The sequence below is a fragment of the Peromyscus eremicus genome, chromosome 6 (genome assembly GCF_949786415.1).
Source record: "Peromyscus eremicus chromosome 6, PerEre_H2_v1, whole genome shotgun sequence".
Lineage (NCBI taxonomy): Eukaryota > Metazoa > Chordata > Mammalia > Rodentia > Cricetidae > Peromyscus > Peromyscus eremicus.
Window position 1 is genome coordinate 68,071,125 of NC_081421.1, and position 143,618 is coordinate 68,214,742.

A 143,618-nucleotide genomic window follows, 5' to 3' on the forward strand; every position below is an offset into this window, starting at 1 on the left:
AAGACAACAAACAGGTAGTGTGGAGTGGGAGACTATGTACCAGGTGCGGAGGGAGCACTGTAGAGGATGATAAACACTGTCCGGCATCCTGGGGGGGGGGTTCATCAACAGGCATCAGCTGCCGGGGTGTTCTTTGGTTTTGAAACAGGGTCTCACATTTACCAGGCTAGCCTCGAACTTGTCACGTAGCTTGGTTTTATGTGGTGCCAGGGGTTGAACCCAGGGCTTTGTGCATGCTAGGCAAGCACTCTATCAATTGAACTGCGTCCACAGCCCTTGTTTTGTTTTTTGAGACGGGGTTTCATGTAGCCTAAGATAGCCTCCAACTTAGTTTGTAACCAAGGCTGACCATGAAATCCCAATCCTACTGCCTTCCCGTCTCAAGTCCTGGGATTACAGACAGGCACCATTACTGCTCAGGATTGTTTGTTTTTTAGCGTTATTTATTTGGGAGGGGTGTTCCTGCCATGTGCATCTGCAGAGGTCAGAGGGCAACATTTGGGAATCGCTTCTCTCCACCATATGGGCCCCAGGAATTGAATTCTAGTTGCCTGCCTTGGCAACAAACACCTTTCCCTGCCGGCTACCTTGCTGGCCCAGGGTTTTGTTTGTTTGTTTTGGCTTACAGTGTGAATGTGAAGGTTAAAAGGACAACTTTCAGGAGTCAGTTCTCTCCATCACAAGGGTCCCCAGGATCAAACTCAGGTCACTAGCCTTGGTAACAGATTCCTCACCCCCAGCGCAAACCATCTCTCCTGGCTTCTGAGCAGGGGTTGGAAGAAGGCAAAAGCATACAGCAGAAAAAAGTGAAGAAAGGTAAACGGTTTCTCAGAAAACAAGCCGCACAGTAGCAGAAGCCCAGAAACCAGAGGGAGGAAAGCTTAATCACAGCTGTCACGTCTCCATGGCCCGGGGAGGGGAGCTCAGCCCCGTTGTTGCTGAGTGAGCAACATTATCTTTCTATTCAGCTGTCACATCCTTAAGTCTGCTCTGTGGGTCTCTACAAGATTACAAGGCAGCGTAGTTGTGGAGAACTTTGCAGAGTTGCTTCTCTCCTCTGCTTTTACGTGGGTGCCAGGCATTGAACTCAGGTGGCCATGCCTTTTGAACAGGTGTTTATTATTTCTTCCTTTATTTGGGAGGGGCAAGCACATGTGGAGGGCAGAGGATAAGTGATTTGACCCACTAGTCCAACCTGGAACTCCTTTTTAAAAAAAAAAAAAATGTATTTTTTGGTTTGGTTTTGTTTGTTTTTTGGTTTTTTGAGACAGGGTTTCTCTGTGTAGTCCTAGCTGTCTTAGAATTCAATCTGTAGACCAGGCTGGCCTCCAACTCACAGAGATCTGCCTGCTTCTGCCTGCCGGGTGCTGGGATTAAAGGCAAGAGCCGCCGCCGCCGCCGCCGCTGCCACCGCCACCACCACCACCAGGCTAAAATATGTATTTATTAGTGTGTGTGTGTGTGTATGTGTATGCATGTGTTTGCACACATGAGTGTGAATGCCCATGGAGGCCACTAGAAGGTGTTGGATCCCCTATGGCTGGAGTTACAGGCAGTTATGAGCCACCCTACATGGACGCTAAGAACTGAACTCAGGTCCTCTGTAAGAGCAGCAGATGCTCTTAACTACTGGGCCATCTCTGCAGCCCCCAACCTTAATCTTTTGATCCTCTGACCTTCACTCCCTCACGTGCTGGCATTACAATTATGTACGTGCCACCACACCCAGCTTGAGTTCTCAGGCAGCTTGTGATTATACAAAATGTGACAGTTGATGACTGGAACTCAAACAACCTGCTATTTGAGAGAAGCAGGACCTGGGATTCAGATTAGTGAAATGCCTTACCACGTCCCCGCGGGGTAAGCCACGCCAGCACCCAGCCGTCCTGACCACCCACGCTGAGCTTTCCCCTACGCGTGCTCAGGCTGTGATCGGCATCCAGTGAGCGCAAGAGAATCTCGGCTACAGCATCCTCTCTAGAAAAAAAAAAAAAAAATTGGGGTTGGGGGGAGCTTGACAGAGTTTTCTGGAAACCTCCAGAACCGATTCTTTCATGAACTTACTTAACATGAGCAAATGAACTGACATTTATCCAGGAACTCTAAGAAGAGGAGGTTCAACACCAAGCCTTATTAATGAGATTTTTTTTCTTTTCTTTTCTTTCTCTATGTAGCCCTGGCTGTCCTGGAACCCACTCTGTAGACCAGGCTGGCCTCAAAGTCACAGAGATCCACCTACCCCTGTTTCCTGAGTGCTGGGATTACAGGCATACACCACCACTACGCAGCATATATGAGATCTTTTATGTCGCTGTTTTGAGACAGGGTATTGTATAACCCAGCTGTCTTCCAATGTGCTGTGTAGTTGGGGATGTCCTTGAATTCTGAATCCCCCTGCCTCCGCCTCTACTGCCTCCCAAGCACTAGACAAGTCCCATCTTGTCTAGCTATAAATGAGATCTTAAAATAAGCTTTCATTGTATCAAAATGTTTGCAGCCTCTAGAATGTTCCCAGAGGTCTGCCTCTGATGACATACATAACCAAACAAAACCAGCACAGGGAGACGCATGCAGTTTTTAAATAAAACTTACTTCCCTAAAATCCAACTTCTTTTTAGACCTGGCCTTTCTTCTTCTGGTGCTGGACCTAATTTGTAAAAATCCCTCATTTCACCCTAATTCAGCTGTTGCCCTTTGCTAAAAAATAAAAAAATAAAAAATTAATTTGATATTTACAGCATGAGAACTACTGAGGCCTCCTGCTTGTCCCATGGGGCTCGTAGTAGCCACCTGCCCAGGTGCTCGAGGACATGCTGCCCTCTACTGGTTTCAACCTGGAGGTGCAGAGTCCCTCCACTTGGCTCACCAAACTCTTAAATGAGTTGAAAGGGACTTCAGTCTAACCCTCTCCCCCCACCACCATTTTTTTTTTAATAGTAGAGAATCTGAAGCTCAGAGAGGTTAAGACTTTCGAGTAAGGACACACTGAGGTTAGAGAAGGAGCCAGGCAAAGAGCCCACGCTCAATAGAGGACGGGGAAGGAGAAACACTCACCTCTTCAAATGTGGAAAGGCACAATGGCACTTAAGAACTTGGGGCTTGAGGGCTGGAGAGATGGTTCAATAGGTAAGGGTGGTGCTTCCTGCCTTGGCAGAGGACTGGAGCTGGGTTCTCACCACTCATGTTAGGGGCTCACCTGTAACTGCAGCTCCAAGAAGATCCAATGCCCCCTTCTGGCCTCTGCAGGCACCTGCATTCTGCATTCTTATACACACACACACACACACACACACACACACACACACACACATCTTTAAAAAGAAAAAACACGGGGCTGGAGAGATGGCTCAGCGGTTAAGAGCATGGCTGTTCTTCCGGAGGTCCTGAGTCCAATTCCCAGCAACCACATGATAGCTCACAACCATCTGTAATGAGATCTGGCGCCCACTTCTGGTCTGCAGGCATATATGCAGGCAGAATACTGCATATATAATAAATAATAAATCTTTAAAAAAAATAAATAAAATAAAATAAAAAGAAAAAACACAAGGGGGTGGAGAGATGGCTCAGCTGTTAAGAGAACTGGCTGTCCTTCCAGCGCACCCAGGTTCAATTCCCAGAATCCACATGGTGGCTGACAACCATCCTTAACTCCAATCCCAGGAGATCTGTCACCCTCTTCTGGCCTCTGAGGACACTGCACATATGTGGTGCACAGACATGCACGCAAGCAACAAACCACTGATACACATAAAATGTAAATAAGACCTCAAAGGAAAAAAATTTAATGTGGAGTCACTGGGGATACAGCTCAGTAGTAAAGCTCCGCCCAGAATGTGTGAGGTGCTGGGTTCAGTTCCCAGCACCCTCACACACACACAACTGTGAACTCAGGTGAGTCAGGTGATCCTAAAGGCTCAGGAGGAGCTTGGGGAAAGCAGAACATCTCTCCATCTCTCACTCTCCACACCCCAATCTTCTACAAGGGACAGTACTCTAAGCTATACCAGCACAGGGTCAGTGAAGATTAGATAGTTATAGTTTTCCTTGTTAAGAATTTCAGAAAAGAAACTCACTAAAGAGGTGTAAAGTGTATAAATTTAAAAGATGTTATAAGATAGTTTTCTGTTAGTAATACATGTTAGGAAAGAAAGTGATTCAGGTACATTTTGGACTTAACCAAAATAGGATAGATAATGGAATATTTTCTCTGAATTTGTCAAATGCAAATGGACTAGACATTGTTGATGTATTTATTGCTTGTATATATTATATATAGTTATTGTACTTATTGTATATAGTTTTTCTTATATTAGTTATAACTTTTTTATTCTTTTTTATTTTTATTAGAAAAAAGGGGGAAATGTGGTGATATTTTATTTGTATGTTAATAAATAAAGTTTGCCTGGAGATCAGAGGTCATAGCTAGCCATAAACAGAAGTCAGGCAGTGGTAGCACATGCCTTAATCCGATCATATACATGGCAGGCAGACTCTCTGTGTGTTCAAGGACACAGCCAAGCGTGGTGACACACGTCTTTAATCCCAGTGCCAACCATAGAGACCTGGAGGTCTGTATAGACAGGCAGTGATGAGGAAGTGAGGTGGCTGGGCTAAGAGCCAATGAGAAGGCAGAACAGGAAGGCAATAAAGGCGCAGGTTAGACAGGAAGAGGCTCTCTTGGGAAGCCTAAAGTAGCCCTCACTTGCCCATGCCCACCTGTATCCACACCCACCCTTACCTGCACCCACCTTTGTGCCCTGTTGCCTTAAATCTAGATTGTATGCTTTCTGAGCTTTCTTTTAGAAATGATGTGTGACTACTTACCTCCTGGCATACAGATGTCTTGTGGTACTACTTAGATTAATAGCATTAATTAATAATTAATTAATTAAGGACAGGTTCGCTGAATTTCCCTTGTAACCCTAGAGTGAAGCCCTATATATTAAATGCTCAGAAATATTTACTCACAATAAATCACATAATCAGTGTCCACAGTGTGCCAGACATGCTCCATGCTACACAGTGAGACTGTGTAGCATAGAGCTCAGAGAATCATCATGGGCTTTGGCTCTTACTTATTGTGTTATATCTTCTTTACTAGCTCTGCTAGTAGGAAAAGTTATTTGAACTCTCTAAGCTTTAATTTTCCCACCTGTAAAACCAAGATGATAATGTCTACTTACTAGGAATATTTACTGAGTGCTTAGAGTGAACTAGGCACCATCTAGTTCCCATTTGACAGAGGAAGAAATCGAGACATAAGAGAGCAAGTCAAAGGATGCACAGATAGACAGAATGGATGGAGCTAGGTCACGGGCAGTCTGGCCCCACAGCTCCACGTGTAATGCTGTGCTTTACTTCCTCATAGCTGAAGTAATGGTCTGAACAGAGACATATAAGGGGGCTGGAGAGATGGCTCTGTGCTTCACAGCACTTGTTCTTGCAGAGGACCAGCATACAGTTCCTAGAACCCACATGGAGCTCACAATCACCTATAACTCCAGTTCCAGATGATCTGATGCCCTCTTTTGGTCCCTGTGGGTACTGCACACATGTATATACGCATACATGTAGGCAAAAGCACTTGTACACATACAATTTTTTTTTAAATATCTAAGTCACTGCTGCTAGATGACCAAATGCAAGGACAGTGAATGACAAATGAGTGCCCCGGCCAGCGGGGTCTTCAATGGGGACCTAAAGGGAGGGCCGGCGAATGAGAGGGACAAGAGACACAAAGAATGAGAGCAAGACAGGACGTCTAATCAAGCTCCAAAATTTTATTTTTCTCTCAAGGCATATATAGGTAGGCAAAGGGGGTTGCGAGCAGGAAGGGACTTAACTATGGGGGTTGCAAGCAGGAAGGGACTTAATTATGGGCTGTTCGGCCAGCAGGAAATGTTGCTCTGAAGGTTATCTATCTACCCTTGTCTAACTGCCTAATTGCTTAACTGCAGCTCATTCACCTGATATCTGAGAAGAGGTTCTGGTATCTGTGAGAAGAGGTTCTGGTGCCATGGAGACTTAAGCAAGGCCTAGATCTAAGAAAAGAGGAGAGAAGCCTAAATATGGCAGCATGTGTGTCAAGGGTCGCTTAGGCTTATGGCTCCCGTCAAATGAGATTCTTTATTGCTGGTGCTTGCCACTTGACTCTTCCATAAGCATATTGGGACACACAATCTACCTGTTTCTCATCCCCTGGGATCAACTAAGAGAGTAGACAAAATTCTTTATCATTTTTCTATGTGTATGAGTGTTTTACCCACATGTATGTGCACTATTTGCATGTCTGGTACCCTCAGAGGCCAGAAGAAGGCATCAGATCCCCTGGGACTGGAGCTGAAGGCAGTTGTGAGCCACCATGTGGGTGCTGGGAATCAAACTCAGGTTCTCTTGAAGAACAACCAGTGCTCTTAACCACTGAGCCATCTCTCCAGCCCAAGAACACTCTTTTTTTTTTTTTTAAATAATCTATTTTTATTTTATGTGCATTGGTGTTTTGTCTGCATGTATGTCTGTGTGAGAGTGTCAGAAGCCCTGGAACTGGAGTTAAAGGCCGGTGTGAGCTGCCATGTGGGTGCTGGAATTGAACCTGGGTCCTCTGGAAGAGCAGCTAGTGCTCTTAATTGCTGAGCCATCTCTCCAGCCCCCAACAAAGTATTTTTTTTAAACAGGGTCTCCCTATTGGGCCCAGGCTGTTCTCCTGCCTCAGCCTCCTAAATGCTGGAATTTCAGGGATGTATCACCATGCCCAGCTGGAAAGAATTATTTAAAAAGCAAACTGAAGCTGGGCATGGTGACACACGGATCCCAGCAGTTCAGAGATGGAAGTGGGTGGATTAGACGTTATGGTCAAAGCTATACTCTACATAGTCAGTTCAAGAACTGGCCAGCCAGAACTATACGAGACCCTGTCTTTAAAAAAAAAAAAAAAAAAAAGGTGTGTGGTGTGGTGTATACTCACAATCCTAGTACTCGGGAGGCTGGGGCACGTGAGGTCTTTCTGGCTATCCAGAGAGACCCTGTTAGAACCAAAGCAGAAGAGGGAGCTGGAGGAAGGGGAGGAAGACAGGGCTGGTGCAGGTTCCTCCTTGCAGAGGACCCAGGTTTGGTTCCCAACACCCACATGGCGGTTGACAATCACCTGTAACTCCAGTCCCAGGGGATCTGATGCCCTCTTCACCTGTAACTCCAGTCCCAGGAGATCTGATGCCCTCTTCTGACCTCCTCAGTCACCAGGTATGCACCCGGTGCGTATATGGACATGCAGGCCAAACACTCATACATATCAAAAAATTCAATAAATCTGAAAAAAACAAAAACAAGTGGTGCCTTCAGCACAGAAAAATCCTGGTTTCTTCTAAGTCATTGTGTGGCTAGGCACTGTGTGGACTAATGACAGCCTTAGTGTTTAATCACTTGCAGTCTAATTAGGGAAAGAAACAAGCAAGGTCTGGATTATAACGCAAAACAGTGTTACTATGTTCTACAACAGGATGGTCCAGATGGTTTGCATGAACTGAGTGGGTTCCAGAGGGACACAGCACAGGTTTGAGGATTCTGGGAGGACCTCAAAGAAGAAAACTCAGGCCAGGCATAGTGGCCCACGCCTTTAATCCCAGCACCCGGGAGACAGAGGCCGGTGGATCTCTGGGAGTTTGAGGCCAGCCTGGTCTACAGAATGAGTTTCAGGACAGCTAGGGCTACACAGAGAAACTCTGTTTCAAAAAAACAAAACCGAAAGAAGAAGAAGGAGAAGAAGAAGAAGGAGAAGGAGAAGAAGAAGAAAAGGAGAAAGAGGAGGAAGAAGAAAGAAAAAGAAAAATCAGAATCTGGCATGGTGCCACACACCTTTAATTCCAGCATTCAGGAGACAGGGGTGGGAATGTGTAAGTCTGAGGCAGTCATGATCTACATAGGGAGTTCCAGATTAGTCAGGGCTACACAGTGAGACTCTGTCTCCACAACAAACGATTCTTTTTAAATGCCTAAGAATCAATGGGCAAGGAGTGAATCTGAGCTAAGACTGATGGGTTTTGACGTGCAGTGAGACAAGGGAACTCAGGAATGTTCGTTTACGCTTATGTTTGCCCCGCTGTTTCTCACTGCTGTACAGCCGCTGACTTAGCATACTTATAACTGTGCACATATAATTTCATTTCAAAATTATATTTTAATACTTTGTATAAAGGAAAATTTGGCTCATTATGGGACTTTTAATTTATACTTGTATTCTTACATACAATGATAATTTAAATTGCTTCCTCAAACTACACACACACAAATTTTAAAACAAAAACAAAAAAAGTTTCCTTGAATGGAAAAAGTTAAATTATAAAGCTGTTGAACTTTTTAAATTTATGATTTTTTTGGTTTGTGTAATTACAGTGAACTATATTTTAATTCAGTATAATATTTTTAGAGTTAATTAGGATATAATTATTTAAAATTCATCTGGAAAAATAAACAGAAAAAAGAGCAAAGCTTAAAGACAGCAGGACACACCTCATCTTGCAGAGCCTTTGCCTCAAGGGTCTGAAACCCTGGCTTTGCCCACCACACCGAAGGCAATGTAAAGCAAAGCAAACCCTTCGACAAGAGCTTAAGTGGCAGAGAGTTAGGCTTCACAAATAGACATTATGCAGCCTGCACATCAATTTAGCACTCTAGCTAGACAGAATAGACCCAATTTCATATAAATACTGCAGCTCAATGGGAGGAAAGGCATTTGAACAGTGGCTTACAATTTTGGGAAAAAAGATATGCCAATTACCTTGATTAGTACACCTTGTAGGCGAGTGTTGAAATACTGCATTAAGCACCGTGAATGTATACTATTCTTACGTACACAGAATTACTATTTTAGAGTTCTATGTGTATTATGTACACACACAGGACTTAGCCTTAACCACATACCTAAATAAACTCTAGATAATTAAATACTTAAATTAACTGCAGAAAAATTAGAAGGAAATACAATTACATATATAAGGGTGATATATATTTAGAATGTTTATATTAAAGATCACAAAGGGGAGCTGGAGAGATGGCTCAGTGGTTAAGGGCACTGGCTGCTCTTCTGGAGGACCTGGGTTCAATTCCCAGCACCCACATGGCAGCTCACAAGTGTCTGTGACTCCAGCTCCAGGGGATCTGACACCCTCTTCTGGTCTCTATGGACACCAGGCACATACATGGTACACAGACACACATGCAGGCAAAACAACTCTACACATCAACTAAAATAAACAATTGTTTTATCAAGATCACAAAGGAAAACATTTTAGCCCCAAAATATAAAAATTGAGTTTTTAAATTATTTTTAAGTAATGAAGTTAAAAAGACAGTTGCAGGGGTTGGAGAGATGGCTCAGTGGTTAAGAGCACTGACTGTTCTTCAAGAGGACCGGAGTTCAACTCCCAGCACCCACATGACAGCCAGCTCACAACTGTCTGTAACTCTAGTTCCAAGGGATCTGACACCCTCACACAGACATACATGCAGGCAAAACACCAATGCACTAATAAAAAAAAAAAAAAAAAAAAAAAGGCAGCAGCAACATTTAGTCAATAAACACAAACAAGTTAATAGGAATACTAAGGACCCACTAAGAGAGGTCACAGTCTTTCTCTGCACGTATTTATTAAGCTCCTCCCATCTCTGTGGGGCACCATGCCTTGAAGATCTAGGAAGGGCCCTAGCTGTAAAACAAGTGTGCCCCTGCCCTTGGGGATCTGTGTTAGGTGGGATAAGGTAGGAGGCAATGCAGAGAAAATGTCACTACAATTGGTCTGGGAAATAAAAGCTGTCTTACTGGCTAAGACAGAGATACTGAAGGGCTCATCAAAGACTCAGTTTCTTTCCATTTCTCTCAGCACAACAGGTTTGTTGTGTGTTTATCACAATATCATAAGTAAATAGATAAATAAATAAATAAATTAGTTAGTTAAAATGTGGTATGTTTGCTGGGCAGTGGTGGTGCACACCTTTAATCCCAGCACTCGGGAGGCTGTGGCAGGTGAGTTCAAGGCCAGCCTGCCTGGTCTGCAGGGCAACAGGGCAAGTTCCAAGACAGCCAGGGATACACAGAGGAAACTATGTCTAAAAAAAAAAAAAAAGAAAGAAAAGAAACATACAAGAAAATTAACATGTTCGACAATAGGGAAATGGGTAAGTGAGGATGAACTGCGCTTGAGTATTTTGTATCCAGTACAAATGCCTGTTCTGAAGACTACACTGCATCCGGGGATGGTAAAAGTCGGGCACAAAATCTTATGGACACTTGCAACAGTTTTGCCAAAGGAAAAAGATTGTTTCTAACCAGGCTGAAATAAACACTCCGGGATGTGACCCATGCTGCTGAAGTGGGCGTGTTTTGGTGCCTTGCTACTCTAAGTCTTCATCATCTGGTTTTCCTCTCTCGGCCAGGCTGTATCCCCCACGCCTCCTGCAGAGTCCCATCCACACATCTGCTGGTACTGTCCCTTTCACCTGACATGCCCTCCCCTTTGACCTATCAATCCATCAAATACTTGTTTGTAGCTGTGCATGGTAGTACATGATTTTAATCCCAGCACTAGTTCGAGGTCAGCCTGGTTTACACAGTGAATTCCAGGACAGCCAGAGTATGCAGTAAGACTATCGCCAAAAACACAAAACAAAACGAAAACAAAAACTTGCCTGTAGTTGATTAAAAGTATGCTGTAAGCCACAGCACTTTGGAGACAGAAGCAGCTAGATCTCTGAATTCAAGGCCAGCCAGGTCTATGTAGTGAGACCCTGTCTCAAAAAAAAAATAAAATAAAATAAAATAAAAATAAAAATAAAAATAAAGATCCAAGAGTCCTAAAGAAGGCTTATGGTCACTCCCACCACTTCCCCCAAAGACCTTCAGCTGGGCTCCCTGTCCCCCAGGGATGCCAGCTGATTTCCACTGCGGGCTTTCCTCTCATGCTTCCTCCCAGGCTCAGCTCCTCCAGGCTCAGCTCCTCCTCCAGGCTCAGCTCCTCCTCCAGGCTCAGCTCCTCCTCCAGGCTCAGCTCCTCCTCCAGGCTCAGCTCCTCCAGGCTCAGTTCTAGGAATCCTCCAGGCTCAGCTCCTCCAGGCTCAGCTCTAGGGTCAAATCCTTTCTTGTCTCTTGTCTTTCCTCATGTTTCACTATCACTCACCGTTCACGGGTCAGCCCCAGCCACTCATCTGGAGCCTACCCACCCAACACAGCCCTGTCCTGTAGCACTTGACTCAATGCTGCACAGATAATAGCGGTGGGTTTTTATTTATTTTTAAAATTCTTCCTTTGCCTCTTTTTCCCCCCATATCCTAGCAGTAACAATCTCCGTATTTTCTTTTCTTAAAAGACTTATTTTTATTGTTTGTAATTATGTGTGTGGGTCTGTGCACACAGAGGCCAGAGGCATTGGATCCGCTGAAGCTGGAATTACAGACAGTTGTGAGCGCGCTGCTTTAGGCAAGTACTTGGTATTTTTAGACAAGATTCAAATAAATCTTCGGTGGTAACTAGAGGTGCAGGGCAGCAAGGCATGGCTTCAGTAGTAATCCAGGCTTAAGGCAACAGGCTAAGGGTGGGCTGTGACCATGGGACAGGCCACATGTGAGATTCTTCAAGAGAGGGAACTTTGGCATGTTGACAAACCAGATATAATTAGATTATGAAATGGAAAGAGGAGTCAAAGATGATTGAAAATGTCTAGTCTGATGGGTTATGACTCTAGTAAGCAGAGAAACTGAAGGTTGATGGGATAGCTCACACCTGTTGTCTCGGCACATGACAGACCGGCACAGGAGAATCAGGGTTCAAGATCAGCCTGGGTTACATCCCGAGACCCTATCCAGGAAGGGAGGGAGAGAGAGAGGGAGGGAAGGATTGTAAAGGAGGACAGAGTAGATGAAAGCCAATTACAAACCTCCTGACCCAGGGATTATACAGTCAAGGAGAGAAGTCCATTTTTTTTTTAACTGACCAATGTTTTGCAAAACTTCCCCCCCCCCCCAGTAATGTATTTTACATAGCACGTCAATTAAAACACAAAACCACACTGAAAGTTACCAGACAGACAGAAGAGTTCGGCTGGGCCCAGAACTCCAGGGACAGGGAGGGAAGGGCTGGCCCTGTGACAGCTCAACTCATAAGGGCTAATGATTTCCCTTCCTTTAGAGCTTTGAGGTCCTGCGGTTTAAGACTTGGTGACCAACACCCTGTCAGGAAATTAATTATCCTGCCACCATCTACCCTCAATCTCTTCTTCCACAGGGCTCCAGGGAAAGAGATTCTAGCATAAAGGCCACACACATTTTAAAGTCCAAAGTTGGCCTCCGTGAGCCACAGAGTACTTACCTTTAAGAACCGCCTCTTTCATCCTCAGCCTGGAGAAGCATCTTCCTTGGGAAAGGGAGGGATATCTGGGTCTCCAACTTTTGAGTGTCAAGGCCATGTGCTTATAATTGGGACAGAATAGAGGAGACAATTGCTCCTTGCGAAGCCAGAGCTCTAAATCAAAGCATGGAAAAGAGGCCAAGGGCCCTAGGCTAACATCTGTTGTTGAGTCATAGCCTGAATAGACTGAGGCCCTAGCTCAGCAGCTTGGCTCTGAGGAACGAGAGAACTCAGGGGATTACACAGGCCCCACACAAAAACAGCTGCTCAGAACCAGGAGCTGGCTAGAGAGGGAACACTGCTTTTCCATTCCAGAGGGCATTAGCCTCCTCTGCGAAAGTAAGCTACCCTGTCAAGCAGAGCATCCTCCCAGTGTGGAAACATTTCATGGTGGAACAGAGAACGCTTTAAAACAGGGACAAAGCCAGGCGTGGTGGTACACATCTGAAATCCCAGCACGTGGAGGGGGCTGTGTGTAAAGCAGGAGGATGGTGACTTTGAGGCTAGCCTGGGCTACATAATGAGATCCAAAGAGAGATACAGATACACCCAGAAAATGAACAAATCATCTTTGAACCTTAGCAACCTGTCTGGCCTTAAACCACAGAAATCAACCTGCCCTCTGCCTTCCAGGTGCTCGTGTTAAGGGTGCGTACCACTAAGCTCAGGGGTTTCTTTGTTCTTTATTTTGGTAAGCTTTTATTTTGAGACAAGGTCTTACTAAGTTGACTAGGCTGCCCTTTTCAGTCCTCTTGCCGCATCACCAAAGTTGCTGAGGTTAACCTGCTCCACCTGGCTGGAACCCCATGCGCTGCCAGGCTCTTTCCTGCTCGGCCCAAGGAAAAATGCAGACCCGGAACACGGGCAGCTGTGAGGGGAGGAAGCAAGCGCTCTTGTGAGCTCCTTTTCCCACACCAGGTCTGTAGCCCACGTTTTATAGGAGGCTGGCAATGATGGGCTGCATGTCTGGACAGCTCTTAACGCCCTCATGGCTAAGATCCCAGAGAGGCAGAACTCAAGCCTCCCTCCGGCAGCACACAGGAGTTGGCTTAGAACACCACAGAACACGGGCAATAAAAACGGCCGAAGCCAGGAGCTTGCCATCTCCTCAGCCCCACTGACATCTCTAGGTGGAAACTGTCAAGATGAGGAGTGGTGCCCAGCACTCTCCTGCCTCCTCCTTGGCCTTGCTCCTTCCAGCAGCAGCACACAGTGGCATACAAAGCAGACGCCAAAGATGCCCCCCCCCCACACACACACTTTTTTTTTTTTTTTTGTCCAAAGAATCTCTTAGTTTTGCTTTTGGTCTCCAGAATGTCTCCTGCCCACCTCCTATCTGCACCCCACATCTCTGCTCCTCCCGTGTCGCCCAGCAGGCCCTGCAGGAGAGCCTCCCTTTTCCTGCAGGGCAGCACATTCATTCCTGCATCCTCCAGCCAGGCCAGTCTTCTCGGCACCCTTGCCAACCCCACCCTGCTTCCACCCTGTTAATATTTCTGAGACAAGCAGTCTGGCTATACCTGTGCCAAGCAAGACTGCCAGGGCAAGAGAAACCCAGCGAGTCGGGAGGCAAACCCAGATCTGGGGTGGAATGTTTCCAGTGCATTTTGATGCCCATGTTGTGAGTCAGCCGAGGAAGAAAAGTTACATTCTCAACTGAAAGAGAAAGGGGAACCAGAGGGGCCAAGCAACAGGAGGTTGTTGTTTCCCGTTTCCTTGGCCCAGAAGAGTGTGCAAATTCAGATATGTCTTGTTTGACCCTGCAGCCAATTAGCTTCCTGGAAGAAAGGGGGGGGGGGGGGATCGCTGTACTAACCCAGTGATACCCAGAGATCGCCAGAAACTACTAAAGCCTTCAAGAGTTGCGGTCGGCATTTCCAGGAAGCTGTTCACTTCTGCGAGGGCTGTGAGCCGCCCAAGTACCTCGGCTGTGACTGCCGTCCCTCTGTGCAGTCTCGGGACCTGTAACTCTGGGTAGTGCTGTCCCAAATCAGGCCACAGAATGACTAAGTTCAGCGATCCCACAAGGTCACTGCCCCAAACAGGGTCAAAGCTAGGGTTGGAGATCATGGGGCCCGGTGGCCCGTAACTTTTCTAAATACCACGACATCCATACATCATAGTCCGAGGGTTGTAACACACCTTTCAGATGCTGACAGCAGGGTGCCACCTTCGAGAGACAGTGTATTATGTTTTCTCATCCTCTCCAAGAAGTAAAAGGAGACCAGGCCCATGGGGCCAAGAGACATAATAGCATAATTTATTAAAGTTACTATACAACTGTGTCACAGACAGGAATAAAATGTGAAGGGGCACAGGGATCATGTTCAACGCCCTCATTCTGTAGAGACTGAAGTCTCAGGATACTGTACGGACAAAGCCAGGCCCTGGGCCTAGTCCTGACACACAGAAACACAAAGACTTGAGGCTTCTGGTTGTGAGCTAAGTAGATTTAAGACTAAAGCTGTTCCTGGGGTCCCACATTCAGGTGCTTGAATACTCCTGAGGCTGCTAGAGCACACTGTAGGAGACACTTGGAGCTGCAGGGTCATTCGGGGCTGGTAGAGATTGTTATGGGGTGGAAGGGTGGGTTCGCAGAGGTTAGTAAAACCCACCCCTGCCCCAAAACAGTCCTGACTGCCCTTTTCTCCAGACAGCACACACTTGGGGACAGACGCTAGCCTCCTGAGTTATGGACTGACTCGGGAGGAAGAGATAAAAAGCAGTAGCTAGAGGGAAGGCCTGGGGAGCCAACCAGAATACTCCCCCACATCCAGGTAAGCCCGAACACCTCAGCAGAAGACTGCAGGACACTGGTACTAAATCACCTATGAGATATAAACAAAACCAGCAATAACTTAGCAAAATAAATACAGTGATGGTTTTGCTGGGACTGATGAGGAAACAGTTCTTAGCTGTGGGTCAGGAAGACTGAGGTGTGCCTTCCAGGACACCACAGGGGAAAACCCGAAGATGGGGAGCTTCCACAGCGCCAGAGAAGTCCCATGAACTATTCGAGGCCCTAGAGAATCTTCCTGCTAAAAACTGCTTCCTGCTAAAACCTGCTCCCTGAATGTACATTCCTTTGTCTCCAGAAAGGCAAGGCTATCTAGTTTAGGTTCCCTGGTGAAGACCAGGCCTGGCCAGCAAGCCCCCACTGGCTGTCTGTGGGAGGCCCTGGACAGCATGGCAGAAGGGTGGAGCCAAGCGGAAAAACAAACAGTTTGTTGCTAAGAACTGAGCTGTGTTTGCAGAAGGAACTCCATTCCCTCAGGACGCACTCCAATCACCGTCCTTCCAGCTTTTGGGGGCCGAGACAAATTTTGTCACTTCTCTGGACTTGATGAGGGCCTGGCTTTGAGGCAGCTAGACTCCAGTGGACACAGCAGGGAAGCTCTTGTTACACAGAAAAACAGTAACTGGGAATAAGGATATCGTCCTGTTCCTGCTGGCAGGAGAATGTCTTCCCTAGGCCTGCAGTGTCCCGAGGAGACAGACGCTTCTGCTCCATCTGCCAGCAAGCAGAGGATAAGAGCCTGGGGCATGAGCCCAAGACCTGGGGCCACCAGGGTGCGGCGGGAAGTCAGAGTCAGTATCAAGAGCCTGCAGGGGTGGTGGGCTTCTCTGCAGGTCTGAGCGACAGCAACGGCACCATCCATCTCCCGCAGCTCAGGTTTCCACCACTCGGATGAGAGGCATGGGCTTCGGGCTGGGGGGCTTGGATATCCTGACACTGGAGAAAGAGGAGTAAACACTGAGGGCTGCGCTACTGCATCCACTCCACAGAGCATCCACTCCACAGAGCATCCACTCCACAGAGCCTCCACTCCACAGAGCATCCCCTCCACAGAGCCTCCCCGCCACGGTGCCTCCGGAACACTACACTTCAGGGCTGACTCATCTCCTGAGTTCTATTGAAACAGTGGTTTTCAGGCCCATGGAGGGGAAGCTGCGGCGTGACATAGTTATCTGGTGGCAAGGGTGATAGAGATAGGGGTATCTTCTGAGAAGAAGGATATCCACTGAGAAGTGGGTACAGCTGAGATGCCCGATTTTCCTCCAGGATTTGAGGCCTTTTTGTGAATCTCTTAGAAAGGAAAAAGCCTCCTCTAGAAATATGCAAATATATGCACAAATTTGCAATATGCAAATACTATAAATACATTTTACATGCAATTTCAGGGGTTCATATACTTCCAGAAGCCATGCATGGTCCTCCTAGGCTAGCAAGTAGCCTATTGAAGGAACTCAGATTGGAGACTGAGGCAGAAAGCTGGGTTTCAGTCTTCCTGGCCTCAGCCCTGAAGGCTTTACAAAGTTCCTGCGCTCTCTCCTGTCCTGCCTGGGCCCCCTCTCTGCACGTACTCACCTGCCCAGGTTCTCTGTCTTGGCTCGGGTCTGCGTGCTGAAGTTTCCATGACTGACCTGCTTCTCTATCAGATGCTCCATGCGGTCATGCATCTCCAGGTTCTGAAAGGCCAGCACAGGGTTACAGTGGGTCTCTCTGGCTTGCCACGTGTCCCATTCGACTCGCATTGATGCTCCTGTTCACTCCCTCTACACCAGCACACCACCAGCCAGGGGGGTCCTCTCCCTTCGTCTTCATCGCAACATACCACTCCCTGCCTCTGGTACTTGCTTCTCAGTAACTCGGCAACACTAGTCACTTCTAGCTCCTCCTCTGTTTCCTGTATAGCTTCGGTCTTCAGTTGAAAGAGTCATATGCCTTTATCAACAGGCTGGTTTTTAAAGCATCTGTAGTTTCTCTGTTGTTTCCACTTCTGCTTTTTATTTCTATGTATGTCTGTGTGAGTGTATGCCACATGCACACAGGTAGGTGCCTTCCAAGTCTAGAAGAAAGTGTCAGATGCCCAGGAGCTGGACATACAGGTGGTTGTGGGCTGCCAGATGTGGGTGCTGGGAACTGAACTCAAGTCCTCTGGAAGAGCAGCAAGCTCTTAACCGCTGAGCCATCTCTCCAGTCCATACAATTTTGTTTTTGTTTTGTTTTTCCCCCAACATATTTTATCTTAACTCTAGACCCTACTTTCTCTAAATATCCTGTCTCCCATCTGTCTCCCCTATTACAGGGATCTTAACACAGTGGATTGCAAAGTGATCTGAAGGTGGTCAACAGACAGGAAGGGCTCTGCAGCAAAGTAGAAATTAGACTAGGAAGTCACCTTGATAGCTGATTGAACCCATCAGCAGAGCTGTGAGGAATGCCAACTATAGAATGTGCCCTCTTCCTTCAAAGCCTGGCTCCACTGTCAGCAAAACCCACATGCCCAAGATATGCCATGGTAGGTGGCTTGCATCATGATGCTCTGCCCTCTCTGGCAGGGACAGGTCTTACCATTGTCAGCTGCTCCCTGGAAACTCTCAATTCAACTGACCATGGAGCAACACCCCCAGACACCCAGTTCTAAGCAGCTGCTGGATGGGACCAAGCCCCCTCCCTGTGCCCAGGCTTCTCAAGAACCCAGTTCCCTGTTGGGGGCTGTCCCATACACAAACCTCAGCCTCCAGATAGGCAATTTTCTCCTTGAGCTCTTGAATGGTGGCATCCTTGGACTGGATCACAGATTTTGAATTCTGGAGCTGCGAAGACGTAAGAAACATGGAGTTCATCTTGCAAAGACTCAGTCCACACTCACCAAACCCCTCCCTGACTACAGGAAAGCCAGCAGAGTCAAAAGGAGAACTTGCTCTTCTCACATTTTCATTGATGTTTTTATAAAACCTTTCTTTTCGGCCTAGAGAGATGGCTCAGCGGTTAAGAGCACTGGCTGTTCTTCCAGAGGTCCTGAGTTCAATTCCCAGCAACCACATGGTGGTTCACAACCATCTATAATGAGATCTGGTGCCCTCTTCTGGCCTGTAGGCATACATACACTGTATCCATAATAAATAAATAAATCTTTAAAAAAAAAAAACAAAAACCTTTCTTTTTATCACTAATGAAGCCAGAAGCAGGGATGGCAGAGTAAGAGGAAGTGCCATCCTTAACTCCAAAGTACACAGGAGACCATGCAAAACCTAGTCCTTTGGGTTCTGCAAAGTGTAAATTATTTATTCATTCGTCTAGGAAACACTGAGTGCTTACCATACCATAGCTACTGTTCTAGACAATGAGAAATGGCAGTTAACAAAACAAATGCAAAGGGAGCTGGCCCGAAGACAGAAAATGATCCCTCTGGGTTCAGGGAGGACCTTAGGGTCTCAAAACAGTTTTGCAGCTGGGCCTATCCCAAACACACTACTCTGAAGCTCAGGCGGAAGAATTAGGCAGGAGATCTGCGGGAGATAACTGGGTTTATTGTGACTCCATTACTCATTTACCAAAAAGACTTAAGAGTGAAGTGAGACCGGCCTCTTCCCTTTTCCAATGGGAAAACAATGTCAGGGAAGGACAGAGGAAGAGCGACACCTGAACTCCATGTGTGGAATAAGTAAGGAAAGCAGAGGCTTGGGGTGAACACAGGGCAGGTAAAACAGGACCCCCTCTACCTGCTCTATCATCTGCCGGACTTTCCGCTGCTGGCTCTTCAGCATGTCATCCAAGTGGTGGATCTTCTCCCGAAACCCAGCCACTTCCTTTTCCAGAGCAGCAGCCCTGGGAACAGAGACCAGGAGGCTGAGGTGAAGTCACACTTGCCACCAAGTGTGAGTCCCTCCCCTAGGGAACAAGTTTAGAGCTGTAGAGCTGTCTAGTCCAAAGGACAAGAGGCAGCGAAAGTCATTCGCATGCCACTAGGGGGCAGAGTGTTTTGTTCCGGCTTCTGTGGGGTCCTAGGACCACAGTCACACTAAGCAGCCTAAAACCTACCAGGCTAGCTCTGAACTCACAGGTATTGTCTTGCCTCAGCCTCCCAAGTTGCTAGGATTACAGGCATGCACCATCATGCCTTGCCAGGGGCAGATTGTTTGTTTGTTTGTTTTTTATTAACTTTATTATTAAACTTTTTCGCCAGGCGGTGGTGGTGCACGCCTTTAAACCCAGCACTCGGGAGGCAGAGCCAGGCGGATCTCTGTGAGTTCAAGGCCAGCCTGGACTACCAAGTGAGTTCCAGGAAAGGCGCAAAGCTACACAGAGAAACCCTGTCTCAAAAGAAAAACAAAAAACTTTTTCAATATTAAAGCCAGGAGAAAGTTGGCTGCCTTGCATGTTATAAGTTTCTGATTATGCCAAAGATTTAAGTAGGAACTTGGATTATTCTAAGCAAACAAAGCCAAGATCCTCAATAAGAAATATTTTTTCTGTTTTTAATTCTTTTAATTTTTTTAATGATTTATTTTTTTATTCTATGTGCATTAGTGTTTTACCTGCATGTATGTCTGTTGGACCCCCTGGAACTGGAGTTACAGACAGGTGTGAGTCACTGGGAATGGAACCCAGGACCTCTGGAAGAGCAGCCAGTGCTCTTAACCCCTGAGCCACCTCTCCAGCTCCTCTGTCATTAATTCTTTTTTTGGTTTTTCAAGACAGGGTTTCTCTGTGTAGCCCTGGCTGTCCTGGAACTTGCTCTGTAGACCAGGCTGGCCTTGAACTCACAGAGATCTACCTGCCTCTGCCTCCTGAGTGCTGGGATTAAAGATGTGCACCACCTCCGCCAGTTCCTCAAACCCTTATAAATGTCCAATCACAGGAGTGATGGGGACATGTTTTCTTATATAGTATTTGGTCTTGTGTTTCCAGCTCCTGACAAGATGTTTAGATTCTCTAAAAATGCTAAAAGTGTCTTAAGTACACTTAGAAAGTGAATATTGGCTGGGTTTGTAGATAGTTGCAGGATGGAGCTAGTTAAAACTTCAGCCCCTCTCCAACCTCTGCGGGGAGAGACCGACCATGCCTGCACACTGGACAAGTGTTTAAAGACCTCTGGGTCCAGAAATGCACAGGCATGTCAAGAGGACAGCATACACCAACGCCCTGGGGACAGCAGCGCTGCACTCTGGACCTCTCCCCATATGCCACTTCATCTGCTGTTCACCTGAATCCTTTAAGAACCTAATAACACTGTTTCATCAGTCCCCTGAGCCACTACAACAAATTCCTGACCTGAGGAAGCAAGAATCCCACCCCCATGCACGAATTTTGTAGGTAAATGGAAAGGTATATGGGTAGCCTTGAGCATACTAATTTTGACTGTCAGCTAAATGGGGGTGGAACTGAACCCTTGACACATGGGGCCTGCATTAACTCTGGGTAGTCTCAGACTTGAATTAATTGCGGGACCCAGAATCAATGTCAAGAGAGAAGTAGAAAGTTGCTTGATGTCACAACGCTGTGGGCAGAGTTTTTCTTGGTCAGTCACTTCTGAGAATGCCCAGAGGATCCTGAAGAGCCAGCATACTGGCTACCCCCAGTTCTGCCTGAAGACAAGTGCATGATGCTAGAAAGTGGGTAGTACCCAGGGTGAGGTGGCCACAGTGCGCCTGCGCCCCACACCCTTCCTGAACTTCAAACATTCTAAATTCCACTCTCAGTTCTCCACACGAGGGTATGCAGCTGTCAAACGCCATTCCAGAGCACTAATTTGGGTTTTTCTCACCCTTTGTTCTTCTTGTTCTTCTCTTAGTCTGCCCGCGTATGTCCCACACAGAGGAAGAAGAGGTTCTGAACACAGCTATCTCTCAACACCCAAGGGGGAATGATTACAGAAACCCCACCCCATGTGCTTCCGGCCCTCCTCAGTATTTGCGTGTGTCCTCGGCATGTGCATCTTCCCTTACACTTCACCTCTAAGTTACTTAGGATACCTAATACACAAATGCCACAAAATAACTGTTCATTGTTTGGGGGGCCAACGCAACCATGTAGGGTATGCCATGTTTGGTTGATGTCCTAGGAGGCTTGCTCCTTTCTGAGGGGAGATGGAGCAGGAGTTGGATGTGGAGGAAAGGAGAAGTGGGGAGAGAGACAGGGGGTGGGTGGTTGGCAGTCAGGATGTAATATATGTGAGAATAATTTAAAAAAAAAAACAAAAAAAGATTTCTGATAGGAGAAAAAAGACTGACGTAGAATATAACAAAGAAAGAGAGAGAGGGGAGAGAGAGAGAGAGAGAGAGAGAGAGAGAGAGAGAGAGAGAGAGAGACTGTAGAGATTCAGTAAAGAGACAATTTCCCATTTTTTTTTTCTTTGAGACAGGGTCACACTATGTAGCCCTTGGTGGCCTAGATCTTGCTATGTAGACCAGGTTGGCCTCAAACTCATAGCAATCCACCTGCATCTACCTCCTGGGTGCCAGGATGAAAGGCGTGCGCCACCACTGCCAGCTTCAACTGTTCCTGTAAAGTTACTCTGCGTAAAGTCAAACCAGGAAGAGGCTTCGACAAAAAGATGCCCGCACTTCCGGTGCCAGGAAGGGGCTTCAATAAAGATGCCCGCACTTCCCGTGCCGGGAAGGGACTCCAACAAAAAGATGCCCGCACTTTCCACACTTCCGGTGCCAGGAAGGGCTTCAATAAAGATGCCCACACTTCCGTGCCGGGAAGGTCAAGCCTGGGTTGTTCTGAAGTAGAGAAAACACCCGTTTTCAGCCAGAGGGGCTGTGACTGCTGATCTTGCCCTTCAGGTACTGTCTACTGAATATGACTTACACAATGGTGATCAGACTGACTATGGCCTGCGGAGATTTAACTGCTTATTTGTTTGTTATTCATTTATTTTTTGAGCCAAATCTTGTGACATTGCCCAGGCTGGCCTGGGTCTCATGGTCCTTCTGTCTCTGGCTCCTGCGTACCTGGGACAATAGGCACAGACTATCACTACTGCACCCAGAAAGCGCTTCGTTAGTTAGAGACAGAATTTCACCCTGAAGCACAAGCTGGCCTTGAACCCAAAGCAATCCTCCTGCCTCAGCCTTCCAAGTGCTTAGGATTATAGGCATGTGCCACCATGCCCTGCCAACATCTTATTCGGTCCTGAAGACTCAGGAGGCAGTCTTTGCTCTGTGGGTCCCACGGATCTGGGACCTCTGATCCCCTCTCCTCAGAGAAAATTTTTCACATTTTCTTGGAGGCAGAAAACTCAGTAATCCCCCCCACAGGCCTCCGAGGGCAGCAGCAGGTAGTTCTTGGTTTCTATCTGAACTGCTTAGAGCAACAGGAAGTCTTCAAGAAGCTATCGTCCTGTCTCGTCACATGACCTTCGGGAACTTCCAGTGTTTCTGGAGTGGCATGCCCACCAAAAGCTCCTGTGGGGAGAGCCGAAACAGCCAGTGCTTCTTCGGCTCTGCCTGACCTTAGCTCCCAAACCGTAAAACCCTTTCCTTTAGGTTGCTGCCCCCACGTTAAAATGAGCTCCTGAAGAAGACGGCCTTCCGAAGAGCACCTGCCTGGGTGGGGCTCCACCCTGTGTGAGCACACTGAGTTGGAACTGGAAGATCTGACCTCAGCGCCAGCTTCCTTCCAGTCCTGGCAGCAGGCCTCACCTCCCGCCCTCTTTCTTACACCCAACTTTACAGGGAACAAGGGCCCTTACTTTTCTCTTTCTGCTTGGCAGTCAGCGTTCTTGATCCGAAGCTCCTCTAGGGCCATCTCCCCTTCCCTGACTTTCAACAGTAAGTCTTGATGCTCCTGGGTGAGACAAAAAAAAAAAAAAAAGGCATGTAGCAGGAACAGACGTCAACAGAGTCTGTGCTTGGGGTGAAATGGGTACCTGAACTGGGTCTGGGACTATTGCCAAAGAGCAGCAGGCCAGGCTGGTTTGATGGGCGCCGTCCCCTGTCAGGGACAGCCTTTCCCACTTTCAGCACACAGAAACTTCCCAGCCTCACCCAGCTGCTGGCGGGAGAACCAGGCCCTATGTTGTGCAAACCCACCTGCCAGCCCTGGTCAACCAGGTAGATGACTGGCTGCTAAGAGAGTCTTCCGAAACCCAAAAGGGGCATCTGCATAAAAACAGGTCTAAGGTGGGAATAGTTCCGCCTGTAGTGGAAGGAGGTGGAGGCTAGATGTCCGACCTCCATTCCTAAAGTGCTGGAAGGTATCAGAAGGGATGTGCATGGCTCCTGGGAGGGAAAGAAGCCTCGGTCCCTTCCTGCCCCAGGGCTGGACACTGAAGCCAGAACAGCACCATTACCGTCTCCATCCCCAGCAAGCGCCTCTGTAGCTCCCCGACTTCTGCCGACTTCTGCTCCACTCTGTCCTCCTCTCTCTGAAGGGCCACATTACTCTGTTCTGCTTCTCGTTGATACTGGTTGAGTGTAACCTATGACGTGTGTTCAACGGTGGAAGGAAAAAAGAAAAACATAGATAAGCCTTAGAAAGAGAACCTGGGATGGCTTCAGAGCCATGATGGGACAAAGGTGGAGACTAACTGGCCCCTCACAAACTAAAACCATCTCCAAGGTTAACTGGCACAACCGTTCATCAAGATCCCCTGGCCAACACCTTCAGCACCTCCATGACCCTCCAGTGCTGACCAAGCCCAGTGTTGTGGCTTTCCTGCTAATCAGAAGTAAATGGCCCAGGAGACGCACTCCCAGCCTGCCATTTCCCCACTCCTCCACTTCCCCACCAAGGCCTGCACCAGGTGCTGCAGCACACAGGTTCTGTCCTTCAACAGATGAGAAAGCACTTCGGAAGGAACAACAGAATTCTCGATTGTTAGAATGAGAAAATAAAGAACTGGCCTTGTTTCCTCTTCCTACATCTCACCAACTCAGATATCCCTCTGAACGTCCTTCTAGCCTGAGCAGGTTCTTTTCAGGTTCTGTGTGCCCCTGAGCACAGTACAAGTTCCTGCCACAAGGCCTGGGGTCCTTCCACACTTCCAAAGAGCCGCAGGCTTCCTTGCATGCAGTAACTGCTCGTCAGGTTGGGGAGGAGCTGCTGTTCATTTAGTCCAATACTCTCCCTGTCACAAATCAAGCTAATGGCAGGGCCCATGCTACCACCAAGAACTTCACCATCCATTTCTCTGCTTCCCACTCACCCCAGACACCTCATCATTTGGTAAAAGAGAATCCAGATAAGCTCTAGAAGGCCTGGGTGAATCAGGGAAGAGAAAGCCCAATGCAGAGAGTATGTGATGGGACCTGTCTACATAACACACCTGCCCTAGCCAAGCAAATTCACTGCAAATCCCTCCTGACAGCAGGCAGCCATTAGAACAGGAATCCATGCTTTTTTTTTTTTCTTTTTAAAGATTTATTTATTTACTACGTATATAGTGTTCTGCCTGCACACCAGGAGAAGGCACCAGATCTCATTATAGGTGGTTGTGAGCCACCATGTGGGTGGTAGGAATTGAACTCAGGACCTCTATTAAGAACAGCCAGTGCTCTTAACCTCTGAGCCATCTCTCCAGCCCCAGGAGTCAATGCTTAATGACAGGTAATACTTATGATAATTATCAATCTTGCCCTCTATACCTCCAGGTTCAGAAAAGCAGACTGGACAAATCTTAAGGTTAAGAAACACTCTCAATCATGTGTATTAGTGTAAAACAGGCCAGCTTCTTGGGCAGGAGCTTAGAAAAAGGGTTCTTATCTCAGTACATAAACACCATGCTCAGGCTGACGTGTGCCCGAGCACAGAGTTAACAGAGCCATGATCCTAATCTCCAATGTCTATCACAGAATCACAAAGATGCACAAAAACAAACCTACAAAAATCAACAGGCCTAAATAAAAAAACCAAACAAACAAAAAAACCCCAGACTCGTTTTCTGAATCTGTCCCAGCAGCTCAGCCCGCCCTGTCACATAGGAAGGAACCAGACCTAAGAGGCACCTGCTGCAGATGGGTAAATAACAGCCCCACTATCCCAACTGCCTTGTGCCTGCAGCTTAAGTTCAGGTTCCTTAGGAGCAGCAGGCTCCACCACAGGCAGTCAGAAATGACAAGCATGTTTGGAATGCCACAACTTCTCAAGGCCTTCCAAGACCTAAAACTGCTCAGGGCTACGGCTTCAGCCCCCTTTCCTTGTATTTCTTCCAGAGAATAGAGGAAATAGATGGTCATCAAACATATATACATAACCAGACTGTCTAAACTATGTCACAGGAAAGAGACTGGGAACTCCATTAACCAAATGGCTGCTTTGCTCACAAACTAACTGGTCTAAAAATTGTCCCAAGTCAAACTATGCATAACAGGGAAGTCTGCTAAGAAACCCGGCACTGCAAAAAACCAAGTCTGTCTCCTCTTCTAAACCCACCCGAAGCAAGTGCTCACACACAGCCTCACACGGTCCTTCGTGAATCCATCCAACAGAACCTGAAATCAGCTCTAAGAAAGGCTTCACCGTGACTCAGTTTCCTTAACCGGAAGCATTCTGTCATTCTTGGTCTTCTTCTTCATTCTCATCCTCCTCTCAAAAATCTCCTTGTTTGGGGCTGGAGAGATGGCTCAGAGGTTAAGAGCACTGCTTGTTCTTCCAAAGGTCCTGAGTTCAATTCCCAGCAACCACATGGTGGCTCACAACCATCTGTAATGAGATCTGGTGCCCTCTTCTGGCTTGCAGGGATATGTGCAAACAGAACACCGTATACATAATAAATAAATAAATCTTTAAAAAAAAAAAAAAAAAAAAAATCTCCTTGTTTAGGGTCAGGGGATGGCTCACAGGTAAAGGTGCCTGCCAGCAGGCCTGGAGACCGGAGTTTGATGCAGGGAGCCATATAGTGGGAGGAAAGGACCAACTCCAGCAAAGAGAAACCCAACCTCCACACATGCACTGTGACAACCTCCCACCCATAACGGAAAACAAAACAAAACAAAACTCTTTTCTAGTTCCATGAAAAAGTTCAGGCTGGCCCTCCTCCTTGCACAAGCTCCCAGTGTGCCTGTGACGAATATAATCCTATCATATTTTATTTGTGAGTGAACAATAACAAGTAACAGAAGGCTAACTACACAGTATAGACAGGAAACTGCCCAGTGCACTTCATTTTATACCCAAAGAGTTTTTCCACAGTGAACCGAAGACCTTGAACACTCTTAATAGAAAGGGGCTTTTCCTGTTTGTAGATTTTGTTTTTTATTCATTTATTTTTAAAGATTTATTTATTTACTTTGTATACAGTGTTCTGTCTGCATGTATGCCTACACGCCAGAAGAGGAAACCAGATCTCATTACTGATGGTTGTGAGCCACCATGTGATTGCTGGGAACTGAACTTGGGACCTCTGGAAGAACAACCAGTGCTCTTAACCTCTGAGCCATCTCCCCAGCCCCTTGTTTTTTATTTTTTAACCCTCTAAAACAATCTAGATTATTGGGGGTGGGAGTGGGCTGGTGAGATGGCTCAGCAGGGTAAATGTAGTTCAATCCCCAGGACCCACAAGGTGGAAAGAGAGAACTGACTCCTGTAAGCTGTTCTCTGACCTCCATGGCAGTCAAGTGTCCTCTACCCACTGCACAAATGACTGACTGACTGAATGAATGAATGAATGAATGAATGAATGAATAAGTAAATAAATAGGCATAATTTTTTCCAAAATCAACTAAAGAGCCAGAAATGTAGTTCACTGATAGTGTGCCTGCCTAGTGTGCGTTAAATCTCCAGGACCACAGTAGATGGATGGATGGATGGATGGATGGATGGATGGATGGATGGATGGATAGAGAAAGAGAGGAGAGAGAGAGAGAGAGAGAGAGAGAGAGAGAGAGAGAGAGAGAGAGAACAATCCAGCATTTGGGAAGGTAGAGAATCAGAAATTTTTCAAAGCCAACTTTGGCTACTTGAGACCTTGCCTCAAAAACAACAGAGGTTGAAGACAGCTCAGTGGATTAGAGGGCTTGTTGCCCTTCCGGAGGACCCAGGCATTTGATTCCCATCACCCACCTGGCAGCTCACAACCATCTAGAACTGCAGTTCTGGGGATCTAATGCTCGCTTCTGACCTCCGTAAGCACCAGGCATGCATGTGATACACATACATGTAGACAAAACAGTCATACACATAAAATAAATAAAATCTAAGAAAAAAATCAACCATAACAATAATAAAGGTGACAAAGCCCTGTGTGTCCACCAGCATAGTTACTTGACAACACAGATTTATTCACTCACTCTGTCTACGTTTATGAACGACCTACCTTATGCCATGTATTATACCAGGCACTTGGGTTCTGTGAACGTGATAGCAACAGTCCCTGCCTACAAGGAGCCTCGGTCTCTGTGATTCTTAATATGGTACACACAGCAAAGACTTATGAATTATCTGTGGTCCCAGACCAGGACTACTACTCAACTTCAGTAGAGCAGAAAATCAAGATCCAACCTTCAGGGGCTAGCCATGTAGCCTAGAGGCAGAGCAATGCCTAACACGCACAAGGGAGACTCAGTCCTCAGCACTGCAGGGAAGGAAAAGACAAGACCTGACCTTGGAACTGCAGCCAGAACTGGACAGCAAACACTTTAACATCAGGGAAAGCGGAGGCAGACAGGAGGTGTGCGAGGCTTCAAAGCGTTGCATTTCTTGTTGGCTACCGTCCACCCAGACAACACCCAGAAGTCCACGCTGAGAAAGTCACTGGCACTTCACCCAGGAGCCAATCCTTAGGGCCCCTTCTCTCCAGATCCCAGATCTTACCTCAAAAGCCACACGGTCTGACTGGTGTCGCCGCTCAGCCTCCTGGAGCTTGGCAAGCAATTCCTGCACCCTCTTCTTCAAGCTCTCAACATCTTCACTCATGTAGTTGTCAGCCTAGAAGAGGAGCAGAGAACGGAAAGGAATATTGCCACATCTGTGACCTGGTAAGAGAAGGCTGCCGCCCTGCCCGACGCTGGGGTTTGCACAGCCTGTGCGGACCACCCTCACAAAAGAATTAGCATCACGGCAGGGTACACAAAAACATTCTCAAATCACTCAACGATTTAGGACACAGTAACTCTGAAACACACCAAGGGAATGGTTTCTTTTAAAAGACTTAAATTTTTTACATTTATTTTGTGTGTTGGGGTGGTGTTGTTGTGCCACTTCACACATATGGAGGTCGGAAGACCACCCATTGGAGGTGGTTCCCTCCTTCCTTTCTGTGGGTCTCAGAGACTTCAGGACAAACCCAAACTTGGCCACAGGTAGTGTTACCTGATCATCTCACTGGCTCAGTGGAAAGACTTCTTGGGGCGGGTGTGTGTGTGTGTGTGTGTGTGTGTGTGTGTGTGTGTGTGCGCGCGCGCGCTGTCTTTATGGGCATGCTCTGCCTTCCTCCAGATAAGAATGCTTTATTGTTGTTGTTCTGACATAAGGTCTCATTCTGTAGCCCAGGTTGATCTGGAACTCACTATATATAGTTCCAGTCTGACCTCAAATTTGTAGCAATCCGGCCTTGGCCTTCCTCGGCTAGGATTAAAGGTATGAACTACCAGTCCCAGGTTCAGAGGAGAGCTCCCCGAGAACAATGACCTTGCTCCCTTTTGGACTAGGCTCCCATCACATGGAGGGCGGGCAGCCCCGAAGCCCAAAGGCACATCTTTTGCTGTTTTCACAACTCACACCAAGATCAGCAACGAAAAGGGCTGTTGGCTGGATAGACAGGTTTAGAGCAAAAGCAGGAGGCACATGGATCTGATGTGAGGAAGAAAAGGGTGTCTCACTAGGTGAATGCTAGCTGTCCCTCCCAGACACACCCAACCGTGGGCTGGTGGTAAGGCTGAGCGGGCGGGCGTGCAGGGTCTCGCTCTCACTTCTGCTGCAAAGGCATGCACACTTCGTAACTCCGAGCGTCTGACACACGCTCCCAGTCTTGCACAGTGGGAAGCAGCAAACCCTTCACCCAGCACAGAACTCGACATTCCTAGCCTTTGCATTCCTCCTAGCTCCCGTGGGCTCAATTTCTAAATGTGTGAAATGGGAAAGACTACTCCTCACCACGCCTTGCCTCGCAGGCTGTCTCCAAAGTTGGGAAGGCAATTGTCTGGTGGGGCTCGGAGCTTATAAGAATATAGTCTGACACTGCCAGGTGCTACTATAATTTATTACCAATAACTTATTTGCCAAACATGGTGCTCCGTGGAAAAGGAACAATCCAAGCTGCACCACGTAGATGGACTCACACTTGAAATTTTGACATCAATGGAGTCACTCTGTCGGTTCCTCTCTAGCCTCACTCAAGCACCCAGGCCAAGTGCAAACACTACAACAGGCTCCTGGAATGTATCCCTGACACACTTATTTCAACTGTCTTCTCATAAGACCCTTCTAATGACATGGAGATTTTTTTTTAATTAATTAAAAAGTCAGAGGTTCAGCTCTGTAGTAGACTGCTTGCTTAACATGTGCTTAGAGTTTAATTCCCAGCACTAGAGAGATTTTTATCATGTAATACAATATAAAACAACAATAAAAGGCAGTTATAAAACTATTTGTGAGAGGAACAAATAACAAACGAGGCTTCAAGCTGACATTGATCCTCCTGCCTCAGTCTCCCATGTCCTGAGATTGCAGGCATGTGCCATCATTCATGGCTCAACAGACCAGACTTTCATTCAGTAACACAAATAGACTCTAAAAATGTTATTTTGAGCAAAATGACTTAAAAGATTTAAGTTCATATAAACTGAAATCACTTTACAGTGATTTTATTTAAAGTCATATATTAAGTATTTTATTAAGTTTGTGGGAAAAGAAGAAAAAACAATTCAATCAGTGACAGGCCTTGCTGGACCCATGATATGCTGTGACTCAACTCTATACATGAAGGCCAAAAAACCCAACCCAAAGAACTGTCCTTGGGGCTGGGTGTGCACTTTAGTGGTAGAGGCTGTAACTGTTGAAGAGACCCAGGTCCAGTCCTCAGCACCAAACAGACAGAAGCCCTTAAAAACAAAACAAACAAAAGGCACCCACCAAAGAAACTGGAGGCAAACAAAGAAATGCAGTGTGTGGTGCAATCTCAAAACTGTAACTAAGTATCTGCACGGATGAAAAGGCAGAGGGAACGTCACCCAAGTGTAACTCTTGTCCCTCTGGAGACGAGACTGGACAGAGAGACGGAAAAGTGAGGGATTATGGGGAGAGAAAGAAACCTGCATCCTGGAACCTGGCTGGGAGACAAAACTGAAGAGCACCCATACAGCCAAGAGTGCTCAGACACACTGCTCAGTTTCCTAAGAGAGAGTTAAACAAGGGAACTAAAAATAACAAATGAACTAAGCTTATTTTGGACCAAAATGTTGTAAACATGACCATATTATCACTCCTCTCTCATCCCAAACACCCAGACAATATACCTCATAAATCGCCTTACAGGGTGATGAGATACAGGCTCAGTGGATAAAGGGGCGGCTACCAAGTCTCACGACCGGAGCTTGACTCCTGGAACCCACGTGGTGGAAGGAGAGAACCATCTCCCTCAAGCTGTCTTCTGACCTTCACACACATTTGGGGGCATTCACATGTACATGTACACACACACTCAAGTGCACACACACAATAAATAAAGATGTAAAAAACTATGTTTTAAACCACCTGACAATTTCATTTACAAAAGAAATTCTTTAAGACTAGAAATCAGCTCATATTTTTACTCCATTTTTAAACTTAAAACTTAAGTTTTGCTTAGTCTTCAAATCGTGTTGTAAATGATGTCCTCTGAGCAACGTAATCTAGAAAGCCACAATATCACAAACCGCTACTGTAAAGACAGCCTCTCTGGCGAAGCCTCGAGCTCACCCTCTCTGGTGCCCCACACTGACATCTGGAACATGTACTGTCCCTTATCTTTACTAACAAACTGCCAGCTCTGCTTCACTCTGACTCATCCTGGAATTATCTGCAGTGTAGTCAAGAATCTGGCTCTTCCTCCTCAGTGGCAATCCCTAAGGGAAGGTGAAGTCCTCAGGATGCTTACAGGCTACTGCTGCCACTGATGCAGAGATTAAAACTGTTCAAATTTTTCTTTTACTTTTGTTTCTGAATTTCCAAGATTTTCTACAGTTAGTATATTTTATGGTGGTAGTCTGAATGTAATGGACCCCCATAAGCTCTTAGGGAGTGGTACTATTAGGAAGTGTGGCTTTGTTGGAGTGGGTGTGGCCTTGTTGGAGGAAGTATATCATTTGGGGGCGGGCTTTGAGGTCTCATATATGCCCAAGCCACGCCCAGTGCCTCAGTCCACTGTCCACTTCCTGCTGCCTTCTGATCAGGATGTAGCCAGCACCATGTCTGCCTGAACGCCATGATGAGAATGGGCTGAACCTCTGAAACTGTAAGCAAGCCACCTCAATTAACTGTTTTCCTTATAACAGTTGCTGTGGTCACGGTGTCTCTTCACAGCAAAAGAGACCCTAACTGAGACATTTATTCTTTAATCCCACAAGGTAACAAGCATCTTTTTTTTTTTTTTTTTTTTAAAGTACAGCAACTGAGGAGAATGAAGCCTTATGGACTAACATGGAAAGACTTAAATAAAGCCGGGCAGTGGTGGCCCACGCCTTTAATCCCATCACACTTAGGAGGCAGAGGCAGGAGGATCTCCGTGAGTTCAAGGCCAGCCTGGTCTCCAGAGCAAGTTTCAGGACAGCCAGGGATACACAGAGAAACTCTGTCTCAAAAAACAAAAAACAAAAACAAAAAACCAAAAACACAAACAACAACAACAACAACAACAAAACCTTAACTAAAAATCAGAGGCTGGGAAAGCACCTCAGGAGTAAGAGCACTTGCACAGCATGCCAGAAGGAAAGCGTGCAAGGAGTAACGTGCTTAACATGATCCTGGATTTGAGAAATAGACGGACATATGTTTACTTAACGTATGTACATATTGTGCATGTATTTAAATGAGTGTCTGTGCATAGAAATAATGGTACTCAACTTTAAATAAGTATTAGACTCACTTAAACAGAGCTTTAAAAAACTATGGTGCTGGCAACACAGAGATGACCCAGGGGTTAAGATATCTTCCTGCTCTTGCAGAGGATCCAAGTTCAGTTCCCAGCACTCACGTGACGGCTCAAAACTGTAACACTAGGTTCAGGGGACCCAACAGCCGCTTCTGCCCTCCGTTGGTAGGGACCAGGCACACACGTGGTACACGTACACACGTCCTGGCAAAACACTCATGAACATTTAAGAATAGTTACTCTACATGTCTAAGGATGGGACCCAGGCACCACATCCTTTAAGGCTCGTAAGGCTCATCCAAGGGCCAGCCAAGCAGAGACCTCCTCTAGGAGGACCCACCCACTTCACTCTGCCAACAGTGGCTACTCTGTGAGCTCGGGGAATTTCCACTTTTTCTGTCTCTGTTGTTAGATTTTTATACCAAGTAAGTACGAGGTGGGATGGCCAGGGAGCAGGGGATGCTGCCTGCTGGTTGAGCTCTGCCCACCGTGGTCTCCCCTGTTACCTACCTCAGGTGGGCTGCTGTAGAAAGTCATGGGACCCTGACTAAAGCCATTTGGCTTCTCTAGTACCACCTGTGTAAAGAAAGATAAAGTCAGGAGTTAAAAACAATTTAACCAGCCAAGCAAACAATTTTGATGCAGTGTCAAACCCTACAGACCAGTGAGATGGCTCAGAGGCACTTGCCACCAAACCTGACAACCTGGGTTCAATCCCCAGAACCCACTTGGCAGAGGAGAGAACTGACTCCAGCAAGTTGTCCCCTGACAGCCACATGTGTGTCATGACATGAGTGCATGAATACACACACTGAACACGTGTGCATGCTCACATGCAAAAGAAATGTAAAACCATTTTTTTAAATCTTTTATGGAAAGAGATAAGGAAAAGGGAGGAAGAAAAGAAGTAGGAAAAGGCAGAAAAGAAAGAAACAAGAGAGGGAGAGATTTCCAGAGCTCCACGAGAAAGCAGAAAGCAGAGGGTAGCAAGATGGCCTTGAAAGGGAACTACAACCCGTGGGGTGGAGGAAATAGACCTCAGGCTAACGCCTGCAGCGGACTGGAAAACCTGTGAGGCACATCCCTCCCAGGAATACAAGCCACTGCTTGCCATAAACACTGCGCTTTCCTTTTGGTGGGGATCCTGACAGGTTTTGACAAAGCGCAATGAAGAGAGGAAAAAGCTTTTGCTACGATTCTGTCTAACCCAAAGCTAGACCGTTCATCATGTGACTGCTCATTTGTGCCAACAAGGGGCCTGGGCTTTGTGGCCTGACTCTGACTATGCACTTGACAAGGTGCCTCCCACCAGCCAGGTGTGACATCAGGCCTCAATAGTGCTTTCAGCCAAAGGGAAGTAAATTTGGAAACATCCAGCACAGGAAACCCAGTCAAGACAAGGAGGAACTCTTCTGGTACCAGCTGCTAGGCCATTGTTCCCTTAAGAACAGGGAGGGGGCTGCTGGAGAAAGACCATCTGACTCAAACCAAAAGGCAAACCAAGGAGACAGAATTCAGGTCTCAGGAGCCTGAATGAGAAGTCAAGAAGAGCCTGCTCTGCTTCTGAGGGCATTCCTGCCCTGGAACTTTGAAAAAGCTGGGCAGCAGAATCCCATACTACCTCCCAAAGAAGATTTATATAGTGTTTGCTCCTACATTGCTAATACCTCTGCATCCTACATCTAGGTCAGGCTAAGGACACAGGGACAGGATGATGAACCTCTAACCTCATGGAGTTTCCCAGCCCAGGGCTGAGATAACTGCATACACAGATAATGGACTGGACTGACGGCAGCTCTTACAGAGGGCTTGGCTGTGATTTCCAGGACCCACATGGCAGCTCAGAACTACCTATAACTTCAGCTCAAAGGATCTGATACTCTTGGCCTCCTGGGACACTGGGCACATTGCATGGTACATATACGCACAGACAGGCAAACACTCATACACATAAAATAAAATAATAAATCTAAGCTGGGTGTGGCAGCACACATCTTTAATCCCAGCACTTGGGAGGCAGAGGCAGGTAGATCTCTGAGAGTTCAAGGCCATCCTGGTCTACAGAGTGAATTCTAGGATAGCTAGGGCTACATAAAGACCTTGTCTCAAAAAAAATAAAAAAATAAATAAAATAAAATAAACACACAAACAATAAATCTTTATTTTAAAAAAAAAAAGACTTCGCCGGGCGGTGGTGGCGCACGCCTTTAATCCCAGCACTCGGGAGGCAGAGCCAGGCGGATCTTTGTGAGTTCGAGGCCAGCCTGGTCTACAGAGTGAGATCCAGGAAAGGCGCAAAGCTACACAGAGAAACCCTGTCTCGAAAAACAAAAACAAAAACAAAAACAAAAACAAAAACAAAAACAAAAAGACTTCTGGGGTTGGGGATTTAGCTCGGTGGTAGAGCGCTTGCCTAGCAAGCGCAAGACCCTGGGTTCGGTCCTCAGCTCCGGAAAAAAAAAAAAAAAGACTTCCATTTCTACTTAGGCTCACCCAAGTTCGGCAAGATCAACTTACGAGAAGTTTGGATGCACAGGTGATCGTTCAAGGCTACGTGTGTTGGGAACCCTATTTCTGTGAGTTCTCAGGAAGCCAGATCCCCTCTGTGCTCTCCCGTGGCCATGGCTTGAGAGTCAGCACCATTCCAAAGTACCTGTATCTCCTGCCGCTGCAGAGGGTCTCCTGGATTCCTGTCGAGCTTGCTACTTATATCCTCCCGGAGCTTCTGCAGGCAGTTCCTGGCCTGGTAAAAAGAGGGCCAAGACACTTCAGACTCAGGACAGGGAAAGCAGACTTTTGGGTCATCCCCAACGCATACTACTTTCAGCCTGACATTGTGCTACACAGTGGCTGCAGATGGAGGAATCGTACTCAGGTGGGGTGACAGCCCCAGTCTCTCCTGGACAGGCAACAAGATAAATTAATCCCCTCCCTTGGCAGCGCTGACATGCTAGTTGAAAAAGACACGTGGCACAAAAGACAAATAAGATGTGTGGTACGGACTCGGTGGTAGGTGCTAAGGAGAAGCAGAAGCCAGGCAGGGGCTGGGAAACACTGGGGGAGGTGGTGAACCACACAGACCAAACAGCCCATAGAGCTGGCCAGGTGCAGGATACCTGATCATCTGTGAATTAGTGGATTAGATCCAAAAGGTCAAAAATGCTATTTGGAAACAGGCAGGAATTGGTCTGCGTAAAGAGTCCCAGGACAACCAGGGCTCCATAGAGAGATCCTGTCGCAAAAAAAAAAAAAAAAAAAAAGTAACAAATAAAAATAAATAAATACTATTTGATACATAGGAGGCCATGGGGCGCTTCAGTGACATAAAAGGGACAGAAGAAAAAACTACCAGAACCCGTAAAAGGAGCCCCAGAAACTTGAGGTTCGGAATCTAGGAGTTCCCTCCAAGGAAGGGTCCACACCTCCTGGATGTACTGGACCTCACTCTTCAGCTGGTTGATGTTCTTCTCATGGATCCTCTTGTCTCCAGACCTCCCTTTCAAGTACACCTGCAATAAGGACGGCACTGTTAAGAAACACACAGCCCCATACCCAGGAGGAAGGAAAATACTGTTACCACCAGTTTACTCGGGGACAGTGTGGTGATTCAGCTCAGCAGACTTAAAAATGGATTCCTACTACTTAGTGTAGGCCGTGCTGGGGACCAAATTCAGGTCTTCATGCATGCTAGACACATACCGTCAACTGAGCTACAGCCCAGCCCCCAAACGCCTATTTAGTCTACTCCTTGGGCCTATTTAATCTACTCCTAGAAATGTATGCTAACAACAAATTCAGCTGTGGTGATACCGTGTTCCCAATATATTGTGCACCCTAAACTCATCTGGGGTCAGAGGACAGAACAGCCACTAGATATAGAGGCCAGAAAATGGTGGCACATACACCTTTAATCCTAGCATCTGAAGGCAGAGATCCATCTGGATCTCTCTCTCTGTGAGTTCAAAGCTACACTGGAAACAGCCAGGCATGGTGACTCACGCCTTTAATCCCAGGAAGTGATGGCAGAAAGCAGAAAGGTATATAAGGCGTGAGGACCAGGAACTAGAGCCTGATTAAGCTTTTAGGTTTTTGAGCAGCACAGTTCAGCTGAGATTCATTCTGGATGAGGACACAGAGGCTTCCAGTTTGAGAAAACGAGATCAGCAGAGGAATTGGTGAGGTGAGGTTAGCTGTGGCTGGTTCTGTTTCTCTGATCTCAGCCTTCACCCCAATACCTGGCTCCGGGTTTGTTTTTATTAATAGGACCTTTTAAGATTTGTGCTACATTCAGCTAAACAATACACACCCATACCGGCACACTCAACCACACCATCTAAGTTGATGGAAAAGTGGCCGGAAGGATGCACTCTGAGCCAGTCATGCAGTTCCCACAGGAAGAGGTCTGGAGGAGCCTTTTCCAGCCGAGGAACCGGCTCTGACTGGTGGAATACATACACTTCAGGGACGTCTATGTTCAGTCAAGTGTTAGACATGGTTGCAAAAGAATGAAAATAGACCAAATATCCAACAATGGATAATTAATTCAATAAATTATAGTGTTTAGTGGAATATTATGCAGCTAGTAAAATGCTAGATACTTAGAGACACGGAAGATGTTACAATGTGTCATTCAGTGTTGGCGGAGAAGATGAAACAGAGCGTACTAACACAATTCCATTTGCTCTTTTTAAAAAGTACATATGTCTGTATGTCTAGGAGGATATACAGTAAGGTGCTTACAATGGTTACCCTTCTAGATTATGGGGTAGCTTTGCCTCCTTCAAGAGGCATGCAATTACTCTGAGTAAGGAAAATAAAGTAATTAAAGACATCCAGTTTGGAAAGAAGAAGTAAAACAATGCCTATTTGCAGATGACAAGATGACATATCCTTGCACAGAGAATGGCCTAAGAAACCCCACAGAACGACAGATGGAGAGTGGCCAGGCTGAAGGATGTCACTCCATGTACAAACTGGTTGTCTTCCTACAGCCTAGCAATTAGCAATCCAAAGATGAAACCTCATTGACAGGAGCTGGGGAGACAATGGCTCAATGATTAAGAGCACTTCTCTGCAATCATGAGGACCAGAGTTTAGATTCTAGCACCAAAGTAACAAGCTGGCTTCCCCACAAGTGCCTGTGACCCCAGCTTCAAGTGTGGCAGAGATGGGAAGATCTCCCAGGATTGGGGGCTTCCAGTCTAGCTGAGAAAGGACAGGTCTTAGGTTTAGGGAGAGATCTCTGCCTCAACAGAAAAGGCAGACAGTGAGAGAAGACACCCAAAGGCATCTTCTGGCCTTTACACATGTGCCCAGTACACAGGTACACGTACCTGGCCCCCCCACATGTACACACAAATAAATAAATAAAAGAATAAACAAAATTCCATTTGCAGCTAGCTGTAGTAACACACTTGTAATCCTAGCACTTGAGAAGCTGAGGCATGAGTCCCAGGCTAGTCTGAACTACAAAGTGAAATCCCATCTTAAAAATAATAACAGAGGTCCTGCAGCCACCAGGCAGCAGGAAGCCACCCAAGCAAGCCACGCTGATGTGAGTGGCATGTGTAACCACCAGAAATCATGTTGAGGCTTGTAGACCCTGCAGCCGCTGAGGGCCATGAGTGGGTCAGTGGGCCTGATAAGACCAAGGGCCGTGTTTACCACTGATACTCATGTGATGCCTGTGGTCTGGGCTGCCGCGGGAAGCCATGTTAATGTCTGTGGGTGAGGGAGGGCCGGCCCCAACCCTTGCTGGTCCACCGACTGCCATGCAGGTGGTCTTGTGGACATGGTCACCACTATGGACACTGTTCTGGGCACTGCTCAGCTCTCCTCAGCTCATGGCTTCTGGCGCAAATGTAGGCGGAGAAAGACTCATCCTCCTTTGGATGCTAGGAATTTGACTATGCTCCAGTGAATATATGGACAACAAAAATGAACTTGTTTTTGTTTTGTTTTATTTTGGGGGGGTCACGGGGGAAGGGGAGGTGGACATGGGAAGACTAGGAGGTGAGCGCAATTGGGGTGCATGATATGAGATTCCCAAATAATCAATAAAAAAATAAAATAAATGAAGTGCTGTTACTTTAAGGAAATAATAATAATAATAATAATAATAATAATAATAATAATAGATTCCAAGCCAGGCATACTAGTGCACACCTTTAATCCCAGCACTCGGGAAGCAGAGGCAATAAAATAAAGAATTGAGACCAACCTGGGTTACAACCAAGTTCCAAGCTAGCCTGCCCCATAATGTAAGACCTTACTTATCTCAAAAAGTAGCAAAATAAGGGACTGGAGAGATAGATCAATAACTGATAATAGGTTTGAGTCCCAGCATGGCAACTCAAAACCATCTGTAGCTCCAGTTCTAGGGGACCCCGATGCTCTCTTCTCATCTACGTGGGCATCAGGTACCCACATGGTATACAGACATAAATGTGAGCAAAACACTCATGCACATAGAATAAAACAAATAAATTCAAAATAAATATTTTTAAATAGCAAAATAAATTCAAGTTTTCTATTTTAAAATTTACAAACTAGTTACTGTAAAAAAAAAATTAAAGAAAACCTTAAAAAATTAACTTCATGGCTAACCCTGTCTTTCTTTACAGGTAGACTCAGACTGCAATCCTTCCCAAACTGACCAACAGATTCAGCACATTCACACTGAAACTCTAGCTGGCTTCTTTGCAGAAACTGGTAAACTGAACCTAAAATTCATAAAGAAATGTAAGGAGGGGCTGGAGAGCTGGCTCAGTGGTTAAGAGCACTGGTTGTTCTTCCAGAGGACCAGGGTTCAATTCCCAGCACCCACGTGGCAGCTCACAATGGTCTTTAACTCCATTTCCAGAGAATTTGACACCTTCATACCAATGCACAAAAAAATAAAGTTAAAAAAAAAAAGCCAATAAAGGGGGAAAAAAGAGAGAGAGAGAGAGGAAGTAGAAGGGAGTGGCTTAGAAAGATTCACGGGCCCTTTTGGATGAGGGAAGGAGAGAGAGAGGAGGTTACTAGTCGCTTCTCCGCTGCTTCTCTACCAATCAGGTTTTTATCCCGATATTTAACTCCCAAGTTTTTATTAATAATAGAATATAAGTAAACACGTCAGGAGACTGTGCACATGAGTGCAGTTGACTGGGGAGGCTAGAAGAGGGCATCAGATTCCCTGGTGCTGGAGTTACAGGCAGTTTTGTGCTACTTGACATGGGTGCTGGGAACCCAAGTCAGGTCCTCTAAAGAGCAGTAAGCACTCTTAACCACAGAGTCAACTCCCCAGCTCTTCTAAAGTTATGCTTTAAAAAGAAAGAAAACTGTTCATGCCCATGTCTGGGGCCAGGCTCTGCCAAAGCTGCTCGCTGCAGGCTAGACTCCGGGTGTTAGAACCCCTGTAGGAGATGACCAGGAACTAGCATCTTCCTAACGGCTCCAGTCGGTGTATGAGCTGTCAATCAGCAGCTCCCTTCATGCACCTGCAGGGTGGGGAAAGCAGAAAGAAAAAGGGAGAGTGGACTAAGCTCACCTTAATGATCTCTTCGTGCCCATCATGGGACTCCACCAGTTCTGAAGCCAGAGAATGACCAGAGGAGCGATCAGACACCATGGCATAAGTCTTCCTGCCAGCCTGCCAGAGAGACAGAGAGAAGTGACTCAGAAACCACACCACAACCAGGACCTCCTGCCCTCGACCCACACAGAGACTGACTCTGATTTCTTTGCCCCCCAAGAGCAGCTAGACAGCAACAAGGACACAGGGCAGGGAATGTTAGTAGAAAACTTGGGTTAGCTTTCATTTTAGTGGGAGTCTCCCACTTCCCAAAGCAGGAAGCTGAGCTAGCTGGGTGTGTCGGAAGGGAGATGCTCTCAGGCTTGCAGCAACAGACGTGGCTCCAGGCAACACTAGGGTGAAGGGTCAGTAGCAAGAAAGAACTGGCTGAGAGGAGGCCTTGCCCCAGCAGACACCGTGATACCTTCTGGGCTATGTGCTCAAGCTCATCTCCTGTCAGCTCACTCTGGAGGGTCAGCCTGAGAATGTCCACGCTGCCCTAATAATGACAACAACAGTGACAGTGACCCTTTACCTTTCAAGCCTACAAACACAACAAGCTAAGGTGTACTCTCTGGCAGGCCTTGTGCATCACCAATTCAAAGACAAGTCCAGAGAAATGCTCTCAGCTTGCCCAATATCAGGTGACCCTGGGTACTGGCATTTTTCAGGCAGCCTGTGTCCACCACACCGAAGAATGACTATACACACACAAGGCTCCACGTGGCCCCGGGACCTACCTTGATTATCAGATCACAGGAGCATAGGGTATCGGGTCTCCTTCCCCAGAGAACAGAGAAATTATCCCCAGACTGTCATCTCCAAGCCAGAATTCTTGTTTGTTTGTTTGTTTGTTTGTTTGTTTGTTTGTTTGTTTGTTTGTAGACTGGTCGCATGCAGCCCAGGATAGCCTCGAACTGCTGATTTTCCTGTCCCCACTTCCCCTGTGCTGAGATTACAGGTGTACACCAATGCACTCAGCTCTTGAAGCCAGACTCTCTACCTCTGACAACCAGCCAGGAAGGTTTTGAAGCCTAGGATATCCTTCTGGAGCCAAACAATAAGTAAGACCCTGAATCTCAAGTTGGGAATGGACACACACACACACACACACACACAGACACACACACACAGACACACACACACAGACACACACACACACCCCTTAGGCAAGGTCTCACTATGTAACCCTGGCTGTCCTGAAATTCACTATTTAGAGCAGACTGTCCTTGAACTCACAGAGGTCTACCTAACTCCACCTTATTTCATGAGACAAAGTTAACTCACTGAACCTGGAGTTCACCAATCTGGCTAGGTTGGAAAGTCAGCAAACACCCCCCAAATCCTCCTGTCTCCACCCTCTAGCACTGAGATTACAGTCTGGTTGTTTAAAAAGGATTTATTTCTTTTTATTTTATGTATAGAAGATATATGCATGTGCATCATGTGGGTGCAATGCCCTTGGAGGCCAGAAGAGGGCATCAGATCCCCTGGAACTGGAGATACAGACAGTTGTGAGTCACCATGTGGTTGCTGGGAATCAAACCCAGGTCCTATGCAAGAGCAACCAGTGCTCTTAAATTCTGAGCATCTCTCCAGCCTTCCTACCCGTTCTCACCACAAAAATGATAATTGTGTGAGGCAATGCATTTGCTGACTAGCTAGATTGCATCATTCCACCCTATACACATACTTCAAACATAAATCAATTTTATCTGTCCTTTAAAAAAAATGGTATGTCAGGTGTAGCCTAGAACTTGCTATGCAGACCAAACTGGCCTTGAACTCACAGAGATATGCCTGTCTTTGTGCTGGGCTTAGAGGCATGAACCACCAATCTTAGTCAAGAAAATTAAGGCAACTATTAGGTATACATTAATCTTAGCAGTTAGTAAGGAGGAAAGCAGATTGTAAACTGTGATGGCTGGTTGTAATTGTCAACTTGACACAATCTAGAATCACTTGGGAAAGGAGACTCAAAGAGAAATTGTCTAGATTAAGCCAGGCATGGTGGGGCACGCCTTTAGTTCCAGCACTGGGGAGGCAGAGGCAGGCGGGTCTCTGAGTTTGAGGCCAGCCTGGTCTACAAAATGAGTTCTAGGACAGCCAGTGCTATACAGAGAAACCTTGTCTCAAAAAAAGCCCAAAACAACAACAGCAACATGGTATTTATGTGCTGGAGATGTAGCTCGGTTGATAGAATGCTTGACTAGGATGGAAGACCCAGGTCAGTTTTCAACACTGCATAAAACCTGGCATTCTTTTGGTTAGACTTCTGTAATCCCAGCACCTGAGAAGCAGACACAAGAGGATCACAAGTTCAAGCCTGGGCGACACAGTAATATCTTGTTTCAAAAGACCCCCTACCAAAAGATAATGAGATAGATAATTCTAAAATCCCTGTCGCTATCAAAAGACTAAAGTAATACTATGAACAACTCTGAATATAAATTTGATCCTTTAGAGTAAATGGACCAATTCCTAACAAAGAGAAAAAGAACATCTATCACTCCAAGTCACTCAATCCAGAATGAATAATGTGAGTCTACAGCTCATAAGGAAGTCAGGTTTATAATAATAACTAAATAATAATAATAATAATGTGTATACATACATATATACACATACACACACACACACACATAAAATCAGGTTTATATAATCTGGAACTCTCAAAGCAGAACTCTCCAGGCCTCAATGGCTCCACTGACTCAGTTCATGGACTAGAGAAGCAGTTCCAGTTCTATACAACCTCACCCAGAGAACAGAAGACAGTTCACTCGATGATGCTAGTGTAAGCCAGTACCAGACAAGGTCAATAGGTATGTGTGCACGCAGTGGGAGGAGGAGACACATAACATGGGACGGACATGACGGACACAGGAATACTGACCAGTGTCTTTCACAAATAGAATCTATTCCCTAATATTTTGTTATAGCCCAGACAGAAACATGAAGAGGCATTTTACTAATGAAGGGATACAGACAGCAAATAAGCACACATAAATATATTCATCATTAATATTAAGCACATGTAAATTAAAATCACACTGAATACCACTACATATCTATCAGAATCACTGAAATAGTGCTCATTTTGACAGTACATATACTAAAACTGGAACAGGGCCAGTGAGATGGCCCAGGGGCAAAGCTGCTTGCTGAAGGCCTGAGTTCAATCCCCAGGACTCACATGGTAGAGACAAATAAACCACTCTGGCAAGCTGCTCTCTGTACGTACATGCACTGTGGCATATAAGTGCACAGAATCACACAAAATCTCAAGTTCAAAGCCAACCTGGGCTACAATGAGACTGTCTCAAAATAACAAGGAAAAAAATCCTTAAGAGTTATGGTTCAGCCGGGCGGTGGTGGCGCACGCCTTTAATCCCAGCACTCGGGAGGCAGAGCCAGGCGGATCTCTGTGAGTTCGAGGCCAGCCTGGGCTACCAAGTGAGTTCTAGGAAAGGCGCAAAGCTACACAGAGAAACCCTGTCTCGAAAAAACAAAAAAAAAAAAAAAAAAAAAAAAAAAAACAAAAAAAAAAAAAGAGTTATGGTTCAGAAGTGAAGATCTTGTCTGTCATGCACAAGGCCCTGTGCCCAATCTCCAGTATCCCCCCACTTCCCAAAAGCCTCCCTTCAATAGGCAAATCGTTTAACTTGGTAGGATTTTTTATTTATTAAAAAAAACTTATGTTATGTGTATGGGTGTTCTGCCTGCCCCTATATCTGCGTACCACATGCATGCCCGATGACCAAGGAGGCCAGAAGAGGTTGCTGGATCCCCTAGAACTGGAGTTATAGGTGATTGTGAGCCACCATGTGGGTGTTGGGAATCAAACCCAGGTCCTCTGGAAGAACAGTCTAACTGCTGAGCTGGCTCTCCAGCCCTGGGAACTGTTAAATTTGTAAATCCATTATTTTAGAACATTACTCAGCAACAAAAGGAGGCAAATACTGATACGTGTACTAGCCATCTCCAGAGAATTATGTGTAGGAACACAAACAATAAAATAGGTAGATGCCAGGGGTTGGGGATTTAGCTCAGTGGTAGTAGCGCTTGCCTAGCAAGCACAAGGCCCTGGGTTCGGTCCTCAGCTCCGACAAATAAATAAATAAATAGATAGATAGATAGATAGATAGATAGATAGATAGATAGATAGATAGATAGATAGATAAAAATTAAAAATTATTTAAACTCATTTAATTATAATTTTTAAAAAATAGGTAGATGCTATACAACCCCATTTATGTAATATTCTTGAATGAACAAGTAAAGAAACGGAGACACCCTCTTCCTGTAAGCAGCTGGGGTGACCTATGAAAACGGCTCGCTACTCTTTTGACCTAGAAAACACTACACAATTATGCAGTTCAAGAGATTTACATTTTTGTGTTCACTTCAAGAACACCCATGAAACTGCCCAGGCCATCCAGGGTTTGCCTATCCGAAAGCCATGGGAACCATGAAGCACCGAAAGGCGTCACTTTAAAGGAGCAAAGTATGCCATTCCGGCCGTATAATGGTGGAGTCAGCAGATGTGCCCAGGTCGAACAGTGGGGCTGGACAGGGTTGGCAGCTAAAAACGTGCTTAAAAGTGGAGAGAGTAATGCTCAACTTCAGGGTTTAGCTGTGGACTCTGCAGTCACGGATCACATCCACCCACTACCAGAACTCACGAGGCTAGTAATCCACGTATGAGCCCCTCCTGCCCACAGAGATGACTCTTCACTGAAAAGGAACAGCTGTTTCTAGGAAGACGAGGCTGCACAAAAGACTTCCTAGAAGAAACAACAAAAACTTACAGCCTGGGGATAAATCCAGCACAAAACAAATGCAAAAATGAAGAAGAAAGAAAGAGAACAGATTAAAGACCGCTGGAGCTCATGGGAGGGTGGGGTAAAAGGGCAGCTGTGAGACTCTGAAGTAACAGCAACGGTGGTGGTGACCAGGAAAAGTCCAGTCAGCTCGTTTCCATGTCAGTACCCTGTAATACAGCGTTCTGGAATTTGAAACTGACTAATAGGTATAGGGATTCCTGTCATCTCTCTCTTTTTTTTAATAATTATTTTTATTTCATGTGCATTGGTGTTTTGCCTGCATGTCTGTCTGTGTGAGGGTGTCAGATTCTTGGAGTTACAGACAGTTGCGAGCTGCCATGTGGTGGCTGGGAATTGAACCTGGGTCGTCTGGAAGAGCAGTCAGTGCTCTTAATAGCCGAGCCATCTCTCCAGCTCCCCATTATCTATTTTTTAAGACAGGATCTCACATGGTGACCCATCTTGTCTTTGAACTTGTGATTCTGTTGCCTCAGCAAAAACTGTTTTTAATGCTCACTAATATTCTATTTAATGGATAAATTAATTTATTCAAACCAACCCCTATGTAAGTTGTCAGTTTATATTCATTCTCTCTCTTTCTCTCTCTCTCTCTCCCTCTTTTTCCCCCCCTCTCTCCCTCTCTCTCTCACACACACACTTACTTTAGAAAACATCTTTAGGGGTCACAGGATGGCTCAGCAGGTAAAGGTGTAAGGAGAGAAACAACTCTACAAAGCTGTCATCTGTCTCACACACACACAAACAAGAAAATAGGTTTTTTAAAATATTGGGGCTGAAAAGATGGCTCAGTGGTTAAGAGCACTGGTTTGAGCTGGGCGGTGGTGGTGCACGCCTTTAATCCCAGCACTCAGGAGGCAGAGCCAGGCAGATATCTCTCTGTGAGTTCGAGGCCAGCCTGGTCTACAGAGCAAGATCCAGGGCAGGCACCAAAACTACACAGTGAAACCCTGTCTTAAAAAAAACAAAAAATAAAATGAAATACAAATTTAAAATAAAATAACCATGAAGAGGCAGCAGAATGTAAGCCCAGAGGACCATGAGCAGCGCTGTGAGATGCTGTCTTCAGGACACGACAAGGCCTTTGCGCTCATGACCTCATTGCAGCTACGAGACCAGCCAGCCATCTGACTAGGATGTACTAATTAAGGCAGTACTAATTAGGCTTGCTCAGTTGCAGGGTGGGGGCATGAAAGTGGGAGAAGGGCTGGAGAGATGGCTCAGTGGTTAAGAGCACTGCTACTCTTCCAGAGGACCCAGTTAAATCCCAGCACTCACATGGCAGCTCACAACTGTCTGTAATTCCAGTTCCAGGGGATCTGACACCTTCATACAGACATTCATGCACCAATGAACATAAAATAAAAATAATATAAAATAATATAAAAAAGTGGGGGGAGACCATGTTAGTTCATATATACATACATACATATACACATATATAATTTATATAACTTTTTATAACCTTTTATTCGCTCCTCTTCTCTCAAAGATCCTTGAACACAGGACAGTTTATTTAGCAGTGACAGGCATGGAGTAAGCTGCTCTGAAGAATGAATTCAGATGATCCAGCCAGGGATCTTCCTGATTCCTTTTCTTTTGAGAAACACACACCTCCTCCCCACCCCACCCCACCCCCAACAGAGTTTCTCTGTGCAGCCCTGCCTGTCTTGAACTCACTCTATAGACCAGACTGGCCTCAAACTCAGAGTCACCTGCCTCTGCCTCCTGAGTGCTGGGTTCAAAGGTGTGCACCACCATCACCTGGCCAGACTCTAGAGGAAACAGTCAGGAACACTAGCCAAAGCCAACAGAGAATGGCTGAGGAATATCATGAGAAAGGTGAGCAACAGGCAAGAAAGGCAACTCTAAGAAGAAATACAAATGGCCCATAGATACATGAAGGATGCTCAGCTAGGATGGGCGCACCTGCAGTCCAGAGCAGCAGAGAGGTCAGGGCCAGCCTGGCTACACAGTGAGTCTCAAAACAGGGAGGGGCCTGCTGGAGAGATGGCTCAGAGCACTGGCTGCTCTTGCAGAGGATCTGGTTCAGTTCCCAGCACCCACATGGTGGCTCACCAATGTCTCTAACTCCACTTCTAGAGCATCAAATTACCTTCTTCCGGCCTCCACGGGTACTGCAAGCACGTGCTACACAGTCTACATACACAGGCAAAACACCCATATACATAAAACAAAAATTTTAAAAAATGTTAAACCACAGAAAGGCCACAAAGCGGTTCACATCTGTGATTCTGTGGTGGTCTGAATAAGTATGACCCCATAGACTCATGTGTTTGAATGCTTGGCCCATAGGGAATGGGACTATTAGGAGGTGTGGCCTTGTTAGAGTAGGTGTGGTCTTGAAGGAAGTGTGTTTCTGTAGGGGTGGGCTTTGAAGTCTCATATGCTCAAGCTACACTCAGTGTGGTTCTCCTTCTGCTGCCTGTAGATCAAGATACAGAACTCTCAGCTACCTCTCCAGCACCATGTCTGCCTGTAGGCCACCATGACAACTATGGACTAAACCTCCAAACTGTTTTCCTTTGTAAGAGTCGCTGTGGTCATGATGTCTCTTCACAGCAATAAAACCCCAACTAAGACAGATCCCAACTCTTTAGAGACTAACAAGAATTTGAAGCCAGCCTGGGCTACGCAGTGAGTTCATGGGAGCCTCGGCTTAAAAAAAAAAAAAAATCAGAGACACTAATTCACAAAACAAGGCTTTTCATTTATGTATGTACATGAACACACAGTAATTGCCAACTCCTACACACAGCAATTACTATGTGTGGGACCCTATTGGGCTCTATTCCAAGGACTTTGCATGTGCTAACTCATTTAATCCTAACAATATCTTCCAGTAGGCACCAATGTTCCAATTTTAAAAAAACAGGTTCAGAAGTTAAGAGTCTCGTCATGCAACTAATCAGCGACAGAGCTGATTCAAACCTAAGACCCGTGGCTCCAGTCTGGGCTTCTAACCAAGCACATGGCATTTGTTCTAAGTAAACACACAGGAAAAGCACTGAACACACACACACACACACACATACACACACACATTCTGGCACATGGGGGGGGGGTGTCAGAAGTTCAAGATCATCCCGGCTACACACAAGTTTGAGGTTAGCCTGGACTATGAGACCCTGGAAAGGAAGGAAGAACAGGAAAGTGGAGCTGGGAAAGAAGGGACGTGGGGGAGGGATGGGAAGGGCCTTCTGTTCCGTCTATTTCCGTGGTTTTGGGTTACTGTGTGCTCATGCCCATCTATGTATGGTCGTGTAGGTGAGCATGCCCATGGGTGTACATACATAGGGACGCCAAAGGTCAACCTCAGGTGTCATTCCTCAGCTGCCATCTATATTGTTCTTTCTAGACGGAGTCTCTCTTTGGCCTGGAACTCACAGACTAGGCTAGGCTGCTGACCAGTGAAGTGTAAGGGACTCTCCTGTCTCCACCTCCCAGCACTGGGATTTCAAGGACCGTGCCACCATGCCTGGCTTTTATAGACATATATTGTTGGGATAGAAGCCAGCTTGCCCAGCAAGTACTTTCCTGACTAAGCCGTCTCCCTAGCCCCTTCAGTGATATTCTAAACTTTACTATGGAAATGCTGCCTAACAACACTACTGTAGTAAAAATGATAGCGAAGAGAAGGGAAGAAAGGTACTAAGGCTAGTCAGAAGTAGGCATGTGAATCCCATCTGGCATCCACTCATCCTGCAAGGGCTCGCTCTCTGGACCCTGTTTACAGTCTGGAGAAAATGCGGGTGATCACACCCACCCAGCTCAGTTTGGGGCATAGTAGGACGTGTGTAAGGCCAGTGTGTAAGGAAAGCACTCAGTGACCCATAATATCAAAACTATGGAAGCAGCACTGTACCCAAGCGGTTCAAGGGAGGAGGGCGTCTAATAGACTGTCTAAACAGCCCTGGAGAGAAATCCGGGGCTCTCTCAGGATGCTACAAAGCCACAGACCTCACCCCACAACTCCAAAACCTAGGGCTCCTCTCTGCTTGGTGAGAACAGCTGTCCTCTGGAACCACAGTCACCTCAGGGCTGTGCTCAGGCAGAAAAGACCTTTAGGAACACCCAAAAGTGTCGGGCAGGATAGGCCCGACTGGGGCCTCTGCAAGGCTACAGGGGAAGTGGAGTCTTCTCTAGGGGAAAAAGAGCAGTACTAATCACAAGGTGAGCAGGCCTCTAACCTCATAAACACTCTCTGGAGAAGCCCAGCTACCTCCAATTACAACAGCCTCTGCGCCTTGTTCAAACAAACCAGGGGCATGACTCACTCCTCAAAGCAGGGAGGGGGTAAACACATAGCTAAGGGCTTAGCAGATCAAGAGGCTTAGAAAGAAGTGATAGGAGATAAACAGGGGGCCCCAGGGGTTCTCACACCACAGGCTTACGGAGTGGGAAAAGATCCATGGGAACAGCCGGTTTCCCTAGAACCCACTCTCCAGGCTTCTACGGAGCCACTAACACAGCGGGGTAAAATGCCTGGGTCAAAAAGAGAAGGGAAATAAATAGAAAGGGTCTCTGAGCTTAACACCTCTAAGTCGCCTTCACTCTGCACCCAACTCCTGCAAGCATATGTAGTCTCACAAGCTGCCGCTGCGGCGATCATCTTGGTCCCTACCACCCGGTCTGTGGCTTGTCCGGCTTATGCCCACCTGAACACTGAGAATGCCACCTTCTCATAAAACTGGCTCCTGAGAGGCCAACATGAGGGAAGCCCCGGGAAGTCACAGAAGAGGATGGGATGGAATGGGATGGCTGGGTGCCCACTCTCTCTTAGGGAAGGCTCCCAGTTCATTGGGTGTGTAGGCTTGCTGTGCCTGGTCCTCCAGGAGACAAAGACTCCCCCCCCCCCTTTCCTCCTCGTCACAGGTAAACCAACAAAACAGGAGAGGAGTTTACCTTTCATCTGGCAGCCTGCCCATAGCATGGGCTGGACAAGCACCACAACGGGACTCAGCCTGACTGGGGAAATACAACGAGGAGACTTGGAGGAACACCCCAGATGGAGCACCCATTTCTTACAATCTGGAGCCCTACACTGGTGCCTGGCAGTGAGAGTGTGTACACTGAGGCAGGGGGGCTCCCAAACCCCAGCTCTGAAGGAGAGCTACCTGCTGCTGACCTAGTCCTCCCTCCAGGACACCTGCCTCAAGCCCAGCCGGACTCACTGTCATGAAAAGCCATAGTATGTTAAACATATTAAATGCCATATTGTGTAGTTCTTTGAAGTGTTTGAAGACCATCTATCTATCTACATACATCTGTGTCTAACCTTAAAAACATACCTAACAGCCGGGCAGTGATGGCACATGCCTTTAATCCCAGCATTCGGGAGGCAGAGCCATGGGTTGAAGCTTCTCTGGTCTTGGATACCTTGCCTTGCAATCTGGTTTTCCTGTTCTCATACTCTTCTTTCATTTATCTTCTCCACCCTACTCTACCCACCCCATATTCTCTTCTCTTCCTGCCTCTGCTGCCCAGGCTTAAATCTGGGCCAACAGTCTTGCTGGCACACATCCATTCCCCCAACTAAGCCTGCCCACCCCTAAGAAACAGGTGTTTCACAAGACTGCACCATGACCCAAAGAGGCACATGCCATAATTACCAACAGGCGGGCGGGGAAGCTCGTCCCACCCGATCTGAGCACAGTACTGGAACCGAAACCATCCGGTGCACACACCTCCCTCCACCCCGGAGAAATATGGACAATGTTAGTGCCACATGCCTAATGATTAGGTAACCTTCCTCTCTCACCTTCCTCTCTCGCATCGTCCCCTCCCAAACCAGGCAAGAAAGCCAAGCTCTCCCCGAATTCCTGACAGGCTTGTTGGAGACCTCACTGAAAAGTTAAAGCTGGCAATAAAAGGGGTAGGGGGATGGTGTGAGGAGAAACTCACACTGGATGAGTCTGGGGCCGGGGCAGGGACTGGAAGAAATAGTCCCCAAACTTGAAAGATTCCTCCACCCAAGAGTTTCTTCCCCACCCAAGTGTCACGGAGACAGGACTTTCATCATTTTAGAATTCATCCCATTGGAGTAAGCACCAATGACCACAGAGCACTCTTCTTTTGTGTGTACCTTAGGCTGGCTTCAAATTCACTATGTAGCCAAAGATGAACTTCTAGTCTGCCTGCTTCTACCTCCCAGTGCTGGGCCATCATGCCAGGTTTATGTGGTACCGGGAATCGAACCCAGGGACTTCAAGCATGCTTCTTGAGCACTCTAACAACAAAGCTAAGTCCCCTAGTCTCTCAATCCTCTTTGAAAATAAGATACTCAAACAGGTATTTTACTACCAAGTACAAAGGAAGTAAAGTCCACATAAACTTATAAAACTTCATAGCAACAATATTTACAACAGCCTAAGAGGAAAAACAACTCAAAGGTCCACCATTTATTTCTCGGTGAACACATCTATGACATCTTAAATATGGAGTGTCAGTCAGTTCTAAAAATGAATGAAGAACTGCCATGTTATATGTGTAGGAGCCTTTAAAGCAGCATGCACCCTGAAAGACAGTCAGGAGGACCACAGACTGCATGGCTTCATTAACAGGAAATGTAAAAATGAATACGTAAATTCCCATGCAAGGCAGACTAGTAGCTGTCTGAGGCTGGAGAGACTTGGGGGAATGGGGGAGTGAGTGACTGCCAGTAGATGAAGATTTCTTTATGAAGTGAGCAAAAGGCTCTAGAATTGGTTCAGTGATGACATGTAACTCTGAATACACTAAAAAACACAGAATTATATACCTTAAACTGGTGAATCACGTGGCATAATAGTTTTAATAAAGCTTATAAAAAATGGTTTAAATTCATGGTAAGCTTATGGTAAATCACATCCCAATTTTTAAAATCTTCGTTTGTTTCATGTACAAGTATTTTACCTACATGTATATCTGGGTACCACATGAGTACCCACAGAAGCCAGAAGAGGGTGCCAGATTCTCTAGAACTAGAGTTACAGATAGTCATGAGCTGCCATGTGGGTGCTGAGAATTGAACCCAGGTCCTCTGGAGGAACAGCCAGTGCTCTTAACTGCTGAGCCATCCCTTTAAATCCTTACAGCCTTTTTTCGAGATAGGGTTTCTTTGTGTAGTTTTGGTGCCTGTCCTGGATCTCACTCTGTAGACCAGGCTGGCCTCAAACGCACAGAGATCTGCCTGCCTCTGCCTCCTGAGTGATGGGATTAAAGGCATGCACCACCACCTCCCAGCTAAACCCAATTTTTAAATAAAGAAAAAGTAGGCCTCAGGCATTAAACTATTTCAGCTTCTGAAGTCTTACAGGAAGCATCTAATCCATAGTAAAGACAAAGGTTCATACTACAGCAGATAAAACAAATTCCAAATCTACTCAGTTTTGCCAAGACAAAAAAAAAAAAAAAAAAAAAGCCAGGTGTGGTAGTATATGCCTTTAACCCCAGCACTTGGGAGGTAGAGGCAGAAGATCTCCGTGAGTTCAAGCCTAACCTGGTCTACAAAGCAAATTCTAAGACAGCTAGGGCTACAAAGAAAGGGATCCTATCTCAAAACAAGAAAAAAGAATTAAAACAAGGAAAGAGGGAGGGAGAGAGGGAGAAAGGAAGGATTGGGGGAAAAGTACAATATATAAGAAAGGGTAACACAGAGATAAAAAAGAATAGCCCAGAGTACACCAGCTCCCTTGGCCAGGAGAAATGGAAAGAAGTGGAAAGGGGTCCGTTAATCCTCAATATCGCTGTGAAAGCCCAGCCCTGTTGACTAGCACAAGTCACTCAGCTCTCCATCCTGGGTTTAACCACAGCCCCGTTACTCTTGCCACTCTATGCTGGCAGAGAGACCTGGACTATCAAGGAAAGAGGAAAAGAACAAGTAAGAACAAGCAAATGTGGTGGTGCACACCTTTAATCCCAGCACTCAGGAAGCAGAGGCAGGTGGATCTCTGAGTTCAAGGCCAGCCTGGTCTACAGAGTGAGTTCCAGGACAGCCAGGGATACGCAGAGAAACCCTGTCTCAAAAAACAAAAACAGGGCTGGAGAGATGGCTCACAGGTTAAGAGTACTTGGCTGCTTTTCCAGAGGTCCTGAGTTCAATTCCCAGTAACCAAATGGTGGCTCACAACCATCCGTAATGAGATCTGGTGCTCTCTTCGGGAGTGCAGGCATACATGCAGGCAGAACACTGTATACATAATAAATAAAATCTTAAAAAAATAACAAACAAGATAAAAGGAAGAAGAAGAAGAAGAAGAAGAAGAAGAAGAAGAAGAAGAAGAAGAAGAAGAAGAAGCAGCAGCAAACACAAATATGAAAAGGAGCAAAACTTGACCAAAGTCAGGCCAGGCGTAGTGGCACATGCACTTTAGAGCCTGAGGCAGGAGGACCACAGCAAATCTGAGGCCATCCTGGGCTACCTTAGCTCTAGGCCAGTCTGTACAGTATGAGACCCTGCCTCAAAAGAGGGGTGAGCTGGAGGAAATGGAGATGGTTCAGTGCCTGCTACACAAGCATGATGATAACCAGAGTACAGCTCCCCAGAGACTGAGAAAGAAATCCTGATGTCAACATCTGCCCTCTATATACATGCACTCACATGCACAGAATCCTATTTCCTCCACCCCTAAGCTTGGGTGCCCAGATGCAGTTAAAACAATCCAGTCCACACCAGGAGCAAACAAAACATCAGCTAACATCTGAATGCTTACCACGTGCCAAGAGCTGTGTTTAACGTTTCATACGTATTATCTTAATCCTCATAATGATCTTAGGAGAAGGCATGACTGTTGTCTCTTCTTACATAGGAGAAAACTCAGGATGAAGAAATTAATTACCAAAGTACTCTGGCAAAGCACTTAGTCAGACGCACAAACTTATGCTACCTTTTTAAAAACTTCTTAATTATTAATTATTTATTTACTTTGAGACAAGTTCTCACCTATCCCAGGCTGGCCTTGAACTCCCTAGGTACCAAGGACAACCTTGTACTTCTGATCTTCCTGACTAATCTTCTGGGAGCTGGGATGACACGCGGGTGCCGCTACACCCAGTTTGAACAGTGCTGGTGATCCAATCCAGGGGCTTGGGCACCACAGGCAAACAGTCTAGCAGCCTCAGAGTCGTGCTCTTAACCACAACGCTATTAAGAGAAATCACAGGTTAACTAAAAATTGTGATTACACTGCAATCACAAGAAACAGGTGTCTAAAAAATTAGAATATTAACCTCCTTATAATTCCTACAAGTCAACAGATATTTAAAACTGATTAAAATAACAAACAAAACAGGAAGCACGGGTAGAGTACTTGCTTAGCATTCATGAGGCCTCATGTTCAATTCTCTGTATCTCCAGTGTTTTCCTGGTGGGTAATGGGGGTGAGCTGGGTTAGGGGTATAGCTGAACTAGAAGAAAGCTTGCCTGGCATGCCCAAAGTCCTGGTTTTGACCTCCAGCACCACATAAATCATGCATGTTGTCAAATGATTGTACCTTTGGCATTCAGGAGGTGAAGGCAGGAAGGGAGATCCGGAGTTTAAGGACATCATCACTGGGTTTGAGGACAGACAAGAAACTCTGAGGAAAAGGGGAGGGAGGAAGAGGAGGAAAAGGAGCTAACTAAATGGCTTAGCAAAAAGGTCTGACGCCAAACCTGACGTGTGGGTAGGAGAGAACGGACTTCCCTGACATGTCTCCTGACCTCCACACATGTACCATGGCATATCCACTCCTGCCCCCAAACAAATAAATAAATGTAATTTTTAAGAGAAAAAAATTACTAGAAGCATTTTATTTAGAAACAGAAGTTCACATCAGACAAAACAGGTAAGAACTAAAAGTGGCTACTTCCGTGTAGTAGAACTCAAAGTAGAGAACTACTATATTCTTTCAAAAACCATTGGATATTAGTTTTGTTTTTTAAGTCACGCACAAGAGCAGGATGTGGTGGCACATGCTAAAATGTTTAGCTTAGTTTAATGTGACCTTGCCTCAAAATGCCAAAAAACAAAAATAAATTATGTACAGGTATTTCATTTACTTATTTTTTTACATGTATGCATGTTTTTCCTACATGTATGTATGTACACAGCACACACCTGGTGCTCATGAAGGTTAGAAAAAGGCACCTGATCTCCTGGAACTGAAGTTGTGGACGCTTGTTAGCTACTATATGGGTGTTGAGAATCAAATCAACTAGAGGTCAGAACTACTGGGCCATCTCTATCCCTCTAACACAAATTCTTTCCATTTAAAAGGTCAAAGCAGGACTGGAGAGATGGCTCAGTTGTTAAAGGCTAGGCTCACAATTAAAAATATAAAAAGTCAAAGGGAGGGAAGGAACAGAGAGGGGGAAGGGGGAAAATCACCCATGCCAGAGTCTAAGGCACGAACATGTGTTCTTTCACACACAGCCCCCACAGTCCTCCACTGGTGACAACATCTGGGTTGTGCTCTGGAGCACCCCATCCTTTAGTGGGCAATCTTGTAAACCTGCCAGTCAAGGATCCCTGCTCTATTCTAGTTCAAGAGAATGCCAGAGGACAATGGTACCTCTCCCTAGACTCTCAGAAGAATGTCAAAGGACCTAAGACAGCTGGAACCACCCAAAAGTAGAAAGCATCCATGTTCTTTTCCAGGACTCCCTTCGTTTGGATTTTTCAAGCTTTTCTTTAATTTCTGTGCACTGTTCCTTTCCTTCTAATAAGTTCCTCTTAAGGTAGCTAGGTCCCTTTGTGCTGTTTATTACAAAGGAAGGTAATAGAAATGTCGAACGAGTTTGAGATTCATTTGTACTTTCTATGCCAATATAATTTACCAAAGTCACTTTCAAACAAACATTTTTGATATTAAAATACATTTAAACCAGACACGATGGTCTGCACCTTTGATCCCTTCAAACTCACATATAACTGGCACAATGTTTTTGTCCAAAAGACTATCCTTGGCAACACTCCAGGGATGTTAGCTCTTTTTTTTTTTTTTTTTTTTTTAAATGCTGTTTCTCCTCCACTATGTTTTTTTCGTTTTGAGACAAGGTCTTGCAAACTATGTAGTCAAGGATGGCCTGGCATTCACTATGAAGCAGGCTGGCCTCAAATTCCCAGAGCTCTGTCTGCTTCGGTCTTCTAAGTCCTAGGATTAAAGGCATTCGCCATCATGCCCATCCTTCCCACTATATTTTTGTTTATTTGTTTGCTTAGTAACAGGATAGCGTAGTGGCATTTGCTCTGCCCATGACCTTGGGCTATACGTCCTAAAGGAGGTAGTGCTTCCTGCCATTGTAAGTGACCTCATAAGGAGAGGGAGAAGGGCCACATGTTCCTTCTCCCTGCTCCTGCCTATGAGATGGATTTGTACCCCACGCTGGGCACCACTGATTACAATCAAGCCATGTGGGTCTATTAAATGGGTAACAGAATTTATTAAGATATAGATTGAGGAAATACACTCACGATTACAGAATGGAGTAGACAGCAGAAGTCATCCTCTGATCTGACTGGGAGTGAATCTACCTCCCAGGCAGGAGCAGGGAGATGGGGCATGTGACCCTTCTCCAACTCCTTTTAAGAGGTCACTGCAACTGCAGGAAGCACCTGCCTCCTTTGGGCCGTATAGCCCAAGGTCATGGGTGGAGCAAATACCATTACAGAATAGAGATGGCTTACTAAGGAAGAGAAAGGCACTCCCCAAAAACAAAGGTAGGGTACAGTGAGGGGGAACTGAAGGAAACTCAAAGGACCCACTAGTGGCTACAGTCCGCAGTTTTGGAAGACTTTGCCTTTACAGACATCCAACAATAAAAGCGCTACAGTGTATAGCTGTACTTCCATGTCACAGGGTGAAGCACTAAAAGACACGTGGTCCCAGGAGTCTGACTCCAACTGTCTACACTCTCAAACTCTGGGGGAGGCATGAAGCCCCAGGTTCAATCCTCAGTACTTTCCTGGTGTGTGTGTGGGGGGGGGGGGGGGGTTGGGTTTTGTTGGAGACATAGCTCAATTTTCTGAATGCTTGCCTGGCATGCCCAAAGTCCTGGGTTCGACCCCCCAGCACCACATAAACCAGGCATCCGTTGATTCATTTATTTACTCACACCTTTTGCATCCTCACTGAGCAACGTTCAATGGTATGAGTACATGACGGGTTCCATATGTCCAGAGCCATAAATTCTATCTGCAGATTGGCTCAGCGGAGAGGAATCCAGGACAAAGCCTGTCTCCTGACTGATTGATTGTTTACCATCTGTCCTTCCTCCTCAGGAACCCAGGAATGTCTCCAAGAGCAAACCCAGGCAAAGGTTATTTCATTCTCAGCTTTAGAGCAAAGTAAGTCTCAAGCCCGTCTCCTCTCTGATAGAAAGCTTTCTATTTAGCTCTAAACATACTTATACCCGAGAGCAAATTCCTTGTTTCCCATCTCTGCTTTCTGTCCCACTGAAAAACCAATGAAAGTATCAAGGGACAGCAGCAGGTCCTTCTCTGTGCTGCTGGTGCTGTGGTTTTAGACGTCTTTCTCCTGTATGACACCGTCTCTTTTCTACATCAAGCAAAAAGAAGGCCACGACCCCTCACTCATTCGTTCCACATTCTTTCCCAGACTCGACCATTTCAAAACAGCTAGAGCATGGAGAACTTGAAGCTGGTTGGCTATTGGTTTGGTTTTCTTTTTTCCATTTGGTCAGCATCTCTCACCTGGGGGGGGGGGGGGGAGGCTGGGGTTCGGGCGGTGTCGAGACTTGTAATGTGGCAGAAACATTCACACTTCTAGTCAGAAATGTCAAGGGGACAGTGAACAGGCTTCAATGATTAGCTGTACTCTAAACTTCAATGAGTACCTATTCTACAACTATTCTTTGAAGAAGAGCCATAATCCAGTTGTGGCTGGGTTAGCTTTGCCTCAGGGACATGCTGAGACAGGCAGAAGCAAAGGAATCAGATGTTGGGGGGGGGGGGGAGAAGGTCACAAACCCCCAACACCTCGGCTGGCTCTCATTTCACTCTCCCACAATAGCCTGGAAATAAATTAATTAGCACAGATCTAAGGTGTATTTGGATCCCCCAGCAACACCTGGAAACATTCAGCATCAAATTACCGGCCTTTCCCTCTGGAGAGAGAAAAACCATGCGGTCAGCTGAGGGTGCTGGGGGGGGTGGCGGATGGGAGAACAGGGAAAACTGGCTTGCACTGGAGAACGCTCTCTCTCCCTAACCCTCTCCAGGTTGGTTCCCGTGTCCGTCCAGGTTCCAAGACATCCCCCTTCATCCCCTCCCGGGGCTTGGCAACTGGACACGGAAGCAAAACCCAGGAAGCTACTGGTTGGCCGAAAGAGGGAGGGGATCAGAAAAGCAAGACGAAAAAAGGAGAAATCCGAGAGAGGTGACCGTCGAGTGGAAAGCTCTATCCATCCTCTTAGCGAAAGGTAGAATCTCCGACCAGTTCCGGAGTTTTCTAACATCTACCGCCCCTCCCACGCTCTCGCCTCTCGGTTCCCAGCCCTAGGATTCCACCCTCTGCCCCCTTTTCTAGTTAAAGGATCACCCGAAGCACCATAAAAGTCTTTGAAGGGCTTCTGAGGCCATCAGGACACGCGGAAAAGGCTAAAACGCGCCTGGACCGGCACAATGTCCGAAACGGCGCAGGGCTCCGGTCCCTCGAGGGTCTCCCACGACCCAATCTAGCTGCCCACGAGACGCCTGAGTGACGCGCCCTGTCCCCGGGCCGGGGCTGCAGTGTCCTCGCCAAGGACAGGTTACTACTCCCCAGCCCGGGAGCCGCCAGCTTTGGTTCCGCGCCTCCCACGCCACCGTCCGCCGCAAGGCAAAGGAAGAAAGCGCACGGGACGACTAGGGGGCTGACCGCACCAAGCCGGGCGTCAGGTGATGTCGGCTAGCTCAACGTGAGGCACCGGAGCGGCCGAACTGGAAAGCCACGGGGCCGAGGCGGGAAGGCGGGGTGAGCGCGACGACCTACCGCGGTCTGGCCCTCCGGGTGCACGTCCACCAAGGTACACCAGTTCGGCGTCCCGTTCATCTTTCCGCGGAGGTCGCACGGGTGTCCTCAACTCCGAGGTGCGGCGGCTACTGGGCGGGCGGGCGCCGGACCGCCCCCTGGTATAGGCGCGTCGGGGGCGGGGCTGAAGGTGGGCCACGCCCAACGCGGTATTTGTCAATGGGTTGAGCGGAAGAGGGAGGTGGGCGGTGCCCAGGAGGCTTCAGGACTCGCCTACCAGCGCTATCGCAGATTTACGTAAAGGTGGGGGCTTGGGAGTGAAGGTTGGGTGGCCCCTGAAGAGTTTTATTTAGGATACGACGTGGTAGTGTCTGTGGTGGTATCTCAGCATTCCTCATTAGTCTTGTCTTTCAGTTCTCCAGGATCGGTGCAGGGAAAGAATCTGTCTGGTCCTCTGTAAAAAGTCAGTTGGGGCCAGCACATGCTTCTATGGTCTCTCCTCTCCCTAAACGTAAACCAGCCTGTAGGGTTTTTAGAATTGAGTAAATCTTTCCTCTGTGGTAAAAAGGCAGGGACCAAGGGCCAGCTCACTAAGACTAGTCTAAGCCAGTCTGGCAGGTGCTTTTCCCTGGCAAACCGCCCAGACCAAGTCAAAGCTAGCTAAGCTCTGGGTGGGGCTTGTTTTGCAGAAGCTACCCTTATATGGTGGGGAGAGGCGGGACACATTGCCTTAAAAGGAATTTGCGCCGTAGGGAAAAGATGACGCTCCACTGCACGAATGGCATTTGCTTCTTAAGCCTAGGCTGGGATCTTGGGGGCTGAACTCATAGGTGGCTATCCCACTGACGGGATAGCCACTGAACCACAGGCACAACAGGCAGTGTTGTAAGGGCTGTCCAGCCTGAGTAGGCGGTACTACTACAGCGAGCAATTCGTTTTGGTGAAGGGCTAATTCCTTCAAGCCAGGGGGAGTGGAATTGGACTCCGAGTCACTTGCCAGTTTAGAAATAGATGCAAAGCTCTATACCTGGAAGAAAAAAGCTGGGGATATCAATAACCCAGGAGAGAAGAAAAGCCTAGTTCTAGCCTCTCCTAGGCCTCAAGACCGCACTTGTGGTGGTTTGGTGAGAAAGCCCCCCATCGGCTGCCGTTTGAACACTTGGCTCCCAGTTGGAAGCAGTTTGGGAGTTTGAGTCTTGCTGGAGGATTTTATCAATGGGGCAGGCTTTGACAGTTTCAAAGATTCCCACCATTCCCAGCTTGCTCTCTGCTTTCCTGCTTGTGGTGTGAGACGTGAGCTTTTAACTTTCTGCCTGCCTGCCACTGTGCCTCCCCACCGTGATGGTGATAGACTCTTATCCTTCTGGAACTGTAAGTCCAAATAAACACTTCTTCTCTAGGTTACCTTGGTCGTAGGGTTTCATCACAGCAACAGAAAAGTAACTAATGCAGCATTCCTTGCTCTTCCCAGAGGCTGTTAGGAAAGAATGGTTCCACTGTAAGTAGTCCATGTTTCCTAGATCCTGATCAATTAGGAGACCTCTAAAAATGAGCTGAAGCCTCGCTTCATTTCATAATAAGGGCTGCTTAGCAGGTAAAGGTGCCGGCTGCCACGCCTAACAACTGGAGTTCAATCCCCAGGACCCACACTGTGGAAAGCAAGGACTCTCAAATTTGTTCCCTGACCTCCCCAAGTGTAACATTCATACACACACACACACACACACACACACACACACACACACACACATAAAATGTTAAAAAAAAAAATTTAGAGTAGGCCCTCAAATTAGCCAGGAAAATAAAGACAGAAATTTCAATATAGATATGCCATTTTAATATTTAATTTAAAATAAACCAAAGCTGGATTGGATTAGGAAAAAATAACTGATTTGCAGAATATCTTTATTTTTAATTCATGAAATTACAAGTGATTGATGAGAACAGAACTTACTTTGGAAATAAGAGGTGAACCATCCCTATTACCTTCACCCACCAGAGCTTGGCACGCCCCAAAACTCAAAGGAGGATTACATTCTCCATTGCCCCTTCCCGTCTCTACTGAGAGTCAGCTTCTAAACCCAGGCAAAGCTCTGAATCAGGGCCCACTTCCTGAGAAAGCAGGGATCTGTTGGTTCCCATCGAGGCTGGGCATATCGAGAAGCCACAAGGAGGCCACAGGGACTAGATGTTTGCTCTTAGAACCTGAATAAACCGTCCTCATGGTTCCCAGGTATAACCACCTCATGGCAGCATCCAGTCAGAGAGAGCGAGAAGGAAGACGGAAACCCTGAGCAGAACCAGTCCACCACCTTACCAAGGCCTGTCGAAGCTCTTCTCCCAGGGGCTGGTTGGCAGAGTAGCCTGTAGTCTCCTGCCCAGTCACTGGGGAAGGAGGACAGGCTGAGGGCCCCCATGAGGACAGGCTGGTCTTTGGAGAGGTATGAATGTGCAGGTTTATGAAAGGCAAGAACAGCATCCTCATCTCACACTGCTAAGGCACTGAGAGTAGAGCAGCAGACAGGGATGGTCCAGATGGAAAGGCAGGAGGCCCCCTGGACCCCGTGACTGGGAGAAAACAAAAATATTGCAACTGAAGAGATGCTAGGGACTACTCATGGGCCCATGACTGTGCAAAAAGAAGAATCGGAAAAGTGGGTAGAGCCACGCCTGCATGTCCATACCCATCATGTTCCCTCCCTTGCTCCAGAGTGGGAGGAAAAAAGGGATCCAGGGAGCAGAACATTGGGTATTTCCCTGAGACATATGGTTAAATATTAAAGAAATAAAGCTTTATATACATGGCAATATCCACCCCTTCCTGTCCTTTGCAGTCCCACTCAGGTATAGGTTGACCATTCGTCCCACTGTAAGGGAGATGATGGAGGGGTCAGCACCCATAGGGAGGGCTCAGCAGGCCTACCCACTCTTGCAGTGACAAGGACAAGCCCACCCACCAGCTCATTGCTAATGTGTTTCTCACCGTCACTCTGACCCCTCCTAGTCTTAAGTCTGAATGCGGTCACCCACGGGAAAAAAAGACTGAGTCTCAGGCAGGCAGGACAGAGCAAAGCAGAGCAGGGCTGGCGGAGACAGACTTCAAGCCTGTCTGTGGTCCTCGGCAGAGCGTGCGCTAACTAACAGGAGCTGGTCTGCAGGTTGCTCTCCGTAAGCAGAGATGCAATGGATGAGGGGTCGTAGACACTGTCAAATTCCTCGTCAGAGCTCAGCCCCTCTTGCTTGAGGGCTGCCTCGGCAGCTGAGCGGGAAGCTTTGCGCCTGAGCCGGAGAGAAAAGGAACAGACTGAGACCATCACCCCTCCACACTAAGGAAGTAATTCTTCTAAGACCTAAAGCTATTCACATGGTCCCCTACTAGTCAGGGATCTGGGGAGATAAAGTGAAGGATGGAAGCTAAGGTACTAACAGCTAACCTTACTACCGTGTAGGCAGAGTGAGGGGCAGAGAGGCGGCCATACCAAGCATCCTTTTCCAAGGATTTGATCCGAGCCTGGAGCTGTTCATTGACCTCATGCTGCTCCTCCAGCTCCCGCTGTGCCTTCTTCCTCAGGCTGTCCAGCCGCTCGATTTCCTCTTCTGCTTCATCCACCTGCCGCTTCAAAGCCTTCACCCTCAGGCTTAGCTAAGCAGGATAGGGTGTCCGCACATCAGAAAAGCAGTTACTCCCAAGGGCTGGGACCTCCCCTGCAATGATTCTGACAAGGGGCAATTGCCCCCCATTTCCCCCCATGCCAAAATGTTGTGACCTTGTATAAATCCTCCAGCCTCAGAGAATTGTTGAGAGGAGGTTAGGGAGCTGAGGAGATAGCTCAGCCAGTAAAGTGCTTGCCACGAAATCTCCCTAGGGCACACTAGCAAGTGCCAGGCCTTGTCTCAAAAAAAAAAAAAAAAAAAAAAAGGCTAGATGGTGCTGGATGAGTAACACCCAAAGCTGTCCTCCGGCCTCCACACACATATGCACATTTGTGCACGTGCATACACATATACAACCTACACACAAGCACAACACAAAGGTTACTGGGGATTCAATGAATTAATGTACATATAACACTTAGAGAAATTAGCATACTCAATACAGAGGCTATAACTAGTCTAGGCCTCTCAAGCTAATCTCTGTCCACACAAGCAAATTCTAAGACATAGGGGATGGTGGCCTCCTCTGGCCTTCAAGGGAACACATAACATATACTTGTCCCACGGCTGCCTGTCCACAGGGTGCCATGTCCTCACCTGGTCTTTCTGGTCATTGACATGCTGCCGCTCATCATCAATCTGGATAGAGAGCTCTTTAACTCTCCGTTCTAGTTTTCGATTGGTGGACTGTAGAACTGTCTTCTCTCTAAGAGCGAGCAGGAAAGGGAGGTCTTTTCTGTCATGACCCTCACCAGTAGATGGGGAGGATCCAGGGAAGTTCCAAAGAACCAGGGGCCAGTCCCATCCCAGAATTTCCACCACTCTGCTCTCTATCAGAAGCCAGGGGGACTCCCTGAGGACCAGGCCAGGTTGGCCAGACATGAGGTAGAAGATGAAGGGAGACCCAGAGAAGAAAAGCCCAGAGGAAGAAAGGGAGGGAGAGGGGTGAATGACAGGTTCCTATCACCTCTCTTCAGCTTGCAGCCGCTCTTGTAACAGTTGATTCTGGGACTCAAGCTGAGAGAAGCTGGCACTGGGTTTCTGGAAGCCTTCTGAGTTGGCCAACCGGGTCTTCAAGTCCTTGTTCTGAGAGAGGGGGAAAGAATCCACGGTTAGCACTCGAGGTGGTCCTTCCCGTCTGGCCCCGAGTCTATCCCCAAAACTCCTTTTTACCTGTCTCTCCAAGGAGATTTTGTCACACTCCAAGTCCTGCCGAGCAGACCTCTCCTGCATCAGCTCTGTCCTCAGCTGATCCATCTGTTAGGGATGGGTGAGAAGAATTAGCCCTGTGGAAGACTACACTAAACCAGCAAAGTGAATCAACAGAAGCAGACCCCTGGAAGACATTTTCTGAACCACTAGTCCCCCCAAATTCTCAGGCAACTAAGTACTCTCATCGTAGAATTACCAGCATTCCACTCTCAATGGCCTAGCGAGATGTGAGAAAGCCATCACACATTCCCACTGCCATGAAGCTACCTGTCATCATCCCTTCCTCATTATGTTAGAGTGTATCCCCGAAAATCAGTTTCCTGCAAGGGGCCCCAGAAGGCTACTACATAATCTGTGAAAGTGGAGCCTAAATTTCACTGGAGAACCTAAGATGTCTACGGTATTGGGAATGTGGGACATTTGCAGTGGAAAGATGCAGGCACCAAGAGGAGCTGATGAGAGAGGAGAGAGGCTATGTGTGCACCAGGTAGCAAAGCTGAAGGGGAAGGACTGCCCAAGACCAATAGAGCCAGATGATGTCACCATGAGCCCTGGATGCTAGATGTGCCTGTGGAGCTTACAATTAAAAGACTGCTTTGAGTCTCAGAACAGATTTTGAACTTCTGAACAGTATCAGAACTAGAAGACTACAGGGACTTTTAAAATTGGACTGATAGCATTTTGCATTATGATACTGACAGGAGTTTTATGGGAAGGGAAACAGTGGAATACTATAGATTAAAGTGATGTTTGGAGGTGGGCATGCCTCCCAGCACTTGGGAGGCAGAGGCAAGCAGATCTCTGTGAGTTTGAGGCCAGCCTGGTCTACATAGCATGTTCTAAGACCAGCCAGAACTACATAGAGAGACCCTGTCTCAAAAAACAACAAACAAACAAAAAAGTGATATGATTAGTTGTCAGGTTAAAAGAAGAAATTACAGCTATTCAAATGGGAGGAGCCATTTGAAAGAACGCTCCCAAAATCTCACAACCAGCCCTTCTGAATTGAAAGAGTAAAGTCAGCACAGCCTGGGCTGCCAGGACTTTCTCCAGACTCCAATTCTTGGCCTTCCTTCCACCTAAGGAAATCTGTCTACCCTTTCCAGAGCAGGTGAGAACCTGAAGCAGACTGCCTTGCCAGAACCATCCAGGTTTTGAAAGACAGGGGCGCAAAGCTGTCTTTGAGAGAGCTGGAGTGTTACAGTGGGGTGTAGGCCCAGTGAGGGCTCAGGGGGAGTCACCTGGTCCCGGCCACGGTTCACACGATCTGTTAACAGTTCCACCGTGTTCTTTTCTTCATCTAACTCTGCTTCCAGCCGTGAGACTTTCTCCTGAGGCAGAAGGACAAAAGGTCAATTCTGTCCCAAATTCTGGGCCCTCAAATGCCAAACTCAGATCAGGACCCCATCAAAACTTCAGCTCCACAGACTTTTTTCCCTGCATATTCCAGAAACCTTCTCCTCGCTCCGGCATGCTCAAAGCCACCATGGAGCCAGCGCCCTCTGCTGACCAGGAAGGCAAACCCTAGAATCCACTCCTTCTTGAAGTACTATTTCCCTAGTGGAAAAACTAAAAGTGAAAAGTTCTCCAGCAGAGGCCAGGATAGAAAAGCTCAGAAACAGCATTTCCAGAGTGTGGGGCAAATTTAAGCCACGCAGTACCATGCAGAAGTAAAAGCATGGATTCGGGCCAACCACCTAGGCCTGCACATCAGACCTACCATGTTCTCTGTACCTCAGTTCTCCTTATCTGTAAAATGGAGATGAGACCATCTACCTCACAGGGACAATCCCAGGATAAGATGAGTCTTACATGCCACACCACAGTGTATTATAACTTGTTAGTATTATTCTTACTTTCAAGTACAGCAAATCGGAGACTACCATTCACTCTAAGGGAGGAAAGCCATGCTCAGCTCCAGCCAACTAGTGACATGCAGAACTCAGGTCTAAGATGTTCAGTGCTAACAACTGTCCAAATGCAAAAGATGACAGAAATCCAAATTTTTACATGACATTTATAAATTTCTCAACATCTGCCTTTAGTTCATAGCTTAAAAAAACACAGTAACCCAGCAAAACCACCAGTTGTGGCTTCTCAAAATTTATTTTCTAGTACAGAAAAAGGCTTGGGATACATTGGGAGATCTATTTCCCTGCTCAAATCTCCCCTGCGCCAGCCGACCCAGAACCCCGTCTCTCCCCAGCCTGCCTGTCCGTGCCTTTACCTCGAGGCTCTTCAGCAGTCGCGCCTTGTCATCCTGGGTGCGCTTCTTGTTCTCGGCCTCCTGTTCCAGCCCCTGCAGTCGCTGGGCCAGCAGCTCTTTGTCCAGCCGGGCCGTGTCCCGCTCAGCCTGGGATGTCTGCAGGGCCTGCCGCAGCCTTTGCAGCTGGACCCAAAGACAACATACAACAGCTCATCCTAGCTGAAATGCAGGGGTGGAGGGCAGGCAGTCCACCCAAGGGAAGAACTATTTCACCACTGACACTCTTCAGCACCAGGCTGGGACCACAGCTTGGTGGCCGAGCACTTGCCTACAAGTGCCAGCTCGTGGTGACAGAACAGCTTTTAGTTCATTTTCTTTATCGTCTTAAAAGTTTCTACACAAATAGGAATCACTTGAGAGTTTTACTGGGGAGCAGGCACCACTGTGCCTATTTAAAGAGGTTTTAAAACTACCAAATCTGTCAGACATGGTAGTGCATGCCTTAAATCCTTTAGCACTTAGGAGGAAGAAATAAAGAGATCTCTGAATTTAAGGCTAGCCATAGTGACACCCTATCTCAAAACAAAAAACAAAAACAAACAAGAAATATCTACCAATCCTAGGTCCCAAATTATGATCTAGGTAATATGAAATGATGTTGAAGCATTAGGATTTTTAAGAATCTTGGCCAAGTAGTGGGTGGCGCACACCTTTAATCCCAGCACTCAGAAGACAGAGGCAATCAGATCTCTGTGAGTTCGAGGCCAGCCTGGTCTACAGAGAGAGATCCAGGACAGGTACCAAAACTACACAAAGAAACCCTGTCTCAAAAAATAACTAAATAAATAAAAACCCTTTCCAGGTGACTCTAATGTGCAGCAGAGTTTGAAAGCCCCTGCTGTATAAACGATACATCCCCTCTTTACTGTCCCAGTGTGAACAGCGCCCTCTTTTATACCTAAGTCTGGGCCCTAGCACTCCAGCCCACAGGTTCAGTAAGGAGGAAATGACCTTCAAACCAGAGAACACTATCCTGTCATCTAGGCTCCTACCTCATCCTGAAGCCGGCTCAGCCCTCCTGAATTCTTTTCGGCCTCACTGGCCCAGTCCTTGGCCTGCCGCTGGGCATCCGCTACTTCCCTTCGGGCCTTTTCCTTGTAGTCTTCCATCTGGGACTGGAGCTGCTGCAGAGCTAGCTTGGAGTCATCCCCAATCTGCTCCAGCTAAAATGGAGAGAAACACATTTTTCCAGCACTGCACCTCCAAACCATGTTCTGTCCCTTCTCTAGCCCCAGCTCCCAGAAGTCTCCCAAGAGCCTCCTTTCTGGCAAGCAGCCCTCTCGGGCTTTCCTGTCTAGATCCCTAGTATGGCTAGTAGTTATATTCAAATGTCTGCATGGACCATAGCTCTATCGGTTACTTATTACCATCTCTGATCTCATTTTCCCATCTATAAGATGGGATAATAAAGCCAGGCGGTGGTGGCGCACGCCTTTAATCCCAGCACTCGGGCGGCAGAGGCAGGTGGGTCTCTGTGAGTTTAGGGCCAGCCTGGTCTACAAAGCGAGCTCCAGGACAGGCACCAAAACTACACAGAGAAACCCTGTCTTGAAAAACCAAAAAAAAAAAAAAAAGGGGGGCTGGAGAGATGGCTAAGAGGTTAAGAGCACTGACTGCTCTTCCAGAGGTCCTGAGTTCAATTCCCAGCAACCACATGGTGGCTCACAACCATCTGTAATGAGATCTGGTGCCCTCTTCTGGCCTGCAGTCATATATGCTGTATATATAATAAATAAATCTTTAAAAAAGAAAAGAAAAGAAAGACCCTGTCTCAAAAACACAAAACAAGATAATGATGATAATAATAATAATAATAAGGAGGAGGAGGAGGAAGCGGCAAAAGCAGCAGCCTTTTTTTAAAAGGGAAGCTCTGGCCCAATCCTCTCTTGAGGAAAAGGAATGTCACACATCCTGCCCCACTTCAGGGTTAGTTTCCGCAGGGATCCCGGCTCTTCCTTGGGAGGGGTCCACACGACCTAGGTCTACCTCTTTGTTGAGCCGGTCCACAGTCTTGTTCAGCAGCCGCTTCTGCTCCTCCAGCTCGGCCCTGCTCCTCCGCAGAGCTTCCCGCTGCCTGCCCTCCTCCTCCAGGGCCCGGCTCAGCGCCTGCTGCTCCTGCCCGAGGCGGGCCAGCCCCCGCTGGGCCTCATCCAGCCGGACCTCCAGAGCCCGCTTGGCAGCCGCCAGGCTGCCCTCCTCCTCCTGGGCGGCGTTCAGAGCTTCCTCTAGCTGCTGTTTCTCTACCTGGGAAGAGGCAGAGGGGGAGAAGAGGCAAAACTTGCGCTGAAGGCATTGGCGGCAGGTAGGTAGGTGCTGGAAAAGTGGGGGCGTTACTAATGGAAAAGGCAGTGCCGGGTGTGAGGGCACCCGCCTCCAACCCCAGAACTTGTGAGGAAAAAGCAGGCAGACCTCTGTGAGTTAGAGGCCAGCCTGGTCTACACAGGGAGTTCCAGGCCCGGTGGGGTTATATAGTGAGAGACCCTGCCTCAAAAAAAACAACAAAGAGTAAGTAGGCAGCGCAAACAGGCTCAGAGGAACTGTCCAAAAATCAAAGCACAGAACAAGCAACGGGTGGGAGGTAGGAGACAAAAATACCAAAGCAAACTTTGAAACAGATACGGTGAGGGCAAAGGAGCAGCGCACGCTTCAGGCAAACGGAAGGCCGATACTTGGGGGGGGGGGGGGGGGGGGACCGTGCATGCAGGCACGCTTAAACAATGGCTGAGCACTGAGAGAGGGAGTGTCGCCAGGGCTGGAGGGTAGAAGGGCAGGGAGGCCCACCAGGCGGACAGGAGCGCTCACCTCCAGCCGATGCACTTTGTCCCGAAGCCGAGCCTCCACCGCTTCCCCACCCTCCGCCAGGCCGCGGGCCTCCTTCAACTGCTGCTCCAGACCCAGGATGCGCCTTCGGAATTCGTCGTTCTCCTCCTGGGTTTCCCGAAGCGTGGTTTCCACTGTTGCCCGACGCTGCCCCAGCACCATGGCCTCTGCCTCTGATGCCAGCTTAGCCTGCGGACAGTTGGGAGAATCGGCTCAGACCGTGAGGCTCAGATGGGTAAACATGGCATATCCAGGAAAACGGGCCACCCAAGTGCCCACCTGGCTCACAGGAGCCAGGCGTGGCCCCAGCCAAGGGGCTTCCGCCATAACCCTACCCCTGCAGAGAAGCAGCCGCCCCCTCCGCCCAAACCTGCTATTCCACACACACATGAGCCTCCAGAACTGCTCAGTACATACCCATCATAGGTAACTCTGCAGGCTCTCTGGCTCCTCAGCCCTCCTGACCCCTCAGCCTCCACCTCCTGAACCCTGGGCCCACTCCCCTTGCCTTGGAAGCCTCTTCACAGTCCTGCCGCAGCTGCTGCAGAGTCTTTTGTAGCTGGAGGTTCTGCTGTTCCAGGTCTCGGCCTCGATCAGCCTCAGCCCTCAGCACCGCCAGCTGCTTCTCTAGCTCCTGGTCCCTCTGTCGCCCAGCCACCTCCCGGCTCTGCCGCTCTGCCTGAAGCTCTCTCAGCTCCCCCTGGGTGCGTCGCAGCTCCTGGGAAGGGAAAAGGAAACAGTGGGGACGGCTATAACAAGGTTCCAGCATGCGGAGGAAGTAAGACTCTCGCGCATCGTGGAAAGGAACCTAAATGATAAGGCCGCTTCAGAGAGCAATCGGGCAGATTCCCAAAAAGCTGAACGCAGACTAACCACAGGACAGAGCAATCCTATTCTTAGTGACATGCCCGTGAAAACTGACAGTTCTCACAAAAACTTGTTCATAAATGTGAATCTTGAAAACATTATACCAGATGAAAAAAGCCAGAAATCAAAAGGCACATATTATAGAATTCCAATGATATGAAATGTTCAGCTTATAAAAATCTGGAGAGAAATCGTTGTCAGGGCATGGAGAGAATGGCCACTAAGGAGCATGGGATGCTTTTTTGGGGAGATTAGAATATTCTGTAACTAGATAATGGTGATGGCTTCGTAATACAATAAATATACTAAAAACCACTGAACTGTCTGTTCTAAAAGGAGAAATTTTGGGCCAAGTGTGGTAGTCCATTAATCCCAGCACGAAGAAAGGCAGATCTCTATGAGTTCAAGACCAGCCTGGTCTACATAGTGAGACCTGGTCTCAAAACACTAAAAATAAATTAATAGAGGAATTTTATAGTACATAAACCATAACACTATTAGAAACCATGTGGAGGACGAAGGGATGAACACATGACTAAAACAAGGCTGACAGTCTAAAAAAAATAAAAAACTGCAAAACAATAAATACTAATGCATCTTAAATGTCTTTTTAAAGGGCAGATAAAATATTAAGTATGGCTCTCCTTAGTGATTAGGCACCTTTGAAATTTAGAAATAGCTAATAAGGCTAAACATGCAGTGACTCTGTAATGTAGACACCAACAAAACTCGTTACAGAGACAATGAAACAGAGCCACTGTCTGGTCTGTGTTGGACTTGGTTAGTCTGCTTCCCTAATCTTCCCTCATCTACATTTTGTTTAAATACTTGGTAAAATACACCTCCTATCTGAGGCGTACTAATAAACGATACTGTCTGGAGAACAGGTTGGCCAGGTCAGCTATACATCAATAGGTTTCAGACTCTCCTTGGTATTTGTAACTTCATAATACAACATAGTTTATGTCATCCAAAAATAAACAGCTGTTTTCTTTTTTTTGTTTGTTTTTGTTTTGTTTTGGAGAGGGGGATTCTCTTTTCGGGAGAGATTTGAGACAGTCATAGCCCTGGCTGTCCTGAAACTCATTACATAGACCAAGCCTGCCTCTGCCTCCCAAGGGCTAAGATTAAAGGCATGCACCACCATACCCAGCCTATTAGCTACATTTTTTTTTAGGGGCGGGGGGTGGGTTCAAGACAGAATTTCTCTGTTTAGCCCTGGCTGTCCTAAAACTCCCTTTGTGGACCAGGCTGGCCTCAAACTCAGGGATCCACCTGAGTTTGGTATTAAAGAGTGCTGGTATTAAAGGTGTGCGCCACCACCTGGCCTATTAGCCGCACTCTTTCTTATCCTTCATAAACTACAACCAACAAGAGTATAAAACTGTGTTTATTTCAATTTTTATGACTTTCTCATGACTCATTTATAAACTATCATCCATGCATAATGAGAAAAGGATTGACTTTTAAAAAAAAAAAACGATCAAAGCGGGAATCTTGGAGTGTTATAACGGCACCCTGCCAGCAAGACTGTGGCCTGGGATACTGGGGAGATGCACATCAAACATTGGGCCCCTTAAGCACCATGTCCAGACTCTGTGCTTTCCAAATAGCCTTCAGATTACAATTTGTTTTTTATTTTGTTTTTTGTTTTGTTTTTGTTTTTTTTTTTCGAGACAAGGTTTCCCTGTGTAGCTTTGTGCCTTTCCTGGAACTTGCTTGGTAGCCCAGACTGGCCTCAAACTCACAGAGATCCGCCTGGCTCTGCCTCCCGAGTGCTGGGATTAAAGGCGTGTGCCACCACCGCCTGGCCAATTTGTTTTTGAAAGTAGGTCAGCCAGCCAAGCTGATACCAGCATTGCAGTGCAGGGATTATATTTCTCAATGTAAATGAATAAACAGGCATTCTAACAAAACATTTGTTTCACCATGTAGTTAATGAACTTCTCCCTGAAAGAGCAGTTTTTCTGAAATAACTTAGGTTCTGAGCCTGCAAAAATGACCCTGGGGTTTTACAAATCCATGTGTATTTAGCTGCCTATGATGTCGTCCAGGAGGCAGCCAGCAGCTTCTGCCTGTATCCCAACCTGGCTGCTGACAGCTTTTCATTAGGAAACTCAATAACCTACAAGGAGACCTGTCCCGCAGAGCTGGAAAGCCAAACCTGAGCTGCTAGGACGAAGCCTGAAAACCACACTCCTGGAGACAGCCCAACTAGCCCGGGCAGAGGTGCATCGGTGAGGCAGAAGTCATCCTGACCTGCAGTCCGCACCCCAGGTGCCAAGTACCTTTTTGAGCTCCTCAACCTGGTGAGTATCTCTTGCACCGGCTCGGGCCTGCTCTAAGTCCCTCTGTAAGACCTCCATCTTCTCCCCAAGTTCCTCTTCCATCTCCTCCTTCTCCATCCGCAGCTGCAGAAGTCTGAGCTCAGCAAGGTTATAAACAAAGGATAAAAGATCAAGGTCAGACTTCCCACACAGGGGAGAGTCACAGGACAATGGGAACAGCCAGCCCTCTGCAGGCCACTGCCACAGACTCTCACTCTCAAGGAGTGGATCTGGAGAACAGCAGCTTCGGAAAGAGCATGTGGGAGCACCGCACGAGAGCATCCCACGAGAGCACCACATGAGAGCATTGCATGAGACAGACATGAGAGCACCGCCTGAGAGCACCACATGAGAGCACCACATGAGAGCACCACATGAGAGCACCACATGAGACATAAGAGCACCGCATGAGACATGAGAGCACCGCATGAGACATGAGAGCACCACATGAGACATGAGAGCACCACATGAGACATGAGAGCACCACATGAGACATGAGAGCACCACATGAGACATGAGAGCACCGCCTGAGAGCACCACATGAGAGCACCGCATGAGACATGAGAGCACCGCATGAGACATGAGAGCACCGCATGAGACATGAGAGCACCACATGAGACATGAGAGCACCACATGAGACATGAGAGCACCACATGAGACATGAGAGCACCGCCTGAGAGCACCGCTTGAGGGAAAGGCAGTGGGGTACGAGAGTCAGGTTAAACACCCCTGCAAAAGGCAGGAGGGTCTTACTCCTGCTTGGTGGCTCTCAGCTCCTCCTTGTTTTTCTGGAACATGTTCTGCCAATGCCCTGTCTCCTCTGAGGTCTCCTCTAGCTCCCTTTGCAGCTCCCGGACCAGGGAAGACATCTTCTGCCTCTCAGCTTCCACTGCAGCATGGTCCTAAGGAAGGAGAAATTGAGCACCAGGAGGCCCAGAGGGCAAAGCTCACTTTAAGGCAGAAGAGGAAGGTGAAGCCCAGAGAGTACCATATCAGTGACACACTGACAGCCTGGTAGTATGATGCTAGGATGCTACAGTCCTTCTCTCTGTGATCTGCAGGAAGCCCCCTCCGTGATTTCCCCCATCGAGTGTGCCCACACATCCTTATGGTACTTCTAGCCTGTAACTCCTCCCTCTGCTCTGGTAGGTTTCCTAACCAAGGTTCTCACTACATCTCACATGTGACCTTTAGGGAAGGTTCCCGTTGCCACCATGAAAATTCCCAAAACACACTAATAAGGCAGCCCCGTTCCCTGGCAGGTCCTCTTCTCCCAGCCCCAGTTCTTGTCACGTGCCTGGGTCACATCTTGCATGCTCCGGCGAAGCTGCTCCGTGTCTCTCTGGTATTGCAGCCGGACATGCTCCACTTCCTGGTCATGGGAGGCCACCTCCTCTTTCAGGGCCCCCTTCAGGGCTGTCAGCTCCCGTTCCCTCAGCCTCAGCTGCTCCTCCACTCGCTGTTTTCCCTCCAAGACCTCTTCCAGAAGTTCCCGGGTCTCTAACAAGTCCTGGAGAAAGGGAAGGTGGAAGCTTGGGGGTGACCATATTAGGACTCATCCTGTCTATTAAAAAACTCATCCATTTAGCCAAAAATACTAATTGAGAGCTTGGCAGGGTGGCATATGCCTCTAACTCTGGTAATTAGAAGGCTAAGGCAGAAGAATCACACACTGGAGACCAGAATGGACAACGTAATGAAGTCCCACCTCCAAAAGAAAAATGTGTTGATGCTTTGTATTAGTATAGTATTAGATGCTTTTTGCCTTCTAAACTGACTATAAAGAATGGTCATCCCGGTCTCTAGCCTCACACTACCTTTGAGTCTGCCTGAAAGCACACTGAAGAACATGGTGAACACCTACCTGCTTTCCATACTTCCCGGAAACAGTGGATGAGCAGACCTGAGGATGCTGCAGGGCACCGAGGCTAGACTATAATACAGCCCTCTTCCTACCTTTAGGAGAATCTCCTTTGCAGGCTCAGGACTCTGGCCCTGTTTCAGCTTGATCTGTAGCTCCTTCACCTGGGTCTCCAGCCCATGCCGTAATCCTTCTTCCTGGCCCAGGAGAAGCTTCATGTTCTGAAGCCTAACAACAGATAGCATTACTGGATACTATGGTAGGCAGTTACAGGCTTGCCATACACAGATTCATTTAACTTTCCTTTAATTCTCTATTTTTTGCACATTGGTTTTTGCTGTGCTAGGGGATAGAGGGGCCTTGCCAAATTGGGCATTTCCCCAATAAACTACACCGTGCTCCTACTCGAATCTTTTTCTTTTTCCTTTATTACACACACACACACACACACACACACACACACACACACACACACGGAGACATCTGTGTGGCAGTCAGAGGACAACTTACAGGAGTTGAACTGGCCATCCCCTCTTATGACAGGACTGACCGTAACAGGGCCAGTTGTTTCTTTGTTTGTTTCCAGGGGCCGGTTTGCTAAGACCTCTGCCCCATATTACCAGACTATCCTATGTTGACTCATGTCTGGCTTCAATCAGACCCTCAGGAAGTACATCCAGTCTGGTAGCCAATCAGGGTCCTCCCCAACCACAAGCAGGAATTGCTCTTGCTATTTTCAAACAGACCCCTGTCACTACAACTACAGTTGCCGACCAGACACATGAGCCGATCATAAAATGACTCCTGTATCAATAAGGGTCTACACCCAATCACTTCAAAGTACACTTAACCACAGCTGGAACTCCCCTAGCTGTGCTTAAAAGGAGCCTGCCAGCTTCTCTCAGGGTTGCCATTAGGCCACTTTGTCAGATGGTTTGACCCCTGCATGCTGGAATTTTTGCTCTTGAGAATTAAACGCTCTTGTTGATTGCATATATGTCTGGTGGTCTTTGTGGGACTTCTCATGGACCCTAACAGGAGTCATTTTTCTCTTTCCACTTGTGGGTCCCAGGGACGAAATTCAGGTCCTTAAGTTCTGTGTAAGCACATCTTTACCAGGTGAGCCATCTCCAGACCCCTGTTCAAATCTCTCTCTCTCTCTCTCTCTCTCTCTCTCTCTCTCTCTCTCTCTCTCTCTCTTTTTGTTTGTTTGTTTGTTTGTTTGTTTTTTGCTTTTTGAGACAGGAATTCTCTGTGTATCCCTGACTGTCCAGGAACTCACTCTGTAGACTGTTCAGGCTGGCCTTGAACTCAGAGATCTGACTGCCTCTGCCTCCCATGTGTTGGGATTAAAGGAGAGTGCCATAACCGCCCGGCTCCCCCATTCAAATCTTAAATGAACATTTATACCCAACTGCTTCAATTAAAACTGTGACCTGTTCCTCAATGAGCTAGCCCTCCCAGTCTGTTTCAGTCTGTGGTACTCACCACCTTCTCAAGTGAATTAACTCACATACTCTACTTGTTTACTCTCTGTTCCCTGTCTCTGGGAGCTAAGATTCTGGAGAGGAGGGCCCCACCTGTATGGCTCACTGATGTACCTCAGGAGCCCACATCCAAGCCTGTCGCATAAACAACATCATTCACAGACAGAAGATATCTGCTAAATCAGTGAGCAAATCCTCACAATAATCCTGTAAGGTAGCTGATATTTTTAGGGCCATTTTGCAAACTAAGAACCTCAGGCAGGCACACCCTGGTAGTCCATCTCCAGATCACGCACTATCACCATTACCACAGAAAGGGAAAGAGAAAACGGTCCCAACCCCTTTAGCATCTCCAGATTCCCCTCTGCCTCCTTCAAACCTGGGAAGATCGACCTCTATGTCCAGCCCAGGTCCCTGACGCCGCCGACCCACGTGCCCCACGTGCTCCATCAGCTGCACTCACTCCTTGGCGCTCTGCTGGGCATCCCCCTTTCTCCTCTCCAGCAGCTCCTGCAGTCGGCTGCACTCTTCGGCCTTCTCCTCCAGCTGCCTCTCTAGCCCAACCCTGGATGGCTCTAGCTTCTGCCGCTTCTGGGAAAGACATGAAGAACAAGAAAAGCTTGTAGAAAGATCCACTATAGTCCACATGGTAGCACACGCCTGTAATCCTAACACTTGGGAGGCAGAAGCAGGAGGATCACCACAAGTTCAAGGCTAGCCTGAACTACATACACAGTGAGTTCCAGGCAGTCTGGGCTACAGAGTGAAATCTTGTCTCAAAAAAAAAAAATAAAAAAATAAAAAAATAATAAAATTTATATGTATAATTCAGCTATCATTTGGCTTAAAGGGGCTTATTGGGAAATGTTATCATTTTTACTATTTTCTTTTTTTTTAAGATTTATTTGTTTATTATGTATACAATGTTCTGTCTGCATATACTCCTAGACCCCAGAAGAATTTGACTCCAATTTGCAGTAAGGCTCCTTAAGGAAGGGAATGGCTCAGTTGCCTTTAGCCTACTGGCTATGAGTGGGTTAGGACCTCTGTTGGTCTTTTCTGTGTCAAACACAGATTGCATGCCCAGCACCACTTTGAGATCTTTGGCAGCAGTTAACTCTGCAGCTCACACACGATTGAGCCTGTATGATAGTGAGTATTCAGAGACGGGTAATACCTGGGGGGCGCTCACCAACCTAAGACAGAGCACCTGTGTGGCCTGGGCAGGCGTAAGGTGACCTGCTGACGTCCTACGCAACCTAAGTCAGAAGATCATTTTCTAGTAAAAGGGGGACCTGTAGGGCCCTGACCCCCATTTTGGGTAACTGTTACCTTGCTTGCTGACCTTGACCTTGATATCCTCCCTATGCTAATTCCCTGCTGGGTTCCACCCTCCTGAATGCTTAAGGGAAATTCCTTGTCTGTGTATCCTGCATAATGGGCGTTAACAGCTTAGATGCAAGATTGTAAAACATCAGTAGTAAACTTCTGCCCTCCAGGATTCTCTCATTGTGCTGTAAGCCTGTATTTAAGACCTCCTCCCTCCTTCAATAAACAACATTCGGCAAAAAATAAAATAAAATAAATAAAAATAAAATTTTAAAAAAAGAATAAATAAAAGATTTATTTGTTTATTATGTATACAATGTTCTGTCTGCATATATTCCTACACCCCAGAAGAAGGCACCCAGATCTCATTATAGATGGTTGTGAGCCACCATGTGGGTGCTGGGAATTGAACTCAGGACCTCTGGAAGAGCTGCCAGTGCTCTTAACCTCTGAGCCATCTCTCCAGCCCCATTTTTACTATTTTCTACAGAGAAAATATTTTACTGTTTAAAATAACCCTGGACTTTTGAATTATAACCTGTTTTTATGTTCAAGCTATCTGTGTATTATTTCTCCTGGAGTTGTACATAAAATGTTTTTACATTCAAAAAAAGGACAAACACTATAGAATTGTATTACATGAACTATATAGAATATACAAATTTATAGAGACAGAAAGATTAGATGTTATCTCAAGATGGAGAAGAAAGGAATATAGAGCAATGATTTCCTAAGTACAGAATCCCTGTTTTGTGTGATGGAAAAGTCCCACAAATGGACAGTAGTATCAGGACATAATATCATGAATGTAATAAATCAATACAATTAATGTAATTAATGAATATCATAAATATAATTATCAAATGAATACTGTGAATGTAATCAATGAATACCACAAATGTAATTAATATCATGAGTGTAATTAATGAATATCATGAGTGTAATTTTAAAAATTAAAAAAGAAAATCTACCAAACCTACTTGAGACTCCTAAGTGTTCTAGTAATAGCAGCCATGAGTCAGAATTACTCAACTATGCTGATCCCTGACTCTCAGTCCTCAGACACTAAGAAATGCTTGTTTTAGGCTGTTAAGTTTTAGAGTAATCTGTTTTGCAACAAATAAAAAGAGTCTATTATTATCTTCACTTAGTGTTAAGGAAACAGGATTTGAATACTTGAAGAACTTAACTAAGATTAGTTTCACAGCCAGCAATTACTAGAATCAAGGTTGGAACCCATTAAGTTTGATTCCACACAACCATTAACCTGCACTGACATCTCCTTAACAAGGGGATTGCAAACCAACCCGAGCTACTCCAAAGACGGACAGGGCAATACTATAAAGGAGGAAGGCGCATTTACAAAGGGCTGGGGCTGGGGGTGTGGTCAGAGGACCTGCCTAGCATATACAAAGCCCCGGGTTCCATCCCCAGCAAGGCATAAACTGGGCATGGTGATTGACATTTGTAACCCCAAATCTGGGAGGTGGAGGCAAGAGGATTAGAAGTTCGGGGTTAACACGGTGAGTTCAGGGCCAGTCCTTCTGAGACTCTGTCCTTCCAACCCCAAAAAGAAAAGTAAAAAAGGTAAGCTTTAGAGGAAGAGCGGCTGTGTCCTTTCATCTCTGCGACCTACTGCCACAAGCAATTCCCGAACCTCTCCTGTCTTCAGACCTCCCCTCAGAAAAGGGCCTTCGGCACACTTTGCACAGTCACAGTCATGACCATGTATTGCCCAGGATCGTATCTGCCACAAAAACTACACTCAACAAAATGACATTATTATCATTACCATCATAATTATGATGAGAAAAAGACTTGAGACACACAGAATGTAAGTAATTTTCTTTTCTTTTTGGGGGACATGGTTTTGTGTGGCCCAGTCCATCTTCAAACCTGATAAATAATAGCCAGAGAGGACCTTGAATTCCTGATCCTCCTACCTCTACTTCCTTAGTGCTGTACTGGCAAGCACCACCACTATTGGTTGTGTTCGGTACGAGGGATTGAACCCAGGACACTTCGTGCATGCAAAGTGAGTACTCTGTCAACTGAGCTACACCCCTGGGCAGAAAACAAAAGCTAGTTCTCAAGCTTTCTATAAGCAGTCAACAGCAGGACATGGTGTAGCTGGAGAGCTTCTCTCCAGGTCCCACCAAGCCCCCACAGTCCCACAACCCACATATAAAATAATCACTCAGAGCTGTGGGATGTTCTGTATGGCAAATGTGTTGCTCTGATTGGTTAATAAATAAAACACTGATTGGCCAGTAGCCAGGCAGGAAGTATAGGCAGGACTAACAGAGAGGAGAATTGAGGGAACAGGAAGGCAGAGGGAGAGACCTGCCAGGCGCCGCCATGACAAGCAAGATGTAAGGTACCGGTAAGCCACGAGGCAACTTATAGATTAATAGAAATGGGTTAATTTAAGATAGAAGAAGTAGATAACAAAAAGCCTGCCACAGCCATACAGTTTATAAGTAATATAAGCATCTGAGTGATTATTTTATACGTGGGTTGTGGGACTGAGGGGGCTTGGTGGGACCTGGAGAGAAGCTCTCCAGCTACAACATGGACTCCTAGGGAAAATGAAAAGGAAGTAGATCTGTACTGTGCTCCACCCTTTAAGTCCCAGAGAAATTCAAAGGCCTGGCTGGGACTAGGACACTCACTTCTTGTCTCACTCAATACAGACAGTACTGACTCAGAAGAGCCAGCCCAGCTGGGCAGGGTGGCGCACACCTTTGAACCCAGCAGAGGGAGGAAGATCTCTGTGAGTTCAAGGCTGGCCAAGGATACTCATACTCCGTAAGACACCACCACACACACACACACACACACACACACACACACACACACACAAAAGAGCCAGCCTAACTCATCTTCCCTGTGGTCCTTCACCCCTCCCACACCCCTAACCTGCCTTACCTTCACCTCTTCATCCAGCTTCTTCTGGAGCTCCTCCACTTTTCGGGTAAGCTCACCCTGCCCTGCCAGGGCCTTAGTAGAAGCAGGAGAAACCATCTGCCAGAGTATGGGGGAATCAGTAGGGTGGGAGGTGAGTCCACATCCAGATCCCTGGAGGCCCTCAAGGCCTGGGTCCTGACCCCAAGAAGGTCACTTACCCCCAGAGGCTGCATCTGCTCCAACACCAAACTAACTTTCCTCTTCACAGAGGCTTCACTTTCTGGGCTTCTGGAGGATAGAAGGACGGAAGCAAGGGTCAACGGAGGGGAGGAGAGACCAGGAAAGAGATGGGAAGTGAAGCCAGAGGGACAAGAAAGAAGTGTATGCTTCCACTACTGGGTGGACCCCACTCACCCTTCCCTTAGGATGCCATAGATGGTAGCCTTCATATGGTCCACACTGCCTGGTGGAGCTGCCTCCCGCTGGTCTCGGAGAAGGTCTGGAGTTGATTTGAACTGGAGGAAAAATGAAGAAACAAAAAGAAAGGAAGAAGAGAGGAAGGGAGGGAAGATCAGGCCAGAGTGCATATGTCCTTCAAATGGAACACAGGCAGCAGTTGAGAGATGAAGTCTCTCAGCACAACGAACAACACAATTCAGGCCTGAGGCACAGCCCCAAAAATGTCCAAGCAGGAGGGGCGTCTGCACTACTGCTGCCAATCAGACTTTCCTCAGTCACCAGCTGTGAGCTATGCCACAAGTAATTTGTCATTAACACCAACAGATGTACTAGAATTTATGAACACACAGAGAGTTCCAGAATGCTCGTAAGTTAGTCTCCCCACTTAAGTCACATCCCTGAGTGCAAAAGGAGAAAGCATGGACCTCAAGCAAGACTATCAGGGGAGCTTTCCCTACCCTCCAAGGATGCATTACCAAAGGTGCTAGACCTAGCAAACTAGTATTGGCTGATGACCGAAGGATGGCTAACTCTCCATGCTCACGTCCATTTTCCTGAGACTTTTACCCACGAAAGTATGTTGTGTACGTGGGTACGTAGTGGATAAGACGGAGAACAAAAGGCAGACTTTCTGCCCCGTGTTATCTGAATTAGCAGAGGATTCCGTGGGCTGATGCAAAGCTGGGGTTGGCAGTGGGGAGGGATGACATCTGACCTGCACCATGGTGGGATCGTGTGCTTTCTCCCGTGGTTCCTCAAAACTCTGAAGGACCCAGTCTTGAGTCTGCCGGGAACGGCTAAAGCTGCTGAGAGAGCTCTGGCTCTGAGTCGGCTGCTTTGAACTGTCCACGTGGTCGTCATACTTCGTACCAGGGGTCCAGTGGTTGGGGGGCTGGCGTTCCCGATCCTCGCGGTTCTCCCGTGAGAGCCGGCTGTCCAGACTCTGGCTCCGCTTGCGCTGCTCATGGGGAAGTGTCCGCGTGCGGCGGCCAGTCCGGCCTCGGACCTGGCCCCCGGTTTGGCTATCAAACTTGTTGATGAGTGAGTCCACGGAAGACAACGGAGCAGTGTCTATGGTGTCAACCGGGGGAGTCTTTTGAGGGGCTAGCTCCAACAAGCTGGCGCTCCTGTTGCTGGGACCCACAGAAGCAAGCCCTATCAGAGAGGCTTGGGACTGGGAACGGGGCAGTCTTCCATTCCAGTGGTCCCTGGGCTCCTCATCAGATGTGCTGCCCTGAGAAGGGGCAGGAAACCCCTGGACTTGAGAGTAGGGGTTCTCAGGGGGCTCTGAGTCAGAGCTCAGTGCTCCTGGGGATCCCCGGTTGTTGGTCCCCTTGATTTGTACCCCAAAGGAGTCACTCCCTTTCTCTCCACTGTTAAGCACCACAAAGGGCTGTCCAGCAATGCCCTGCACACGCACAGCAACCCCATAGGTACTGGCTCGTGCGTCCTTAGCAGGGCGTCTCCCACCGCGACGAAGGGTGCCCATCTCGGCAGCACCCTCTGGCTCTGTGATAAAGCGAATTTGGACTCCATGGTCTACAGGGCCCCGAGGATCAGCCATCATGTGTGCCTGCTCCACATGTAGGAGGGGTCCTAGAAGATAAAGAAAACAGTTTTAGCTGAGGAGCCGGAAGTAGAAACCCAGCTTTAGGGAAGCTGGCTGCCTTGCCAGGTCCTTCTATAGAAAACGGTTCTCATATTTTTATCTGAGCAGCAGAAATGTAGTATATGGGCGTCCACCCTCAGTTTCTGACTTATTAGTCATGGAGCTAGACTGAGGATTCGAATTCCTCAGCAACTTCTCCCAGATGAGGCTAATACTCCCGGTCCAGATAGCACACTTTGAAAAGGCTAGAGAGGTAGTTCATGAGTAGACAGCTTGCTAGTATGTACAAGGTCCTTCCAACATAGGAAGAAAAAAAAATCAAAATAAAATAGAGAATATACTTTGAGGTCCACAGACTCAAAATAATTCATTTCCTTTAATGCAATCCTGGGGAGTGTAGCTTATTAAGACTTTGAAGATGTCTACTGATCTTCACATACAACACAGATAGCCTCTCCCATGTAAAGGTAGATCCCCAAACCTGCCAATCTGATTCCTCCACTCCTTTGAAAAAAGAAGCCTCCTCCTGCAGAGTTTGTTAAAATATATAGATCACAAAATGTGGCATCCCGTTTCTGGGAAGTCACTTAAACTGGTACGGAGACAGCAGCGATGTCTCTGGGGTGAAGGTACCGAGGGCAAGACAGACAGAAGAGGTGTACTCTCTGGGCTTTCCACCGGGTAGCTTTCTGTCCCTTCTGAACCTAATACCATGTAGATGTACTGCCTATTTGTTTTGTTTTGGTTTTTTGTTTTTCGAGACAGGGTTTCTCTGTGTAGCTTTGTGCCTTTTCCTGGAACTCACTTGGTAGCCCAGGCTGGCCTCGAACTCACAGAGATCCGCTTGGCTCTGCCTCCCAAGTGCTGGGATTAAAGGCGTGCGCCACCACCGCCCAGCGACATACTGCCTATTTGAGGAAGGACTTCCAGCTGGGTTGTGACTCAGTGGTATAACATTTGTCTAACTTGTGCAAGATCTGGATTCAATCCCCAGCACCCCCAGAGAGAGAAAAGGAAGAGGGGGAGGGAGGACTGAATTGTGGGGGTTTTTTTTGTTTTTTGTTTTTTTTTTTTTTGAGACAATGTCTTCTATAGCCCAAAGCTGGCCTCACACCCATTATGCAGCTGAAGATGACCTTCAGTTCTGATCCTTCTCTTTGCACTTCTTGAATGCTGGGATTACAAAGGTGAGCCCCCGGGCTTGGTTTTATGCAGTGCTGGGATGGGACTCAGAGTTGCTGGGCAAGCACTCTACCAACAGAGCTTCAGCTCCCGCCCTTTAAATATGGGTTTTAGTGTGCTAGTCCAAGGACCCAGAATAGGCAGGCTGTGGGAGAGCCAGGGCCATCCACAGGCCAACTTCCTGGTCCACATTGCCCAAGCTTAGAGTCAGTAAATGGAATGTGCTCCAGGTGTGCTCTGGCTCCTGGAACTTGGGAGGGAGGTTTTGTTCCAAGCAAATTAAACAACAAATGCCTTCCTCACTCCTTCTGCTGGCCTCTACTGGAGCCCAGCACCGAGCTGGAGGGAGGAACCTCAGGTGTGCCAGACAGAAAAACAATCATACCCAGTTCAACCTCCCTGTGGGGCTCTGGGCCAAGGGAACTTGGCAAGGGCCCTCTCAGAGATAGTAGAAGGTCTAGGAAGCCAGAAAACCAGGGCAGCTGAAAGGAGGGGATGGGCAGGAGGAGGGGATGGGCAGGAGAGGATGGGCAGGAGGAGAGGATGGGCAGGAGGAGGGGATGGGCAGGAGGGGATGGGCAGGAGGAGAGGATGGGCAGGAGGAGAGGATGGGCAGGAGGAGGGGATGGGCAGGAGAGGATGGGCAGGAGGAGGGGATGGGCAGGAGGAGGGGGTGGGCAGGAGAGGATGGGCAGGAGGAGGGGATGGGCAGGAGGAGGGGATGGGCAGGAGGAGGGGGTGGGCAGGAGGGGATGGGCAGGAGGAGAGGATGGGCAGGAGGAGGGGATGGGCAGGAGAGGATGGGCAGGAGGAGGGGATGGGCAGGAGGAGGGGATGGGCAGGAGGAGGGGGTGGGCAGGAGGAGGGGGTGGGCAGGAGGGGATGGGCAGGAGGAGGGGATGGGCAGGAGGAGAGGATGGGCAGGAGGAGGGGATGGGCAGGAGGAGAGGATGGGCAGGAGGAGGGGATGGGCAGGAGGGGGGAATGGGCAGGAGGGGCAGAATCCAGGTAGGAAAAGGTTTGGAGGAGAAATGGACACTGAGGGCATTCTTAGCATTCCCAGACCTTCCCAACTGGAGAAGGAAGCGCTTTATTGGGAATGATTCACTTTGGGGGTCCTGGGACTGTGTACCTCCTCCATGACACAGCCCACACTAACTTCTAACAGAATTTTTAAGTTTGTAAGGGCAGTGGAGAGAAGCTCTCATTACTCAAGAAAAAGAAAAGGCACCAGAGCAGTGGTGGGTGGCAATCTCTTTGGAGTCAAGAATCCTTTCACAGGGGTCACCTAAGACCATCAGAAAACACTGGTATTTACATTATGTTTCATAACAGTAGCAAAATTAGTTACAAAGTAGCAATGAAAATGCTTTTACTGTTGGGGTCACCACAACGGGAGGAACTGTATTAAAGGGTCGCAGCATTAAGAAGGTTGAGAACCACTGCTCTAGAGTCAGCACTTGTGGGGCTGAGGCAGGAGGATTGCCATGAGTTCAAGATCAGCTGCAATTGCATAGTGAGACTTTGCCTCAATAAAAAGGCTTAATAAAGAAACTGCTTCCCTTCTTTCTCCACATGCAATAATTTTATAATGTGTAATTTTTTTTTTTTTTGAGACAGGGTCTATGTAGCCCAGGCTGGCCGTGACTGAACTTACTAAGTAGCTAAGGATTGTTGCTGAGGACGTTGAGGTTCCTTCTTTGGGGTCTTAAGTTTCATTAGTACAAGAATTTATAAATGGACCCAGCAGAAAGCTTAAAAACAATTGTATTAGAGTTTGAGAGACAAGCAATAGGGCAGACAAACTCAATCTCAGCAGTTGTCAGGAGGAGGGAAATGGAAAGAAGTTGCCAGAAGTGGGAAAAGAGAAAGCCACGCCTTTAAGAAAGCAGGCAGTTTTAGTAATGGAAGACAGCACCCAACCACACAGCAGACACGCAGCTGCATGGCAGAGGGGCTTCAGAGGAAAAGAGAAAGCCCCGTGTGTATGGGGAGGCATGCCCAAGCTTTGGTAGGCATCTAAGAGAAGAAGAAACAGAAGAGGCAAAGTCGTGCTTCTCTCACTGGGAAAAGCAGATAGTTTGTTGCAGAGCTTCCATCATTTACATAGACTCCCAGCAGGTTTACCTCAGTTTACCTCCATACATTTACTGAAGAGATTAGTTCCTGTCTCTTCCACTAGACAATGAGCTCCTCCAGGGCAAAGACCAAGACTCTCAGCTACCCTCTGCCTGGACCATGGAGACTGGAAATGAATACTCTTTGAACCACGGCAGGCTCTCCCAGCAGCAGAAAGATATGTCCATGGATCTCATAGCATTCTTTGTGCCTTAGTAACAAGACGGCTTCCTGGACTGGACTCTCTGCCCCACACAGTCCTGATCTTACTTACAATCAGGTGTACCTAAACTGCCAGCTCTCAGAAGTCACATGATTTATTTATGATGAAGTTCTGCCCTGTCAGTCTATCTGCAGATCACCCAGATCAGGGCAAGGAACTCCCCTGTAGGCACAGCAAAGTGCCCAGCCCCTGGGCCCAGAGTGCCAGACAATGCAGGGGTGCTATCCAGTGTTCCCCTAGGTTCCAAAGACACCCCCCCTCCTCGATCACTATCTGCTCCAGGACATGTGGGTCAGGGGCCAGGGCTGAGAGATCTTTAGGGTGGGTCAGAAAACAGAGCGCTAAATGATTCAACACGGAAAACCCGAAACCTACCCGCCTTCAGTTACAGAGGACAGCGGGGTGGGGCCCAGGGAGCAGGGCAGCTCCAAGGCCTTGCATAAGCCCTAGGCAGGTAAACAATGACCATGGCATGAAGTCCAGGGCCGTGCTCTCACCAGATGCCTGACCCTCTTTTCCCTCCCCTGGCACATGCCCAGGGCATTTCTCACCAACTGTACTCTGGGAAAAGACCAGGACAGAAGTTAATTCAGCGCCATCTGTCTGCCTCTGCCATTCCTGCCTGAACACTGGGAGAAGGCACGGTACACCTGCACCAGACAGCCACTGCTCCCTGAGTTACTCATTAGCCTGCCCTGCCCCAATTCCATCACCTCTGGCCCAGCCATTCGCATCTGGCTTCCAACTAGGAGTGACAGGGTCCCCGGACTTCTGGCAGGAAGTGGGGGTGGGGTGGTTTCGGGTGTGTGGAGGAAGGGCTGATGTACACAGGGCCAGGCAATATGCTGGATGCTGAATAACTGGAGCACTCAGAAAGAGGAAGAACTAGCAGACCGTCAATTAGAACCACCTCAGTGGCGACACAAAAGCAGCTAAATGGTCCAAACAGAAAAGGAAGCTCCGTGGCCTCATCATTTGATAAGAAGGCTCCTTGTGGGCCCACACAGAACCAACCCCCCAAGTGGACTCCAGACTAGGTCCACTCAAAAGCAGAAACCTGAGAGCCAAGCTAGAGTTGCTTGGCCAGTGGGGGTAAAAAAAAAAAAAAAAAAAAAAACAATGAAGAACTGGGCCCTTGCAAACAGGCTGGACTGGTTTGAGAGGCAGAGGGAAGGGAGGCCTGGGAGGTTACTCTGGAAGCTTGCAAAGCCGATCAGAGAGGTTCCCCACCAAAGGCACAGGGACAAGACCAAGAGTGGAAGCTCTGTCCAGCCTACATGCTGGGGCCGGGGCGCGCTGGAGGAGGCGGCCGAAGGTGGGAAGGGAGGCGGCAGGAGTTAAAGATCACAAAGGACTTGGTGACAGGCCAGTGTGAGACAGGACGCCTTGTCTCCCTCCACCACTCCCTCTCAAGTTCCCGAAGTTGCATTCCTGGCCTTACACTTACCTTCCTCAACTCCCAACGCTTGGTTCTCCCCTCCCAGGCACAAGGAGAAGCAGCCCTACCCCCTCTCCTCCCACAAGGGTAAAGGCAGGCAGACTCGCCTGGGAACCACAGGAAGCCAGAATCCTCTTAGAATCAGGCAAATCTCTGAATCTGCGGTCTCCCAGAGCCAGACCCAAACTCCCAACTACCCAGGATGAAAGGAAAGGTGCCCTGGAACATGTAGGCAGCCTGTCTACACACATAGCGGTTGCTAATTATTCCCCAATTACAGCAAGTGTCCTCAGACAGAGCATCAAAGGGGCCAAGCTAAGGTTGACTCTGCTTCCACTGCTGCCTAAGGCAAGGAAATTCACCTCAGAAGTTGTCTGGGGCTCAGCGTATCCCTCTCATGTGGCCTGGGAATCTGGAGATGTCATTCCCCTAGTCTTTTGGTCTCCTGGGGAGTTCTGCCTATGTGTCGGCACGACAGTGAGTTATCACGGGTCATGAGTCAGGGATGCCTACTAAGGCTTCAGGGAATCAAGAGGATTCTGTGGCCTCAAGGAAATGAGCTGCACCCCCAAATCTCACCAGTGTCCCCCAACCTAGAACTAAAGAAAAATATATATATATTTGTTGGAAGGAAAGGTTTGACAACAGCCCCAGGAAAGAAGACAATTTCTAGGTGGGCGTGGTGACACATGCCTGTAACCCCAGCATTGAGAGCTGGAGGCAGGCAGACAATCAGTTCAAGGTCAGCCTCCGCTGTACAACAAGTTCAAGGCCAGCATGGACTACATGAAACCGAGTACCAATCCATGGTCCAACACTCCCGAAAAAGCAAACATTTTTAGCCATTTTTTGGGGGGGTCCAGAGATTTAATGTTCTTGGTGCCCCTCTCTTAGAGAACACACACGGTTCTTTCTAGAGGAAGAAGGAAAAATTCTCCCTGGCATGAAAAGACAGAAACAGCCTTAAATAATCTCACACCTAGCAAAGAGATGGGGGTACTCTCATAGTCTTAGTGTCTGACTGGCAACCGCTTCCACCTGTGGGCAAACGACCCCACATTTCAGAGCACTCCCAAAGCCAGCAGGAGGGTGTCAGAGGCCAGCAGGGGCTGACCAGCACCTGCTGATATCTCCACTTCAGTCTCTGAACCTTCCATTGGCTCCGATACGACGAACCCTCCCCCGCCCCCACGCTGGTCTCCAAGAGAAATTCTGCCCCAAGGGCTGGCGCCTGACCTCCAGAGATCGCAGCGCCGAAACACGGGCATGCCCTGGGAATAACCTCACCCTCAGGTGCCCCACACCTGGCACCTTACCAGCCACTTGCTTCTGACCGTGGAGTAGGTAGGGGCCAGCTCTCAGTCCGGCCACCGCACTCTGACCGCCCCTCCTCCTAAACTCAGCACCTGTGCCCAGGAGGAGGGCATCTGATGCCTCCACCCCGCCCCTGAGGCGCACTCCGGAGGGCCCACCCACCTCGCAGGTGTCCTCGCTCCCCGCAGGCTCACTCCCCGGGGTCGGGCTCGGTGCTCTCGGGCTCGCACACCCCGCAGGGGCTCGCGCTCCGTCAGCCCGCGCTGCACGCGCGGCCGCAGCCCAGCCCCTCCGAGCTCTGAGCTCCCTCCCCTCCCCCCGCCCACCAACCTGTTACTCCCCAGGAGCTCCGCCCCCATTGGCCGTCACCTCCCGCCCCGCCTCACCCTTCCTCCTATTGGTCTGCTTCCCGCAGGGGGCGGGGCAGCCGCCGCGGGAACCTGGAGCCGGGGTCCCCAGCCCGGTGGGCGGGAGGGGCGGCGGGGTCACGTGGGATGGCGGGGCGCCCAGGGGCCTGAGAGGCCATTTTGGGGGCGTCGGGGCTCTGCGGACCCGGGTGTCTTAGCGCCGGAGCATCCCCTGGGCTCTGTCGGAAGCGCCTCCCGAGTGCTCTTCTCTGCGCACATCTCGGTCCACAGCCCTTTCTGCCCTTCATCTCCCTCCGCGTGAGCCGGAATATCGTTCTGTCACTTTCTGCAGAAAATTTCTTCCTAGTCTCCCGACGTCAGCGCGTCCTGCATCTCTGCTCGCGTGCCTTATCGGCAACCCGAACCAGAACCCCAATCGTGGATTCTCATCCCCGGGCTCCGGGCCTCCATAATCATTTTGCAGCCTTTGTAATATTTATCATCTGATTTGCATCATTCTAAAAATCTCCACCAGAGTCGAGATCTTTTTGTCTTTTGTTTTGTTCGCTTCATCTCCAACGCCTATAACAGAGGCCGCCACATATTTGGCTCTTAATATGTGCAGAATGAATGAATGACTTGGGAACCGAGTGTTGTAAATTTACATGTATCAGAATGACCTTCGTTATAAGCAGAAAGGGATTCAACCACAGATTGTAAATCTACCTTTTTGAAAGCCTGTCAATAAATAGGGCTTTTGGTCCCACCACACCGAAAAGAGTCTGGGGTGCTTTGCCTGCAAACTGAGGCAATTAACATTAAAACCAGCTCCTCGTGTTAACCGCCAAGGTACGTTAAAAGAAGATTGGCTTAGCTTACCTTGCTGGGCTCTGAATAGTTCTCTCCTTTATTTGTTCAGTAAATATTTATTGTAATATATTTAGGTTCGAAGAGGAATCTTCGATATAGACAGCATTCCCACGGCGTTCGCTGGAGCTTATTTCCTCCCCCTCCCCCCAGCCCTCAGAAGCTGGGCGTGGACCCTGGAGGGGAAAGTCCACCTACCTGTTCTGTAGCTAGGTTGCTAGGTCTCCGCATTCCAAAGGAAGCTTTCTATGAGGGATAGAGCCCTAAGGAGGAACAGTGAGAGAGAAGTTCTGCAGAGATGGTGTCCCTCCTGGATCAGGTTACTTCCAGACCGAAAGGTGGTTTGGAAAAAAGATCTTAAAAAATTAAATAAATAAATGAATAAATAAATAAACAGATAAATAAATAGATACATACATAAATAAATGGAACTGGTGAATTGGCCCAGTTACTGGAAAAATGAAGGTCAATTAACTCTCTAGGTAACCCCTTAAACTACAGTAAGTGTATTTGTAGTAAACAGAAGTATGGTAGTTACCCAGCACTAAAACACGGGAGTGGGAGGGGGAGCCTCTGAGTCACCCACCATCAACCTGTCCTCTTTGGGGAAGCACTCAGGGGGACATTACCATCAGCCTTATGTCAAAAAAAAAAAAAAAAAAAAAAAAGCTTTTTCCCCAGAATTTAAAAGAGAAGTTAGCTTGGTGCACACCTTTAATCCTAGGCAGAGACAGGTGGCGCTCTGAGTTTGAGGCTAGCCTGATCTACATAGATCCAAGCCAACTAGAGATCTATACTGAGACCCTATGGGGAAGGGAGAGGAGAGGGTAGCGTCAGGAAAGACGCTAAAAAGGCCCAACCCCCCCCCCCCGCCCCCGGACTTAAATAAGGTGAAACCCCTTTTCTGGAAGAGCAGGTGTAAAAGAACAGAAAGGTGAAGAAACTGAGTCAGGTAACTTTAGACACCAGATGGCTGGACCTGCCACAGAGAAGAGTGATTCTCTCTCTTTGAGGCTGAAATTTTGGAGCTGTTGAAATTATCAGTAACCCTATAAAAAGAGTGTGATAGAGGCCAGTCAAAAGGCACACATGGTTTGCTTATGGGAAAGTCTCCTTTCAACCCAAATTCTGAACCTTTAGAAAACAGGTAAAATGATACTTCCAGGGGTCATTTCTACAGCTCACTTCTAGAGAAATTTCTCTAAATGTATAGAAAAGGAAAAGAAAACAGGTATGTTAGTGGGGTGGTGGCTCAGAAGAGGGCTTGCCTAGCATGTCCTGGGGATTTGGCTCAGTAGAAAAGTATTTGCCTATCGTGTCCAAGGCTCTAGGTTCAACCAGTTGAAGGAAGGGTGTCATGGGGGAGCACTTGCCTAGAAAACAAACAAGTGAAGGAGAAAGATGGATGGATGGGAATAAGAAAACATACAAAGGCCAGGAGAAAAACCTGTTGACTGCAAGAACTGGAAGGAGAGAAAGCCTATGGAGTGAGCATAGGGAAATAGTGAGAAGATAAAAGGAGTTACATATCAAGATAGCCTGGTGGGTGGTGGCGCATACCTTTAATCCCAGCCTTGGGAGGCAGAGGCCGGCAGATCTCTGAGTTTGAGACCAGCCTGGTCTATAGAGAGAGTTCTAGGACAGCCAAGGATACACATGGAGAAACTCTGTCTTGAAAAAAAAACAAACAAAAACACAAGATAAATGGTACAGTTCATATGTAGCCCAGGCTGGCCCTCTCAGTCCTCCAACCTCAGCCTCAGAGTGTGAGATTACAAGAGTACACCAAGACACCCCACTTACAAAGGCTTTTGAGCAAGACAGTGGCCTGGCAGAAGACTAATCTGGGTCTGTATTACAGATACAATGACGAAGCTTAATGGAGGTGGCCAGCCTTGTGTGGTCGAGCCGTGCAAACACAAGGGGACTGTTAATCCACAAGATGGGAGGAGAAAAACCACTGAACCAAATCATCATGGTCAAATTAATCAAAGCAAGCAATGAACTAAAGCAAGCATTCATGGACATGGGCTGCACCCCACTAAGGTGGGGTTCAAGGGGTCAGCACTGCAAATGAGAAGACAGGGCTTTTATAGATCAGGGTTAGGGGCTTCCAAATGAGGGATTTGGGGGGTCAAAATAGGTGGAGTTACAGGATCGTAACATAAACGTAACAAATTAGTCCCTCCGGAAACCAAGACATGGTTGCAAGGTGGGCATAACAAGGTGGGCATAACAAGGTGGGCATAACAACAGGTGGTCATAATAAGGTAGTCATAGGTGGTCACACAACCTGTTGAAACAAAGGTAGGGTTGCAAGGTGGTTATAAACAACTTTTGAAACAAAGACATGATTTCCATTCCTGGAACAGGCAGTTCAGAACCATTTGTAATTTAGATTATACATGGGGCATAGCCCAACCCTTGAAAAACAGAGGCTTAATCATAAACAGGAGTGAACCTCGTGTCTTTACTGTAAGATGGCTTTTAGGACTAAGATGGAGGCAGGCTGGTTCTATAGGACAGGAGACCACTACCTTGAAGCATTTTCAGCAGGTTTCTTGTTTAGCTCTTGAGTTTTACTTACATATTTTATTATGGCTATTATTTATTTAATTTGTGGAGACAGAGTCTCAGTATATAGCCAAGGAAAAACTCAGACTCACTATGTAGCTCAGGCAGGCCTTGAATTCATGACAATCTTCCTGCCTCTCCCTCGTGGGTACTTAGGTTATAGATGTGACCCATCATGCCCAGCTAAATACTTTGTCTTTAACAATAATAACTTACACTAACATGTGGGCTTTTCCTAGTTGAGTTGAATTTCTATTCTGGGTGTGGCTAGGAAAGATAATTTTTTAAAAAATGGTCACTGATGAGCCAGGCATGGTGGTTTATGCCTATAACCTTACCATACAGGAGACTGAGGCAAGAGGATTGCCACAAGTCCAAGGCCGGTCTGGTTTACATAGTGAGTTCTCAGCTAACCTAGGCTACAGAGTAAGACCATAGTGGTTTGAATGAGAATGGCCTCTATAGGCTCATATGTTTGAATACTTGGTCCCCAGTTGGTAGAACAGTTTGGGAAGGATTAGGAGGTGTGGCCTTGTTAGAAGAAGTGTGTCATTGGGGGCAGGATTTGAAGTTTCAGAAAGACTCTGGCCACTCCCAGTATCTCTCTCTTTGCCTCATGCTTATGTGTTGTGTAATATTATTTTAACTAGGCAAAGATGCGTTACAATTGTTTATGCTGCAGAATATTACTTTTAACTGTGTAAAGGTAGTGTTACTTCTGTTTATGCTGCATTTGTTTGATTATGTAAAGATGTGTTGCATTTGCTTCACCTTGCCTGCCTAAAGCATCTGATTGGTCTAATAAAAAGCTGAATGGCCAATAGCTAAGCAGGAGAAAGGATAGGTGGGACTGGAAGGCAAAGAATAAATAGGAGGAGGAATGTAGGAACAAAGGAAGAAGGAACAGGAAAGAACCAAGGAGAAAGAGAGGAACATACCTGGGGCAAAAAGCCAGGCAGACACCAGCCAGTAGACATGAGAAGCAGTGAAAGTAAGATATACAGAAAGAAAGTAAAAAGCCCTGAGATAAAGAGAAACAGGTTAATTTAAGTTAAAAGATTTAGCCAGAAATGAGCTAAGCTAAGGCCAAGCATTCAAAACCAATAAGTCTCTGTGTCATGATTTGGGAGCTGGTTGGTGGCCCAAAAGAAAAAGCCTGGTACACTTAAGCATCAAGATGCCACTGCTCCAGCATGGTGCCTGCCTTGCTTGCTGCCATGCTCCTCACCAAGTTGGTCATAGACTCTAACCCTCTGAAACTGTAAGGCCCAAATAAACTCTTTCTTCTATAAGTTGCCTTGGTCGTGGGTCTTATAGCAATAGAAAGGTAACGAAGACAGACCTTGTCTGGTAAAATCAGAAAAGGAGGAAGGGAGGAAGAAAGAGAGGTCACAGCAGCACTCCATATACTCTTCCAGTTGTGGGGTCTAGGAAGTCCAAGAGTCCGCACAGGTATTTCCTTTTGACGCACTTCTCAACTCTCCTCAGCACAGGCCGGGAAGCAGAGCTGTGGCAGTTTCCACAGCATTAAGCAGAGCGCTGCGTCTGGCGTCAGGAGACCTGTGTTCTAACTTACCTCCGGGAGAGCTATAGTCCAAACCATCGCAGTTCTATGAATCCCACCGTCTCCAGCTTCTTCCGAGAAGGAAGATGAGCCCCAAGCTAGATGTGGTGACAAATTCCCTCAGTCACAGCACTCAGGAGGAAGAGGCACGTAGGTCTCTGTGAGTTCCAGCTGAACAGGGCTCTATATACAGTGAGACCCTGTCTCAAAAAAAAAAAAAAAAAAAGGTTTCATAACCATTTTTTTGTTTTTTGTTTTTTTCAAGACAGGGTTTCTCACTTTGTAGCCCTTGCTGTCCTGGAACTCATTTCCATATTTTCATTCATTTATTTATTTATTTTTGGTGTCACGGGCCATCCCCCTGCCTTCCTTTCCCAAGTACTAGTATGACAGTTTGTGCAAGCACACCAAGCTCATAGTCATATTGTTCTTATGAACTCCTAGGGGTCTGGGTGCCGCGCTCTTTCCTAGCTCCTCTTTCAGCTAGCAGCATGAGTAAATACAACCGTAACAGGATAACTCTTTGGAACAAAGAACTCCAAGTCACATTTTCCACCCTAATCCCTGTCAAGGGAGAGGCCCATCTGGAAGCTCCTTGCATTGCCGCACAACTTCTGACCTCTTTGTCCTCAGCACCTACCCAGGCACCTCTAAGACACTGGGCAACCACAGCCAGTATCTTTAAAGTTTCCAGTACAAATTGAAAATAAGGGTGTCCTTTGAAAGGAAAAGGAATTGCAAGAAAACCATATATCTCCAGTTCTGATGGAGTTAAAAGAAGCCAGCTCTTTCCACATCATTTTTTTTTCAGAGTTGTTAAAACAACATTCTGAGTAGAGAGCCAGCTTTTCCCCACACACCCAAACAACAGCTGATTCCACCTCCCATCTCTTCCCATCTCCTGTCAGTGAAGGAGAAAAACTTGGCACCTTAAACCTATACACACATTCCCAAAGCCTCAGGATTCCTCCAGCCTTCCCTGGCCACTGTGTCGAAGAGTTTTAGCAGAAGCATACTGCTTGTTTGATTTGCTTGTATCTGATTCCTTTTCAAAGTTTTATAGTACAGAGACAAGATGACATGCAGAAATAACACTGCACTGGGCTGAGGAGATGATAACTCAGTCGGTAAAGTACTCTCTTTGCAAGTGGGAGGCCCTAAATTCAATCCCCAGAACCTAGATAAACAGCAGCGTACAGTGGTGTATATGCTTGTAATATCAGAGATGGCAATATGGGAGACAAAGCTAGGCAGACCACTGGAGCTCACTGGCCAGCTAGCCTGGTCTACTTGGTGTTCCAAGTGTTTCTGGACAATGAGAGACTTTGTCTCCAAAGGAGGAGAAGGAAGAGGAGGAGGAGGAGGAGGAGGAGGAGGAGGAGGAGGAGGAGGAGGAGGAGGAGGAGGAGGAGGAGGAGGAGGGGCTGGAGGGGCTGGAGAGATGGCTCAGTGGTTAAGAGCACTGGCTGTTCTTCCAGAGGACCGGAGTTCAATTCCCAGCACCTACATGGCAGCTTACAACTATCTGTAACTCCAGTTCCTGGGAACCTGACATCCTCACACCAATGCACATAAGATAAAGTTAAATAAGTTATTTTTTTTTAATGTGAGGCTTCCTGAAGAACCACACACACCCAAAGAGGTCCTCTAAGCCCCACATCCATGGGCACACGTGTGCTCGTACACAACACACATGAAAGAGGAGTGGGAGGGCACTAGATTCAGAGAGGAAACACCTGACAGAGCTGCTCCTTTAAGAGTGAATCTGGCCGGGCAGTGGTGGCGCACGCCTTTAATCCCAGCACTCGGGAGGCAGAGCCAGGCGGATCTCTGTGAGTTCGAGGCCAGCCTGGGCTACCAAGTGAGTCCCAGGAAAGGCGCAAAGCTACACAGAGAAACCCTGTCTCGAAAAACCAAAAAAAAAAAAAAAAAAAAAAAAAGAGAGAGAGAGAATCTGCCCTTCCGCTCCAGCTTCACTGGCTTCGGGATCTACTACAAAGGTCAGAGCTAAGGTAGACAGCATGATTGCCAGGGACCTGATGGTTTCTGCTCACTGCTGGACTCCCCTAAGGGTTTCTCTTTGCTCTAGAGCTTTCCATTGGTAGGATCTGCACTGTGGCTGGAGGTCCACCTTGCCTGATTTTGTTTGCTTCCCACGTCCATTTCTGCACCACCACCCAAAGGCTCTGTCTGTTTCTGCTTCCTCTCTGACCCACACAGACAGTATTGCCCAAACAGCCTTTTCATTCCCAGTTCCGTCTCAGCACCTGCTTCCAAAGACCACCTGAATGGATTCAGTTGTTCCTGGAGTGGTCTGAAAAAGCATTACTCATCTGGTCTACCTGATGAGTTCCAGGACAGCTCCTGGTATACACTTATTGTCTCAGCTACTCAAGGAGGCTGAGGCAGGAGGGTGCCTTAAGACCAAGAGTTCAGGGTCAGGCTAGACAACATAGTGAGATTCTGGAAAACAAAAAACAAAACGCTTCTTAGATAGTATGAGGGACAGACAGTCTCTAGGAGGAGGTTGGTGGGAGAGCCCTATCCGGCAACAATTCAGGAATATGAGCTAGGTGGAGAGATAGCAGTGAACAGAGACCTTGGAATTGGCTGTTATTAAGTTGCTTTGAGCCTTGCCAGGAGATAATGAAATGCTGAGAGTAGTTAACAAACACTGAAAATTAACTGTGAGGGCCAGAGGGCCTCTTTGATGCCTTACAAAGAGGCCCTTATCTCCGCCAGTGGGAGAGTGAAAAACATCTAAGACCAAATTCCCGACTCCAGGGTTCCCAGAGGCCATCAGCAATCAAGCTCAGGGCCCTGGCTGGGAAAACCAGCAAGACTGATGCACGGGATGAAGATCTAAAAAGACACCAAGAAGATCCTGGTTCCCTACGTGCCTCTGAATCCTTGTAGTCTTGAGAGGGTGTCTACCCCTGTCTGTTAAGACCTAGCTCTCCCTCCATGGGGAGAGGACATTGCAGAGGCCTCTTCTGCTCAGAATCTCCTCTGGCCCACCAGAATCCTAATTCGGGCTAAGCTGCAGCATAGTCCAGTGAGGCTATAATGGGCCCTGTAAGGGAAGAAAGGGACTAGACCTCAGAATACCCGAGTGATTAGAATTGAGAAGAAGTAGCTGGGGATCTGACCGGGAGCAGTGCTGGACCTCCTGGATGCTACAAAAACAAGCTAACACCAGCCAAGGGTTAGGTCTCAAACTCAGGACAAATGGTTGAGGCACCTAGTTTAACATATCAAAGTAGACACCAGCTGGCAGGTTCTCCTGGCATCCCTGGCTGACACCCTACTGTAAACTCTCCAGCCCTGGGACTGGGCTGCACTTCCCTTCCCTCAGATTCTCTGATTCCTATACGATCTTTTTGGTTACAAGTGACTTGGCCACTTGGTCCACACGGCTCCTTTTCACTCTCTCTTTACTTCCTCTCTCGCTGTCCCCACCCCAACCTCCTCTTATGGCCTGGGTCAGTCCAGATGCCTCTGGCTGTTTTCTCCCTCATAGCTACAATAAATCTCCTCCTCCACCATAGCTACGAGCATTCTGTCCTTTGTTTGCTTACTCACTAAGGCTCTTGTAAGGATTTGGACCAGGGCGTAACCAACAGCCCTGAGGTTGGATTTAAATATGTGTGTGTGTGTGTGTGTGTGTGTGTGTGTGTGTGTGTGTAATTTATTTTATTTTAATGTGTATGTGTGTGTACCTGAATGTATGTTGTATGTCTGTGCACCAGAAGAGACATCAGATGCCCTAGAACTGGGGTTACAGATGGTTGTGAGCTGCCAAGCCATCTCTCCAGCATCCCAGTGACTGGATTTTGGTTTTTTTTTGTTTTTGTTTTTGTTTTTCGAGACAGGGTTTCTCTGTGTAGCTTTGCGCCTTTCCTGGAACTCACTTGGTAGCCCAGGCTGGCCTCGAACTCACAAAGATCCACCTGCCTCTGCCTCCCGAGTGCTGGGATTAAAGGCGTGCGCCACCACCGCCCGGCTAGTGACTGGATTTTGATGAGCTTAATTTAGAGGATGAAATATGAGTGCCTAGGGGAGAACTGACATTGGTGTAGATGTCACTTTCTTTTGTTGTTGGGGCATTTGTTTGTTTGTTTGTTCATTTGTTTTGTTTGTTTGTTTTTGAGACAGGGTTTCATGTAGCCCAGACTGGCCTCAAGAGGAAGTAACAGCCCAAACACCTGAACTGCCTAGTAACTGGGGAAAGAAAAGACTAAATACCCCATTGAAGTCTGCAAACCAGAATTGATCTTAAGAGGCCAGAAGCCTTACCAAAGAATGTTCCACAGACAGCGCAGTGGAACCCTGATGACTAGTGCCCCAGGAATGTGCTGGTAAGAGAAGTACTAACTGCACCAAGAAGCTTGCAGTAGCCTGAGCAGAGAGGAGGAGGCAGTGTCAGAGCCGGCCCTTTGTACCAGCAGAGAGCATAAGATGGTACGGTGTGGTAGAAGCTGGTTACAGCATTTAATTACCAGAAGCCTGGGGATGCGGGTGACAATTGCTATAGTGATTAGTAAGACCAGAGTGACGCCAAAGGGCTTTGACACTAGGAGTGGGAATAGATGGTTAATAGAACATGGCATCCCTCCCAGCAAAACAGACAGTGCTGGATATTGCTGAATATGTAAAGTGCTTGCTGCAAAACCTGAGGACCTCGGTTTGGATCCCTAGCACCCAGGAAAACAAAACAAAACCCGGTAGAGTGGCGGATTGGCGTTATACCGATGAGCACACCAGCCTCCCCAAAACCCAGGCCCAGCAGCAGACACCTATTATCCCGTCACTAGGGAAGCTGAGACAAGGAGCAACCCTGAGGCTTGCTGGTCAGTCAGCCTAGCTCCAGTGACAGATGCTGTCTCAAAATAAAGGGTGATGAACCAGGGAGATACCTGACGTCAACCTCATGCCTCCACACGTGTGCGACTGTGCCTTCAAACACACGAAAAGAAAAGCAAACAAGGATGGATGGGCAGAAAGACAAGGAAAGATCCTGAGTTTTGTTTATTTTTTAAATCATACCCCTTTGACTAGTTTCCTGACCTGAGTCACTTTTCAGACCCCAAACTCATTGTTCATAAAGACTGGCAACACCAACAACGTATGAGCAATGCATTACTGATTTGATCACCGTCCTTCCGGAATGGGGCTTGTGATATTTCCTCTTGATTATGCACAGAGGACAGGACCCACAGGCATTTTGAGGGTTGTTGAACATAGAATCCTAAACTGTCCCTGATACCCTAGAGCCCTACTGGTCAAGGTAAACAGTGCCCTAGCCAAAGGCCAGCTGCCTGTGAGGCCACCCTACTTAGAACAATCTTGTTAGGACATCCTGTGGATGGCATCATACTAATGAGTCAGGCTGAGCAAAAGTGGTTGGCATTGTAAAATATATGACCCCTGAGCAGAGAAGTAACTGGGACCTTCAATATCAGTCAAGTTTTTAAGAATCCAGTGCTTATGGGACATCTGCTCTAAAGTAAAAGACAATTGCTGATAGGTATTGTGGTACCCACCTGTTATCCCAAAACTTGGGAAGCAGAGGCAGGAGGATCTCTGCAATTTCCAGGTCATTCACAGTTCCATAGTGAGACCCTGTCTCAAACAAAGGACAGACTGCTGCACCTTTGGTCCCCTGCCCACAAAGAAGAATTCACAGTACCTGGCAGGGCCCTTTAGGTTCTGAAAGCAACCCTTTCCTCACCAGAAACACTGCTCTGACCCATATACTTGGTCACCCAAAAGACTGTCACTCACATACAGGTAACTGGAGAGAACCCTTCATGAAGTTGTCCTCTGACTTCCACATGTATGTCATAGCATGCATACCCACACATGAACATTATGTATAGGTACACACTAATAATAATTAATAGATGCTAAAGAAATAGGTGTTAAGGAAAAAGTCTACCACTCTAACGGAGCCTGGTGTAGGAAGGAAGTCCATGTTCATCACTCCTGATGACCTCCTGTAGGACTTTGTGCTTCTGGTTCTGAGGGGTTAGAAGTTCTAATCCTGCTGGAAAGTGGTGGCACATGCCTTTTTTTTTATTTTTATTATTATTATTTTTTAATCCCAGCACTCGGGAGGCAGAGGCAGGCAGATCTGTGTTTGAGGCCAGCCTGGTTTACAGAGTGAGTTCCAGGACAGCCAGGGCTACACAGAGAAGAAACTGTGTCCCAAAATACAACAACCAAGAAAGAGGTGTGTTATGGGGTTGGATGTGGTGGTACATACTTGTAGTTCTAGCACTTCAGTGTTTGAGGCAGGAGGACTGTGAAGCCAGCCACACACACACACACACACACACACACACACACACACACACACACACACGACAGTACTCTGTTCAGCTATGAGGAATGTCCTCATCTCACTTCTCCCAGAGCAACTCTGTCAGCTCTGTCCCGTTCAAGTCAAGACTGCATTCTTCTCACTCACACCCAGGAAACAAGTGGACCTGGTGTGCACACCTAGGCCTGGCCATTTCTAAAGACCAGACTGCTCTGGAAACTTTGTACCACTTCCCCTGGGGTTGACTGAGACCTTGTTAGATCCATGGGATGAGTCTCTGCCTCGTCTAGCTGCTTCTGCTTTTAGCTGTCATTCCATGACCCCTAATAAAAACCTCTTATTGTGTTCCAATGTCCCAGTGAAAAAGTAATGTAATTCAAAAGATGGAGAGAAAAAAAGAAAAAAAAAAAAGAGGTTTTGGTTTTATTTTTATTTATTTTTGAGACAGGGTTTCTCTGTGTAGTCCTGGCTATCCTGGAACTTGCTCTGTAGACCCGGCTAACCTCAACTCAGAGATCCGCCTGCCTCCGCCTCCCAAGTGCTGGGATTAAAGGTGTGCACCACCACACCAGGCTAAAACTACATATATGTATATGTGTATACATACAATGCAATTATGTATCTGCTTGTGTACACATAGTTTTAGGGGTCAGGTATAGTCCAGTGGTAGGGCTCTTGTCTACATGTGTAAGGTCCTGAATCTAGTCCCTAGCACCAGGGAAGAAGATACATGTGTAGATGAGGGCTAAAAGAAGACAGGCACAACCCGGACCGTGGTGGCGCACACATTTAATCCCAGCACTCAGGAAGCAGAGGTAGGTGGAGCTCTGTGAGTTCGAAACTAGTCTGGTCTACAGAGGGAGTTCCAGGACAGCCAGAGCTGTTATACAGAGAAACTCTGTATCGAACCCCCCACCCCACCCCCCAAAAAAGACAGGCACAATAACAAGAAGTCTGGTAGAGCAAAAGAACCATAAATGAGTTTTTTACACGTCTTTAATGTTGGAATTAGATAAAAATGAAACAAAGAGGGCTGAAGAGATAATTCAGTGGTTGAGAGCACTGTCTGTTCTTCCAGAGGACCTGTGTCTGGATCCCAGCACCTACATGATGACCTACAACCCGCTGTAACTCCATTTCCTGGGGATTTTATGCCCTCTTCTGGCCTCTGTAGACACTACATGCAGTGCCCAGACATAGGCCTATACACATATAATAAAATAAAATTAAAGAGCCGGACAGTAGTGGCGCATGCCTTTAATCACAGCAATCAAGAGGTAGAGGCAGGTAGATCTCTGTGAGTTCGAGGTTAGCCTGGTCTACAGAGTGAGATCCAAAACAGGCACCAAAGCTACACAGAGAAACCCTGTCTCATAAAACCAAAATAAATAAATAAATAAATTAATTAAATTAAAGAAATTTGGAAAGGTGTGTGCCTAGGAACTTTAAAAAACATATTACTTAGCCGGGCGGTGGTGGCGCACACCTTTAATCCCAGCACTCGGGAGGCAGAGCCAGGCGGATCTCTGTGAGTTCGAGGCCAGCCTGGGCTACCAAGTGAGTTCCAGGACAGGCACAAAGCTACACAGAGAAACCCTGTCTCGAAAAACCAAAAAAAAAAAAAAAAACATATTAAAGAATAAGAACGGGGATAAGGAGCTGGAGAGATGGCTCAGTAGTTAAGGGCACTGGCTGCTCATCCAGAGGTCCTGAGTTCAATTTCCAGCAACCACATGGTGGCTCACAACCATCCGTAATGAGATCTGGTGCCCTCTTCTGACCTGTAGGCAAACATACAGAAGACTGTATACATAATAAATAAATAAATATTTTAAAAAAAAAAAAGAAAGAACAGGGACAAACGGGGACACTACTCGATGTACTATCTTCTGCCCATTTTGTTTGTTTGTTTGTTTCCTTTGTATAGCTGGCCTCAAACTCACAGAGATCCACCTGCCCCTGCCTCCCAAGTGCTGGGACTAAATGTGTGCGCCACCACTGCCCTCCAGCTTTTTGTTTATTTCATTGTTGTTTTGAGTCTGGCCTTTGGTCTGAATTTGTGATTCTCCTGCAGTATCTCCCTAAAGTGCTGGGGGTCCTAGACATCACACACACACACACACACACACACACACACACACACACACACACACGCTCTTTTCTACCTCCCAGCAAGTATGCTCATTTAAGTCCCTCGGCCAATCCTCTCTGCATGTACACACACACACTTAAAAAAAAATAATAAAAAGTGCCAGTGGTGGTAGAACATGCCTTTAATCCCAAAATTTGGGAGTCAGAAGCAAGAGGATCTCTGAGTTCAAGGCTGGTCTACATAGTGAGTCACAGAATATTCAGGATTACATAGAGAAACCCTGTCTCAGATAGATAGATAGATAGATAGATAGATAGATAGATAGATAGATAGATGGATGGATGAATGAATGAATTGTGAAGGCACACACCCTTAGTCTCTGCACTCAGGAGGTAGAGGCAGGCAGATCTCTGTGAGCTGAGGTCTGCCTGGTCTACATAGGGAGTTCCAAGTCAGCCACAGCTACACATAAGCCCCTGTCTGGGTGGGGAGCAGGGGGGGTAAGATGAAAAATAATCTTTAAAATGTTGGCTGAGATCCTAGATATAATAAAGTTAGTCAAGAAACACAAACACCTGTTTATGAAGCACCATCCATTTGTCAGGGACCATTTGCTTTAGTTTTCTTTAGTTGCTACTGCAACAAATCATCCCAAATTTAGTGGCTTAAAAAAAAAACCCACAAATTTATTATCATTCGTTTCTCGCCAAAAATCCTAAACCCCCACCTTTAGCAGGGCTTGGTGCAGTCTGGACATGCTCAGGGAGACTGGCTTCCTGCATTCCTTGACTCCTGGTCCTTTTAAACATCTTTAAAGCCAGCAAGGTAGCATTGTTAAATTAAATGGGAGGTCATTAGCCTCGGGCTGACTCCATATTCTAAGTACCTACATAGTGACAAACTAGAACCTAACTTAGCATGTAAGCAAACTGAATCTTAAATTAGGAGTACACAGTCCAATCTCAGCTAATCACAGGCTACCAACTTGTTACACCATACCCAAATAAGGCAGACACCTGCCTCTGGCCAATCAGGTGATTCTTCTAGTTTGCCTCTGTGAGCAGCCTATAAAAGCTTGAATGTCTTCTAGTCCTGAGTACTTCCTTATTCACAAATTGGTCTTTGGTCAAATAAACTCTGCTAAATTTAATTTGTCTGAGAGCTTCAGAAGCATCTAAAGTCTTCTCTGAGTGTGGAGCTCCTTCCTCCTGGGATAACCTCCTCATCTCAAGATCCTTTTATTTTTCTAGATAGGGTTTCAAAAGTAGCCTAGGGTTGCCTTGAACCCACCATGTTTCCTCAGACTAGCATTGAATTTATGGCAATCCTCCTGCCTCAGCCGCTCAAAAGCTGGGACTATAGGCATGGGCTACCATACCTAGCTTCAAAATCCTTAACTTAATCACATCTGGACAATACCTTTGTTCATAACAGATGAAGAACCCCCTGAGTTTAAGGGTAGTGACATCTTTGGGAGGACAATATTGTGCATTATTGTTGGGATACAGGAGGTAAGATCTCAGCTCCTGGCCTAGTGCAGGGGTGCAGCCTGTAATCACAACACTTGGGTGGCTGAGGCAGGACAATTTGGGCAAGTTCAATGTTAGTGTCTCTCTTTTCTTGCTTCTTTCTTAAGAACTTCTTTTTCTTTTTCTTCTTCCTCTTTTTCTTTGGTTATTGGTTTTTTTGTTTGTTTGTTTGGTTGGTTGGTTGGTTTTGTTTGTTTGTTTTGAGTCTCACTACATAGCCCTGGCTGGCCTTAAACTTCAGAGGCCACATGGAGATTGTATTTTTTTTTTTAAAGATTTATTTTATTTATTATACATACAGTGTTCTGTCTACATGTGTCCTTGTAGGCCAGAAGAGGGCACCAGATCTCATTACAGATGGTTGTGAGCCACCATGTGGATGCTGGGAATTGAACTCAGGACCTCTGGAAGAGCAGCCAGTGCTCTTAACCACTGAGCCATCTCTCCAGCCCTGGAGATTGTATTATAAAAGGCAAGACAGAAACACATGTAGATAATTAATACTTTCAGAGGCTGGTAAGTGCAATGAAGGCATCTTAAATCAGGAGGACTAGGTATAGAGCAGGTGGGGGGTGGAATGGGGGGCTGTCACTGTGTGGAGGTGGCTTTTGAGCCAAAGCCTGAAACATTTGAAGATAATGACGGGCACCTTTGGCCCTGTGCCTCCTGGAATTCTTTGTACATTTTGCTAAGTTTAGGCCTGTTGATTCAAGAAGTTAGTTTTACCTAGGGCTCCGTTTTACCCTCCACAGTGGTGAATGAGCTGTATGAGGCAGACAAGCTCCAACATACAAAGTAAATATTGACTTATTACCCCATCTCCTCGGGAAGCTGAGTTTCTCAGCCTTTTCGAATTTCAAGTCAAAAACAAGGAGCAGCAGGGCATGCCACCTAATCCCAGAACTCAAGAGACTGAGGCAGGAGGATTGCTACAAGTATGAGGCTAGGCTGGTCCACTGATTGAGACCCTGCCTCAAAAACCAAAGCAAACAACAATGAAAAAGATGAGGTACTCTGCTGCCTAGCCTGGTGACCTGAGTTTGTCCCCCCTAGACCCACATGGTGGAAGGAGAGAACCACTTCGTACAAGCTGTCCTCTGAGAATCCCACGTGCACCACGGCACACCTCCTTCCACAAATAAATACATAAATGTAATGGTTTAAAACCACCTTTTTTTTTTTTTTGCCGGGTGGTAGTGGTGGGCACGCCTTTAATCCCAGCACTCAGGAGGCAGAGCCAGGTGGATCTCTATGAGTTCGAGGCCAGCCTGGTCTACAGAGCGAGATCCAGGAAAGGCTCAAAGCTACACAGAGAAACCCTGTCTTGAAAGAACCAAAAAAAAAACAAAAAAAAAAAACACAAAAACAAAAAAATGAAAACCCTTTTTTTAAAGCTGGGTGGTGGTGGTGTACACCTTTGATCCCAGCACTTGGGAGGCAGAGGCAGGCAGAGCTTTGTGAGTTCCAGGCCAGCCTGGTTTAAAGAATGAGTTCCAGGACAGGGCTACACAAAGAAATCCTGTCTCTTTTGAAAAACAAAAACAAAAACAAATTTTTTTTTTTTAATTAGAACTTTTTGTTTTGAGGTGTGCAAGAGCAGCCAGGCTGGAAAGATGGTTCAGTGGTTAAGAACACTGGCTGCTGGGCGGTGGTGGTGCACGCCTTTAATCCCAGCACTGGGGAGGCAGAGCCAGGCGGATCTCTTTGGGTTCCAGGCCAGCCTGGTCTACAAAACGAGTTTCAGGACAGCCAGAGCTACACAGAGAAACCTTGTCTCAGAAAACCAAAATAAGGGGTTGGGGATTTAGCTCAATGGTAGAGCACTTGCCTAGCAAGTGCAAGGTCCTGGGGTTGGTCCTCAGCTCTGGGGAAAAATAAATAAATAAATAAAATAAAATAAAAACATATCCCAGAAGTGTTTGTGTTTGTGGTCTGACATAAAACCCTGAAGACCACAATGATGGAGCCCTTTAAATCCTTGGCCACTGGAGTTTAAATTTGGGAGGAATAATTTACAAAAACTCTTGAGAGTCTAAAGTACACTTCCCTCAGGCAAACTCTGATTGCTCACTACACCCTGGGCACAGGGGAAGTGGGAACTGGACCTTCTAGAGGTGGGTGGGCAACACTGCTCCTTCCCATCAGGACTAAGCAACAGAACCCGGCGGAGGCAGAAGGGCAGAGTCTGGCTTCCCCAGGAGAAAGCCGTCCTTCCCTCAAGGCTGTGAGAGGGAGGGCTTCCTGTAGATTAAAGACTGGTATCAAGGAGGAGGCTAGCCAGCTAAATGAAAAATCACAAAAAGTTTACAAAAAGAACAACACATTCTCACCCCAATAACAAAATTCTCTTCTTCTTTGATTCTCTTCTCAGGGGAGGAAGGGGTCCTTATCCTGGTATGTGGCTAGAAATTCCACAATGACCTGCTTTGTGTCTTGTCTTTCTGGGCTATCCTTTGTTTTCCCCAAAATAATTATTTACTTTTAGGGCTTTGGTGTAGCTCAGTGGCATCTCATCTACCACGGGAGAAACCCTCACTTTCTTCCTTTGCACCAGAAGAAAAAAAAAAACTTATTTCAAAACAAATTTCTGTTTGAACAAAACATGAATTAGATGCATTCTTACATGCAAATAAGCATATATAAATTAAATATCCAAGCTGTGTGATTTAAAATTTTTACATAGTTTTTTTTCTCTTTTGGAAAATAATTTATTAAGGATGATTGACATATGGAAATCTTCAAGTGTAAAGTGTGCTGTGGGAACGCTCCCATGTATATACATCTATGGAATCCCTCCTACACGCCAGATAACAAGTGTAGAATTTGGAGGTGCGGGGTGGATCTGTTTTCCCTGGGTTCTGACCTCTTATCAGCTCACAAGTTTGTACTCTGAGTAATGCAACAAGATGAGTCACTTACAAAAAATTTTTCTGCCAAAGCAGTCAGGGAAGAAAAGCGGCTCCCTCCCCACCCACTTGGCAGGTGCTCAGTCGCTCATTAACACAATCTCTCACTACACTGTCATTTTCCTCTCTCTTCACTGTACACAGGGCTCAGCAGGAATGCAGAGGGCTGAGAAAGTGCTCAGTGGGAATCCCGGGCCAGCTCTTGGCTGCTTGGTGTGGCAGCAGGAGGGATTTCTGTCCTTGGTTCCCCAATAGCTCTGGCTCTTGCTCCAGGCTGTCAGCATGAGGTCTTCCCGTCTCTAACTCAGTATTCCCTGTGGACTGGGAGAAAAGGACCAACATCATGCTAGCAGCCTGCCCTTCTAGCATCTAGATTTAAGTCCTGTTCTTCTCCTTGTTCAGCAGTATTTACTGAATTCTTACCAGGTGCCACACTGTTTCAGGCTCCAGGTATAGAGCAGAAGTCAAAACAGATAGTGCTGTCTGCCTGCCTGAACTGAGCTTTTGGGCTCCTGTTTGTGGGGAAAATCTAGACTCTTGATTGTCAACAGTAACTTGTGGGTTATTCCCAGGGGTGTGTGTGTCCTCTTTCCTCTTTGGCTTTGCCAACTGCTGCTGTGTCTGTGATCTCCTCCAGCTCCATGCCCTCCCTGAACCACCTGTGGGTGTTTCTCCCCTGTTCCCTAACCATGCATGGGAGACATCTTTCCTTTGTCTGTCTCTGGCTCCTTTCCCTCGGGGGCTCATTCACTTTCATATTTGCACTTTTGCTTCTAAATCAAGACAACTCTCAACTCTCTCAACCCTGACCTCTCATCCATAAACCAAGTCTGCTTCCCACTTTCTCCAGGCCTCTGCAGCTGTGCATATCGCCTCTCATTAGGGCACAAACTAGGTGCAGGAACTTCCCCAGTCCATCAGCTCTCTGTCCCAAAGTTCCTGTCTCCACTTCTCACCCAAATATGAGGGGAACTCTTTGGTTAGAATTATACTAGAGACTAGCAATTAGGAAAACCAGGTGGGCACATCAGAGGACTGCTGTGAGTTATAGCAGTCTGGGCTATGGAGTGGAGCCCTGTCTCAAAATACCAAACCAGAGGACCTGGAGAGATGGCTTGTTGCTCCTCGAGAGGACTTTCCCGGTTCACTTCTCAGCACACACATAGTAGCTCACAACCATCTGGGACTCTGGTTCCAGGGGATCTGGTGCCTTCTTCTGACTTCTTTGGGCACCAAGCATGCATGTGGTACACATACATACATACGTACATGCAGGCAAAACATGCATATACATAAAATAAGTAAAATCCAAAATAAAATCCAACAACAAAATCAACTATAACAATAGTTAAGATGACAAAGTCCTATGGGTTCTTTCTTTGACAACATACATTTATCCACTCATTCAATTCATCTTAATGAAGTACCTACCCACAGTTCCAGAATATCTAACGCCCTCTTCTGGCCTCTGAAGGCACCAGGCAGGCATGTGGTGCACATACATACATGAAAACAAAACACCATACACATAAAACAAGATAACGATGAGAAGAGGAGGAAGACGAGGAGGAGGAGGAGGAGGAGGAGGAGGAGGAGGAGGAACAAAGCCAGGCTTGAAGGGATGGCTCAGTAACTAAAAGAGCTCACTGTTCAATCATGAAGTCATGAAGACAGGAATTTGGATCCCAGTACCTATATCTAGCTGCTCACACACTGCCTGTAACTATAGCTCCAAGGGATCCAACACCCTCATCTGGCCTCTGAGGGTACCTACACACATATGAACATATAACCCCACGCCCAGCATGCGTGCATGTGTGCTTGTGGACACACACACACACACACACACACACACACACACACACACACACACAAATGAAATAAAAATAAATTAAAAAAATCAAAGAACAAAACCAAACCTTAGCTACCCTGAATATGGAACATTTAAAACAAACAAATACTTGAATGCAAAGCAACTTTATGGACCATATGGAGTAGTCCCAGCCTTGGGCAAAGTAGGTTGGGAAGCAATATGGGCTTCTGAGGGAGATTTGTCACTGCTGGACTTGGGTCAGACTGTAGGGCACGAGGATAGGGAAGAAGGGAGTCTCTGGGAGCCTAGAGGGAAGCAGGAGGCAGCATAGGCCTGGCAGCTTGGACTTTGGCTGATTCTGTGTCCTGGACAGGGCTGGCATAGAAGGGGTTTTGCTCTGGCCACTCAGCGAACTGACGGGAAATGACAACTGTCCACAAGCAGTGGAAATCCATCTGTTCCAACCGAGCAGTAGAAACACATGTAAATAAGTAAAGTGAAAACTACGATGTCCGGGAGAGGATCCTGGAACAGAAAAAAGAACCTAAGATAGAAACGAAAGGGGTTGGAGAAGTGCTCAGGGGCTGAGAGCACTGGCTGCCCTTCCAGAGGACCCGAGTTTGACTCCTGGTACCCATACAACAGCTCAAACCATCTGTCACTCCAGTCCCAGGGAATCCAGTGCCTTCTTCTGGTCTCCACAGGCACCAAACACACAGGGATGCGTAAACATACATGCAGGCAAAACACCCAAACACATAAAATTTTAATAAGAAAATGAAATAAAGTATGGCCTTTAGCTAATAGTAGTAATTGTTTACAATGTGCCATACTCTCAAGATTAAGATATAAATAATTGGAAAACTGAGCTGGGTATGGTGGTGCATGCTGTAATACCAGCACTTGGGAGGCCAAAAAAGGAGAATTTTCATGAATTCAGGGCCAGATTGGGCTAAATAATGAGGCCCTATCTAAAGAACACACACCACAAAATGATAATAACCTCGGGGTGGTGGCACCTACCTATAATCTCAGCACTTGGGAGGTAGAGGTGGGACAATCAGGAGTTCAAGGTCACCCTCGGCTATGGGGAGTGCCAGGCCAGCCTGAGCTATCTGCTCTATCCAGTTCCTAATGAAATACTTTGGGGGGGAGGCAGGGGTTTTGAGACATAGTTTCTCTGTGTAGCTTTGCACCATTCCTGGAACTCACACTGTAGACCAGGCTGTCCTGGAACTCACAAAGATCCGACTGCCTCTGCCTCCCAAGTGCCAGGATTAAAGGCATGCGCCACCACCGCCTGGCTCCTAATGAATTATTGATTATAAGACTTTGTCACCCTAAACTCAAAGGGAGGGAAGGAAGGACCTGTCACTATTCAAATTCTTACTGGAGGAGCCTGATCAAGGCACGGTTGTTGCCAAATGCATTGTAGCACAGTGGTAGAGTACCTGCCTATCATGTACAAGGTCTTGGGTACAGTCCCTGACGCCGATGCCGCCGCTGCCGCCTCCACCAACAACAACCAAAGACAAGCACTCTAACAGAAAAATGAACAGAGGGAAGAAACAAGATGGGATTTGTTCCTACTCGTAGTTTAACAAAAAGAACACAGCCAATACAGAAGAACAGGGCGAACCATTCCCATTCACGCACAATCAAACAGATACAAATTACAACGACAAGAAGAAGATGTCATTTTTTTTTTTTTTTTTTGGTCTATCAGGCTTTTGACAATTTTTTGTATATTTATTTATTTATTTTAGGTTTGGAAATTTCTGGAGTTAGCACACTGTGAGAAAATAGGCGTTCTCAAATATTCTTGGTAGGAGTGAAAATCACAATCTTTTTGGTGAGCAACAATCCAATAGCTATCATTTGAAACACAATTATGTTTTGACTCAGTGACAAATTCCACTGCTAGAGCAGTAGATGAATATAATTTTGAGGCATGACAAAGTGCACACTGTGTGTGAAGATACATGGTCCCTTCAGCGTAATTTTTTCCCCCTTTTTAAAGAAAAGATTTATTTATTTTTGCTTTATGTGTATGGGTGTTTTACCTGCATATATATCTATGTACATGCGCATACCAGTTGCCTGTGGGAGTCCAAAGACGGTATCAGATGCCTTGGAACTAGAGTTATAGATAGTAGTGAGCTGCCATGTGGGTGCTGGGAACCAAACCTGAGTCCTCTGCAAGAGCAACAAGTGCTCTTAACTGCTGAGCCATCTCGCCAGCTTCCCTTCCTTTTTTTTTTTTTTTTTTTTTTTTAAGACTGTGTGTCGCCAGGCGGTGGTGGCGCATGCCTTTAATCCCAGCATTCAGGAGGCAGAGACAGGTGGATCTCTATGAGTTCGAGGCCAGCCTGGGCTACAGAGCGAGATCTGGGACAGGCATCAAAGCTACACAGAAAAACCCTGTCTCGAAAAACCAAAAAAAAAAAAAAAAAAGACTGTGTGTTTTTATACGGTGCTGGCTACACATACTAGACTTTCTTGAGCCTGTACTGATCTAACTGTCTGCCTCTAAAGTGCTCGGATCACAAGGTGTATGCTACCATGCCCAGCTCAATAATTTCCAAAATCAAAAGAAAATCTCTGAGCAAAGTAAGGGTCATAATAGGAGAGTCAATAATACATTGTAAGGCCCCTGTACTATGGGTGTTGGGCTGTTAGAAGGAAGCAGATTTTTATGTGTCAATAAGAGTCCTTTAAAGAAGGAAAAGACAGAAGAACAGACAAGAAAATTTCAAGTGATATGTGTATGATCTCATTCATGAAATTAAAGATAGACCAGAATAGTTTCATAGTTTATAGCTCAGTGCAAAATTAAATGACAGGGGCCCTTTGTTTATAAGAGTTCCCATACCATAACACTGGTAAAAGCACTGAGACAAGCCTGGAACCCTTTGGAGTGGGGCATCCATGCAATGGCACAGGTCATGTGCCCATGAAGCCAGGTCCCTCTCCATATAGAGTTGATTCTTGTTATTTGAGTGTGTATTTGCCAGTTCATCTGACTTGCTAAGATTAATTTGTAAACCCCCCAAACAAGACTCAGAATGCTTGATTGGTCATTAATAGACATGCACAGAGCAGAAAAGAAATGTCGCTGGCTATTATATTACCAGCTGAGGTCAGATAAGGTGACTCTGCCTCTCACTCTGGCCCCTGGCTTACTTCATAAATAAGCATCTCTTTCTCTGGTGTATTGTATTTAGTGACACATGCTTGGCAGTGTTGTTATTTAAAATGATCCTCATGATCCTGTGGAAGTGCTGTCTAGAGTTCCTGAGCCTGAGAAGGCTTCAATTTGTTGGATAAGCTTCCTTCAGGCATGAGTTACCTGTGAGGTCAGTGTTAGGGAACCAACAAAATGCATTCCAGGAGGTGAGTCTAAGTGGAAACATACATAGGACAGCTTACATACTGATCAATTGAAAATACTTGTGCCCTTGTGATTCCAGCACTCAGGAGGCAAAGGCACAAAGTGTTATGAATTATATTGTGGGGGGGAGGGGTGGGGGACAGGGACCCTGAGGGTATCCCACGCATGCAGGGAAACATACTGGGCAGATGCATGCCATGAGGCACGGCGGTGGCGGCCAGTAATTCACAACCGAGGCTGCATCCACGTGGAGAGTTTATTATTATAATAGCGAGATGAAGGAAAGAGATGATAGGAAAGAGAGAGACAGAGAGAAAGATAGAGAAGGAGAGAGAAGTTGAGGGTGCACACCCCATGGGAGGAAAAGCGGAAGAGAGAGAGAGGAAGGGGAGGAGTTTTTCCTTAGAATGAGGCTTTTATGTCAGGACGCAGGGTGGAGCCAAGGGGTGGGATTTCAAGGGGCGGATCAGAATATTAACATTCCTCCATTTTGATTATTATAAAAAGAGGTGAGTTGTGGGAGCAAGTGGGGGAACAAGGCTTTGAATTCTCGAGGTTACTTCAAGCTGACAAGGGGCAAAGTGGGGAGGGGGGAATCAGAGTCACAAACACAGTGGAAGATCTCAGGAACGTTCCTTGAAGGAGCTGAGGAGGCAGGTTGCAGCAGTGGTGTTCCAGGAGCCAGGGGGGAAATGGCATGCTAAATCAGGAGTACAGGAGCCATGGCATCTGCTGTTTCTCTGGAGGTCAGGCGGGAAAAGTGAATCCGCAAAATATGCTCAAAAATTAGGTGGGGTCAGAAGTGGGCTCTGGAGATTGTTAGCTTTCATCAGACCAGATTTCTTGATGCAGTAGCAGAACTTTTCCCAGGAGCCTATAGGTGTCTATAAGACAGCTGGAATGGCCGGGCGGTGGTGGCGCACGCCTTTAATCCCAGCACTCGGGAGGCAGAGCCAGGCGGATCTCTGTGAGTTCGAGGCCAGCCTGGGCTACCAAGTGAGTTCCAGGAAAGGCACAAAGCTACACAGAGAAACCCTGTCTCGAAAAAAAACAAAAAACAAAAAAAAAAAAAAAAAAAAAAAAAGACAGCTGGAATGGATTTACATCATGGCGAAAGAGTTAAAAATCCATTTAAGGATTTTTTTTTTTTAAAAAAGATTTATTTATTTATATATTTTATGCATATGAGTGTTCTATTTGCATGTATGTTTGCATTACAGAAGAGGGCACCAGACAGAAGAGGGCATCAGATCCCTCTTATTATAGATGGCTGAGAGCAACCATGTGGGTGCTGGGAATTGAACTCAGGACCTCTGGAAGAGCAGCCAATGCTCTTAACCTCTGAGCCATCTCTCCAGCCCCCCATTTAAGGATTCTTAAGAACTCTGTAGTCAGTGTTCTATCAGTTTATCAAAGCTGCATTCATCAGTATTAAAACTTTGAACCTCTGGAGTTGTATCTGAAACCAGTCTATCTTGTACCATGAAGTCTGTGAATGAGGCATACCTGTCTGTAATTGGAGAGCATATACATATAATCTTGAGATTGGGGCTGTTAAACTGATACCCTAGTCAACAAACATCATCAGGTCTGAGAAAGATAAATGTAAGAAATGAGACAGATTTCCAGCTACTTAGGCAGCAATCCCAAGTCTCTCCATGGTTACTGGGGGACAGAAGCCCCAAAGGCAGCACTTGTTCAGCTGATAAGCCCAGAAGATCTGACAGATTTTGATTTTTTTCCTGTGGAGTAGAAATTTGGGGAGACTGACCCACCTTGACTTTGCAGTATAGGGCAATCGGTCCTCCATTGTTCCACTTTTTTACAGTCTGGACAGGCTCTCAGCTTTTTGCTGTGTGGCCAGCCTTGCCATAAGCTTCCAGGCGGAAGTTGTTCTGTGGCCATCTATCTTCTTGGAGGAGACACAGGATGCTGCCAGGAGCTGACATGTCTCTTTATCATAAAAAGGCTTTTATATTAAATGCCATATTCTCAGATCTCTACAGGTGTTTGAGGACTGGGGAAACAAGATCTGTTAGATATATTTATAACTTTGAGAACATATATATCCCTTAAATCTGAATATACAGGTTTCCCAGTTAGTTACAGCTTAACGAAGTTAGCAAGGACAAGGGGGGTCACATTCTTTTTTTTAAGATTTATTTATTTATTTATTATGTATACAGTGTTCTGTCTACATGCATGCTTGCAGGCCAGAAGAGGGCACCAGATCTCATTACAGATGGTTGTGAGCCACCATGTGGATGCTGGGAATTGAACTCAGGACCTCTGGAAGAACAGCCAGTGCTCTTAACCACTGAGCCATCTCTCCAGCCCCGGAGGGTCACATTCTTAAGCTGAATAGTCCTTGAGTAAGGAAAGACATTCTCTAAGCTGTTGGCAGTGATATCTGAATATCTACTACCATTTTTAAGGCCCTGTAGCTGTAGTTCTGATCTTTGAGTACAGCCAGATTATAATCCTGAATGACTTATATAGAAATAATTATTTCTTAAGCCGTCTCCCGAGAAGGCAAAGAAGAGTGACAGGGGAAAGATCCCAAAGCCGAATGAGAACAGGAGAGAAGGGGCTTGTGAGTCAGGGTGCGGCCCAATTTCGAGAAAAAAAGGACCCTTTTGGTGGACTCTATGCCAGGGTTTCCATCCCTAACCTAGCCCTCCATCCTGTCCTGGGAACAGGGAGCACAGGACAATGTATTCTCCATAGCTGCTTCAAGCTGAAACCGGGTGCAGGCCGTCATGAGGCCTCCGGCTAGTTAAAGGTGAGGAGGGAACCCAGGCACGTGGTCATCTGACCTGGCTGTAGAGGCAGGGAACAATTACGTTTGGCTGGGCTGGTCCACATCACACAGACAAGGATCTCTGCTGACATCCGTAGCAGGGAAAGCGCTGCAGGTTGTGGTCCACGCTGCTGCTTCGATGTTTCTGCCAGTCTGCTCAAATACATAGACTAGAGATGAGAGTTAAAATTTTATGAATTTATTTGGAACCTCTTGGCCCATGGTCTTAGTAATTGGGAAAGGAAGACCAGGAAGGAGAGAAATGCCATTCTCAGGAATAGACAGGTGAGGAAAAAAAGTTTTAGATAAATTAGTATTATCAATCAGTACTGAAATCCAAATCGTGGAAAAGCAAATAATGAGTCACCAAGGAAAATTTAAAATCCCGAGCTTGTGACCCAAAGTGTATCAGAATTGTATTAATGTTAAAATCTGAAATTTAAATTTTTTTTTTTTTTTTGGTTTTTCAAGAAAGGGTTTTTTTGTGTAACAGCCCTGGCTGTCCTGAAACTCAAAATCACAGAGATCTGCCTGCCTCTGCCTCCCGGGTTCTAGGATTAAAGACGTGCACCACCACTGCTCAGCTTGAAATTTAAAATCTTTATATAATGATACTGCCTGCATGTGGTTCCACTGATGCCTCAAAGGGGAGTGCATACCTCTCCAGCCCCGTCCACACAAGTGGTTGCAGAGGAAGTAATGGCAGGCCAAGACTGGACCTTCACCCTGCCCAGACGGCTGGAGCCTGAGAGAGGCAGCTGGAGAATGCCAGGCCAAGGCTGGAAGACTTTTCCTCGGCCCATAAAACAATGTTGAAACAATGCACGGCGGGAGGCGATTCTCTAACCTTCCTCCATACAGACAGCCTGAGCACTGGGTGCCCTGCCCATGCTGCCCTTAGTAAAGATGTCAGTGAGGTCATATGATCTGCCTGTTTTGACCTCAGCCAAGATGGTGGCTAGACCACTTGGTTGCTCTTATTTAAGATGGCAGCTTGACCATGTGGTTGCCCTTATTTAAGATGGTGCTTTGTTCACGTGATTGCCCTTAAGATGGCACTGCCTGATCACGTGATCATGGGGGGAGTGTTTGTTTGTTTGTTTTCCCCCAAAAAATAAACTGAGCAGATAAGGAACAGATAAATTGAAGCATTTAAAAGTCAGTCAGAAAGAAATATAGATGGTCATTGATAAATCATACATTTCCATTCGCACATAGGAAATAGACTTTGTGAAAGAAAGATGGAGAAGTAGCAGTGCAGCTGGGCAGGAGAGAGGAACCCTCCCGGGCTTTGGCATGCTGCTAGCAGCTACAGGGAAACGACCCCAGGCCATGGGTCGGTAGCAGTGGTGGGGGAAGGGGGTCATAGGTGGATTTTTCCACAATGAGGTATAAGGCCCAGAAGACTGACCTACAGCATCCCAGAGAGTCAGCGAGGGCCAACAATAACGGTTCAAGATAGACAATGGACCATCATCACAAAGACTATGGGCCGTGGAATTGAGAGGGCACAAGCCGTCTCCCTATGCCGTCGCATAGGGACAGGGGTCGAGGGGCTTAGAGCCCGAAAGACACGAGGTACCAGTAAGTGAAACCAGACGAATCCGCACTTGTGGGGAAATGGCCAGAAGGGAAGGGAGGCATTTTACCAATCCGGTAGGGTGAAGAGTCCTGGAAGTCCTCCAGAGGAAAAATGGCAGGTCATACAGGGTCCTAGAGCTCCTCAGACTGCTGGCAGGCAGGAGAAAGCATGGGATTGCCTGGCAATGTTGGGCACCAATGTTATGAATTACTGCGCAGGGGACCTGGGAGAATATGCCACACACGTGCAGGGAAACATGCTGGGGCTGGGCAGATGCAGCAGCGGGCTGGGTAGATGCACACCATGCATCATGGCGGCGGTGGCAGTGTTCAGTAATTCACAACCCAAATGCTGCATCCACGTGGGGAGTTTATTATAATAGAGAGATGAGCCAGGCGGTGGTGGCGCACGCGTTTAATCCTAGCGCTCGAGAGGCAGAAGCAGGCGGATCTCTGTGAGTTCGAGGCCAGCCTGGTCTACAGAGTGAGTTCTAGGCCAGTCAAGGCTACATAATGAGATACTGTTTCAAAAACAAACAGACAAACAAAATACCAAAAAAAAAAAAAAAAGCCCCAAAACAAAACAAAAGAAAGAATCCAATCCCAAATTTTCTCCAAGAGAAAAATGTGCTAATTTAGTATTGGAGGCAGATTTATAGAGCAGATGTGGGGACAGGTGGGAGGATCCTTGGAGTTTGCTGGTCTGCCAGTCTAGCCAAATTGGTGAGCTCTAAGTTCAGTGAGAGACCTTGTTTTAAAAAAAAAAAAAAAAGGTGTTAAGGGCTGGAGATGGCTCACTGATTAAAGGGGCTTGCTGCAAAAACTTGAGGTCTTGGGTTTAGATGCTCAGCAACTACTTTAAAAGGTGGACATGGGCTGAGTGGTGGTGGTGCATGTCTTTAATCTCAGCACTCAGGAGGCGGAGGCAGAGGCAGGCAGATCTCTGTGAGTTCAAGTCCAGCCTGGTCTACAGAGAGAGATCCAGGAAAGACGCCAAAGCTACACAGAGAAACCCTGTCTCGAAAACAAAACAAACAAACAAACAAAAAAAGGTGGACATGGGCATGCATGCTTGTGGCCTCAGTGCTGGGGACACTGAGACACGAGAGACTCTGGGGCTTGCTGGGCAGCTAGCCTACCCCAAACCAAACACACACACACACACACACACACACACACACACACACACACACACATACTGAGGAAGACATTGACTGTCAACCTCTGGTCTCTACACACATATGCAGCATATCTCATATGCACACATAATTACACACACACTTGATGTCAGCTCTGAGTGTGTATGTGCTTGTGAGTATATGTATTTTCAGAAACGGACAGGGAGTAAGAAAGAAAAACTGGTTTTTCATCATAAATATTTAATAACAATAATTTTAAAATATTATTATTATAGGGTTTTTTGAGACAAAGTTTCTCTGTGTAGCCCTGGCTGTCCTACAGACACTCACTCTATAGACCAGGCTGGCCTCAAACTTAAAGATCCACATGCCTCTGCCTCCCGACTGGGGTGCTGGGATTAAATGCATGCGTCACCATGCCCAGTTTATTTATTTATTTTTTTTTTACTTTCATGTATTTGTGTGTGTGTGTGTGTGAGAGAGAGAGAGAGAGAGAGAGAGAGATAGAGGGAGAGAGTGTAAGTCATGTGTGTGAGTGTGCCCACAGAAGCCAGAGAGAATGTCTGATTCTCCTATATCTGAAGTTACAGGGTCCTCTGTAAATCAGCCAGTTCTCTTAACTGCTAAGCCATCTCTCCAACCTGTTTTTCATTTTACATGTGCTATTTGGTGTTTTTACTCTAAGTAAAACTTAGTTTTTGAAAATAAGTGTAAAGGCATGTATTTATCAAATTCTTTCCCTCTCCTCTGTCTAGTGCAACATTAAACAAGGTCCCAGCTACTTCAGACCAGAGTTAAAAGCAACCTCCTAATAGTCCTCCTCATCTTTTCTCTGTTCTTTCCAGAAGAACCACTACCAGATGGATCTCCCTAAAACACCACTTCCATCATGTCATTCCCTCTGGGAAGTCTCAACATGTCCCCATCACCAGCTTAGCAGATCCAGCCTGCAAAGTCTCATGTAATCAGGTCTCAGCATTGGGACTTCCTGCTGCTCCCTGCCAACCCCACTGCGATTATCTCCTCACCTATCTATGCCCAGGCCATGCTCATTTCTGCATCTGAATGTTCGCCTGCTGAACTCCAGGACGGGTCCTCCTCACCTCTGCCTCTGGCCTAACCCTGTCCATCATTCAGTTTGACTCTTTTCTCTATCATCTCCTACATCTGAGTATTGAACCCAGGGTTTAGTACAGGCCTATACCCACAGCCCCCATTTTCTCATTTCTGAATTCTTTGTGAGCTAAGTCACCTGATGAGTGTCATTTTAAAACCTCGGTTGCTCTGTGTTTACGTCTTTAAAAGTAAAGCACTTGCTATTTGAATTACAATCCTAATTGCTTTGTAAGTTCTACCTTTTTGATTTTTTTTAAGATTTATTTATTTATTATGTATACAGTGTTCTGCCTTCATGTATGCCTGCATGACAGAAGAGGGCACCAGATCTCATTATAGGTAGTTGTGAGCTACCATGTGGTTGCTGGCAATTGAACTCAGGACCTCTGGAAGAGCAGCCAGTGCTCTTAACCTCTGAGCCATTTCTCTAGCCCCCTTTTTGAATTTCTTAATGACTTTGTAAGGTAGTTAATAAGCCTGTTTTAAAAGAAATGTATGTATTTATTATTATTATTATTATTATTATTATTATTATTATTATTGGTTTTTCAAAACAAGGTTTCTCTGGGTAGCCCTGTCTGTCCTATAGATCAGGCTGGCCTCAAACTCAGAGATCTGCCTGCCTCAGCCTCCTGACTGCTAGGACCAAAGGTGTGCGCCACCACCACTTGGCTTTAATTATGTTTTTTATATGTATAGGTGTCTTGTATGCATATCTGTGTACCTGGTGCCCACAGAGGTCAGAAGTTGGTATTGGATTCCCTAGAACTGGAGTTATAGATGGTTGTGAGCCGCCAAGTGGGTGCTGGAAATTGAACCCAGGTCCTCTACAAGAGCAGCCAGTGCTCTTAACTGCTGGGCCATCTCACCAGCCCCAACCTCCTCCCTTTTTTAAGACAGGGTCTCACTATGTAATCCTAGTTGTCCTGTGTGGTGATATTGTGTTCCCCAATATATTGTGCACCCTAATAAACTTATCTGGGGTCAGAGAACAGAACAGCCACTAGATATAGAGGCCAGAAAATGGTGGCACAGACAGATCTCTGTGAGTTCAATGTCACGCTGGAAACAGCCAGGCATGGTGCCACACGCCTTTAATCCCAGGTAGTAATGGCAGGAAGCAGAAAGGTATATAAGGCGTGAAAACCAGGAACTAAGCCTGGTTAAGCCTTTAGGTTTTTAGCATCAGTTCAGCTGAGATGCATTTGGATGAGGACTTGGAGGCTTCCAGTCTGAGGAAACAGGACCAGCTGAGGAATTGGCGAGGTGAGGTGGCTATGGCTGGTTCTGTCTCTCTGATCTTCCAGCATTCACCCCAGTATCTGGCTCCGGGTTTGTTTTTATTAATAAGACCTTTTAAGATTGCTGCTACGGTGCTCGCTTCGGCAGCACATATACTAAAACGGGAATGATACAGGGAAGATTAGCATGGCCCCTGTGTAAGGATGACATGCAAATTCATGAAGCGTTCCATATTTTTTTAAATCTCTAAAGAAAGAAATTGAAGAAGATATCAGAAAATGGAAGGATCTCCCATGCTCATGGATAGGTAGGATTAACATAGTAAAAATGGCAATCTTACCAAAAGCAACCTACAGCTTCAATGCAATCCCCATCAAAATCCCAACACAATTCTTCACAGACCTGGAAAGAAAAATACTCAACTTCATATGGAAAAACAAAAGACTCAGGATAGCTAAAAGAATTCTGTATGATAAAGCAACCTCTGCAGGCATCACCATCCCTGACCTCAAGCTCTACTATAGAGCTATAGTAACAAAAACAGCTTGGTACTGGTATAAAAACCAACATACGGACCAATGGAATAGAATTGAAGACCCTGACATTAATCCATGCACATATGAACACCTGATTTTTGACAAAGAAGCCAAAACTATACAATGGAAAAAAAGAAAGTATCTTCAACAAATGGTGCTGGCATAACGATGTCAAAATGTAAGATTACAAATAGATCCATATCTGTCACCATGCACAAAACTCAAGTCCGCGGGGCGGTGGTGGCACATGCCTTTAATCCCAGCACTCAGGAGGCAGAGGCAGGCAGATCTTTGTGAGTTCAAGGCCAGCTTGGTCTACAGAGCGAGATCCAGGAAAGGCTACACAGAGAAACCCTGTCTTGAAAAACCAAAAAAAAAAAACCCTCAAGTTCAAGTGGATCAAAGACCTCAACATAAATCCAGTTACACTAAACTTAATAGAAGAGAAAGTAGGAAGTACTCTTGAACGCTTTGGCACTGGAGACCACTTCCTAAATATAACACCAACAGCACAGACACTGAGCACAACAATTAATAAATGGGACCTCTTGAAACTGAGAAGCTTTTGCAGGGCAAAAGACATAGTCAATAAGACAAAAAGACAGCCTACAGAGTGGGAAAAGATCTTCACCAACCCCACATCTGACAGAGGACTGATCTCCAAAGTATATAAAGAACTCAAGAAACTAGATATCAAAATACTGAACAATCCAATTAAAAAATGGGCTAAAGAGCTAAACAGAGAATTCACAAAACAAGAATCACAAATGTCTGAAAGACATTTAAAAAAATGCTCAACATCCTTAATCATCAGAGAAATGCAAATCAAAACAACTCTGAGATACCACCTTACACCTGTCAGAATGGCTAAGATCAAAAACACTAATGACAGTCAATGCTGGAGAGGATGTGGAGCAAGGGGAACTCTCCTCCACTGTTAATGGGAATGCAAACTTGTACAACCACTGTGGAAATCAGTATGGCGGTTTCTCAGAAAATTAGGAATCAAATTACCTCAAGATCCATCCATACCACTCTTGGGCATATACCCAAGAAATGCTGATTCATACCACAAAGATACACGCTCAACTATGTTCATAGCAGCATTATTTGTAATAGCCAGAACCTGGAAACAACCTAGATGCCCGTCAACTGAAGAATGGATTAAGAAAATGTGGTACATATACACAGCAGAGAAAAACAAAGACAGCATGAAATTTGCAGGTAAATGGATGGAACTAGAAAAAATCATCCTGAGTGAGATAACCCAAACCTAGAAAGACAAACATGGTATGTACTCACTCATAAGTGGATTCTAGATATAAAGCAAAGAACAATCAGACTGCAACCCACAGAACCATAGAGGCTATATATATAGCTTGGGGGACCCTAGGATGATTGTGACTTATAATAAGTTTTGGTTTTACTCAATTACTGAGCAAGCCTCAATGAAACATTTCACTATTAAGATAAGAATTTATACTGTATCAAGCTGATAATAGAAAAATAAATTAATTAATTAATTTAAATAAATAAAAAATAAAAGAAAGCCGGGCGGTGGTGGCGCACGCCTTTAATCCCAGCACTCGGGAGGCAGAGCCAGGCGGATCTCTGTGAGTTCGAGGCCAGCCTGGGCTACCAAGTAAGTTCCAGGAAAGGCGCAAAGCTACACAGAGAAACCCTGTCTTGAAAAAAAACAAAAAAAACAAAAAAAACAAAAAAAAAAAAAGAATTTATACTGTATCAAGCTGATAATAGAAAAATAAATTAATTAATTAATTTAAATAAATAAAAAATAAAAGAAAGCCGGGCGGTGGTGGCGCACGCCTTTAATCCCAGCACTCGGGAGGCAGAGCCAGGCGTATCTCTATGAGTTCGAGGCCAGCCTGGGCTACCAAGTGAGTCCCAGGAAAGGCGCAAAGCTACACAGAGAAACCCTGTCTCGAAAAACCAAAAAATAAATAAATAAATAAATAAAAAATAAAAAAAAAATAAAAAAAAAAGAAAAGAAAAAAAACTTTTCCTATATAAAGCCCTTGAAGTGGGTGCTCAGGACCTTCCCTCTTTTCACCTGCTGTAATGTGGTGTTGGGGAGGTCCCTGCCTAGGCTGGAATAAATGAAACCTTTTGTTCTTACATGGGGGGGGGGGGACGGAACATCGGTAGCAAACTTCTGCCCTCCGGGATTCTCCCATTGTGCTGTAAGCCTGTATTTAACATGTCTCACTGTATTAACCCCATTTTAAGTGAACAAACACATATGTATATATGTATGTATGATGCAAGGATTGAACCCAGAGCCTTGTACGTGGTGGGCAGGTGCTCTGCCATTTGACCTCAATGAGCAGGACATTCTTCAGTGACAGGTCCAGAGAGAGAGGACCAGGGAATCAGAAGATAACGGAATAGACAAATTTGGAACGGGAAGTCTTGCACAAGCTATGCTTTATGCCAAGCAAGCTTATTAAGAAGTCCAGCAGCTTATATACTATTTCCAGCAGAGAAATGGGACACAGTCAGCAGGAAATATCAGGTAATGGGACCAAGTCGGAGGGAAGTTACTCAAACAATGTTGCGCAGAGGGAACCTAGGATATCTCAAGAACATTACAGATGGAGCACACAGAAGCCCTGGGACTGATAACCAAAGCTCCATACAGTGGAAAGCCTTGTGTTCTCAGGATCTGAAGCCATAGCTACCCCCAAGGCCCTGGCCCCAGGCCATTACTGGCCTTGCCCCACAGATTCCTGTATTTAGAGAAGGAACTGTGTTCTTTCTTCATAAGTCAGGGCCTCGGGGAAAGCCTGGGTCAGCCCAGCCCTCAACAGCCATTGAGCTATGTCCCCGGCCTCTAGGTGAAGAAACAAGTGTCCTGCCTGAGGCCACACAGAGAACAGGATTTACGCAGAGTCTAGCTCAAGAATCTGTTTTTAGCCACACATCATTCTGTCCCTTGATTGCTCAAGTAGATTCATTATGTGGTGAGTTCTGGGAGGGAGGGGACTAATTTCTTCTCTTGAGAACCCTGTATCATCCTTAAGAAAATCTTATCAGTGTCTAGCATTTTCTAGGCCTCATTTTTATGGCAGGCTGACTTGACACTCCTAGCCCTGTAAATGAACTTGGGACTCAGAAGTTAGGCACCGAGGGCAAGTGGTGGTGGAGTGTATGTCTAGCACGTGTGATACCCTGGGCTGAGTCACCAGTATAAAAGGAAGAAAGAGGGAGGGAGAGAAAAGAAGTAGGCATCGGGCATGGCCCCCTTGAACTTGGTAACTGCTTCCCTTCTGGTAGGCCCCCACTCTCCCACAGAGGAGAGAGAGATTGGCTCTCCCTTCCAGCTTTTCTCTAAAAAACTAGCGTCTACAGCGAGCCCCTTCGGCCACAAGGGGGCGAGAGGGACGACGCTCCTCCGCTCTGAACACTGGTGCACAGGAACGAGAGGCGCTGGGCGTTTTGTTCATTCCTCCTGCACTGTCTCTCTACTTTTGCCTCAGGTTCTTCCGGGATGCCGTGCGGAAATGCTCACTTTCAAACATCACACAGGGTTTGAATCTTGCCCTGCTTAGCATGCGGAGGTCAGGGGATAAGTTAGTTCCCTCCTTCCACCATATGGGTCCTGGGGATTGAACTCAGGCTACAGACTTGGTGGCAAGCGCGTTTACCCACTGAGCCATCTCGCTGGCCTCCTGCTATGTGACTTTAAACAAGTTGCTGAAGCTTTCTGAGCCACACCAGGCCTCTGACCACGACTGTGTTGTTGACAATACAGCAGTGGCTAACACTGAGCACTCCGTGTATGCCAAGCACAGTTCTAGCGAGCTGTGTATATGCACAAATGCAATTTTCACGGCTGTGTGCACAGGAGCTACTATTGTCTTCATTTTACAGGGATATGAAGGTGAAGTAACTCAGCTGCTAGTGACATCTAGCTTGTAAGGAACAATCTGTCCCACTTTTGTGCACTGTCACAAAGATAAAAAGAATAAATATGTGTACAATGCCTGACGGGAAAGCATGCTTATGCCAAACACCCCAGGCATAAGAAGGTTCTCTGTACAAACTCTACTAAGATTAGGTTTGGACAAGTGAAACTGAAAATCTAATCAAGAATAGCTTAAGGACGCCGGGCGGTGGTGGCGCACGCCTTTAATCCCAGCACTCGGGAGGCAGAGCCAGGCAGATCTCTGCGAGTTTGAGGCCAGCCTGGTCTACACAACAAGAACCAGGACAGGCACTAAAACTACACAGAGAAACCCTGTCTTGAAAAAACAAAACAAAAGAATAGTTTGAGGGTGGAGAAATGACTCAGTGGTTATGAGCACTAACTGCTCTCCCAGAGGACCTGGGTTCAAATCCCAGCACCCACATGGTGGCTCACAACCATCTGTAACTCCAGTTCCAGGAGATCTGACCCCTCTTCTCCTTGAGCACCAGGCACATACATGGTGCACAGACTTGTATGCAAGCAAAACACTATGCCCCTAAAAATAAAAAGAAACTACTACCACTGCTGATTTTTTTTTAACAAAATTAAAGAATGGTTTTAAAGAAACTAAAAATGATTCCCTTCTCACGTGCAGAGGTTTGAAACAGGCAAGCCAAGCTGGCAGAGTGCTTCCCTCCCAGCCAGGCTCAGGCTCCTTCCAGCTCTTTGTGGTGAACTAGCTCGTGACTGCCAAGATGCACAACTCCAGATCCCATATCCATGTTCTGGATGGCAGAAAGGAGGAGGCTTCTGGGCACAGTCAGTCTTCCTTTTTCTTTTTGAACAGGGTATAGACCAGGCTGTTCACCAGGTAGATCCACCTGCTCCTGGCTCCCAGCGCTGGGATTCAAAGTGTGTACCACCAGGACCAGCAAATCAGCCTTTTAAAAACAGTTTTCCAAGAGCCTTCAACCAAGTGCTCCCACCCACCTCTCCTGTTACTCTACAGCAGAGTCTAAAAGATACAGTGTTTCTAAGGGGGACATTGCCACCCTCAGTCACATGAGGGAGCTAAGTTATTAAGAAAGCATGAGGGAGCCAGCCCCTGGTGGGGCACACTTAAATTCCAGCACTCGGGAGGCAGAGGCAGGCAGATATCTGTGAGTTCAGGGCCAACCTGGTCTACAGAGCAAGTTCCAGGACAGCCAAGGGGTATGCAAAGGAAAAACAAACAGAACAAAACAACAACAAAAAAGAAAATGAAAGAAAGAAAGAAAGAAAGAAAGAAAGAAAGAAAGAAAGAAAGAAAGAAAGAAAGAAAAGCATGAGGGCCTAGAGATGGAGAGATGGCTCGGGAGTTAAGAGCGCTGGCTACTCTTGCAGAGCAGAGGACCAGGGTTCAATTCCCAGAACTGGCATGGTTACTTATAACCATCTGTAACTCCAATTCTAGGTGATCTAACACCCCCTTCTGATCTCCTCTGGCACTGCACATACATGTCTGGTGCACAGACATATAAGCAGGCAAAACACACATGTGCATAAAATAAAAATAAAAGAAAGCCAAGCCCGGCGGTGGTGGCGCACGCCTTTAATCCCAGCACTCGGGAGGCAGAGGCAGGCGGATCTCTGTGAGTTTGAGGCCAGCCTGGTCTACACAGTGAGTTCCAGGAAAGGCGCAAAGCAACACAGAGAAACCCTGTCTCGAAAAACCAAAATAAATAAATAAATAAATAAATAAATAAATAAATAAATAAAATAAAGCATAGAAGAGTTGATGTTGATCAGGAAACGGGCAGCCTCCCCTCTGTAGACATTGAGCTATCTCACCCCATCCCACACTCACATTAAAGAGTATCATTTGACAGTCTTTCTGAGCTCTAGGTTAGATTTCTTCTGTTATTATTCTCATCTTTTGTACCACATTCTTCATTTCTTGATTCTTAGACAGGAAACCAGCAGGAAATAGAGACTCTATCCTACTAGCAACTCCAAGGTTTAAAAACTATTCTTTCATTCACCTATAACTATTCACTAGGTGCCAAATATTGGCCAGAAATTACGAGGTATGTTTTTTAACGATTTATTAGATTATTTATTACGTGTATGTGAGTGCCTGCAGAGGCCGGAAGAGGGCATTAGATCCCCTTGTGTTGGAGTTACTGGCCGTTGCCAGCTGCCTGAGGTGGGTTCTGGGACCTGAACTTGGGTCCTCTTTTAAGAATAGCAAATGCTTTTAACTGCTAAGCCATCTCTCCAGCTCCAATTTATTTTTATTTTGTGTGTCTGTGGGAGTGCCTACATGTGTGTATGGGCATGGTGCCAGGAGAGTCCAGAAGAGGTTGGTGTTAGGTATCTTTCTCAGTCCATCCCTACCTTATATCTTGAGAGATGGTCACTTCCTTACTCAGCTAGGCTAGTCAGCCATTTGGTTGGGGGGTCCCCTGCCTCCACCTTTAGGGCTCTAGGATTACAGGTCAGTCACCATACCACCAGCATTTATGTGGATACTGATGACCCCAACTCTAGCACATGCTGAACCATGACTCCAGTCACAGGGGGAAAAAAGTATATATATATATAGTTAGAATTCTGCCCTCACTCCAGCTACATGACCGTACATGCGCAGTTCAGGAGTTAGGCAAAGGGTCTTGTATCTTATGTTACCAGTGTGCACTGGTGATTACCAATGCCCAGTGTTGTCACACAGTCTGCACATGAGTGGCATAGCTCTGTAAGCCCACCTGCGCCTTACAGATTCGTGACTTTGACCCCACCCTCTCTCTCTCTGTTCTGTTCTCTCTTCCCCCCACCATCTTTCTCTCTCTCTCTCTGCATGTGCTCCTTCCCCAGGCCTGGTTCAATTGTTTCCCCCCTCCTCTTCCTCCTAATAAAGCTCTGATACTGACACTGGGTTTTGTCATGACCTTTCCGCTTGGTAACCAGCACCAGTAACCAGCGCTGCTTATCATTCTTATAACTTATATATTATATATATATTATAAATATATATATGCTATATATAATTACATATTTATAATAACATTTCACTATAATTTTTATATATTTAGACAGGGTCTTATGATGTATCCTGACCTGGTCCCCAACTCTTTATGGAACCTCTGGTCCTCCTGTCTCCACCTTCCTTAGTGCTAAAAATTACAGATATTCACCTCCTTGCATTGTGTATGTGATGCTGGGGATCCAATCCAAGGCCCTGTTCATGCTATGCAAGCATTAGACCAACATGGTATACAGATATACATGCAGTCAAAACATAAAATAAAAGTAAAAGGGGAGGAAAGAAAAAATGAAATGACACAAGTCTCTAAGCTCTAAGCCCATCCCAGTGACATACTTCCCCGGCAAGGCCACGCCTCCTAAGTGTTCCCCAAACAGCACCACCAAGGGGGACCAAGTATTCAAATGTCTGAGACTATGGGAGACAGTCCTCATTTAAAACACCACATTCCGGGTCCTGGGCTCCACAGTCTTGTGGCCATATCATATTACAAAATTAGTCTAATTTCAAAATTACCATAGTCTTTTTTTTTTTTTGTATACAGCATGTATGACCAGAAGAGGGCACCAGATCTCACTACAGATGGTTGTGAGCCACCATGTGGTTGCTGGGAATTGAACTCAGGACCTCTGGAAGAGCAGTCAGTGCTCTTAACCTCTGAGCCATCTCTCCAGCCCTACCATAGTCTTTTATAGTTTCAACACAGTTTAAAAGTCCAAAGTCTCTTTTGAGACTCAGGGCAATCTCTTAATTGTAACTACCTGTAAAATAAAGAAGTGAATTATATGCTTCCAACATACAGTGGAACAGAATATACATTATCATGTCCAAAGGAGGAATGGGGGAATAGTAAGAAAATACTAGACCAAAGCAAGCCTAAAACCCAGCCGGGAAAACACCATGTCCAGTGTCAGGCGGCTTAGATAGCTCTGCTTGTTAGTACCAGCCCCGTCCTTTCCCACCCTTGAACAGCTTCAGGCCGCTAAAATGGCAGCAGGCTGTTTCTCCTTCCCAGAATGCACCTGGGTGTGCCTTCCTGCCTTTCCCACAATGTACCTGGGTATATGTTCCCATTCCCCGTTCCACAATTCTCCTGGCCAAGGAAATCTTGCCATCTAGACTATACTAGGGCTTCTACTCCTCCCCGTTTTCTGCCTCCCCTCTCTGGACCATAAAACAGTCGCACCTAGGCCAGGTGCTGGTGTCTGTGTCCAGTCCACTTGTCCCTCTGGAGTAATAAATCTCCTTTGTGCTGAGTGTCGGGTGTCTGGGCGTATTGACTCCGAGGTCTTCGCTGCCCCTCCAGCTTTGCTGCCTGCAACATACTTCTCTCTCTTGGGCTGGTTCCACCCATGGCACGCAGATCTCCTTGGCGGATGTCTCACAGCTCTGGCACCTCCAACACCTTGAGGTCTCCAACACAACCCAGACTAAACTTCCACAGTTTCACACAATGACCTCGAAGGGCCTCTTGTCCTCTCAGGTCCTTCACCCTGGAACTCCTCTGCCATACATTATCTGGCCTCAGTAGCCATCTGAAACCTCAGACAAAGATTCTACAGTAGAGGGGCCTCAACACAGCTTGACCACACAGCTGCCATGACAGGCTTAGAGGCCCACACACAGCTTCTGTGACAGGCTTACTGGCAGGCAACACCCAGACCCAGGAAAAGCCATAAGCTGACCCCACCCAGGGATCTACCCAGGGTGAGGAAGTACCTGACATCCCAAACATTCCAACCATTAGAAGGTGGCCAGATGTCCTGGAGTCTAGCACACACCTATTTTTGTTTTACTGATATCTCTAGACAAGTGTCAGCCAATCAGGGTCCTGAACCCTGGAAATCCTCTCACCCCAACCACTGCTATGATAAAAACTCTAACCAACCTGGGCTCAGGGCTCTCTGCTCTCACGACTGTGTCGGACAGACAGAGGGACCAAGCCCTAGAGCTTGAAGATAATAAAGGCTCTTTGCTTTTACATATGGGATTTGGTCTCCATGGTGGTCTTTTGGGGGTCCCCCCGATCTGGGCAGAATACTACAACTGCCTGACGTGGTGGCACACACCTGTTATCCCAGTACTCGGGAGGTGGACTTCTGAGTTTAAGGCCAGCCTGGTCTACAGAGCCAGTTCCAGGACAGTAAGAACTGTTACACAGAGAGACCCTATCTTGAAAAACCAAAAAAAAAAAAAAAAAAAAAACCAAAAAAGATTCCACACCCCCTTTCCTCATGAACCCGTCATAACTTTAAAGTAACACTATGTGGACAACACTCACAGACTTGGCTGCCCGCTTGGATGGAGCCCGGCCTCCCTGAACTACATTAACTGCAGCATTTGAATGCAGTTGCTTTCCAGGGGCAGAAAATGCCTTGTGCGCCTGTGGGGGTGGCACACACCTTTAATCCCAGCACTTGCGAGGCAGAGACAGGCAGATCTCTGTGAGATTTGAGGCCAGGTTGGTCTACAGAGCACGTTCCAGGACAGCCAAGGCTACACACAGTGAAACCCTGACTTGAAACACTGCCCCAGGAAAGGGGGAAAAAGGGGCTAATCTCCTTAACAATGACAACCTCTCTCCAAGCACAAGCCTTGGTTGTGACACTAAGCTCGCAAGTGTCCTTTTTCTTTCCAAATTACATTTTGTATTTTTTTCTTCCCCATTTGCTCTTTTTCACTGTAGACCTGCATAAGAGTGATCATTAATAACCATTCAAGCCCACCCTGCACCGGTGAACAACTGCTCCCTGAGACAGAACCCACTAACACTGATTGGACTAAACTGCTCCCGAAGAAACAGAGCCCAACAGCACTGATTCAACCAAGAACTCCTAGTGGACCAAGACTATCAATTAGAACAAGAGAGATATCTTCAGACACAGGCACTGCCTGTACTGAGCAGAGGAAGAGATGAGTAGACGCCAGTGCAAAAATACAGGCAACAACATAAAGACCTATATGACAACATCAGAACCTAGTGATTCTACACCTGCAAGACCTGAACATACCAAGGCAGAAGAAGGAGAAGAAATCAATCCTAAAAATGACTTTAAGAAGATGACAGAGGGCGCCGGGCGGTGGTGGCGCACGCCTTTAATCCCAGCACTCGGGAGGCAGAGCCAGGTGGATCTCTGTGAGTTCGAGGCCAGCTTAGACTACCAAGTGAGTTCCAGGAAAGGCGCAAAACTACACAGAGAAACCCTGTCTCGAAAAAACCAAAAAAGAAGATGACAGAGACCCTTAAAGAGGAAATGAAAAACTCCCTTAAAGAAGAAATAAAGATTTACATAAAGCAAAAAAAAAAAAAAAAACCATTCAATAGAATCAATGTTAGACTGCCTTGAAATCTCCTCTGTCAAATAAAGTAATCCCTTACTTTAAAATTTTGCCTCAGGCAAGTTCCCAACCCAAGGACAGAAAGCAACTACATTCTTTGCCAAAATATCACTAGAATGGTCTCTAGCCTAGTTGTTAATATTGTTCTCTTCTGAAGCTTCTTGAGCTGGGTCTCCAGTCTGCATGGCTCTCTGCACTACCATCTTCCAGGATCCTACTGGAGGAGGGGGGATGGGGTGGCAAAACAGCTTGGCCACACAGCTGCCATGACAGGCTTAGAGGCCCAGACACAGCTTCTGGCAGGCAACATCTGGACCCAGGAAAAGCCATAAGCTGACCCCACTGAGTGGGGCCTGCATCTAAGAGAAATACCCGACATTCCAAACATTCCCTAACCCCCCTCACCACACCCTCTGCTATGATTAAAAACCCCTCCCTGCCTGAGTTCTGGGCTCTCTGCTCTCACCATTGCATGGGACAGAGTCCGAGCTCTGAGCTTGAAAATAAAGGCTCTTTGCTTTTACATATGGGCTTTAGTCTCCATCGTGGTCTTTTGGGAGTCTCCAAGATCTGGGCATAACATTACCAGGATGGCCCAGTATGTTCTGCTTAGTGTTTAAGTTTTCTAGTCCAAAGTTCTAAAGTCTTCCACACACCTCCCAAACACAGAATGGTCGGTTTCTTTACAGCAGTAGCCCACTCCTGGCACCAACTTCCGTATTAGTCTCTGTTCTCTAGCTGTGCTAAAACACCATGATGAAGGTAACTTGTAGGAGGAACTTATAGTACCAGAGAGATGAGAGCTCATCATGACGGAGAGGCGTGATAGCAAGTGGCAGGTATGGCAGCTGGAGCATCTGGACAAGAGAGTGACACCTTGGATAGTAAGCACAAAGCAGAGAAATGCACTAGAAATGACATGAGTCTTTAAACTGTAAGTCCATCCACAAGATACATCAGCAAAGCCACACGTGTTAGGATTCTGCCACAGCAGCCAAGTTCAGTAGCTAAGCAAGGGGCCTTATGTCTTACGTCATCAGTGTGCCGTGTGATTGTGCAAATGCATGCAGCATGGTCACGCAATCAGTGCATGCGTGGCATAGCTCCATGAGCCCACCTGGGCACGTGCAGGAGAATCCTTAAAAGCTGGACACAGATCCTCCCCTCTCTCTTCTGCTCTCCGCCCCCCCCGCCCCCCCCCCCCCGCACGTGTCTCTGCCCCAAGCCTGGTCACGCTCTCTTCTGTTCCTCCACCCCCTTCCTCCCAGTAAAGCTCTGATACTGGGTTTTGTCGTGCCTCTGACCTTTCCTCGCACTGTAAAAGTGCCGCATTGAAAACCAACAATACCTCCCCAAATAGCACTACCAACTGGGGACCAAGTATTCAAATGCCTGAGACTATGGGAGACGTTTTCTAAACCACTACCGTCAGTTTACCTTAAATAGCAACAACACCCGGTGGTGGTGGCCGTGGTGGTGGTGGTGGTGGTGGTGGTGGTGGCGGCGGCGGCGGCGGAGGCGGCGGCGGCGGCGGCGGCGGCGGCGGCGGCGGCGGCGGCGGCGGCAGCGGCGGCGGCGGCAGAGGCACAGGAGAAGACAGCAGCAGCAGTGATGGTGGCCCATTCCTTTAATCCCAGGACTCGGGAGGCAGAGCCAGGTGGATCTCTGTGAGCTGGAGGCCAGCCTGGGCTACAGAGTGAGTTCTAGGACAGCCAGGGCTACACAGAGAAACCTTGTCTTGAAAAAAAAAAAAAAAAAAAAAAAAAGCAACATCTGCATCACACCCAAGGCTGAGAACCCTGTAGTTGCCAAGCCCCTGAGGCTAGAACCTCAGCCTTTTGACTAGTCCCACGGTGGCTGATTCTTCACTGGGAAGTCCCACAACTGGGTAGTTGATCAGTTCACAAGGCTGGATGCCTTGGCAGTCTGGTAGTCTAACACTGAGAGGTTCCTGAAAAGCTGCTGGTCCCTAGTCCACAACGAAAGCTTGGAAATGCTGGTTCTGATATCAGCAAAGGAATCCATAGCAGTGGCTAAGGGGTAAATCAACACGACAAGATTGAAGCCAAGAGAGCAAAAGCCAAGTAATCAGGACTGGAGAGATGGCTCAGGGGTTAAAAGCACTTGTTCTTCCAGTGGACCCAAGTTTGAATCCCAGCACTGTTTTTGGTGTTTTTCACTCTTTTTTGGGGGCCCGCCACCCAGCTCCCAAATAAATCATACATGGAGGCTTATTCTTACTTATAAATGCCCAGTCTTAGCTTGGCTTGTTTCTTGCCAGCTTTCCTTAACTTAAATGATCCTGTCTACGTTTTGCCTCTGGGCTTTTCCTGTTCTCTTCTGTAAATCTTACTCCTACTCTGTGGCTGGCTGTGTAGCTGGGTGGCTGGCCCCTAGGTCCTCCTCCTTCTCTGGCTCTTTCTTTTTCATGCCAGATTTCTCCTTCTATATATTCTCTCTGCCTGCCAGTCTTGACTGTTTTTCTCTCTCCTGCCTCACTTATTGGCCATTCAGCTCTTTATTAGACCATCAGGTGTTTTAGACAGGCACAGTAAAACAGTTTCACAGAGTTAAACAAATGCAACACAAAAGTAACACACCTTAAAATAATATTCTATAACATAGCACCCTCATGACAGCCCAAGATCTGATGCCCTCTTCTGGCCTTTACCAGCACCACACACATATGTGTGGTGCATGGACATACTGGTGGGCAAAACACTTATACATATAAAAAATAAATAAATTTTTAATTTAAAAGAAGGTGAGTAATTTTTTCCTGTCAAACTCTTTTTTGTCTGAACTGCTACCAGAAAGTGCCACCAACAACTGGAGTGGACCTCCCCCCATCAGGACAGTTCTGAGTAGAGAGCCACACCTGAAGAATTAATTTTTGGGGGCTGGAGAGATGGCTCAGCGGTTAAGAGCACTGGCTGATCTTCCAGAGGTCCTGAGTTCAATTCCCAGCAACCACATGGTGGCTCACAACCATTTTTAATGAGATCTGGTGCCCTCTGCTGGCCTGCAGGCATGCACATAGGCAGAATACTATATACATAACAAAAAAGAAAAAAAGAAAAAGGAATTAATTTTTCAAATTAATTTTAATTTCAGTTTAATTATTTCAAAATTTCAAATTAATTATTAATTATTTAAAAATGATAAAATTTAAAAGTTTAGATTCAATAGAAATTAAAGGTACTCTACTAAAATTGTTATAAATTTCTCTTTTTTAAAAAAAAGTTATTTGTGTGTGTGCTTGTGTGTGTTTATGATGTGTTTATGTGATGTCTGTTCATGTGAATGCAGCAGGCCGATCTCTGTGAGTTCAAGGCTAGCCTGCTCTACAAAGTGAGTTCCAGGACAGCCAGGGCTACACAGAGAAATCCTGTCTCAAGAAACAAAAAGAAAAAGAAAATAGATTTTCTTTCGTACAACATAGTCTGATTACAGTTTCCCCTCCCCCAACTCCTCTCAGATCCTCCCCACCTCCCCAATCCCTGCAAATCTACACCCTTTCTTTCTCTCGCTCATTAGAAAACAAATAATGACAATAACAACCATAATAATAATAGAAATAAAAAAGAGAAACCAGCCTTGAGCCAAGGAATTTCTTCTTTCTGTCTCCCCCCACCCCTCTTTCTTTCAGAAAAAGATAACAAATTTCAATATATTTCATATATGCACTTCCAGGGTTTGCTATCATTAAAACAAATTAAAATACGATTTTGTGATATAAAGGAAATTCTTACTATGAAGAGCCATATTATTAGCTTAAATGATGGTGTCGGCTTCATTTCTCATGGCTGTGATAAACACCCAGATAAAAGCAGCTTAGGAGAGCGAGTGTTCATTCTGGCCCACAGTCTCAGGTCACAGTCTGTCGTAACAAAGAAGTCACAGAGGCATGAGCGTGAGGCAGCCCGTCACCTCTCACATCACCGGGAACAGGAGCAATCATGAACACATGCTAACACTCAGCTCACTTTCTCCATCCTATACAGCCCACAACCTGTCCAGGGAATGGCACACCCACATTTAAGATGGGGTTTCCCAGGTAAATTAAGGTAATTAAGAAAATCCCACAGGTTTGTCTAAAGGCCCCACTCTCAGGTGATCCTAGAGACTCTCAAATTGGCAATACTAATCATCACGATGACCTTTAATATACTGCTTGAGATATAGTTACTAATGATTTTTGATAAATAGATATGCTTACTAATATTTGATAAATAAATAGATATACTTACTAATGATTTTGAAATATACTTACTAATGATTTTTGGTGAATTTTCATAAATAAAGTATGATTTGTCTCTAGTGAATTATTTTGAAATTAATTTTTATCGTAAATACCATCTACAAATCACATACTTTTAATTCTAGAAGGAATCTTTCAGTTAAGCTATAACCTGTTAAATAATAATGTATATTATTGAAATATATAGAAAATATCTAACCTGAAGAGTTAAAATAATCAGTTTACCAGAATCCCAATAGGATACTACACTTCAAGCATCATGATATTATTTTAGAAGCAATGTATGCCACTTTTAAGTATGCTACTTCTTTTTGTTTGTTTGTTTTGTTTTTTGAGACAAGGTTTCCCTGTGTAGCTTTGTCCCTTTCCTAGAACTCACTTGGTAGCCCAGGCTGGCCTCGAACTCACAGAGATCCGCCTGGCTCTGCCTCCCTAGTGCTGGGATTAAAGGTGTGTGCCAGCCACCACCCAGCTATAATTCCCATTTCAATTAAGCACATACTTAAAAAAAAAAAAAATAGTGCCGGGTGGTGGTGGCGCAGGCTTTTAATCCCAGCACTCAGGAGGCAGAGGCAGGCGGATCTCTGTGAGTTTGAGGCCAACCTGGGCTACAGAGTGAGTTCCAGGAAAGGCACAAAGATACACAGAGAAACCCTGTCTCAAAAAAAAAAAAAAAAAGGAGAGAGAAAATGGGAATTATATAATTTTCTCCCTCCCTTTCTTTCTTCCAGCCCCTCCAAGCTACCCTTCCTTATGCCCCTCCCATGTTCCCATCACTTTCAAGTTGATAGCCTCTTTTTCTTTTATTATTATTACGTGTATATATATACACACACATATACACATATATATCTATGTATATATGTATGTGTGTCCACAAATATATATAACTACAACCTGCTAAATCTGTTTGATTTTGGTGTGTGTACAGTTTCAAGGCTGACCACTCTGCATTGGACAACCAATAAGGGGGCTCATCTCTGGGAGAGGCTAATTCTCATCTCCCAGTAGTCACTAGTTGGCTATAGTTTTTTGTCTAGGGGAGGGAGGCCATGAAAACTTCCCCTTCCACATGTCCAGGATCACTGTTCCAGCCTCATTTATGCACCCATTTCTAGGAGACTGCCTCACAGGAGGCTTCCTGGGCCTCTCCATCTTACAGTCTTTCTGCCTCTCTTCCATGATGTTCCCTGAGCCTTAGATGCAGTGATTTGATGTATCCATTGGGGTTTCTTCTTTATACAGAGACATCATTTCTGGGCTAAGATCTTTTCCCCTTTATTGTTGTTTGTTTGTTTGGACAATCTTACACTAGCTCAGACTGGCCTGGAACTCACATGACAGACGGTCCTCCAGCCTCGGTCCTCTGGAGTACTAGGATAGTAGCCATGCATCACCACGCCTGAGTGCCCCCGCCCCCCTTTTAACTAAATGTTAACTGTGCCTTGACAAAAAAAGTCCCTTCTTTGCTATTTTTCTTTTTGTTTTTTTGAGACAAAAATCTCATGGAACTTAGAATAGCCTTCGACTTGGTATGTACCTGAGGCTGGTCTTAAATTTCTGATCCCCCTGCCTCCACTTCCTAAGTGCTGAGATCATAAATGTGCACTCCTATGCCAGACCAGGAAGTCGTTCTTAGTTATAACTTCCGTTCTTTCTTCTGTAGTCTTAGGATCTTTTGTTACCCTCGGTGTAGGCAGAAAGCATTTGGGTCACTGGCAGTATTGTCCTGTGTCAGAGCCACACACAGAAAGATACGTACACAGTAATTTGAGAAATCCACAAGTGTTTAAAGGTATCAGGTATTTATTAAGATATGAAATGGGGAAGTACACTCACAAGCACAGAAACAAGTAAACAGCTGAAGTCATCCTCTGTTCTGTCCGTGAGGGAATGCACCTGGCCGTCCGGTGTCCAACTATACCAAGAAGAAAACACTGTATGTGCCTTGCTGGAGAGACGCTTTGTTTGTTTGTTTGTTTGTTTGTTTTTGTTTTTATTTTTCGGACAGGGTTTCTCTGTGTAGCTTTGGAGCCTGTCCTGGAACTCACTCTGTAGACCAGGCTGACCTTAACTCACAGAGATCTGCCTGCCTCTGCCTCCCGAGTGCTGGGATTAAAGGCGTGTGCCGCCACCGCCTGGCTTCTGGAGAGACTCTTAATCTACAAGAAAATCCAACTGAGAGCTAGGAGTGGTGGTTCATATCTATAATCCTAGCGCTTGCAAGGCAAAGACAGGAAGATGAGCTCTAGGTTCGTGTAGGCTACGTAGTAGGCTCCAGGCCAGCTTGTGCTACATTGTGAGACTCAGTTTAAAAAAAAAAAAAAAAAGAGGAGTTGGGGGAAGTGTTGGGAAGATAGCTCAATTGGTAAAGTGTTTACTGTAGAAGAATGAGTATGAGTTTGATTCCTAAAACCATGTTTTAGGATTTTATTGCTGTGAAGAGACACCATGACCAAGGCAACTTTTGTTTTTGTTTTTTTGTTTGTTTGTTTTCGAGACAGGGTTTCTCTGTAACAGCTCTGGCTGTCCTGGAACTCATAGAGATTCACCTGCCTCTGCTTCCCAAGTATTGGGATTAAAGGCATGTACCACCACTGCCCGGCTAAGCAACTTTTTTAAAAACGATTTATTTTATTGGTGTTTTGCTTGCATGTATATCTGTGTGAGAGTGTCGGATTCCCTGGAACTGGAGTTACAGACAGGTGTAAGCTGTCTGTATGGATGCTGGGAATTGTACCTGGGTCCTCTGGAAGAGCAGTCAGTGCTCTTAACTGGAGATCTGTTTCTCTAGCTCCCACAGCAACTTTTTTTTTCTTTCTTATTTTACTTTAAAAATATGGAACGCTTCATGAATTTGTGTGTCATCCTTGTGGAGGGATCATGCTAATCTTCTCTGTGTCGTTTCAATTTTAGAATATGTGCTGCTGAAGTGAGCACCCAGAGCAACCCTTATAAAGGAAAACATTTACTTGGGGCTGGCTTACAGATTCAGAAGTTTAGTCTATTATCACCATGGTGGGAAGCATGGCAGCACACAGGCAGGCATGGTGCTGGAGAAGTAGCCAGCAGTTCTACATCTTGAGATGCAGGCAGCAGGAAGAGACAGTGAGACACTGGGCCTGGCTTGAGCTTCTGAAATTCAGAGTCTACCCCGCAGTGACACACTTCCTCCAACAAGGCCACACCCACTCCAACAAGGCTGCCCCTCCCAATAGTACCACTTCCTATTTTGGTTTTGTTTGTTTGTTTTTTGTCTGTTTGGTTGGGTTTCTCTGCGTAGTTTTGGAGCCTGTCCTGGATCTCGCTCTGTAGAACAGGCTGGCCTCAAACTCACAGAGATCCACCTGGCTCTGCCACCCCAAGCTGGGATTAAAGGCATGTGCCACCACCATCTGGCTTGTTTTGTTTTTTAAGACAGAGTTTCTTTATTTTTTTGGAGCTGAGGACTGAACCCAGGGCCTTGCGCTTGCTAGGCAAGCGCTCTACCACTGAGCTAAATCTCCAACCCAAGACAGAGTTTCTTTATGCAACAGACCTGGCTGTCTGTCCCGGAACTCATTCTGTAGACCAGGATGGCCTCAAACTCAGAGATCCACCTGCCTCTGCCTCTTGAGTGCTGGGATTAAAGGGATGCACCACCATCACCTGGCTATAGGGACCACTTTTATTCAAATCGCCACAAACCACATTAAGAGAGAGAGAAAAAAAAAAAGGCTGGGCATGGAGAGCATGATTGCAACCCCATGGTTGAGGACACAGGGATAGGCAGATCCCTGGTCTCCTTGGCAAGCCAGACAAGCTAACTGATGAGCTTCAGGTCAATGAAAGACCCTGTCTCAAAAAGCAAGGTGCAGAGCACTAGTGGTGGTTTAAATAAGAATGCCCTCCCTTCCCTGTATACTCATATATTTGCATGCTTAGTCACCAAGGAGAGGCACCATATGAAAGGAATAAAAGGTGTGGCCTTGTTGGAGGAAATGTGTCACTGGGGATGGGCCATGAGGTTACAAAAGCCCATGCCAACCCCAGTGTCTCCCACTCTGACTCACATCAGGATGCAGAACTCTCAACTACCTCTCCAGCACCATGTCTGCCTGCATGCCACCATGCTTTCCTGCCATGATGAGAATGGACTCAATCTCTGAACCTGTAAGCCAGATTCAATTAAATGTTTTCTTTAAAGAGTTGCATGTAGTAGAATATTGTTTTAAGGTGTGTTACTTTTGTTTATGTTGCATTTGTTTAAATCTGTGAAGCTGTGTCACTGTGCCTATCTAAAACACCTGATGGTCTAATAAAGAGCTGAACAGACAATAGTGAGGTAGGAGAGAGAAATAGACAGGGCTGGAAGGTAGAGAAAATATATGGAAGAAGAAAAGAGATGGAGGAGTGAGAGAAGAACTAGTCGGAGAAGGAAGAGGACCTAGGGGCCAGCCACTCAGCTATACAGACAACTGTAGCTGAAGTTTTCCTGCATCCCACCTGGTCCTCAGCTGCTCAGACCCAAGTAAACACACAGAGGCTTATGTTAATTAAAACTGCTCAGCCATTAGCTCAGGCTAACCACTGACTAGCTCTTACACTTAAACTCAGCCCATTTCTGTTGATCTATATGTTGCCATGTGTTCCATGGCTTTCCCTGTGTACCATTACATGTTGCTTCCTGGACAGCAGGCTGGCGCTGACATCTCCTCTCTCAGCCTTCCTCTTCTCAGAATTCTCCTTGTCTGTTTATCCTGCCTATACTTCTTGCCTGGCTACTGGCCAATCAGCTTTTCATTTATCAACCAATCAGAGCAACACATTCATAGCATACAGAACATCCCACAGCACCCAGCCATGGAGTAAGAGTAAGATTTACCGAAGTAAGAGAATGGGAAAAGCCCAGAGGCAAAAGGTAGATGGGATAATTTAAAGTTAAGAAAAGCTGGCAAGAAACTAAGCCAAGCTAAAGCTGGGCATTCATAATTAAGAATAAGCCTCTGTGGGTGATTTATTTGGGAGCTGGGTGACAGGCTCACCCAAAAGAGTAAAAAACAGGGCTGGAGAGATGGCTCAGAGGTTAAGAGCACTGATTGCTCTTCCAAAGGTCCTGAGTTCAATTCCTAGCAACCACATGGTGGCTTACAACCATCTGTAATGACATCTGGTGCCTTCTTCTGGCCTGCAGTCATACATGCTGTATATGTAATAAATAAATAAATTTTTTAAAAAAGAGTAAAAAACAACAACATTGCCATTGTTGTAGAATATTATGTTAAGATGTGTTACTTTTGTTTATGTTGCATTTGTTTAACTCTGTGAAGCTGTGTTACTGTGCCTGTCTAAAACACCTGATGGTCTAATAACTGAATGGCAAATAGCAAAGCAGGAGAAAGGATAGGCAGGGCTGGCAGGAAGAGAGAATATATAGAAGAAGAAATCTGGGAGGAGAGAGGAAGCAGCCAGAGAAGGAGGAGGACTCAAGGGGCCAGCCACCCAGCCACACACAACCAGCAATGAAGAAAGAAAGACATACAGAAATTGAAAAAGGTAAATTCCCAGAGACAAAAGGTAGATGGACTAATTTAAGTTTAAAAAAAAAAGCTGACTAGAAACAAGCCAAGCTAAGGCTGGTCATTTATAATTAAATATAAACCTCTGTGTGTGATTTATTTGGAAGCTGGGTGGCTGGCCCCCCAAAAGGTACAAAACAAGCAACAATATGCCATGGTCTGCAGTTGGAAGTTTTCCTGTGTCCTGCCCAGTCTGCAGCCGCTCAGACCCAAGTAAACACACAGAGGCTTATGTTAATTAAAACTGCTTGGCCATTAGCTCAGGCTAACTACTGACTAACTCTTAACTTAAACTCAGCCCATTTCTGTTCATCTATATGTCGCCATGTGCTCTGTGGCTTTCCCTGTGTGCCATTACATGATGCTCCCTGGACAGCAGGCTGGCATCTCCTGACTCAGCCCTTCCTCTTCCCAGAATTCTCCTTGTCTTGTTTATCCTGCCTATACTTTCTGCCTGGCTACTGGCCAATCAGCTTTTTATTTATCAACCAATCAGAGCAACACATTCACAGCATACAGAACATCCCACAGCACCTCCCCTTTTCTGTCTAGTCAAAAAGGAAGGGTTTAACTTTAACATAGTAAAATTACATATAATAGAACAGCTATCAAGCAAGAATCAAAGTTACAATATCCAGTCCATTTATATTTGGCAAATTTAAAGAACATATTTTATTTATCCTATATTTGTGAGTCCAAGGTTTCATATCTAACTTATCTCTTATCATAACCAGGTAAAATCATAATTATAAATGTCTAGTCTTCAACTACATCAAAGACCTCAGAAGGACACAATATTACCTAAGTAAACAGGAAATGCTTTGTAAGCAACTTCCAAACTTTTGAAAATGACAGAGACAGCTACCCGCCTAGACAGTCATCCAAAGTTCCTCTGCAATGTTGGGGCATCCATCTTCAGCTCATAGGCCTAGTCTCTCAGTCACTGTTTCTTGTGTCCTGTAGAATGTCTGGCAGTCTCCTCTGCGAAGCAGGAACCTGAAGGACCATCTTGTCTTGTAAAGTTCAGTGGTCACCTTCCTATGGGTCCTGCATGTCTAGTTTATACAACATATCATCAAGCAGTCAATGCAAGGACACTTTTTTTTTTTTTTTACCAGTGGCTAACTTTTGCCACAAAGAAAACAAACTCCATGAGTTTTTTCAATGCCCATTATCTTCTCTGAAGTAGACTGGTACTGCCAGGAGCAGACCTGTCTCAATGTCCAGAAAGTCACAGTTCTTAAAACATTTTAAATGCCATATTCTGTTGAAGTGTCTGAAGATTACTTACCTAATTGAATTATATCTAGTATACCTAGAAAACTTAACATGACTGTAAGTTTGACTATCATAGAAGACTAATTTTTAATCTGTAGCAATGGCCATGGTGTCTTTTCACAATAATAGAATGTTGACTAAGATGGCACCTGAGAAAGGACACTGGAGATTACTCTTGACTTCCACATACTCATGGTGCATATACACTCAAACACATGCACATGCTGCATGCATATATACTCAAACACATGCACATGCTGCATGCATATATACTCAAACACATGCACATGCTGCATGCATATATACTCAAACACATGCACATGCTGCATGCATATACACTCACATGCATATGCTGCATGCATATACACTCACATGCACATGCTGCATGCATATACACTCAAATACATACACACACCACAAAAGTGCGAAAGTGAAGACTATGCTGGAATAAAAAACAAAACAAAACAAATCTTAATTCTGATAAAAGGTCAGGGTTTCCTTTTTATTTTGTGTATGTTTTAACTTTATTTATTCATTGTTAATGTATTTAGTGTGTGTAATGGGTTCCTGGAATTAAACTCAAGTCAGTAGGCTTCACATCAAGTACTTTTACTTCTGAGCTACCTCATCAGTCCCTCCTGCTTTTTATTTTTTATTTTTATTTATTTATTTATTTATTTATTTATTTATTTATTTATTTATTTATTTATTTTGTTTTTCGAGACAGAGTTTCTCTGTGTAGCCTTGGCTGTCCTGGAATTTGCTTTGTAGAGTAGGTTGGCCTTGAACTCAAAGAGATCTGTGGTGATATTTTATTTGTATGTTAATAAAAAAGTTTGCCTGGAGATCAGAGGAAATAGCAAGCCATTTTAAGTAAACACAAAAGTCAGGCAGGGGTAGCACACACCCTTAATCCGATCACTTGGCTGGCAGGGTCTCTGTGTGTTCAAGGCCATACTAGGCAACAGAGCCAAGCGTGGTGACACACGCCTTGAATCCCAGTACCAACCATAGAGATCTGAAGGTCTGTACAGACAGACAGTGACAAGGAAGTGAGGTAGCTGGGCTAAGAGCCAATGAGAGGGCAGAATAGCAAGGCAATAAAGGCCCAGGTTAGACAGGAAGTCGTGGCACTTTGGAAGCTGCAGCATGGTGAGGTAAAGTTATCTGGTGGCTATTCCTATTTCCCTGGTCTCTAATGCTTTCACCCCTATATTTGGCTCTGTGTTTTTTATTTAATAAGACCGCTTAGAAATTCATCTACAGAGATCTGCAAGTGCCGGGATTAAAGAGTTATGCCACCACCATTCAGTTTGTTATTTGTATTCTTTTTAAGTATGGTTACTAGAAAATTTTATATTATATATGTGGAACTCATTATATTCCTATTGAATGGCACTGTTCAACACATTAAGAAGTGAGGCATTAATCATGCCTGGTGGCACAGCCCTGAAATCCTAGCTCCTTGGAAGGCTAAGTTCAAGGTCAGCCTGGGCAATTTAGTGAGACACAAAACAAACAAAAGCCTACAGGTTCTGGGGAGATGGCTCAATGCTTGCAGCCACGAGGACTTAAGTTCAGATCCCTAGCAGCCACGTAAAAATCCAGATGACACACACATCTGTAATCTCAGTGCTGAGGAGAGGGACGCAAGCAGATCCCTGGAGCTTTTTAGCAGCCAACCTAGCTGAATTGGTGAGACTCTGTCTCAAAAATAAGGTAGAGAGTGACTGAGGGAGACTTCCTACATTGGCCTCTAGCCTAGATGCATATGCACACATGCACACATATACATCTGCACGTACATGTGTACACATACACAAGCACATGCAACAATAAAAACACACAAATCAAATCAAAAGAGGGCTAGAGAGATGACTCAGTGTCAAAGAGCACTTGATATTCTTCTCAAACTCACAGAGATCCGCCTGCCTCTGCCTCCCTAGTGCTGGGATTAAAGGCGTGTGCCACCACCGCCTGGCGAATTGATGTATCTTTAAGCATCTCCAAGGGCCAGCACGCAACACATCAACATATACTCGCTGATCAATATATCAGTGATAGGCTAGGCTTGGTGGTGTATACCTTTAATCCCAGCACTTGGGAGCTAGGGGCAGGTGGATCTTTATTCATTCAAGGCCAGCCTGGTCTACATAACAAGCTCCACGACAGCCAATGCTATATATAGTGAGACCCTGTCTCAAAAAAAATCTTTATCAACAATGATGGCTTTCAGCTTCAGTGTTGGCATTTTCATGAAAAGAAATGTGATTTCAAAACTAGCAGGACCTGCACACTGCCCACCATTTGATGAGAGGGTTAAGAGCATTTCTACAGCTCTGTTTCTTTTCTAGAGTTCATTTTCATCCCAGTTAACTGCTCTGGCATCTGAGCAGCTCAGTAAGCGAGGGTTGTCTCAGGTACAGTCTAAACCCAACTATTCAGACACGCTAGTGATAACACACCAAAGTCTGCAATGCTGGACTGTCGAGATGACTCGGTGATGAAGAGCTTGTTGCTCTCTGTGAGAGGACGGGATTTCGGTTCCCAGCGCTCACATCCGGGGGCTCACAACCACCTGTGAGAGTGAGGGAGGATAACTGGGAGTTCGAGGAGAGACTGGGCTCCCAGAGCAAGACTCTGTCTTGAAAAAACAAAACAAGGGATCAGGGATACAGCTCTGATAGAGCACTCGCCTAGACACAAGGCCTTGAGTTCAATGCTCAATTGAAAAAAGCACTGAAGAGCTTCAGAAGTTGTGATTTCATCGTTGGCATTTTGTCAGTCGGAGC

General features: G+C 46.4%; 2 protein-coding genes and 2 non-coding genes across 6 annotated transcripts; 1 reads left to right on the forward strand and 3 right to left on the reverse strand.

Annotated features, from left to right (window-relative positions):
* Positions 1 to 14,641: 14,641 nt before the first annotated feature.
* On the reverse strand, positions 14,642 to 58,680 carry Tuft1 (tuftelin 1). 2 transcript variants are annotated; one of them, XM_059264877.1, is made up of 13 exons: positions 58,570 to 58,678; positions 40,179 to 40,253; positions 39,731 to 39,832; positions 35,622 to 35,708; positions 34,853 to 34,942; positions 32,710 to 32,775; positions 27,945 to 28,058; positions 23,485 to 23,613; positions 22,885 to 22,979; positions 18,908 to 19,013; positions 17,915 to 17,998; positions 16,767 to 16,867; positions 14,642 to 16,130 (listed from the first exon to the last, which is right to left on the reverse strand). In XM_059264877.1, exons 1-13 carry the CDS (start codon positions 58,627 to 58,629, stop codon positions 16,067 to 16,069), a joined length of 1,173 nt encoding a protein of 390 aa, XP_059120860.1. In that variant the 5' UTR covers positions 58,630 to 58,678; the 3' UTR covers positions 14,642 to 16,066. The 2 variants fall into 2 exon arrangements, with proteins under 2 accessions (XP_059120860.1, XP_059120861.1); XM_059264878.1 differs by lacking the exon at positions 40,179 to 40,253 and having other exon boundaries at positions 58,570 to 58,680.
* A 1,682-nt stretch (positions 58,681 to 60,362) lies between these two features.
* Positions 60,363 to 87,909, reverse strand: Cgn (cingulin). Of its 2 annotated transcripts, none has more exons than XM_059265799.1 (21): positions 87,784 to 87,909; positions 80,453 to 81,333; positions 79,693 to 79,793; positions 79,497 to 79,566; positions 79,300 to 79,395; positions 75,506 to 75,633; positions 73,651 to 73,783; positions 72,992 to 73,204; positions 72,448 to 72,596; positions 71,656 to 71,788; positions 69,009 to 69,218; positions 68,483 to 68,689; positions 67,667 to 67,924; positions 66,673 to 66,843; positions 65,642 to 65,803; positions 64,656 to 64,745; positions 63,376 to 63,459; positions 63,170 to 63,288; positions 62,800 to 62,908; positions 62,028 to 62,191; positions 60,363 to 61,827 (listed from the first exon to the last, which is right to left on the reverse strand). In XM_059265799.1, the coding sequence occupies exons 2-21, from the start codon at positions 81,302 to 81,304 to the stop codon at positions 61,686 to 61,688; spliced, it is 3,591 nt and encodes a 1,196-aa protein (XP_059121782.1). In that variant the 5' UTR covers positions 81,305 to 81,333; positions 87,784 to 87,909; the 3' UTR covers positions 60,363 to 61,685. The 2 variants fall into 2 exon arrangements, with proteins under 2 accessions (XP_059121782.1, XP_059121783.1); XM_059265800.1 differs by lacking the exon at positions 87,784 to 87,909 and adding an exon at positions 87,624 to 87,710.
* Positions 87,910 to 119,035: 31,126 nt separating this feature from the next.
* On the forward strand, positions 119,036 to 119,142 carry LOC131913996 (U6 spliceosomal RNA). Its single transcript, XR_009380057.1, has one exon. It is a non-coding gene; the product is annotated as a U6 spliceosomal RNA (small nuclear RNA).
* A 17,681-nt stretch (positions 119,143 to 136,823) lies between these two features.
* LOC131913990 (U6 spliceosomal RNA) lies at positions 136,824 to 136,930 on the reverse strand. The gene has a single exon (XR_009380051.1). It is a non-coding gene; the product is annotated as a U6 spliceosomal RNA (small nuclear RNA).
* Between the last annotated feature and the right edge of the window lie 6,688 nt (positions 136,931 to 143,618).

Excerpts from the sequence above, each read along its gene's own strand:
- Tuft1 (XM_059264877.1), bottom strand. The coding sequence starts at position 58,629 with ATGAACGGGACGCCGAACTGGTGTACCTTGGTGGACGTGCACCCGGAG. Across the intron at positions 32,776-34,852 it reads TGCAGCGGCAGGAGATACAG|GTGGTACTAGAGAAGCCAAA; the intron begins GTACTTTGGAAT and ends TTCTTTACACAG. Across the intron at positions 19,014-22,884 it reads TGCCAAGCAGAAAGAGAAAA|GGCTGCTGCTCTGGAAAAGG; the intron begins GTAAGGGCCCTT and ends CTCTGTTCCCAG.
- Cgn (XM_059265799.1), bottom strand. The coding sequence starts at position 81,304 with ATGATGGCTGATCCTCGGGGCCCTGTAGACCATGGAGTCCAAATTCGC. Across the intron at positions 68,690-69,008 it reads ACTGTGAAGAGGCTTCCAAG|GCTAAGCTGGCATCAGAGGC; the intron begins GCAAGGGGAGTG and ends AACTGTCCGCAG. Across the intron at positions 64,746-65,641 it reads GACTGCTGAAGAGCCTCGAG|GAGAAAGTCTCACGGCTGGA; the intron begins GTAAAGGCACGG and ends CTTCTGCCTCAG.